The sequence below is a fragment of the Alosa pseudoharengus genome, unplaced genomic scaffold (assembly GCF_046254945.1).
Source record: "Alosa pseudoharengus isolate Yale_2024_CS ecotype anadromous, Long Island Sound unplaced genomic scaffold, YU_APseudo_1.1 YU_APseudo_1.1_scf_6, whole genome shotgun sequence".
NCBI lineage: Eukaryota > Metazoa > Chordata > Actinopteri > Clupeiformes > Clupeidae > Alosa > Alosa pseudoharengus.
Window position 1 is genome coordinate 37,690,122 of NW_027468848.1, and position 127,754 is coordinate 37,817,875.

The window sequence follows — 127,754 nt, forward strand, 5'->3', positions numbered from 1 at the left end:
GGTTTACACAGTTGCTGCCTGCTCAGGTCCACAACTCGTTTGAATATCATGCCATCATGATAACTGAACCATACAAATTATACTTGGTGGTTATTTATCGCCCTCCAGGACAACTTGGGAACTTTGTGAACGAGTTGGACATTCTACTGTCTGCTATTCCAATGGATGCATGCCCATTATTAATCCTTGGCGATTTTAATATTCATTTGGATAACTCGTCTGCAATTGACTTCCTGTCCTTACTCTCCTCATTTAATATCACACGTGTCCACAGTCCTCCTACTCACAAGGCTGGTAAAGATCTTGATTTAATTCTGGTACGTAACTGTAATACAGACAAGGTTTTGGTTAATCCATTACATGTATCGGATCATCACTTTATCAGATTCTCTGTGTGTCTCCTGGATAACCCAGCAGCTCCTCCTCCGATAATTTCGTTCCGGCGTAATCTCAGAAGCCTCTCAAGTGACCATTTTGCAACATTAGTAACATCTGCTTTACCTACTCCTAGCTCATTCTTGACACTTGAGGTTAATGACGCTACAGAGACTCTCTGCTCTACACTGGCATCTTGTCTGAATGCAGCATGTCCTCTTTCCTCAAGACCTACTCGTTCTAAACCTCGCCATCCATGGCTGACGAACAGTATAGTCTCAGTACGAAAGGAACTTAGAGCTGCTGAGAGGAAATGGCGTAAATCCAGAGATGGAAATGATCTTAGTAACTACCAGTCTTTGCTGTCATCCTTTTCATCCACTGTTACACTTGCAAAAAAGGCATTCTATCAAAGCAAGATTGAGAGCGCCACTGACAGTAGACAACTTTTTTCTACTTTCAAATCTCTCCTCAATCCTCCACCACCACCATCAACTACTTCACTGTCAGCAAATGACTTTGCAACATTTTTCACTGAAAAAGTTGCTAAAATAAGTGCTCAGTTTGATGCTCCTATAAAGAGGGCTTTGCCTTGTGTTAGTATGACCCCATCATTTGACTCTTTCTCTCCTCTTGATGAGGAAGCAGTCTCTCAATTGCTTCAGCGATGTCGTCCAACAACATGCCCATTAGATCCTGTCCCGTCCACTCTTCTACAGTCTATCTCACCCGCTGTTCTACCAGCAGTCACACATGTATTTAATGCTTCACTCAGTTCTGGAATAGTTCCTTATTCTTTTAAACAGGCTAGGGTTACACCTCTGCTAAAGAAAAGTACACTTAATCCAACTGAGGTGAAGAACTACAGACCTGTCTCCCTTCTTCCTTTCTTGTCAAAGGTTTTGGAGAAAGTGGTCTTCAAGCAAGTTTGTGACTTTCTTCATCAGAATAATCTACTAGACCCTATGCAGTCTGGTTTCAAGAGTGGTCATTCTACTGAAACTGCTCTTCTGTCTGTGACTGAAGCATTGAGAGTAGCTAAGTCCTCTGCTCAGTCATCAGTATTAATTCTACTAGATTTATCTGCAGCCTTTGATACTGTTAACCATGACATTCTCCTATCTATACTATCTGAACTGGGAATTTCTGGAAAAGCTCTTGACTGGTTTGAATCTTACCTTAAAGGGCGTTCTTTCAACGTGTCTTGGCAGGGACAAGTATCTAAGTCTCATGCCCTCACCACAGGTGTGCCTCAGGGATCAGTATTAGGACCCTTGCTTTTCTCTATTTACACCACTTCCTTAGGTGATACCATTCGCTCCCATGGATTTGACTATCACTGTTATGCAGACGACACTCAACTCTACCTGTCTTTCCCACCTGATGACTCTAGTGTTTCCCACCGGATTTCTGCATGCCTTAAGGATATTTCAGCCTGGATGAAAGATCGGCACCTTCAGCTTAATCTCTCAAAAACAGAGTTTTTGGTGTTTCCAGCTAAAACAGCTATTCCCCAACAGATTAACATCCAGCTTGACTCAACTTCACTGACCCCAACTAGATCGGCACGAAACTTGGGCGTTGTAATTGATGACCAACTTAACTTCTCTGAGCATATAGCTTCTATTGCAAAATCATGCCGGTTTATGCTTTACAACATTAGGAAGATCAGACCTTATCTGACACAAGATTCCACACAACTTCTTGTTCAGACCATGGTCATCTCTAAGCTGGACTATTGTAATTCACTGTTAGCTGGCTTACCCGCTTGTGTAACAAGATCATTACAGCTGATTCAAAATGCTGGAGCACGCCTGGTCTTCAATCAGCCAAAGAGGACACATGTAACTCCTCTCCTAGTTACTCTCCATTGGCTCCCTATAGTAGCCAGAATTAAATTTAAATCTCTCACTTTGGCCTATAGGACACTAACTAGATCTGCTCCTAGTTATTTTAATTCAATAATCAAGCCTTACATCCCCAACCGCCCACTGCGGTCTTCTGGTGAGCGTATGTTGTGTCGACCAGTCATAAAAACTGGGTCTAATTCCAGACTCTTTTCTTCAGTGGTTCCATGTTGGTGGAATGAACTGCCCAGTGGTCTCCGTTCCTGTGGTAGTTTTGGGTCGTTTAAGAGGGGTCTAAAGACATTCCTATTCAACATATACTTAGTTGTTTAAGCGCTTATGTGTTATGGTTTATATAATGTTGTTTTATTTTAATTGGGCTGTTAATTAATTTGACATTATTGTTTATTATTGATATTCTCCTTAATGTAGTCTTAGCATGTTATTGTTTTTATATTATTGATTGAATTGACATTATTGTTTTATTATTGCCTTTCCCCTTTCTTACATTGCTTTTTTATTAGGCTATTGATTGAATTGATATTATTGTGTACTACAACTATTCTCCTTACTATATTTGACCTAGATTTTAATCTGTTCCCTGTTCATTTTTAAATATTATTATGTTGTTTTGTATTTATATGTCGCTTTGGACAAAGGCGTCTGCTAAATCCATAACCATAACCATAACCATAACCATAACCATAATGCATGTGTAATGACTTTGGATTAAATGCATCTTTTAAAAATGAGCGTAGCACTCTAGAATCTTTGAATCTAACACTACGGTATGACGTTAGCAAAGGCCTGACATTAAACTAAATCATAGATATATACACTAGATGTCGCCTTGACTACTGCTGTTCATTGGAACGAATGCGTCAATCGAGACGCCATCTTGCTTCAGTGATCCACTCCTCTATAATGCATTAGCGTCAATCTGGGCAAAGATCTAGCGAAAATAAAATCACCATAAATCGTCAAAATCTCAAGCAATTATCTAATTTTTTGGGTTGTTCCAACTGACAGGCATGTATTTATGGTTGAGTCTACAGAAAACTAAGTTTAAGACGATAATAAAGATACATTTTACCCGTCTAGCCCCATAGACTCCCATTCATTCTGCACTAGCTAGCGGCGGCCCCTAGAGGAACAATGAGTAAACTGCAACCAGGTTCGATACAATGAAAGTAAACAGGCTCTTCGTAGACAGGCTCTGGTTGAGGCCACATACCCCTCGTCTCGTTTACTCATGTAAGTTGTAATCTCACCAGAAGTTGCTGTAGATCTGTAGAACATTTACCTCTGCTACTACATAGGCTACGCCAGTCGTTACTTTTATAATCATGGGTCAGTGCCATGGGCAAACGAGATGTAGCTGAATTCATAAATGACAAAGCCATGAGAAAGGTGATTTTCTTACGTTTCAACAACAAAGAAGCCGATCTGCCATCATTGTGAGAAGTTCCCAAATTTGTCGCTAATCGCTAAAAAGGTTTTCTATCGCTGGGGATGGCCAAACGTCGCTAAATAGGTAACGCGCTGACAATACAGGAGAACTAGTTTAGCGATTCAGATCCCTGTACAAAGATGGCGGCGGTGTTGACGCATGCTGAGAAGCAGAAGGCGACATCTAGTGTATATATCTATGAAACTAAATTAGCTTATTTAAGCTAGCAGGCTAACGGTATAAATTAGTTTTACGGCCGGCAGATATATCAGACCAGACACTATTAATGGTTACAACAATGGCATAATCAGATAGTAAATTGTTTATTTCTTATCTCTAATCTACAAATCTAAGCAAAATAAGGTCACACAAATGACATTTTAAACAGATTCAGCAGCCATTACCGATGTCATCCGCCATGTTTGTTTACCTTTCACTGCTGTTTCAGACGTTGCCGCAAGGGATTATGGGTAGGAGGGAGCATGAAGTGTGCATCGATGCTGCCTCCAAAAATGACCGTTATTTGGGAAATCTTAGATATCTTAAAAGGTAGCAGAATTAGTTTTTTCGGTTTCGAACCGCACTTGCTGCCTTGCTCCCCAGTTAGATATCTTAAAAGGCAGCAACTTTACCCGTTTCGAACACACCCAGTGACTCTACAGGCAGGTTGAGGATTTCTGGGACAAGCTGGTGAGCTAAGCTTTTTTTCCCCACTAGCCCACTGTCTAAAGAACCAAAAGGGAGCACATAAAAGGCAGAGTTCAGAAGTGAGTTCAAATTCGCAAACATAGGCGAACGTTGGCGAACAGTTTTCCGTTTGTCTTGAGTTTTCGGCGTTTGCGAACAATCGCAAACCATGAACATACAGTGGCGCTGGACGTGTGCTTGACTGAAGGTAACAATGCATTTACCGTTACAATGAAATGTTAACACCAAATCGTTTAAATTTAGAGTGCGTTTATAAAACGTTTGAGGGACCTAAAACTCTGTTTATGTGTAAACAAAAGGCACAAACGCATGAGTATATTGTAGCGTCGGTGGATGTACATGTCTAACGTTGAATGAGTGTCTCCCAGAATGCAGTGCGAGTGAATGCTAGAATGTGTAATGTCGATTATAATAGTTGTAGTTGCGTGTACCATGTTGTGTATTTGTTAGCGTGTTAGTCTCTTTAGTTGTACCTCATGTGTTTATCCTCGTGTTGATGTGTGTGGTAAACCCTTATTGTGTGTAGCATGTGCGGCTGAGACTACCCCTGTGTTGCCCTATGTAGTTGTCTGTGTCCGTATGAGTCTTCCTGTTCCAATAAATGGCCGTCCTGGCCAAAGGTGAATCTTGTCTGAGGGTGAGATCGCTACATTGGTGTCAGAAGTGGGATGGGCCCCTCCCGGGTCGCGAAGATCTACGCCAGATCAAGATGGAGAAGAAGGCCGAAGACCAGACCAGCAAGATGGCGGCGGACCTCAGCAGATGTTCCAATGGTCCTTTTAAGGACTAGCCAGCTCGCTGAGCTCGCCACTGCGGAGGATGGAGGACCTTCCGGCCCGGCGCGGGACCTGTGCAGGCGACCAGCGGGACCAGCCCTGCACAGCCGACGAGAGCTGCCAACGCTGAAGGAAGCGGCCCCGGCTGAGGAGTTCCCGGCTCGACGCCGATGTCGATGCTGCCGTCATCCGAGGATCTCATCCATAGAGAGCGCGAACTCTCTGACGGCCTTGGAACACGACCACAGCGGCCGGGTTTACACCGCCAGCTACGGAAGAACTTCCAGAGCGTCAGCTGCCGGTCGAGAGTGTGATGGAGTCATAGCTGCTAGTTCGGGAGCTTGCGGTGCTCCAGCTAGTGACCAAGAGGGTAACGTCGACCTGTAGAGCCTTGGGAGCTATCGTTTTGTGGACTGTTTGAGATTTTAAGTGCGCACGTTCCGGTTGACGCAAGTCTGCGCAATGTTTTTCATGTTTTGTGTGTGAGTTCCTGTGTGTCCCGAGCCTGCTGAGAGGGTCGGGGTCTCCATTTCCCGCCACAGTGGAGCATCGTTGTGCTCGAGAGACAGCCGACAAAAGTTCTACAAGAGGGCAGCGCGAGGAGGGACCTCGACGTGGACTGCTGACCGCCTGGAGATCGGCACACTGTGGACAGGTGGCAATGGCCACGAGCTGTCACAGTAGCCAGAGGGGGCTACCGAACGTCCAGGGGTTCCAGCGTATCCGGGGGTTCGGCTTGCAGTGGGACTGTTTGCTGCTGTTTCAGGTAGCGCAGCTGCACGGCGGGAAACTGAGGGCCCAAGCGACACCACGACCCACGTCTGGCCGGTTCTGGTGCTTGTTCGGGGGAGAACTGACGTGACAGAGGCAGCCGAGAGCCCTTCCAGTCGGGATGGGTTATCGTGCAGCCGGAGGCTTTCCGGTCACTTGGACTAAGCACCGGGATTGACACCGACGCAGCCGCAAGCGGTGAGCTGAGCTGTCATTGCCGGGGACGACAATGGCTTGGGAGGGGGTTATGTAGCGTCGGTGGATGTACATGTCTAACGTTGAATGAGTGTCTCCCAGAATGCAGTGCGAGTGAATGCTAGAATGTGTAATGTCGATTATAATAGTTGTAGTTGCGTGTACCATGTTGTGTATTTGTTAGCGTGTTAGTCTCTTTAGTTGTACCTCATGTGTTTATCCTCGTGTTGATGTGTGTGGTAAACCCTTATTGTGTGTAGCATGTGCGGCTGAGACTACCCCTGTGTTGCCCTATGTAGTTGTCTGTGTCCGTATGAGTCTTCCTGTTCCAATAAATGGCCGTCCTGGCCAAAGGTGAATCTTGTCTGAGGGTGAGATCGCTACAATATGTTTATGACCCCCTTAGCTGTTCAGAGAAACGCAAATGTTCACCAATGTTTGTCGATTTGAATGCACCTCGTTTCCCATTAGCACAGATAAACACTTTTCCTCATGTGGTTTACATTTGGTCATGTAACATTATTCTTACTTTTCTCATCTAAACTACACAAGTGCCCTAGGCCCTACTGTATTTGAGTATTTCAATAGAATTAAGAATCGAGAAGAGAAAACACATCAGACTTCAGTAATATTGCAAATGTTTTGGATGTATTCAATGAATGGGATGTATGTATCTCAGAAATAGCCTATATCGAAAATGTATTCACCATAAAATCAGACAGACATTGGACGCTAGCCTCAAAACATGTCTTACACCTACATAGCTGTGGAACAGAGAACCCTTGAGCTTTTCACAGATTAATCTGAAGATTGACAGACTTATTATGACTCCTCCTTCTCGTCACCATGCGTGATGATGTAACAAAGAGACTTGTAGTCAATATTGCCGCTCACGTCAATTGGTGCCACAGAAAAAGCTTGTTCCACCTAGAAGAGAGTTTAAAAATCTGTTAAGGAGTTCCAAACAGTATATTAATATTCTTAATGTATACTGTAAAACTATAAAGTGCTCAGAATTTAATCATTTCAAATAATGAAAAAGGCAAATAATTAATTTAGACTTACTTCCTCAGTGTTGAATTTGTCTGCTTGATTCATAAGAAGCCTTTTGAACCTGCACACAAAAAATAAAGTATATTCTGTAAATATAGGCTGTAGATTTATTGTGGACACCCCCAAAACACACAAACACACACACACACTCTCTCTCTCCCCACCACCTATTGTGATTGTGATAACTTACTCATCCTTGTTGACAAATCCTGTCCCATTGGGGTCAAAGAGTTTGAAGGCATTAAGGATTGTCTCCTCTGGGTCCGTTCCTGATTTGAAGAGAATCAGTTACCAAGAAACAGAGAATATATGTTGAAGCTACTTGTCGTAAAGCGTTTGTCTTGTCTTGTCTTCAACATGTACAGTAGAATATTACAACAACATTCATTATTACAACAGTAATACTGTTTGTTTTTTTTAATCAAATTCAGTATTGATAATGTTCTTACCATTGAGTTTCTCTCCAAAGAGAGTGAGGAACACAGTGAAGTTGATAGGGCCTTTTCCCTCTGCCAACATGGCCTCCAATTCCTCATCTGGTACGTTCAGTTTCCCTGCAGAGGGTAACCGCACTAACCATCAGCACTTAATATAATACATGCACACACACACACACACACACACACACACACACTCTCACACACACACACACACACACACACACACACACACACTTTGGCATCTTTGGCATCGAACATTACCCAGTTGTGAATAGGTCTCCTTCAAGTCCTGTTTTTTAATGACACCATCTCGATCCTGATCAATGCAGCCAAAGGCCTTTGGAAATAAAGTTCAAAACAATATGTTCAGTTTCATGGCTTCTTGCCATTAGTGTAATGACAAAATCCTTTTCTCTATAAAGTCTCCGATAATAATGACATCCTTAACATAGTGATGTCTGATACCAATAAATGGATAAAAAAGGAAGAATAACAAAGACATTCACACAACTGAGCATGGTATTTATCATTGATTACAGAGGAGTTTATACTGATATCCTACTTGTACATTGTACATTGAAAAATGATTAGCTTGATAGAATTTTTCTGTATGCCTAGTCAGGAAAAGAATGTATCCCCACAAGGTAGTTTCACTGAGAAGTAGAAAAATTCTATGAAAGGTGTTGGACTTTGTGTAACTGTACCTCCTTGAACTCCTGTATCTGGGACTGCTCAAACATGGAGAACACGTTGGAGGAGCCTCTCTGCGCAGTCTTGCCTCTCTTGGCGGCTGCTTTCTTACTGGCCTGGTGGAAGACAAATCAAGATAAAAGCTTTTCTATGTCCGATGTTCAATGTCCGAGCTTCATATGGAGCAAGGTGTCATTCATTGGAAACACTTTCAATGAAGAACTTTTAGTTATTCCCACATCTAGCAAATATATTTGCATTAAACTGACATTGAATAGGAATTTTCTTATGTAATATGTTTTCTGTAAATATATATACATATATTTGTTCTTTTAATTCCTTATTTGTATCTTATCTACTTTCATTCATTTTCATTTTTTTTATTTTTCAAACCAAATTGGTCTCAAATTTCACATGTTAAAAATAACAGGAAAGGAAAGGTTTGCCATTAATGTACTGCAATATCTTTCATATTAATTTCTCCCAATTTAACTCATCAACATATTTGAGTACTTGGCTTTGACTTAGACCTAGACCACCATTAGCCATTGTCTTATATACAAATATATGTTTGCTTTTAACCAAATTACACAATTAAACACAAAATAATCTTCAAAAATATAATTTTGCTATATTCAATATAGTTCTTCTCTGTACTCACCATGTTGGTTGCTGTCTGAGTGCCCCTGAGTGTGTGTGGGTGCTGTGTGTGTATCTGTGTGCCCAGGACACAAGCTTGGCTGATTAGTGCTATATGTATGGCACCCCTTATCTACTACCCTCCCTATAAAAAGATGCTGCTGGCTAGCGCAGTCCCTTACATGGCCATCTAAGACCTGTGTGTGCTGGGGTCCCATGATAAGGACTTAAGTGGTCAGATTCCAATGAGAGGGAAACAGTCGGGAAGGTGTGGTGGAGCTTTGACTGTGTGTGTGTGTATATGTGTGTGTGTGTGTGTGTGTGTGTGTGTGTGTGTGTGTGTGTGTGTGTGTGTGTGTGTTTGATAGGCTACAAAAGGCAACTTTTTGAATAATGTTGCTACTAGGCAATTTCCCTAAGAATTGTAACCTACCAACAAAGAGACTAACACATTTACAAACTAATAATTGCCATCAACATGTCTTTAGTTAACATTTAATACATGTAAACTGAAATTTGAGATAACTTCAGACAGATTAGATTTAAGTTGAATTCAAGTGAAATAAAAATTACAATTTATTTTTAATTTAAAAGACTCCATTGGCTAGCTGAGACTTGGATCAGTAGGGTACAGAGAGAGGCTGTTTGGAGTACATATTGGAAACAGTTAGTATTCACAGATGTTTCACTTCATGTCTCCTTTTTTAATCATCTTCATTTTGATGGCATATGGTTATATGAAGGATGGATAAGTATACTTGCTATACCCACTAGCTATTCAGGATATCCACTGACTGCTTGGCCATGTCTTCCAGGGCAGAAAACTTTAGAGTACACCTACAACTCATTACCGTTGCGTTAACATCACTGGAGCAACGCTGATACTAGTCATCTGGTCATATTTGAAAATCCATTCCACTACCCATTCATTTGGACTGAGAAATTCCTTAAGATGCCTTGCATACTTAGGCCTGCTTGTCATTCGGGCACTCTTCTGAAGCCCATGATTGGTGGAGCTGTGGGCCAGTCAATTTTCTTCATGCGAGTGGCATGGTTTCAGGATACTCATTCAGTGTTTTCTCAAGTAATTTTGCCCCATTTAACAATTTCCCCCTGGCCACTTAACCCACGGCCTGTTAAGTATTTTCCATACCACAGCTGTATTGAGAGATTTCCAGGACAGCGCTTTTTGAAGAGCGTTGGCATGGAAACCACTGCGTAGCCCCACACCACCTGTGTGCATTGAGGTTGTGTGGATCTGGCCAGGTGTGTAAGCGTACATGTGTGTATGTGACTTACTTCAAAATGGGTGGAAGTGTTTGGTTTCCATAGTTACTGTCAGAGCTGGTGTTTTTATGAAAAGTAAAAGAACCCAAAGAAGAAAAGGAATACCGATCTTGGCAAAAGGAACAATTCGTAGATGGATTATAACTGAGGGATTATTTCAGGACAAACAGTACGGAAGGCTGCTGAAGTTGGCGACGGTGCCACTGTGCAATATGGTGTTTGAGCAGACCCTGAAAAGAACACCTGTTGTTGACGCAAGATTACCTAGATGGACTGTGGATATGTACGTTTAAAAACAACTAGACAGAAGATCACTCTTCCCAGGCCTCTATAATACACCTTTTTTGGGAGCAAACACTTGGCAAAGGATTGTTTAAAAGGATTGTTCAACATCACATGCTAAAGTTGAAAAAAGAGATAAAGAACTGCAATGATGTTGGCCCCATAAGGTTTTTTGCAACTGCATTTCTAACTATAAAGTGCTGGGAAAATGACTGTGATGGGCTTGCTGTCCATAAAACTAATCATTTGCTGACTGTAACAAGCATAATAAAAAAGTAAAGCCTTTTGAATATCCAGTTATAAATTACAGAAGAGGAGTGACTTGATTTTCGAATTGAACAAGAGCAAATTATCCCAAAACGTTTACACAGCTTGTTCATAAAAGGCTACGTCTTCTTCAGTAGTTAGCATACATGACTGGAGAGAGATGTGGGATGGATCCGCACACCATGGAAAAGGTAACAAAGCAAAATTAGAAGTGATCGCTTTCACACAGCACATGGTATTTTTTTAGCTATGCGCTTGGATTAACATGTGTATAACACAACATATTGTCTTGTGTAACATGGTATCTAGCACTGTAAATAAGATTATACAAAGGCATTTGTGTTTCACAAAGGCATTGTTTTTGTGATCAATCTGTATGTTGAGTTAAACATTTGTTGTTTTTGAATGCATAAAAGGGTAGACATAGTCTCACAAGATGAGGAGCAAGTCCAAAAAATATTCCAAGAATGGTGTACAGGACAAAACAGCTGTGATTTTCATCCTCCTTCACTTAATTTCCCTGTCCTTATCACAGGTCAGTGCTCTTAGGTGAATTTATGCAGCATGTGTATTTTGTTTTTGAACACAGACTGGAAAAAGTATTTATCTACATGAAAAAAATAGCTGTTTGGAGGTGCCCCCCCCCCCCCCCCCCCCCCCACTCCCGCCCTCCACCCAAATATTCAGGAAGACATTAATGAATGAATATAACGGAGAATGAGGGAATGATTGCATAATGCTGAGAGGATATGACGTATCTGAACTTTCATACACCGCTTTAAGGTAGGTTTCTAAAACCAGAAAGCTCACCAGTAAATAACCAGGAAGAATAATGAAGAGAACAGCAACAGACAGCATTTGTTGACTGTGGAGCGTGGTTGATTAGACATATGAGTTCTTCAAGGATTTTGCTGTGCTTTTTTCTTTACATCTTTAACTCTGAAACTAATGACAAATGCATATATTCTGTCCTGGATCATTCTGAGGTCCAAGGAGCAAAACGAGAATTACTGCACTCTAAAAAGTGATGTGTTGAAAATTACACATCTGCTGAGTGTGCTCAGGGACAATTGTCAATTTCAACACACAATTATGTGGCTGGCAGGGTGAAAAACGGATTTCAGGCACCTGCAATAATTTTTTTGCCTGTTTCTGTCTCATCTTTTTTGTCAATCTGTCTCACCTTTTACCCACCCGCACAACTAATGTGTTGAAATTTACTCAACATTGTGTTGTCCCTGAGCAAACACGCAATGTGTCATTTTAACACATATTGTTTTTAAAATATAGGCTTCACAGATGAAGGAAAAAATTGATTACGGAAGGATTATTTCATGTCAATGCAAAACTGGTGAAAGTTGACACTGCTGTCTACGTGTGACCTAAGTCGCAATGGCTTAAGTATTTGTAGAGTAACGGCAAAGCTGCCAACTTGTGTTATAGCTTATAACCATAACTTAATAAAAGAAAGAAGAATCTTATCTTGAATTTCCAGTAAATGGCAGAAGCTACTCCTGCAGTGGTTTAACAGATAAGGTACTCAATCAGGGTGAAATATGTGTAGGCATCTTTAATACCTTAGCCATTAATCTTATAGATAATTGCAATTTAGTGGCACATTTTCAAAAGCAATAGTGTTTACTTTTTCACAATATTCATTTTTCGTTTTTATTTTATTTATGCACCATTTTTTATGCACCATTTAACACATTGGACCAGCACTGTATGTTGGTTAAGGAGAGACAGAGAGAGAGAGAGGGAGAGAGAGAGATTTTATAAGGGGATATGATGGTTTACAAATAGGCCAAGTGCACACAGTCAGTCTGTACCCATGTGTATTGTTACGGCTGGCTCTTAACCATAACATAAAATGGAGGCAGACAACAGAATTAAGGTTAACCCAAAGGTATTTTATTTAAAGTATCAAAGATAATAAATATATGCAATAAAATGTCTAGGGGAAGGAAAAATAAATTGAATGTATGTGTGTGATGCAGTGTTGCCAGGCCACATGAAGAAAAACAAGCAGCAGGTCTCTGAAAATAAGCCCAAAAGAAGTGACCCAATACCAAATAGTTAGCATCCCCTCCCCGAACACCTGACGTAAAATTTTTGAGGGGCGGTCATGTTAGAGGACCCTACAGTTACAGAGCAGAGTCGACGCAGAGGCATAGGTTAAAAATGCCCTCTGTGTACGTGTAGGCGCTGCGTGGATTCTACACTGAAACAACAGATATCAAGCAAGCCTAAAAGAAAGCGACCACATAAAAAACATACCTCCAAAACAGCAACCTGCGACTTCACAAAAAAACAAGCTTGCTTATAATAAGCAGACTATGGCAACACTGGCGATGCCTGTGTCAGTAATAGGAAAGAAAGAGGGAGATGTAAAGAGATAAAAGATAGTGTAACAGAGAATATGCCTCAATGGCACCCAGTGCCCAAAATGAAAGATAGTGCCCAAACAAAGAGTGTGATAGATAGATATATAGATACTTTATTGATCCCCAAGGGGAAATTCAAGAAGAAGTGTGTAGAGTGTGTACCAGTTCCCTTTTTGAAACGCGCAATCGGACACCATTATATCAATCTACTTTTCTTTTTTTTCTTTTTTATCTCTGGTGACCGCAGGCTGACATGACTCAGCATGGCATCATGAACACAGTGATCCCATGGCCTGAGAGAGAGGGTCATGTTTAATTATAAACCAGTGTTTGCGCTGATAAGATGTTGTAAACTCAACCTCCACGTTGCAGAGAGCAGAGAGAGGGAGGTTGGGGGTCATTCTGTTGTCCAGCATCTTTCAATGGCATGAAGGAAACAGCCGTGTGTCTGTATCATATCTTTTGATATGTGACTTTTTGCTCAGCCCATCAACAACATGAAACAGTAGCCTATAAGAGGAGGACTAATCAGTTTGTGGTTCATCGCAATGACACACATTTTGGGGCAATGCTGAAGGTCTCCTAATGTAAACATTACTGATAAGCAACTGGGACACATTTGCCAGGTAAACAAACTATTTTTAGCAGGGTGAAGTCTATATTTAGAAGGGTTAGGAACACAAGTCAATTCTTTTTAGATACAGATTCTTTCTTACTAAACTACTCTTTGCTTTCAAAGAAGTGCTTCCATTCAAATTTTGAATTTAAGACAAGGCCAAGTCACATGACTTTTTTGACATTTTGAAGCCTTGAAGACAAACATTGACAAAAGACTCAACTTGACTTTGACTTGACACTCATGACTTGAGACTTGAGTTAGAATTGAATCAAATGACTCGAAAGGACTTGACTTTCTAAAAGAAATGTCAATATAACTTTTAGACATTGAGATGTTATGTTTTGTTTTCGAAAAATGATGAGTGATTAATGCAGTGTGCTCAAAGCTGGCCAGTCTGCAGTAGAGACACAAAGAAGCATGCAGTTTAAATGGGATTATCTCTCTGTTTCCTCTTCTTCGTGTTGTGAATAACAACAACGCCTCTTATCTGTTCTAAAATCACAAGAACCCACAACACCTTTTGCTTAACAAAATACTGCATTCAGGTACACTGGAAAAAACAACCAGCTTCAGTGTTTACAAACAGACGATTCTAAGGGCCCAGCACTGACAGGGGACCCCTAGAGAGCATAGAATATATAGACCCTTTCAACAATAAAAACAAAAACAATGCTTGAACGTTCTATTTGGTTCCCAATCGACTTCCTCTGCATATGGAATGTTAAAACGGAAGCCTTGTGGGGCCAACTATGATGTTGATAATGGAACTCTCTTGAAAGGGTCTATAGTATTATGGGGTTGAGGCCCAGAATTATTGTCTGTCATAGGGCCCAAATTTTCTAGCAGTGCATACGTTATGTAAACCTCCCTCCTGACGCTGTTAAGAGTCATGCTAGTGAGAAAACTAGCAGCCGGAGCTTTTAGCTTGATTGCTAGAACACTCAACTTCTGATCAGAGGTGCTGCTTGCGGGTTTGAGTCCTGGCGAGTGCAGGGTTGAGCCACGTCATTCAACACAAGTTACACTTACTTGATTTATTACTGTATCAAAGACTTGACTTGATTTGCTTGATTTTCACCACAGTGACTTGGTACTTACTTGAGACTTGATGGTTTGGACTTGAGACTTGCTTGTAACTTGCACATGTGTGACTTACTCCTACTACTGCTAAATCAAGTCCTAGATGATCAAAACCAACCACTGTCAAATAGAGAAAAAAAAACAAAGTTGGATTTTCATTTTCATCTTTTTGCTTACAATGATGTTACATATGGCTACATATGTTTTGGTTTTCAAGAGTGCAAAACAATTGTTTAATGGCATATGAAGAAACATCCATGTACAAACTCACATATACACAAGCACCCCCTCCCCCAACCCCCCAACACACACATACACAAGCACACCCACACACACAAACGTGCACGTAGGCACGCACCCACACACACACACACACACACTCACACACACATTACTCAAATCACACTTTGTTGTAAGTAACCTGAGAGTAACCTGAGGAGCTATTATGTTGTGTCCTTGACCGTCAATTTATCCACCATCAGGTGACTCAATGACGTTTGTGTGTGTGTGTGTGTTAGCATGAATGCAACTGTGTGTATGTGTGTGTGTGTGTGTGTGTGTGTTAGCAAGAAAGCAACTGTGTGTGTGTGTGTGTGTGTATGAGAGAGAGAGATATATGGGAGAGAAAGAGAGAGAGAGAGAGATGAGAGAGAGAGAGAGAGTGTGTGAATGTGTATTTGTTGGCATTAATGTGTTTATGTTGGGAGGGGTCATCTGTGAGTGCAGAGTGCAGACCACCTACAGGCCAACCCCCTCATTGAGAGTATAAAAACAGCTGGTCGGTCCACACATGAACACACACACACATACTCACTCAAGAGCTTTCACTCGAGGCACACACACACAGACCTTTAGAAGCATTGCAAAGATGCTCTGTGTCAGAACATATCGAGAGCAGCCACTGGGGATGCCTTGCCAACACAAATCCATTCTGGAAAGAGTCCTCATGGTAAGGAACAAAGCTATTTGTTTCATTCGGTTTTATACCAAGATTTTCATATTGGAGTCAGAAAACAGAACAGGACAACATTTTTATATTTTCAAATTGGGCATGATATTCAAAATGCTGTTAAGCCTTTGTGAGGAAGAAAAGCCACTTATGGTCAGAATGAACAATGAGTAAGTGAAACCATAAAAAAGCTGTTTTTTTAATGTTTCCAGTTTGACAATAAATTAAAGTTTTACAGACACAGGGCTTGATGCAAAAATACAAGAATACATTTTGTAAGTGCCTGGGTAGAAAGACAAAAGTATGAAAGACAAAAAGTATATCTGTCTTCCCTTAACCAACTATCTCTCTCTCTCTCTCTCTCCATTTCCCTCACTCTCCCTTTCTCTCTCTCTTTTTAATCTCACCTTTCTTCATGCTTTCTCTTTCTGTCTCTCTTGCTGTCATGGTCTCTCTCTTTATCTCTCCTCACTCTCTCCCTTTCTCTCCCTCTTTCATATTCTCTCTCTCCTCCTCCTCCTCCTTCTTTCTCTCTCCCTTCTTTTCTCCAGGTGGACCAGATCCTGTCGGAGTTCCAGCTGAAGAAGGAGCAGTTGCGGGAGGTGATGAAGCGCATGCAGCAGGAGATGGAGCGCGGCCTCCGCCTGGAGACACACAACGAGGCCAGCATCAAGATGCTGCCCACCTATGTCCGCTCCACTCCGGAGGGCTCGGGTACCTATCTTCTATCTTTTTTTACATGCCGGAGAAAAAGTAATCTGAGAAACTCTAATTTCATTGAGATGGGGGTGGTCATATAGCTATATATAACTGTAAACACACACATACACACACACACACACACACACACACACACACACACACACCACTCAAGACAAGCCCATATGTAACATAAATGTGTCTTGGTGGGGAGGGTGTGAACAGACAATCAAAATCATTTTTAAACTTGTTTTTGACTCAATGTGAGCCTTAGAACCTCAGATTGAAAAAAAAAACTCCTGGATCAATTTTAAATTTGTATTTCAGCATAACTCTGTGTATACATGTATGTACAATGAAAAGAGCATTTTGCAGAGAGGGTGAAGAGATATTGTGTGTTTGTCATAGCCATTATTTTGCTATCACTTCTTCATAAATTATATAACTCTAACCTGACCCTCAGAGGTGGGCGACTTCCTGGCTCTGGACCTCGGAGGCACCAACTTCCGTGTGATGCTGGTGAAGGTGGGCGAGGATGAGGAGAAGGGGTGGAAGGTGGAGACCAAGCACCACATGTATTCCATCCCGCAGGACGCCATGACAGGAACCGCTGAGATGGTGAGCACTGCACCCACCCACAGGAAGCCCTGGCAGGAGGGGCACATTCGGGTTCAAGTGCCCCGATCTCACCCCATCTCTCATATCACTCTCTATACTGTAATGTCTTAGCAAAGGCATAAAAGGCCAATAATATATACTTTAAATAAGAAGCCCTGGCAGGGTTATGTATCTATTAGAAAACTGCACTGAATGGACCCTTTTATTTGTTATGTTTAACAGTTATGTTTTAAAGGCAGCTGGCTGCATGGTTATGTAGGCCTGCCTCTTGATTGACTATTGAAATGTGGAGCAACGAAAACATTTGTAGATCATCAACCTAGAGTCCCTTCACACATCATCAACCTATGGCTGAGAAAAACATCTTGTTCACAGTAACAGTCTAACTTTGGTTCCCCATCTTACACAGCTGTTTGACTACATTGCTGAGTGCATCTCTGACTTCCTGGACAAACACCAAATCAAACATAAGAAGCTTCCACTTGGATTCACCTTCTCTTTCCCGGTGCGGCATGAAGACCTGGATAAGGTACGGGCACTCAAACACGATGCCCATTCGTCTAAAAACACCTTTTGTGTCTAGACTGCGCTGTGTTTTAGGGTGAGGGGCAATTTGCAGTTGCAAGATCTCTAAATCTTAGTAATTGTTTTATGCCCAGTGGTCATTGTCTGGTCATTGCTTTACTGATATTTCACACCTTCAAATGGTACAGAGAACTTACTGTATCTATGTGTGCATTTGTTAGGGCATTCTGTTGAACTGGACCAAAGGCTTCAAAGCCTCTGGGGCTGAGGGGAACAATGTTGTGGGGTTACTGAGAGACGCCATCAAGAGAAGAGGGGTACGTACACTTCCACACAAAACAGTTACACTGCAAAGGCAAAACCTATGAGATAATGACACAAAAAGACTTTGAGGTTCTTATCTAAACTGTCTCACTTTCTTCACAGGATTTTGAAATGGATGTGGTTGCCATGGTGAATGACACCGTAGCCACCATGATTTCCTGTTACTATGAGGACCACAGCTGTGAAGTGGGCATGATTGTTGGTAAGTAGATGCAGTAGTGTTCATGTTCTCAGGACAGACAACAACAGGGGAGGGAAGGGAATGACAAAAAAAGATTAAGAGAGCTGACCGATTTCCCTATTTCTGTCCTCCTCTTCATCTTCTGATACATCTCTCCCTCTTTCTCTCTCTTCCTTCCTTCTTCCTCTCCAACTCCCTTTCCCTTGCTCCGTCTTTCTCTTTTCCCTCCTCTCTCTCCATGTCTCCCATTCCCCTCTCCCTCTCTCTTTCTGTCCTATCTCCATGGTCATTCTCAGGCACGGGCTGTAACGCATGTTACATGGAGGAGATGCGGACGGTGGAGCTGGTGGAGGGGGAGGAGGGCCGCATGTGCGTGAACACGGAGTGGGGTGCGTTCGGGGCCAACGGCGAGCTGGAGGAGTTCCGGCTGGAATACGACCGGGTGGTGGACGAAACTTCTCTCAACCCCGGCCAGCAGCTGTAAGTCCTTCTCATTTTAAAACACTGAACTATGTTATTTTTTCTTACATTAGATTAGAGTAGATTGGATCGGATTAGATTTAATTAAATGGGTATTATGCAGAGCACAGGTATAAAGTCAATAAATAAAATTTGCATCTACCAGAAGTCCAAGAATTGGTATTATTTACAGAAATGTAGGCTACGTAAGCCTATTAATTAGCCATCTCAATACCCATCCACCAAGCGAGATCAAGGAGCAAGGATGTTTCTCACAAGTCCAATTTATTGATAAATGGTCTTGACATCCTAGATGCCCCTTTAATGTAATATTGGAAGAAGATGTTGCTTGTTGTATGTTGAAGCTGACAGTGCAGGCTACAATGTTATTTAAGGTGACCCAGAACAGAATCTATGCAGCCTTACGGGTGAATATTTTTCACCTGATTGCATCCTTTTAAGTCTACACAGACACGGACTATATGTCAAAAGCTGTTGACTCGTGTAAACAGCCCTTCCAGGAAATTGCTGCACTATGACGTGCACGCGTGTGTGTATGCACATTAAACGTCAGCTGATTAGTCTCATGGACCCACACACACACGTTTTATGGTCACACTTCTTCTGTTAGAATCAACACGCTAATGATGTACGCAGTGGCTATAGCCTTTTCTCTCCCTCTCTCTCCATCTCCTTTCATCTCTCTGCCACTCCCCTTTTTCTCTCTCTCTTCGTTTCTGCGATGCCTCGTGTGTTTGTGAGGTCCTCACCTGATGATAAGCCGAGACTCTTGTGCGGTCTCTAGGCGACCGGCTTGTTTTTCTGCAAGCAAGGGGCCACGTCAGCTGCTGGATACAGAGAGGTGGATTAATGGCCGCCTGCTCTCATTAGCTGGAAGCCTCTAATGGTTGTTTACTGTGAGCCAACAACCTCAGTTCCTCCGGGAAGTTCATTCGAATTCTGTCTGTCTTCCTCACTTTCATTTGTTCTTTCTCATTCTCTCTCTCTCTCACTTATTATCTTCAGCTGCTATATGCTGCTTGGGGTGTGTGTTGTGTGTCACACTCTTCTTCCGATCAATCCAGTCTCCAAATTTCCCTCTCAGATGTGTAGGGATAGATAGGGATAGATAGTGTAGGGATAGATAGATAAGGGCTAGATTGCACATATGTCATTCAGAGAGAGTTAGCAAAATGATGCACCCCACCGTACTCTGTTCATCATCCTCCACTCAGAAATGCTGTGTTGCATTTACTTGAAAGTCACAACATAATGTGTAGAAAGCATCTGTATTTGTCTGTGATATGCATTGTATGTCCGTTTGAGCAGACAAGTATGCATTTTTATGTGGCCGCCTTAATGTCCAAAACAAATTTCCGAATAACATAATCTTGAAATCACATTATTCTCATTCTCCTTTGCATTTGTTTTCCCAACTCTCCAGGTATGAAAAGCTAATCAGTGGCAAGTACATGGGTGAGCTGGTGCGACTGGTGTTGCTGAAGCTGGTCAACGAGGACCTGTTGTTTAACGGCGAGGCTTCTGACCTCCTCAAGACCAGAGGGAGTTTTGAGACGCGCTTTGTCTCGCAGATTGAGAGGTGAGTCAGTGACCCCCCTGACCTGAGACGACTATGGAGATGACCATTGATCACAGACCTGATCCATACAATTGTAGTTCTTACAAATGTTCAGTCTAGATTATACAACAATGTGTAATCATGAAACACTTTGGAAATATTTACTTATTTATTTACTGTAAATTACATAATGCATTCAACCTCAATGTAGCATTTAACCTTTAGATTACATATTGTTGACATACACTTGGTGTTCATATATCTACTTAATATTTCCAATGTCTGAATTCATATTATTCGTATAAATCATATTATTCACTAACAATTGTGTTTGTATCTCAACTTACAGTGACTCAGGAGACAGGAAACAGATCTTCAATATCCTAAGCACGCTCGGAGTCCTGCCATCTGAGCTAGACTGTGACATTGTGCGTCTAGCGTGTGAACGAGTTTCCACACGGGCCGCCCATATGTGTGGAGCAGGACTGGCTGGTGTCATCAACCGCATGCGGGAGCGCCGCAGCCAGGAGGCGCTCAAGATCACCGTGGGTGTGGACGGGTCCGTCTACAAACTCCATCCTCGGTAAGGAGAAAGGGTTATGCCAGTATGGCAAATTGTAGGATACTTTGCAATTTCTTGGAAAGGAAAAAGGTCACATACAGGGAGACTAAAGCTCTCATCAAAATACTAATGACACATGTTTGTGTTGTTCTTCCCCTCTGCCTAGTTTCCAAGAAAGGTTTCACTCGATTGTGCGGGAACTCACGCCAAGCTGTGACATCACTTTCATCCAGTCCGAAGAAGGAAGTGGACGAGGCGCTGCACTGATCTCTGCAGTGGCTTGCAAGATGGCCGCTTGCATGTTGACCCACTAGGGGATGCTGATGGCACCCTCTGGGTGTCCAGTGGAGGAAGAATTCGGACTGCAGGACAGCTGGACTACATTGTTAGCTACAGCTCACGCACGGTGTTCTCTTAGATCTCTCTCCAGATGGAAGAATTAGTTGGAAGCGCAAGGCTCTCAGTGTACACAGTGGACATCATTACCTCTGGGGCAACTCACCATACACAGGGATCTTTTAATCATCAAAGTGTAAAAAACTGGGTAGCTCTTCAACAGAACTCCCTCATGATTGTCGTATCCAGTCACTGAAGCTTTTGATCTCAGTGTCTATGAGCATGTACATAGGTTCCCACAGCTAATATTTCTATCACCTCATGATTTACAAAGGGTTCTGTTTACATTTTAAACACTTACCTTGCCTACATTTACCAAAATATTTTATTCAATGATCCATTAACACTGCAGTTTGTGTGGATAGGAAAGTTGTTGGCCTTTTGGATGCACTGATAGGCCTATATGATGAGACTTGAAGTTCTGAGATGAACAGTTAGCCTACCACAGAGAGAAAGAAAAAGAGGAAGATTATATTATACTGTATTATATCAGAGGTGTTATAAAGGATTTGTAAAACTTTGATCGTCAGCTGATAAATTGCTGAACTTGTGTAATAAACTGTCTGTATTTTTACATTGGGTGTCTTGGGAAAGGCGCTTTATAAATAAAATATATTATTATTATTAATATTATTATTATTATTATTATTATTATTATGCATAGGCTAATTGATTGACCATTTTATTTATTGACCTGTAAATGAATGTGTAACTTAGTCTGATAGCTGTTAAACCCTCTGATATTCAATACTGATGAATGAACTATGCTTTGTACTTGTGAAATTACTATACGAATGTAAATAAAAAGGTCATAGTATGGAAAATGGATTTGTGAATGTATTCGTCTTCTTATGCCGGAAATATTTATTATTATACACGTTTCTACCCGGGAACAATTCATTGTAGGACTCCATTGCCATGGTGACTAAGGGAAGAAGGAAGTTAGCTAGCAGTGTGTGTATGGCTCGTATGGCTGCCATTAAGTAGATACATAAGTAGTGAAATAAACGTCAACGGTGAGTAACGTTACTTACACACTTTTCCAGTTTGTAAAGTCATCAGATCATATCTGCGAACGAAATACCTGCATCAGTAAATTTGCTAAACATGCTCCGTTCGCAACTAAACTAGCGCGATAGCTCATTAGCTTCAAAGAGTATACTAGCCTAAGCCTATTAACTTCATTGTACTTTGTCACTAAAAAAAATGTTTTCAAAGATGCTTTGAACGTACTTTATTCGCCCATTTAGAATATATTATGTGCAGTTTACATAACGTTACACACACGACGTTTTACAACACATGCTCCCTCTTGACACTCAGTCACGATTACGAACAACATGAAGCTTTACAGCATTGGGGTGCTCTGTAAAGGAGCAACGAAGACCAACCTCCTGAAAGCTGCCTATGAGTTGTCATCGTTTAGTTTCTTTCAAAGATCAAGGTGAGCCCTCCTCCCCACTACCCGTGCTGCCCTCTTATTTTTGAATTGTAATGTTCACTTTTTGCGTTTAATCCCAAGTCGTCATCGTGTAACCTAATTGTTGTATTGTGTGTGTGGCAGTGTACAAGAGTTTATGGCCTTTACTTGTTCTTTGATTGTTGAGCGCTCTGCATGTGGCAGTCGGTCTTCAGTAAAAGAAAAAGGTGAGTAGGTTGCGCTTTGTAGAAACTTTAAATCTGGATACAGTGGTTTACCTCTACTGATCGCAGTGTTTTCCTTACGTTAAATCCTCAGAGTACATGTGTCATGCCTGTGTGCGGGATGATGGTCTCAGCGCTGTGGTGGTCGCTGACAGCGAGTATCCACAGCGGGTTGCCTTCTCACTTATAGACAAGGTGTGTATAAGACACTTTTTTGTGACCATGTAATGTCACTTAGGAGGGATCTGCAATCAGGGATCACAATTGGATATGAAAATACCTCAGATACTTTGAGGAGGTTCATTGATGTGTTGTTTGAAAACCTGTATCTTTTTTTATATCAATTAAATCATGTCAATTTGTCTTGCTGTTCTTAGGTGCTTGAGGAGTTCTCTAGACAAGTAGACTCCACAGAGTGGACCACAGGTTCTCCTGATACAATCCGTTACACTGCACTGGATTCTTACCTTGCTAAGTACCAGGTACAGATGCACACACAATGCATGTTCACAATGTACTCTCCAGAGACCTTGCTGTAGGATGCTAATAAAGAAAATCCACTCTTTAAAAGAGGTTTGTTGTGTCGAAAGTCAAATAGCCTTCTACCAGGATAGAAGGTTGTGATAGATACTTGTTTCCTCCCTCTTAGAATCCAAAAGAAGCTGATGCACTTACAAGAGCACAGGCTGAGGTTGAAGAGACCAAAGTAATTTTGGTGAGTCCAGAAGTCCCCTCACTTACACACACACACACACACACACACACACACACACACACACACACACACACACACACGCAGAGTGTGGGGCTGACATGCTGTGCTTCCTCCTCCAGCACAACACTATGGAGTCTCTGCTGCAGAGGGGAGAGAAGCTTGATGACCTGGTGCAGAGGTCGGAGCACCTGGGAGATACCTCCAAAGCCTTCTACAAGACTGTAAGTACACAGGCCTCTGGTTTGGTCCACAGTTCTAGATTGCTCAGGACATTCATAGGTGAAGTGTCCTCTGTAGCACTCATAAAAAGTTCACTTCAGGTCAGATTTGAATTGCATTAGAGTGATATAAGAGAGACTGTATAATATGCTACTGTGATGGTTGTGCATGATCACAGAGTAGCTAGAGCACCATGACCTCTGTAAAATGGTTTATATGGATTTATGGTTGTATGGTTTATAAATTCATTTTGACCCTTGGCATGTGTGGTTGCCAATTATATCATTGTTTCTTGAGTTTTACATCTCTTTTATATTTATGTCAGTTTAATTGACATTTATGGACTTGGTCGGCAGTGGTCAGATGGCACATGATGCTGGGTCTTTGGCTTAGGATAGAACTAAATTTGTTACAAAAGGGAGTTTCAATAGACTGTGATTATCATACTCCTGCATTGTGGACCATTACGTACAGTTCTAACCGTGTGATGATTCTTTCTCTCTCAGGCACGGAAGCACAATTCCTGCTGCAAAATGATGTGAGCTCACTGCCTCCCCAAATGTACCCTCCTACTCCACTTTCCTCAACTTATCAGCCACCAGCTACCTATTGGGAATGCTGTCAACTTACTTGGGCAATCACAGTGTTTTAAGACAGACTTGTGTAAGGTGACTGACTGTAGGAGAGGTTGGTTTCCATATAGGTCAAAACTATGGGACTTGCTCACTTTTAAAAGTTATTTATCTAAGATGTCTTGAGTGCTACTGCTATGATTGGTCTCGTCTTGTTGAGTTGAAAGGGTGAGGGGTTGTTGTATACTGGTAATTCTTGGGATTAACTGGAACATTTCCGTATTGCTTGTTGTATCATTGTAACAGTTCCTCAGCTGTTTAAAGTGCCCAAAATGAACACCTGCCTATCATTAAGTGGGTAACATCATAACTTGCCCCCTACAAGCTTAAATGTGACCTAGATGTCCACCCTTTACTCCTTGGTGGAGTTTGTCAAACCATGGTCTAATTCAGTGATCCTCACTATTTTTTTCACAAGAGCCACATTGGCAGTGCAAAATCAAAAGGAGAGCCACTTTTACGACAACATACTAAGTCACCTTTGCAAATGTGCATTTTTCTACATATAAATTGGACATCCCACAAAAAAAGAAATAACACAGCCAATACTGGGTAACGTTACACCTGCCGTTTGTCTGCTCGTCCCCTCTCCGGTGTCTTCGTGCTGATTTTTGTTTGCTGCTTCCTCAGACTCATTTCCCTTATCCACTCCACTATTCGTTACAACACTGTGTGTCTGTCCATCTGGTTTTTGAGCTCGTTTCTGTCCCTTTTTAAAAAAAATATTTTTATTAAAAACCGGTCCATTTTGTGTTTCACGCTAGCGGAACTAACGTCACCTGCCTGCAAACGTGCGCTGCGGTTAAGTTTGTAAACAATGCCACATGGCATGCGGGCTGTGTTGCCAGGTTTGACAATACCCCCTTTAGGAAGCACCATTAACGGCTCCTACACACAGCTGCGTGCATCGCGTTGCTGGAGACGCATCCCATTCACTTTACATGGGCTCACGTGATCGTTGCCGAACTGAATTGTGGGTCCATCGCGTCGCGTTTCTCTCGTCGCTCGCGTTGAGAAGTTCAGCTGTTGCTGCACCGACAGACGGCACCGGCCAATCAAGCCAATCTATGGACGGCACCAACCAATCACATTACGGTTTTACTTCAAGTCATTTGCATAGCTACCGTCGGGAACACCCACTGGCATGCGTTGACGGAACGCATCTGTGTGTAGGAGCCGTAAGGCTTAATAACTTCCTTTCACATTCATTATTTGGTTGAAGGGAGAAGTATAATTCAGATGTTTGCGTTTTTGTACTGCAGTATTGTATGTTTATAACCTGACCCTAGCCAGATGAATTTCGCTCCGCCTAGCTCCACTCATCCATCTGGAACCGATCCATTGAAGTGTTGCGAGCCACGCAATGAGTAATGTTGAATGAGGATAGATTAGTCCCCTTCCACCCACACACATGTCTAAGGCTAGGAATATACTTGCTGTTACACCAAGAGTGTGTGTATGCAACCTGCTACGTCCTGTCTACATACTTGCTGAAGCACTACGCGGCCAAGACGTATGATTGCCCCCAGATTGCATCTTGCGAACGTGTCACGTTACCTCGCGTTGACGTGCGCGACCCAGCGAACACAGAATTCGCGTGGCAGCCATGATGCGAACACGTACAGTATGCGTCGTTAGCAGCAAGTATAACTCTGCTCTAAAATGGTGAGGAGGAGGATCTGAGGAGGTCTTTGACTCTTGTAGTCCTGGTAAGTGTTTACTATCGCCTGTCTTTCAGACAGCTTAAGTGGCTTATTTCAGGTGACTTATGTTGTGATGCTGTGACGCATTTGCAATACAAACCCATCTTACATTGGTTTTGTAGTTCTCTTTCATCTCCAATAATGACCTATTTAATTGTCGGCTGTACATTTTATTGTTCAGGTGTAGTGTGTGTGTGTGTGTGTGTGTGTGTGTGTGTGTGTGTGTGTGGGTACCCTGTGACGTGCTTTTCCAGTGTTCTTTGGTCACAATGCTGTTACATAATACAGATGAGATGTCACATTGTACTTTGATGAATGTAGGGTGATGCTGGTTGTACTTGTTGAAGCTATTTTCCATCAGGCTTGGATATTGTTTTTAAATATCTAGTATCTACTGTATACTTTCCCAGGACAGACCTGGAACTCATTAATTGAATGTTCACTGCAAAGGTGATGTAATGTACAATCGATCGTTAAGTTTTTAGCAATCATAGGTCCACAGATATTGTCCAGCTGTTAGTCTTTTGAGTCATGGTGGTTCTCCGTGGTGACTGGTCAACTGTGCCTTAATGAAATGCAATCCATCAAATGGTCTCAGCCAGAATTGTAACACTGAGACGTTGCATTAGTTGTTATTACATTAACGTTCTGACACGGAATTCTCTCACACCTCACGCTGCATGGCATACTCTCTGGAGTAAAGTTATCACTCGTGAGATGTAGCTGATGAAAGGCTAGAGACTTTTTTTTATTACTGCACAACTGGCAGAATGAACAAATGTCTCTCTTTGTCCCGTTGAGACAGGTAGCAGATAAAAAAAAAAAACTTTAAAAACTACATTCCAGCAGTTTGTGTAAATTAGCTTTTATAATGGGTAATAATAATAAGGTGATCAACCATTTTCTGCTTTTCCTATGGTGACTTTGATGACTGTATTGTGTTCCTTTGCCTTCATGCCTTCAATAAATGTGAACAAATCTTCAAGTACAATTACATGACTGTGTACATCAAGTACATGACCGTGTATGCTCATTTTGTTTGTGTGGTTACCACGAAAGAATGTCAACATCAGTTAAACTAAAAATCCGACTCAGTCATGCAACATGTGCTACCCTAATCATTGGTACTAAAGAGGGTGGGATTTTGGTAGCGTGCAAGGAGTTACGTCCTATTGCCTACTGTAGACCGAGGGCACAAGTCAGCACCTTGGACAGCACTCACCTTCCACTTGGGCCAAACATTACTTGGGGCCTTCATGAGCTAGTAGCTCTTTTGCTCACAACCAGAGTTGTATAAAGTATCCGAAACCCACACTTGAGTAGAAGTACAGATATTTGATCAGAAAGTGACTTTAAGTAAAAGTTATCTATAAGCATACCACTTAAGTAAAAGTCTATTATTTACAGTACTTTAGTAGCCCATTATAAAAATACCTAAGTACTTAAAGTAGAAATACAAAGTGCTAATAATAAAAGCTTTTGAGGCCAGGTGGGATGACAACCCCTTCCCTTCATTATGCTTTTAATGAAAACTAAACCAGTCAGAACTTTGGATAGGCTATTGAGTTCAAGGATACAAGGAAGTTTGTCACATGCATATAGTTACTGGAAGTAAGAAATGCAGTGAAATTATGTCTGGTGTCAGCCTATTTGTGCATTTATGGGGGGGGCAAGCAGTAGCAAGCAGTGTGCTGTATGTATGTGAGGTGATGATGTAAGTGTGTGTGTTTTTTGTGTGTGTGATGGGGTGGGGGGGCAGAAGGCTAGGCAATCAAGGACATGGGTAGATAGATGGAGGAGAAATCAAAAATAATAAATAAAAAGTTCTATGGAGATGTGCAAAACTGGAGAAAGTCAGATATGTGTGTGTGTGTGTGTGTTTTGACGTGTGATGAAATAAGAAAATAAATAAAAGGTCTGTAGCATAAGGAGAGGGATGTAAAAGTGCTAAAAGTCATTTAGGGTGTGTGTGTGTGTGGGGGGGGGGGGGGGTCATGAGTGCTGAGGAGTGAATGAGTGCAAAGTCAGTATAGTGTGAGTTCAGAGTTGGGAAATGTTTGAGAGTGCTGAGGAGTGAATGTGTGCAAAGTCAGTATAGTTCATGCAGCACCTTAAAACTTGGCGCCTACACTTCATACACAATGTCTGAACAATGCCTGAACAAAGTATGGCTGCCATTCATTTTTCACTTCTGCTTCCTTTTATATAGGCCTATAAGGAAGTTTATCCAACATGTTTAGAAAGACAGCTACATCACACACAATAAACATGCTTTCAAAGCCTAAATAAAAATGCTATTAATGAAAAGCATGCTGTTACAATTACAGCCTACATAGGTCTTGGTGTGCTATGTCTTAGCTATATTTGCTAGGCCTTAACTCTGTCACTAAGTCTTTATTCATTGCTGTGTCCTGTGCTGGCATCAGGTCAGAAAATCAAATCTTAGGAATAGAATGCAAATGTCTAACATGCTGAATGGAAACTGGCTTTTGTTTTCATTTGCACATTATTTTAGCATACTTTCTACTTAATGCTCACAATGAAAATGTAGTGGAGTAAAAGTATACATTTCATTTTTAAAATGTATTGAAGTAAAAGTAGGAAGAAAAACACAATCTCAAGTAAAGTACAGTTACTCCCTATTCATACTTAAGTACTTGTAGTATTTCTTAGTTACTTTACATCTCTGCCGACAAACCATATAAAGAGTATAGAAGTACTTCTATAGTCTTGGACCCATATAAGGCATTATGATATTAAATGTTAAAATACATTTCAATGTTCACAAGTATTTTGAACACACGGTTCACATGGCTAAGTGACATTTCTCAACAGTTGGCCCGTATTATTGGCCACATTAAGATCTTTTTATATTTATATATATATATATATATATATATATATATATATATATATATATATATATATATATATGTTTTATATATTTAAATTATTATACTATATCAGGAATCAAGAGCAGTGAACCACACAGTTACATAATATAAACCGAGTAAAACAAATACTAGACAAATGGCTAAATGCAACTGAAAGGATTCTAACGATGATTCTGAAGAGATGGAAACCTGCTTTTAAGAAATTATATCTTCATTGTTAATCAAAGCACAGATACTGTTGAATAGATTATATGAATCATGAGAAATAATACTAATTTGACAGCAACTAATTAATCAAACAGTATTTCAAATTAATAATGAATTATCAATACAATTACACCAACATTACATCTTCATTAATACAGCTTATGAATTCAGCAGTATGTTTTTTTTTTTAAAAAAAAGGAAAAATAAAAATATAATTTATATACAGTTAATGTAAAAGCCCAACATTGCTCCAGAGTCATCAGGTAGTTGAGGGTGCTGGAGGAGTTCTCTAGACAAGTAGACTCCACAGAGTCGACCACAGGTTCTCCTGATACAATCCGTTACACTGCACTGGATTCTTACCTTGCTAAGTACCAGGTACAGATGCACACACAATGCATGTTCACAATGTACTGTCCAGAGACCTTGCTGTAGGATGCTAATAAAGAAAATCCACTCTTTAAAAGAGGTTTGTTGTGTCGAAAGTCAAATAGCCTTCTACCAGGATAGAAGGTTGTGATAGATACTTAATTATAATTAGATTCAAGCCTTGCGGAAGTCTTGACTGATTTCTGGATCCCATGAAGCTTTTTATAGTGGAGGTGTATTAATGGCAAGTAGTAGTAGTTCTTTTGTGTGTGTTTCCCCTTCTTAGAATCCAAAAGAAGCTGATGCACTTACAAGAGCACAGGCTGAGGTTGAAGAGACCAAAGTCATTTTGGTAAGTCCAGAAGCCCCCCCCCCCCCTCCCTCTCACTTACACACAGGCAGAGTGTGGGGCTGACATGCTGTGCCTCCTCCTCCAGCACAACACTATGGAGTCTCTGCTGCAGAGGGGAGAGAAGCTGGATGACCTGGTGCAGAGGTCGGAGCACCTGGGAGATACCTCCAAAGCCTTCTACAAGACTGTAAGTACACAGGCCTCTGGTTTGGTCCACAGTTCTAGATTGCTCAGGACATTCATAGGTGAAGTGTCCTCTGTAGCACTCATAAAAAGTTCACTTCAGGTCAGATTTGAATTGCATTAGAGTGCTATAAGAGAGACTGTATAATATGCTACTGTGATGGTTGTGCATGATCACAGAGTAGCTAGAGCACCATGACCTCTGTAAAAGGGTTTATATGGATTTATGGTTGTATGGTTTATAAATTCATTTTGACCCTTGGCATGTGTGGTTACCAATTATATCATTGTTTCTTGAGTTTTATATCTTTTATATTTATGTCAGTTTAATTGACATTCCCCCTCTGATTGTTAATTCTGGAATGTTATCTCAAGCAAGAGACTTGGCTGGCAGTGGTCAGATGCCACACGATACTGGGTCTTTGGCCCAAGACAGAACTACATTTGTTACAAAAGGGAGTTTCAATAGACTGTGATTATCATACTCCTGCACTGTGGACCATTACGTACAGTTCTAACCGTGTGATGATTCTTTCTCTCTCAGGCACGGAAGCACAATTCCTGCTGCAAAATGATGTGAGCTCACTGCCTCCCCAAATGTACCCTCCTACTCCACTTTCCTCTCTGCCTCAACTTACCAGCCACCAGCTCCCAATCGGGAGGGCTGTCAACTTTACTTGGGCAATCACAGTGTTTTAAGACAGACTTGTGTGAGGTGACTGACTGTAGGAGAGGTTGGTTTCCATATAGGTCAAAACTATGGGACTTGCTCAGTGTTAAACACTTTTAAAAGTTATTTATCTAAGATGTCTTGAGTGCTACTGCTATGATTGGTCTCGTCTTGTATGAGTTGGAAGGGTGAGGGGTTGTTGTATACTGGTAATTCTTGGGATTAACTGGAACATTTCCGTATTGCTTGTTGTATCATTGTAACAGTTCCTCAGCTGTTTAAAGTGCCCAAAATGAACACCTGCCTATCATTAAGTGGGTAACATCATAACTTGCCCCCTACAAGCTTAAATGTGACCTTGATGTCCACCCTTCACTCCTTGGTGGAGTTTGTCAAACCATGGTCTAATTGAATATTGAATGAGGATAGATTAGTCCCCTTCCACCCACACACATGTCTAAGGATAGGAATATACTTGCTGTTAGACCAAGAGTGAGTGTATGCGACCTGCTACGTCCTGTCTACATACTTGCTGCAGCACTACGCGGCCAAAACGTATGATTGCCCCCAGATTGCATCTTGCGGACGTGTCACGTTACCTTGCGTCGACGTGCACAACCCAACGAACACAGAATACGTGTAGCAGCCCCCTGCTGAAAAAAACAGCTAGAAACCAGCTTATGCTGGTAGCTGGTTTTAGCTGGTCTTTGCTGGTTTTCTTCCAGCTCTTGCTGGTCTTTGCTGGTGTAGCTGGTTGGACCACCAGCTGGATATGCTGGTGTGACCATCTGAGGAAGCTGGTCATGCTGGTTTGACCAGCCTGTCGTGTGGGATACAGCTGGTGCAAGATGGTCATGCTGGTGACCAGCCTGCCAAGCTTGACATTGTTGGTGTAAGATGGTCATGCTGGTTTGACCAACATGAGCTGGCACGGCCAGTTAAACCAGCAGTGTAAAATGACCAGCTTGAGGTGGTACGACAAGCAAAACCAGCTGAATTACCATCGTTAGGTGGGTAAACCAGCTGAAGGTATGTTTTCGCAAGAGATTTGCTGGTCTAGCTGGTCAACCATCATAGGGTGGTCAAACAAGCTGGTCAACCAGCAAACCACCTTTAGCTAGTCAGGCTGTTTTTTTCAGCAGGGCCATGATGCGAACCCGTATGCGTCGTTAGCAGCAAGTATAACTCAGCCCTAAAATGGTGTCCCACTCTAAGTCAAATGTAAAATTTCATGACTTAATTTATAATAAATGGTACAATATACCGACCAATGATTTCAGATTAGCCGCATAGCATTCAAGAATATTTTACTTTTTTAGAGTTACAGTTCTGCGTGGAAATATTTGTATTAATGTATTTTGGCAGACCTGGAACTCATTCATTGAATGTTCACTGCAAAGGTGATGTAATGTACAATCGATCGTTAAGTTTTTAGCAATCATAGGTCCACAGATATTGCCCAGCTGTTATCCATGGTGACTGGTCAACTGGTCAACTTTAATGAAATGCAATCCACCAAATGGCCTCAGCCAGAATTGCTGAACTTGTAAAGTCATCACTTGTGAGATGTAGCTGATGAAAAGCTAGACTTTTTTTTACTGCACAACTGACAGAATGAACAAACTTCTCTATTTGTCCCGTTGAGACAGAAAAAAAGCAAAAAATTAGTAAATTAGTAGGCCTACTGACTGTATTGTGTTCATTTGCCTTCATGCCTTCAATAAATGTGAACAAGTCTTCAAGTGCATCTACATGACATGACATCAAGTACATGACCGTGTATGCTCATTTTGTTTGTGTGGTTACCACGAAAAAATGTCAACATCAGTTAAACTAGAAATCCGACTCATGTCATGCAACATGTGCTACCCTAATCATTGGTACTAAAGAGGGTGGAATTTTGGTAGCATGCAAGGAGTTACGTCCTATTGCCTACTGTAGACCGAGGGCACAAGTCAGCACCTTGGACAGCACTCACCTTCCACTTGGGCCAAACAGTACTTGGGGCCTTCATGAGCTAGTATTATTGTGTAATACTGTATTATTTTTTATATTATTAAATTATTATACTATCAAGAATCAAGGGCAGTGAGCCTTACAGTTACATAATATAAACCGAGTAAAACAACTGTACAAATGGCTAAATGCAGCTGAAAAGATTCTAACAATGATTCTGAAGAGATGGAAACCTGCTTTTAAGAAATTATATCTTCATTGTTAATCAAAGCACAGACACTGTTGAATAGATTATATGAATCATGATAAACAATAGTAATTTGACAGGAGCTAATTGATCAAACAGTATTTCAAATTAATAATGAATTACCAATAAAATTACACCTTCAGCAGTATGTTGTTTAAAAAAAGAGAGAAAAAGAAAAAAAAAATATATATAGTTAATATAAAAGTCCAACATTCCTCCAGAGTCATCAGGAGGTTGAGGGCTCTCGAAGTATATCATACGGCATAGCCAGGCCGATGTTGTAGTTGTAGCCTGATGACTCTATGTAGTTCGACCGACAGATGGGCAAAACATGGTCCTGAACAGAAAGGTCTGGTGAGAAGTCATACAGGCAGATGACTCCACGGTGTCTGTGGAAGAGGAAAGAAAAATGTGAAAATGTGCTTATCTTTTAGTCTCAACCCTTACGGCTCTGATACGATCACTGGACACCACAAGGGGGCACTGTTTTAGGAAATGATGAGTAACAACATGAGTATTGTTGGACAACAGCGGAAAAGGCTTCTATGCTGACATCTAGGGGAATGAGATAAATAAAAACATTCTCCACAGGGCACATTATTAGATGTGAGGGTTAATGGACTTAATTCAATTTAATTATCAAACTAAACAAAGTTGAACTTTATGTGTCGTGCTTTAATCTGAGGCGGATGTATACAGCATGCTGTTTAGACAGAGCTCAGTGCAGCCCTGCCTTTAGACATGACTTCATCTGTTCAACGCCAGAGTGCCTGTCTAGAGAACTGCTAAAAACTGTTAACAAAATCTAACACTAACCAGACAACTCCTATAGGATTTCTGTCTTACCGTCCACATGTTTATATACGATAATCACTTCATGCTGTGCCCCTGTTCCACAGAGAGCATATACAATCTATATAATATATACTGCATTTCTGTATGATTTGTTTGTTATTGCAAAGCCTTAGGTGCTGACAGGGTATTAACCCGAAACCTTCTGCCACTACCACATTTACATATATTCATTTAGCAGATGCTTTTATCCAAAGCGACTTGAGGAATAACATTCAAGCTACATGGCAAGCTACATTGTCTTCCTATTTAGGGCGATATGGGTCTAGCAGAGGGACTGGAGGAGGGAGTGAGAGCTGTGATGGTGTGAGGGGGGTGTTGGGGGGGTTAGTCTGCTCAACTCGCCTGCGATGAGCGGTGAGGTCATCGTCTGTGATGCACGCCCCCCGTGGAGACTTCTCGTCAGGAATGTTGGCCGTCACCAGGGTGCTCTCGTCAAACCATATGTGCCGCACTGGGTGTCTGCTCACCACCAGGAGTCACATGAGTAGACACACACACACACACACACCTCAATGAAATATGTATATAAGTCCATCTATTACATCTTTAGCATATTATTTTGTAGTATTTTCAGAAGTGATATAGACACATCCTGTCATTATCAACATCATAATCATTAGCACTGTTATTTATTACATAATGTATTAAATACATGTTATTATCACGGTCATGTAAATGACATACTTCTGTAAAAGGCAGGTAGTAGAAGTAAAACAGTATGTAAAGTTCATTTATATTTCTTATTATATATTATGATGTATGCCGGTCAGGTGCTGTGGCCTCTAGACCCTGATACAGATGTGGCCATTGTCAGGTGTTTCATTACTGTCCCAACCCCCCCGGCTCCACACCTCTCTCATCTGTTGTGAATCTCTCTCTCTCTAACACGCACGTACGCACACACACACAGGCACACACACACACACAGGCACACCTGTCTCACCTGTTGTGAATCTCTCTCTCTATCTCTCTAGCACGCACACACACACACATACACACACACACACACACACACACACACACACACACACACTTGTCTGACCTGTTGTGCATCTCCCAGAGCTTGGCTGCCATGCGCATCTCCCACACACACACCAGGCCCTCGCCACCTCCGCTCACCAGCTTCCAGTCGTCCCCCTGCACCGCTGTCACCCCCATGTGGTGGGCATAGAGAGAGGCCACCGAGAGGCCTGAGCGCAGGTCAAACACCCGCACCCTGAGGATGAGGAGAAAAAGAAAGAGAGAGTAAGGGAGAGAGAGAAGGTGGGAGAGAACGAGGAAGAGAGAAGGAAAGGGGAGAGGGTAGGAGAGAAAGAGTGAGTCAAATGGAGAGAGAAGAAACGACATGTAGGAAAAGAGGGAAGGAGAGAAGGTGGCAGGGTGAAGGAGTTAAGGAAGGGAGGGAATGGGAGAGGGAGACATCTTTTGGGTTATCACAATCACTCTGACCAATCAAAACATTCATTTCACATGGGGACGGACAGTAAGGGAAATGTGCTATTCTTGGCATGACAGCCAAGAATAGCACATTTAATGACTTCTGCTTCCAGCCAGTGAACCTGTAAAGACAGTATCAAATTCTACCACCTTAAGATTCTGCTCGGAGATGTGCATTTTGTACAACCTCACAAAATATGGAGAGTAAATGAACTGATTTTATTGATTGCTGATTGCTGTCTATATGCTTCAGACGTGGAGGGAATGGTTTGATCATCATGATCTCAAAGCTTTAAATATCTTAACGTATAAATGGAACATAATAATACTTTGATACAATCTGAGCATATTTATGTAGATCTTCACTGACACCATCTTCTCTACGGTTTGTTCTGTCTCGGCAAGGACTTCAAGCCATTGCAGTTAATGCGCAGTGTGTGCTCCGACAACATATTTTAATTTACATGATATCATATTAATATAAAATATGCAGGCTTTATCAAATCTAGTCACTTTGCCTAATTGCATCTCCACAGTATCTAATGCTTACACAGCCTGGAAGACAATGCACCCCTTAATTACCAAGAGGAGAGAGAGAGAGAGAAAAGAGATTCTTTCAGAAAAGAGTTATACGAGCCACAAATGCCCACTGGAGTTTGCTTCCATCTGCTCGAGGCTTTAATTTTCTTAAATAGGAGCGTTGGCGGCCAGAGGACGGCACCATGCAGATGGCCCTCCTTAGTTCATTAACCCAAATCAGATTGGGCCTGTGGCAGGGACAGCGCATTTTGGGGCGTCGTGCTATTAAAATGCACCAGGGGTGGGCCTACGCTTCTAACAGGCTTTGGGGTCTTCGGTGAGGCTCGTGCTAAGTGACGAGATCTGGTTGATTTTTTTTTTTTTTCAAATAAAGGAGGCATTTTAAATTCATGAGTGAGTATGCTTTTGTGTGTGTGTGTGTGTGTGTGTGTGTGTGTGTGTGTGTGTGTGTGACCTGTCATTGGCAAGCTATAATGCTCATAAATCTAATGTTGGAATGGAAACTGACTCCACTGCGCAGCCAGTTAGCAGACATGTTTCAATTAATCAGCATTCTGACTAATCATGCCAAAGAGCCTTCTAGAGAAGACAAGACGGAAAAAACAGGAAAAAACTAGAACTAAAGAGAGAAGAATTGCAATTACATATGACAAATGGACAATGTCTACTAAACTTAGGGTGACAGAGGCTGCTCCATTCTGCCCTTTCCCTTTGGAACTCCCTCCCCAAACCCATTTGAGACTGCACTGACCCTGTCCATAGACAAATCATCTCTAAAACGATCTCTATTAACATCTCTATTACTATTATTATTATTGTGAACATAGTAAATAAACGGTCTCATCTGGAATTCTTCCAAACTGAATAGTAAGTTATGATAAAACAACCAGTCTGCGACTGTCCCGTAAAATCTGCATTAAATAGGGGTGACACGGTACACAAAAATCACGGTTCGGTGTGTACGGGTTTGAAGTCACGATTCGGTTAATTTCCGGTACGGTGAGCCTGTAGGTACTGCTAGCCTAAAATTGTTGATTACTGTAAAAGACTGCATTAAGTACATTCGGTATACATCTGTACTGAACCTAACGTCCTGTACCTTAAAGGATTCGGTACGAATATGTGTACCTTTACACGCCTACTAAATAGCAAGGGGTTGGCAGGTACAGGGGTCATTACTCTTCTGAACGTATGGCCATGACGTGGGCACAGGACGGGGCACAGCACGGGCAATGTACCCTCTCCATGGTGCCTATGTGTCCACGCACTCATCCTGTTTACTCAGACAGACTGGCAGAGAGCTGCCACGTCCCTGCAAGGTCTCATCAGGACATAATCACTCCGGAGAACAGGGGGGGGGCTCTCACTGGCCAGAGGAGAGGGAGGGAAGAGACCAGACACATTAAGGTCTTGGCCTTGGGCCACCCTAATGGACATCTAGACACTGACTTCCCACCCCACCCCCCTTCCCCCCACTACACACACACACCACACACACACACACACACACCACACACACACACACACACACACACCACACACACACACACACACACACACACACACACACACACACACACACATACACACACACACCACACACACACACACACACACACAGCCCTCCACCCCCCTCTCTGCTTTTGCCTCCTGGACTGAGTGAAGATCAGACGAGGCCAATGCTGACCAGGCCAAGCTGGCGCGCCATACCACGTTAGAGTGGCATACAAAGTGTTTCTGTATTTGCCACCCACTGTCACTATGGGCCTGGTTCACTAAGAGCCCAGATAAAGAGTACCACCTTGCATGTTCATGCTAACATATTCACATTAACTGGGATGGGTTTTTTTGCGTGGAGATTATTGAATGAAAATGAAATAAATACATACCCCAAGACCATATTAACCCACAAGGTTTGCAACATTACTGTTTGAAGGGGGAACAAATTGTGTGCAGTATATGAGTTCAGTCAATCATGCCTATCCTACTTTTGGAAAACCAGCAGCTAAATAAAAACCTCATGCTGGCTACCTCTACTATCCTGCACTACATACAGTAGCATTAAGGACTTGGGACAGCAGCACGCACGCTTACCTTAAAATAGTACATCATCTAGCTTTGTTGTTCTGACCAGGAACATGACCCTTCTAGTAAGTTCTTAACAAAGTGGGTACCCCCATAACGCTACATGGAGACCAGCCAATGCCTTGTTTGTTCTCTGTTCTTTCAGAACAAGGTAATCTACCTTTTCTTACAAATATATTCACCTTGAGTCTGGTGGGATTTGCAAAGTTAACGACTTCATCAGCACACCACAGGAGCGCAGAGGAGAAGTGGGCTGTAAAACGCAATTGAATCGCAGGTGGATGCCGACTTACAGCCATGCCAAAGTGTTGCTAGAGGCCAACTGGTCACAACTCACAACAACAACAACAACAATAACAACAACAACAACCAAAGAAGCCTGATGATAAAAAACTAGAGAAAGCACAGTTGGAGTTCATCAATTAAAAGCAGCCAAGTTTCCGTCTGCCTGCCAAAAGGATGTGCTCACCCTGTCAACAAAAGGGGCGGAAGAGAGAAGCCATCTCTCTCTCCTTTGTTTAATTCCCTCTACTTGTGCAAGCCAGAACACAGATGTGGGGAGGGAGAGAGGGAAAGACTGAGAGAAAGAGAGAAGGGGAGTGAGAGAGAAAGAGAATTAAAGGGAGAGAGAGAAAGAGAATAAAAGGGAAAGGGAGAGAGAGGAAGAAGAAAATGCAACCCTCTCACACTTACTCCAGACTCCCTCTGTCTGCAGAACAAACAGCCCCCAGGTGAAAAACACCAGATAATGTAATGCACAGTCTACATCTACAGTCTAGACAAGACTCACAAATGCATGAACACATGAACACACACGCACACACACACACACGCTTAAGCTAGTCTCTAGCTTAGAGACTGACATGGAGGGAAATCTACATGGACTGGGCGTAATGTTAGTCGCCTGAGTGCCCTTACATTACAGCACACAATAGGGACAAACTCTGAAATACAGTACATGCCGAGCAATTACTCAACTACAAATAGACTTGTAGGTCAATCGCAAAAATACAAAAGCAAATAATTGTATTGTTATGGACATTCATATAGTGACATTTCATACTTCATTAATTTGGCAGGCACTCTTATCAAGAGCCTTACATTACGTATTCCCAGAGCAACTCAAGTTTTGAACCTACAACATTTCTGGCCAAGCTCCTTAGCCACTCTGCTACACTACCCATTTCAAGTTTCAAAACATTCGCTTTAGACAAAACCAGCTAGATTTCATTCAAGCAATACTTGGCATTACGTCAGTCCCACACTGGTGGTGTTGAGCTTTTAAAGCCTATCATCATAATGCACTAGACTGTGTATTACCATCATGCTATGTATTCATGGATTTCATCAGGTCCCTTTCCACAGGTGTATTAATCAAGCACCATGCAATCTGCATTCATAATCTAGGTGCTTGATTTTACACACCTGTGGAAAGGGACCGGATGAAACCCATGTATAGTACCTACTCCTGAATAGTGATATGGAAGACTAGATGTACCGCAGAGCGGTACAAAATATGACCGCCGCCCAGTCCAGCAAATTTTTTCCACAAAAAGAAATCACGCTGAAAGGCCTATATGATTCTAACTGTCTCACTAAATTGCATTATCCACACTCAATTCTCACTGGTATCTGCTAGACAACAAGTACCAAAACATGATTAGTTCATAGATTTCACATGTAAAATTAATTTTATACAACCCCACCTCCATCTTGCCTGTTCATAATTCTGAGAAATTCTTGATTGTCTGTGTTATGTTTATGTTATGTGTGTGGGTGTGTGTGTGTGTGAGTGTGTGTGTGTGTGTCAGTGGCGGCTGGTGGTTAAAAAAATAACGGAGGAAGGAATGTCTGCTTGATTGGCGTTAGTGGCAAATGTGAGGTTGTGATGGTGTTGGTGGCATATGTGAACAATAGAGTATGTAGGCCGCCTACCCAGACACATTTATAGCAGCAGTATGTACTATGTAGCACTGGCAATGTTGTGCAATAAATGCTGTTTTGACATTCTCGGGGGGGTCTGGGGGGCACAATGGACTTTGTAATATAATTTAAATATATAAGTCACTTTGGATAATAGTGCTAAATTAATAAATGTAAATGTAAATAAATGTAAATTTAGGTCTGGGAAGTCAGGGAAGATATGTAGGTCTAGTTATGAAATACTGTTTTCCAGATGTGCAAAATTACGGAAAGTCTGGAGGTTTTGCTCAGTGTAATAGCCTACATTGGCAGAAATAAACACTTGTTTTATAAAACCATGTAACTATTTACCATTAAAAATAGACCTTAAATGTGGTTATTTGTAACATGCTATGGTTTTTAAAGCCAAATCCCTATAATTTAAAGACAGGTTGTAATAGCTAAGTGGGAATTTATGAAAGCATACTCGAAAGGCAAATGTTATTGAAGACGTCATTAAAGGAATGCATCATGGTCTGAAACATTCATTAACAATGTTACCATCCAAAGATACATTTAGAACGGTGAAAACAAGAACATAACAACAAGAACCTTATTTAACAATTGTTTAGTTAAGGCATAACTTGGATGATTTTAACAACTCATAACTATCCAAAAAAACAGGCCAGCAGTAGGCTATGGCTGATTGTTTTCTGTGCTAACGTTACCAGTTAGCCATGAGTAGCCTATTTGTCTGACTATGTAGCATTCAGTAGCCTACACTAGCCTTACCATCTTGTTTTGGAATATGAATTTTTGGAGCTGGTCTTCCTGCTTTGATAAACATTCATCATACATCAGTGTATTCGCAGTGTATTTGAATGTATAAAAGATTTGAGATTGTCCTCTGATTCCATTGTACAGTTTATTTCACGAGCAAACAACAAACAAGCTTTCCGTTCAACCTAAGATTCGTAGACTGCAGATAATGTTCTTGAACCGTTGCCGCTAAAAACAGCACCCCCTATCGCAATTGAAAATTACTGTACGGAGGAGCTTCCTCCCTTGACCATTGAAAACGACGTGATTCACGAGCCGCTGAGGTCCGAGGCGTTTATAATGGACTTCAATGAGGGGCTTGAGGAGGAAGCTCCTCCATGCAGTAATTTTCAATAGCGATAGGGGGTGCTGTTGACATTTTGACCTAGGGGAACGATTTTGTTCATTCAAAGTGTTAAAAATAGTAATATTAACAGTAATTTATCAGATTAGTAATTCACTTTATATATTTTTTATTTTTCTTTGAAATTTTAGGGAGGGTGTTCCTCCCTTTCCTCAATGAAGGAGCCTCCTCTGGTGTGTGTGTGTGTGTGTGTGTGCGTGCTTGTGTGTGTGCCTGCGTATGTGCCTGTGCATTCAAGCGTACATATGTCTACTGTGTGAGTATGTGTCATACGTATGATTACTGTGAATGTATGTGTGTGTGTGTGTGTATCTGTTTGTGCACATGTGTGCACATGAAATGGGTTAACATGACCCCTGGAGGCAAACATACGGAAAAAAATGGTCTTCCTAGGCCCTACAGTTCTCAAGATATTCACAGAGAACTGTGTCTGCCCTACCCTCCTTTCGGGGGGTCCAGTCCAGTGGGGGGGCTACAGATCAAAACGAAAAATGACGGTTCCATGCTATCCATGTGGGGGTACATGCCCACCAAGTTTTGTGTACCCCGGTCTTTCAGTGTCCCGGGAATCCTTGTTGGTATACGTCACTAAATGTACACATAAATTATTTTATTGTAAGGCCCCCCATGAACGAAAGTACACAAAACTTGGCATGCATTCGGAGGGTGTCATAATGATCCTACACTTTTAATTTTGTGCAGTTTTGACCTTGTCAGCCAGAGATATTGTGATGAAAACACCTAATTTTTTGCTTTTTAATTTTTAACTAGGTGGCGCTATACATGAAATAAGTGGTAATGGGATGGGTTGACATGCCCCCTTAAGACCAACATACATAAAAAAGGTGGACCTCCTAGGCCCTACGGTTCTCGAGATATTCACAGAAAACTGTCTCCGGCCACCTACAGGCTAGTTGGTGTATAATAACATAAATTAATTTATTGTGTGGCCCCCCATGAACGGAATTCCACAAAATTTGGCGTGCATACAGAGGGTGTCATAATGATCCTACACTTCCAATTTCGTGCAGTTTTGACTATGTTAGGTCACAGATACCTTCAATTACAACACCTCATTTTTACTTTTTTGTGTTTAACTAGGTGGCGCTATACATGAAATGAGTGGTTATGGAATGGGTTGACATGGCCCCTTGAGATCAACATACAAAAAAAAATGGTCCTCCTAAACCCTACGGTTTTCGAGATATTCACAGAAAACTGTGTCTGCCCTACCCTCCTTTCGGGGGGTCCAGTCCAGCGGGGGGGCTACAGATCAAAACGAAAAACGATGGTTCCATGCTATCCATGTGGGGTTACATGCCCACCAAGTTTCGTGTACCCCGGTCTTTCAGTGTCCCGGGACTCATTGATGGAAATTTGGGCATGCAAAAAAAAAAAAAAAAAAAAAAAAAAAAAAAAAAAAAAAAAAATTCTGACTAAACCTATATGACCGCCGCTTCGCTGCGCGGCGGTCATAATAACTGAATGTAATGTATGGACAAAAGTATTGGAACTCTCCACCACTTATTCACTGAATTCATGTGCTTCATTCAACCTCACAAATTATTTTCTAGATGAATGGGCAAAAACTCACAGACACACGCAAAACTCTTGTGGAAAGCCATTCTATGCCTATTGATTTAGAATGCAATGTCCTAAAAGTTCCTGTAGGTGTAATGGCCAGGTGTGTCCATATAGTGTACATCCATGTGTCTAAATGGTGCCAAACAAATGGTGCATTATGTACCTCCTGTCTTTATTCCCACACACTAGCAGGTGAGGGGGGCCATCTCGGAGGTTGATGCAGGTGAAGTCTCCAGCTGAGTTGCCCACGGACGCCACCAGCTGCCCCGTCTCCAGACCGTACACCTGGATCTGTGAGGAGGGGGGCACAGGATGGGATGGGAGGGAAATGGGAGGGAAGCAGACCATCATTGGTACAGACGCACCTGGCTCAGGTTGTTAGCTCCGCCAAGCAGGTTGGTTTTGGTGTGGTTTCTTTGTTTGTTTGTTTGTTTGTTTGTTTGTAAGAAGGACTATGCAAAAACTGACACATGAAAGGAATAACTAAATAAACATTGAAGGTGATCACTGGGCAGTTCTGCAAGTTCAAGGCACTGCATCAATAACACTGATGCACTACAACCCCTGTCTCTTCCCAAAGGAAGGGAGGTAAAACATCATCAATAATAGTTTGCTAGGCTTAGGATGTTTCCAAAAGATCTTTAAGACTGAGACGGAAGAAAGCAAACCATTACTGGTGCTAAATCAACAGGCTTTGACTATTTCTGCTCTAAGGCTTTGAGATTAAGGGGAGAGAGAAAAAACACATCGCTAGAACTGACTCATCCTGTCTAGTTTGGTTCATCTTAATGCTGAAGTGTCACTAGAGTGCACGCACACGCACACGCACACACGTCCAGCTTCAGACAGTAAAAGTCCTACCACATATCTGTGCCAACTATTCACTTAAACCAGCTGATTCTAATAATTAGCACAACTCAGCTAATTGGTGAGATCACCTGTGTCAAGCCCGGTGTACACCGACATGAGTTTGCTGTGCACTTGCCACGCACATTAGCACGTTTTTTAACTGGATGAACAATGGATTTTATGGTGCGGCGCCGACAAAAAAGAACTGAATCGTAATTTACATGGTGATGGTGGTGGCGACGCACGCGCACGTGCACACACACACACAGTGTGGCCAGAAGCAGGGAGTGTAAAAGCCAATAACACAAACAGCAGACTTCAGAAAGCACTGTAATGATGAGCATGTCACTTCCCAGAATCCACACTAAGGCAGCTAATGAACACTGAGCCTTTGCCCTATCAGCACCTCATGTGGAAAAAACAGAATAGTGGAGTGAAAACAGAATATCAGAATAGTGTTGGTTTGTTTTTCAAAGCAGTGAATTACACTAACTGGGCTTCCACAGCAGTGAAGTGGTGCTCACCCCACTGATGCACTCATTATTCACCTGTGCATTCATAAATACATGCAGATGAGAACATTCTAAAAGCACAAAAGAGGTGGGAGGCTTCAATAGGGAACCGGGCTCGCGTTCCTTCAAAAGATGCAGGCTATTTACTCATATCACTCAAATAAGCCAGCTTTTGGAAAATAACGGGTAAATTGGACATCTGCTTTTAGCCTTCTTCTCCAAATTGGCAAAACCAATGACTGTGTTGTGTGAGATTAAAAAAAAAAAAAAACTGGACCTGAATAATTTAAGCTCTTGAAAAAGGTGCGAAACAAAGAGGAGGTGGACAGACAGGCGTGATGTAAGGATTGAGAGCCTGCCAGCTGTTTTAGTGTCAGCTGTTCAGGCCAGACAGATTTAATTGTGGGCGGCTCTGAAGCTCGCCAAAATCTCCAACACCACTTTGGCATGACGGCATGATGGGATTTTTTATTTTTTTTTTGCTATTGTTGTTGTTGTTGTTGTTGTTGTATTATTTATTAATTTTAATAGAAGACAGATCAGCAAGCACAACAGAGAATGCTTTTGAGAATTTGATGAAAAGTGACCCAGTCTAGCGGTTTACACCTGTTCTGCCGTCGGATGGCGTATCTGAGGGGTTGGATTCTGAACTGGAAAGCCTTCTCTCTTCTTCAGCTCCACCAAACAAACTATTTAATGCTATGCTATGTGATTCCAAACAGACCTGAGACATATTTGAGAATAAGTGTGAAATGTAAATGATCAAAAAAAAAAAAAATCATCCTAGACCATAAGGATGTGAAGATTCTAATTATCTCAGAAGCCGTCTGAAGCCTGTCATCTTCTACCAGTCTCTGAATGGGAGATGTGAGAGGCGTGCGAGTCTCTGGCAGGGACAAGGCAGGTGGGACATTACTCCACCTCCACCCTCCCAACTCACTGCACTCCCTAAACGCCATGCTTGAGATGATACACCTCCAACTGAGAGGTAAGTGACTGACACACACACACACACACACACACACACACACACAGACACAACATGCCTGCATATACACACACACACACACACACACACACACACACAGAGACAAACAGACAGATACGACATGCACGCATACACAAACAAAAACACACACACACACACACACACACACACACAGACAAACACACACAGACACAGCATGCACGCATATACACGCACACACACAGACAAACAGACACAGACAGACACGACATGCACGCATATACTGTATGTATACACGCATATACACACATACACACACACCTACACACAGACACAGACACACACACACACAAAATGAAACAAATGAAAAAAGGAACCAAAAAAGTGAAAAGACAAAAGCAAGCACAAGCAGATGCAAGGAAACAAAACCTTCAAAGCATAACTACAAATAAGAAACCACCTATCTGCATGTAACAAAGATAGAGGAGTTTACCAGGTGGAGCACCATCACATCATCCCCATTCGTCTCCCTTCAGATCGGCCTGCACTCACCCTTGGGAGGCATGTGCAAAACAGCCATGCAGCCATGCAGCCATGTCAGGAAAGCTCTTCGTCACATCTAAACACCCACACACTACACACTGATTATGCTTATGGTATTCGGCAGATGCTTTTTCCAAAGCGAATACTTATAGTTATTACTTAAAGACCATCACTCAAGATGGAATCTTCATCTTAATCTTCACTAAAGATAGAAATCTCGTTCTAAAGATCAATTAACTAAGAAATATACACAATCATCACTAGAAATGAAGAAGCATCTTCAGACAGAACTAAACGAACCTCCTGTCTGTTTGGGTGAACCTGGACTGTGCAACTAGTGAGAGCTCAGCAGCATCACAACATCAGTGTGCACAGCAGGAGAGGGCGTGTGAAAAACAACACGCTAACAGCAGAGGCTGATGTGTGCCGTCACGCCAGTGGCTCTTCATTGAGGGACGCCACTCTCACAGTGACGCACACACAGAGAGCATGATGGGAGCGTGAGAGAGAAGAGATTCATTACATATAGGTTATCACTTCAGACAAAGTTCGATTTCAAAAGATCAACTAACTAGAAAAGACACAGTGGTAGTCATGTCAGTGTAGCTTTTATGTGCAGCTTTTCCGCACAGGATGCCACCCATGCAGTGATGCAAACAGAAACTATGGGGGTGTGAGGGAGAAGAGCTTCATTTATTATAGATTATCACTTAAAACAAAGTAGATTTCAAAAGATCAACTGACTTTAAAAAGAAGCCCTGCCAAAGACACGGCCATCACAATTAAGAACCAGAAACTTCAGTGCTGCTTTTTAGATGTGTCTGCTGCTTTCAGATCTTCTACCCACACACACCCACACACACACAGCTATACACAGACACCCACACACACACACACACACACCAGGAGAAGGCATGTGTGGAACAACAGCTGTCAGCACACAGTCAGAGAGAGACGCAGCTCTTCCTCACAGCAGACACCACCCACACTGCGGGCTCCAGCCTACACGGGCTCCGCCACACCACACACACACACACACACACACACACACACACACACACTCTGCCACCTGCTGCACCTCCACCCATCTTCTGACGGCGACACGTTACGAGAAGCAGTAAGGTGCAAATGAGGGCCGTGACTCACACTTCCTCACCGGCATGCGAGCGAGAAAGCGAGCGAGCGAGTGAGCGTACATGCGCACCTTTAGGAAAATCTCCCTGGCCACCAGCCCGTGCTATTTGACAGCTTTTAATTAGGCATATGTCATCTTGTTAAACAGCATATAAACACCTCTGTTTTTCAGTGGTCCCGGAGCTGGCGAACGCCGCTTCCCTTTCACAGCAGGAAGATGCCGTAGTTGATTTGTCTTTTTGATTTAGAGACATTTTTTTTTTAAAGCGCTGTGAATCTGGTAGACGTGGTGAGAACGGTGTCAGCCAGGCTTGCAGTAACAGCTTCCTGTGCGGTTTGGAGGAGAGGCCTGGGGAACATATTGACTGAGATAAGGGTTCGTGGAGAGTAACCAAACCAGGGATTGGCAACCGAGTCTTTGAGGGAGGGGAGCTGGGTTTTTTTTTAGTTCATAAGCAAATACATGGCACCCACTGTGGTAGAGGTTCTGATGCCAGGAAGCATGTGTGCATCATCATCAACCACTGTTAGGGTCTGTGGAAGTGTGGAAATGTGGCGAAGAGTTTGTGTGTGTAAGAAAGTATGTGTGTGTGTGTGTGTGTGTGTGTGTGTGTGTGTATGTGTGTGTGTGTGTATGTGTGTGAGTGCAAGAAGAGTGAGAGACTGTGTGTGTGTGTGTGTGTGTGTGTGTGTGTGTGTGTGTGTGTGTGTGTGTGTGTCATGCCAGGGACAGTAATGAGAGTGTCCTAATGGAGGTGATGTCAGTGGAGCAGTAACTGCCAAGATGCTGTTTTATAAAGAAAGAGTGCCATCTGTAGCCATCACGTGCCCATTCATCTCTGTCAGCGCCCACTTCTGCCGTCCGTCCCGCTGCTACCTCGCCCCTCTGGTCGAGGTGGTCAGTCAGGGACTGATTGAGATTTGTGAGATGTGCTTTTTAAAATGAGTGATTTCAGCAGTGTCATGATGGCTGCTCCATGGAAATGATGAAAAGCACACAATCAATACCACACAATACATCAACTCAGAGTCCTGCACACAGTGCATCATACATCATACACCGCAACTCTTAAAGACACAATCATCTGGAGTATGTTAAATAATATGTCAAGTAATATACACAATAGATAGGCCATATGTGTCGGGTAATATTAGAATATATTATTGTATACTACATATAAGCTTACAGTGTAAGATCTCTGTTTGACCTGTTTTAGCCCTGGTCACAGGTATATGACCTTGATGGCTTCTTCTTTCTTGTTCCGCAGTTGGATATTTACTAAAGTCAGCAAAAAAGTGGTTAATGCATTCGACCATCTAAATATTAGAATATTGGCAAGGTCAAGGACTGACTGTTAGTTTGCATTACTGTCACTGATCTGTATTGGTCATTAACTCTGGGGTATTGGTGAAAGCCTTATGTGACGGAGTGCTGTCGCTACGGTGAAGTATGCGTTCTGACTGCCATACCTACGAGCCTGGCTTTACGGTCGTGCTGCAGGTGGAGTACTCCAGAGACTCAGGTTCGAGGCCAAGTGGGGTGACTGCTCTGTCTCTTGGCAACTCTTTATTAGATACCATGTTCTTACCATGATATTTTACAAATGAAACCATGTGCTTAAGAAAACGGTTTGAATCACACATCAACTCCGGCTGACCGATTGCCAGACAGTGTCCAGACAGTGTCCCTACTGCTCCACCGTGTCCAATATATGGTTGGGTAGGTCAGTGTAAAACAGCACAAAATGCAGATGTTGTAGAACACTTTGTAAAAACTGCATTAGATTGAATGCAATCCTGTGTGGAAGTGTGCTGTGAGTTCTATGCTGGGAAAAGGCTATATCAAGTCATGTCACAGAGCCACTGCCCTTTTGTGTATGTCTATGACTATATTACTTCTATGACTACTATGACTTCAACGCTGAAGTTGATATACTGCCTGTTTAAGTTATGCAATGCCACCATTACTCTGATGACATAAACCTTGTGAGAGATGGTAATCGGTTGTTAAGGAGCCTCAGGAGGCATGTGGAGTTGTATTTTAGGGCCAGCATAAGCACAGGGGGAGCGTGCGTGTCTGCCTGGACTGAGTTTGTTTTCTGGGGAGGGTGTCAACAGAGTGATTTAAGACACAGGCAGGCTGCGGGAGTGTTTTCAAAATACAGTGTCTCGGAGGGAAATCAATGTGAGAACAGCTAAATAAAGCTTTTAACTTCAATTAGGAGTGCTCTCCTGAGGAGCAGCAAAACTCAGAGGGATCTATGAAATCACCAGCGAATGGTCCTAAAAATAACCATTCCCACTATATCACTTATTAGTTAAACACAGGTGTGTGTGTGTGTGTGTGTGTGTGTGTGAGAGTGTGTGAGAGAGAGAGTGTAATGTCTCTTGTGTATTGTAGGCGTATTGTACACAATGGTCTTGGCTATTTTTCAAAGCTTCTTATTTAATTCACTCGTGTTCATCACAATTCCCACAAACCTACTTAATATTTTGTGTGTGTGTGTGTGTGTTTGTTTGTGTGTGTGTGTGTGTGTGTGTGTGTGTGTGTGTGTGTTTGTAATGTTTCTGCAGAGATTCCTATCTTTGGAGCATAGAGTGGAGATTAGAGAGGAACTGTTTCCCTGAACACACCTTGTTTCCTCCGTCGTTCATGGCCCAGCCACAGCTCTTGACCCCCATGGCAGCCTGTGTGTCACTGACGTCCAGACAGGTAACTGGGTGGCCGTAGACAGAGTGAAGAACCCTCTGGTCCTGCCCAGGCGCCAGGAGATAGACGCTCTCACTGGCTGAAGCCACAGCCAGCGGAGATGCCTGCTTGCCCGGCACCAGACGCAGGTTATCCACCTGTCAGCATGAGACAGAGTGAAAAAATCAGACTCCAGCAAATATATCACTTTAAAACACCAGACATATGGTACCACTGGATGTCACTGGACATGACATATTTTTACTGGATATCACTGGATATGCCATATCACCACTCTGATTTCCTGGATATGGCATATCATCACTGGATATCATCAGATATACAATGTTATCACTATCACTTGGTATGCCATATTATCACTATGGATATCACTAGATACTGTATGTGGATATCACTAGATATGGAATATTATGACTGAACATCACTGGATATGACATACTATCACTGTATATCATTGGATATGCCATATCATATAATCACTGAATATCACTGCTTATTATACGACTCTTTACAATGCTAATAGAATGCTCCATTGAATTGAATTGGATTTCCCAACGTCCCCAACGTGGTTAAATATGCACCATGTAATGACCACTGAAACATACATGTGCTTCTGAATCACGTCTTTCATATTACTCCGCAAGTAGTGCGGTCACTTAGTGCAATGGAGCGTATATACAAGGGATAATGTATAGAACGCCGGGCATTATCAGGAAAATAAGCCCTTTGAGACCAAGACCGGCTCACCTTGTCGAAACTTATTTTTTCCTGATAATGACCGGTGTTCTATACATTATCCTTTACTTATCACCCGGAGAGAAGAAATACTCTTTTCTGATTGGCTGGCGGGGTGGCTTTTAATTCTGAATAACGGGACACCTATGAAGTAGATCTGGTAAAAAAAAAGTTTAATCGCTGTTCCATATCAATGCTTATGTTGGAGCCTGGAGGCAGGCTTCGCAACAATGGAATCAACTGTAAACAAGCTAACTGTCCATGCTATCCTGTTATAGGGCCAACGAAAGTTGTTCAACAAGCTGAACTAGTGAGCTTCTTTTTAAACGGAACCGCATGTTTTCATTTGCTTTACAGTGGCAACCGGGTGATAAGCGGGATAACGGCCTTCGAGGTGTGTCGAGTTATACGGAATTAATGGACTCGGGCGGAGGCTCCGCTGCACGTCGGGGAGTTCTTCGCCTCTGGCCCTTGTCCATTAATTCCGTATAACAGGACACCTCGGCGGCCGTTATCCCTGTATACTGTATATTCCAACTGTGGATTGTGTTCTATATATGGGTTCTATAGAGCAGGGGTTTTCAAACTTTTGTGGGCCGGGGACCCCTCATGGAGTGGAAAATTCTCCAAGGACCCCTCATAATCGCAATACATAAAACTTAAGTTAATAATGTAGCTGTATAGCCTTTTTTCTTATGTTATACTGTATGTATTTTAAAAACATAGCGTGCTAATACCACAATAGTCATGTTGGCAAACTTTGACAGTATGTAGGATTTTTTTAAAGGATTGTTGTTTCTTTGTCAAATGTAGGCCTATTGTGTTGAACACATAGTGTTTGCTTCACATAACTTTCATTTTGTTGGCGGTTAATTAATAGTAAAGTGTTTTAATGTATTGATGTAACATATCAGCAGATCAATTGGGAAAATACTAATACTGTAGCATTTTTCACCATATAAGAGAATTTCATATTTTGTAGCAAACTTTGTCAGGGACCCCCTGACAATGTGCTGCGGACCCCTGGGGGTCCCCGGACCCCACTTTGAGAACCAATGCTCTAGAGAATCATAAAGATGGACTGTACTAGAGTACTGGAAGAAAAAAGAAATCTCAGACAGCTCACTACTCACAGGTTTGGGTAGCTGGGTAAGGCAGAGGGTCTTCCAGTAGCCCTTTTCATCAGGGCTTTCCACACGCACGTCTGTCCCACAGGCAGTGGCCACGGTGGGGTGGTCTGGACACAGCGCCAGAGCATGAACCTTCTGGAGGTGCTGGAGATGGTGGATGGGTTCGGACCCAGTCTCCGTGCTCCATACATCCACTGATCCTATCAGGGGAGAGAAGATATGTTGGACCACCATGTAAAGAAAGCAAGAGTACAGACAGATGGATGCACAAACAACTGAGACAGAATGGAAGCAAGAGGATCAACTGGACACAATGGCCAAAAGTGTTCACTGCTAACAGCGAAGAGAGATGTACAAACACAAATTCATTTTATTTTTAAAGGTGTCGTTTACTCTTGGCAAAAATAACTAAATTAAACTGTTTGTTGTAAAAACAACAACCTGTTGTGGTATAATGAGGCTTATTTCATTGATGTTTTAATGTTGCAATGTATATTCTTTGTTGGCAAAAAAAAACCCAACATGACCTAATTCTTTAATTATAACTTGACTTACTACTTCAACTGCCTTACAACAATTACTTACTTTTAAAGGAATCAAGGAGGGCTATGGCTGTAGAAATTGCTATGGCATAAAAAAGGCGTGTATTGTACTTTGCACTGCATGCAGTTAAATCAAAATAATAATGTAGCGTCTGGTGTTCTGGTGTTATTACATATTAACCAAGCTTTTCTGTCAGGTTACAAGGCTGCAATGGAGACACTACTTTAAAGACGGTCCACCAACAAAGACACTGATCAGCATATTCACATAATGAAGATAATCAGATGTAAATGCACTCTCAAATAGGCTATGTAAATAATAGTCAAAACACTGATGGGTGAAATGGGTGTGTAATTTCCATGTTAAATGACTGATTATAACGAAAGAGTTATTCAGTTTTAAGGGGGGAAAAAGTCCACTGTGCTTGGATGGTGTGGACGGCAGGCGGCTCATTATACTTTCCTTTCTGGTCCTGTTTTTTTTTCCCAACAACATTCTGAATAAAAGAAGGTCAGAGTGCCACCAAATTCAATCAGCCAAAATAGGCTGTAATTAGCATGAGACACATACAAACCCGTGAGATTTGCTATTGCCAGGACCTATCACTAACACAAACACATTGGTCTCAATTTCGGAAACAGCACAAATGAGAGGCAGGACCTAGCTTGACAGGCATAGCTCTGTTTTGTTATACATGAATACATGGGTATAATAATTGTGTGATGTTGAACATATCTAATACACATCTAAATATGAGCACCATCATACATTTACATACTCCTTTTGTTAGATTTGCATAGCCACATGTAATGAATCAAATCACATCCCATTGAAACACAGAAGTATTAGCTCAAAAAAAAAAAATAAGTAAAAAAAACATCTGTTCTACCTATTTACTATGTACTGGGTAGGACGAGCATAAACACCATTAAAAACACAGAGGACCACTGCAAAATCTTTAATGCAAAGCAAAATGTTTACCAGTCTTTCAAAATATCTTCCTTACCATCTTCAAATGCTGCCGCTGCCACTATCTTGTTGACTTGGACATGACTGATGTGTGGTTTTAGGGTGACATCCATGTTGGCGTGGGTCGGCCTAAGGTAAGACGCCTCTGAATCCCAATGATGGGTGTCCCACAGACGGACATCACCTGAGGTGTACCTGAACAAGGTAAACATGATGACAAAGAGTATCGGGTGATTTTACACCTGAAGCTAGATATTAGTTCCTGATTCACACCCATAAACTTGGATTCATATAGAAATATCAATTTAAGGTATTTATGAAATCACTTACTTAGGCAATATTCAACCATGCATTATTTAATTAATACTGTCAGTGCCTACACCCTTATATACAGTCAATGGTCTACTACACTAAGACATACATACCGTAATTGCTGCACAATTTGTTTTGTTTTTTTAAATGTAAATGTCTCTTTATAAAAAGAAAGGCAGTAGCACCATTGTGTGGATGTCTCTTTATAAATGGGAGAGGCTGCTGGCTGTACAAATGCTCTTTATTTTTATATTGGGGGATGCTGGTGGCAGCTGGGCCCTACTCAGTTGGTCTGGGTTCAGGCTGACAGCGGAGACAGACGTCTCTACACCAGCTGCCGAGGGCTTCAGGAGACCCTGCACTGGGAGGAGCTCAGGACTGGCGCTGGGCGCTCTCAGGCTGCCAACTGCTTCACGCTACCCAGTTAAGAGAGAGGGGGCTTTAATCTAGCATCCTCAGGCAATCTTCATCTAATCCCCAAAGGAAACCTTTAAAGGCATGACAACTCTTTTATCTGGGAATAACAATACTATTTAGCCAACAGATGATTCTTATTGTGTTGTTCTGTTGTAGAGTTTTTGACAAATCCTCAATAAATATGTATGTCAACTTCAGAATATCGTCAACAGAAGATGTCTGGTATAGGATATTGGACAGACAAACAAAGAACAAAGTGAACAAATACAAAGCCAGCAGTATAATTGGTTGTGACTAGGGGTCGGTCAACTGATATGTATTTTTAAGGGCCGATACCGATATCTAATGACACTGATATCTAATGACTCTGGATGGCTGATAATTGTTATTTGGTAACAGCAATATATAGCAACAACGTATGCCCTTGGGAAGGCCTACAGGTCCATATTATCGAAAACAATGTTGCTTTAATAACATCTTCTTCCCTTCGTTAAGATTAATCAACACATCTGCTGACCTGCCACGAAACAAGAACTAGGCTACTATTTTTTCCCCATTGCCTCTTTTTTACTGGACTGAGCTACCTTTTTGCTGCATCAAAAAATTACCACCAACATTGTTGTGTGGCAATATAAAGTATATCAAATCTTATTTTATATAGGATGTCTAAGTCACAAAAATGCTAAATATTCACAAAATTCCATCTGCGTACTGTCCAGGAGAGTTCATCATTATGATCAATAATAATAGGGCCTAATAATTGTCCATGCAAATGTTATGAGACATATAGGAATAACAAAGTTAGAGGTAACTTTAATGAATCCACTTCAAACTTACCCAGAAAATACATATCCACTGCAGCAGCTGACATCACATAGAATCTTTCCCAACTCAAACTGGAGATGACTGATAGATCCAACACGATTCTAATATTGAACATACAAGATTGGCAAATTATTTTGCATCTGTTTTGCATCAGTTGGTCGTCTTAATGACGATTTTGGACCGATGTGGGTCCGTCAATCAATACAAAATATGAAGCTGTTCCATTACCTTCCAGTTGGAGCACACTAGTTTGTCAGTGTTCCGACAATCCCGCAGGCTACTCTTCCAGCAGGGGGAGTCCGAGACGTTCGCTCCGCTGTGGTATCCCTCTTCCAGACACAGGTTGTACCACAGCACATCATCATCTGCCAGCCCCTTCCAGACTTTGCTTACCTTGGCCAGGGATGGTGAAATCAAGACAACGCGTAATAGCTGCTAACTATACAACTGTGAACAATTGTTTTCTAAACACTTTCAATGATTTAAATACAACCTTTCTAGGCGGTTAATTATCTGTAACGTATTGTCTATCTATGTAGCATGTTGTGTAACCTAAACATCCATCAATATTCCTTTGCCAGTTTTAGCATACCTGAGCACATCTTCCCAGATCACGTCGGTCAAGAAACTGGAATATCTTCAGTGCCAACTCGTATGGCAGTTCCACATCAAAGAAGGGAATGTCATTAGTGTCATTCTGAGTAAAGAGGAATGCAAAAGGCAGGAGTACCTTAATCAAGTTTTACGTAGGCCTAATCCAACGTAATTTCTTAACGACTAAGGCTTATCCAATACATCTACTGCCACGTGCCACACCAATATCAACCATAACAAGCACATGCATCTTACCAAGTCTTGTATAAACTGATCAAGTAGCTTTTGTCCAGTGGGCCTAACAACTTTCTTCTGAGGCTGTACATTATAATGACAGTCAATGTGACCATGCTGTCTTTTCCTTCGCGTCCTCTCCTCTTCAATTCTTTCCACCAAGGGACTAGTCCTTCCATCTAACAAGCCTTCTGCAATGGACACATATTGTGGTTGATGCTTTGCACGGTCCTCTAAGGTCGTGCACGGTGATGTGTATTTAACCTTCTGATCTTGGTATGAGCTACCTGGACTGTCATAGTGTCCAGACCGATCAGAGCAATTTTCCCTTTCATTGTCCTCCGACCTATCTTTGAAATATGTAGATTTAGTGCCAAGAGTTACACTGGGTTGGGCGCTGTGTAACGTTACCCCAAGGTTCAACCCAGTGCTTTCTGCTTGAGTCGTTTTCTTTAATTCCTGTTTCCAGTGCTCCCTGAAGGCCAATAACTCATCTTCTTCCATTGTTATTTACATTCCAGTATTGTGCACTTTAAGTCATTACACTGCGCAACACTTCACAGCCAAACCCAGAGACCGTGAAAGAAAACAAATATACAGTCCATTCTTCTAAAAGTTCCGTGTGGACTGATGTTCTAACGCAAAACGTTCCACTGTGCTTTACCGCAGTACAGGCTACTGTTGGTTGCTGTTGCAAACCATTTTGCATTTGATTACCTTATATTGTTTTATTTTAGAAAGAAAAAAATCCATGCTAAACCCATCCAGCTAAATCCATGCATACGGAATTATGTGTGTGCATTTAATCTTTATAAAAAAAATGGAAATATGGGTTATAGCTTGCAGTCTTTAGCTGGGAGATTAATTAATTGTTTACAGTCGTTGCTGTTTAGACATTAGACATATCACACAAAGGAAAAAATCAGGATAGGGCTTCAAGAGTTAATGATCACCCGTGTCTTTTGGGAAAAGATGATGTAAACCCCTACATCATGTGACACTTTAATAAATAATAGCCCACAGCACACAGAAACAAACCCATTGAGGATTTGATCAGAACAGACGATCGCTGTCAAGACGAAAACCATAGGAAGGGACAAGGTAGAGTGTTGGATATTCGTGTCGGAGTGATCAAGATGTGCTGCCTGCCAGTAGAGCATGCGTTGCCAGTGATTTGCGGTTCAGTCTCTGCTTACAGATCCATACCATGCACGGGGACACTCGCATCCCGCCTGAGACGGATCGGGGACCAGTTCGAAAAAAGGCGCATAACAAAAGAGAAGGGCAGCGTGGAGAACGTCAGCAGCAGAGGGAACACATTTAAACATTTACACATAATGTGCACGGCAATACAAGTCACTCTCCTCATACTATATGTCAGAAAGCGACATCTGTAGAAGCAACAGTTAGTCGCTGAGCGTCGTTGAAGCCAGCAACAGGTAAGCATCACCAGAGTTTACAATATATCAGTTTTGATTCCCGAAAATCGGATTAAAATAATAATGTCTATCTTTAATAGCATATTACAGACACACCGCGTAACAAAAAAATGAGATGTATATCTTCACCCAGATGTACCTGCATCACGAGAAGTGCAACAGTTGAGTGTTTACATAAGTGATGCTACTGTGGTGCGCCACATGGACGGAAGTTCTCATGGATTGGCATTGGACTGTGTCGCTCGATGTGGAATCTGCGCAAGATCTACACTGGCATGATCAAGACCACGTTTTTTTTCTGTTACCGAGGCCAGAAGCACTGTTTGGTATCCGTAGTATCTGTGGACTATTGCAGTTTATAGACCAACTGGTTTTGTTGTATTTGCTAGTTGAGTTAGGCTACGGATGATTGTTCTGTTTGACAGTCCGTTACAATCACCCGGCGATTTAAAATACAAGAGAGACTAAATATACTACGCTGACGTCATTCTCCCTTGGTGTTTGATAAGGGAAAATTTGATAAACATTTCTCAAGCTTTCCTTCTTGTATAGCACGGTTGAACAACCTCTTGAAAAACCAATGTTAAATTATGTGCACTATATGACTACACTGCGCAGAATAAGCTGGAAAGGGAACACGTCTTTTGGGTTTTATAACCATGTAAACAGACATGGATTAAAAGCTTTCATTTGCACATTGCACTGGAATGTTTTTATAAGCAATCACAATGGCTAAAGGTCTTCATTCTCCACTATAAAACCAAGACCAATGCATTTTGGTGTGATGTTTTTGTATTCTTACTTTGTGTCTTTGTATGACAAGATTTTAAAAATGCATTTTGATAAATCCTTCAGAAATATTTTCTAGAAGTTTTCTAAAGGGCTTTGGAAACTTTGTTCCAGTGTTATTTCAGAACGGACAGCAAATAGCATGTCAATGATGTTTACATAAGCACATGCTTTTAAATATTTGTGCAACCTGTGTTGTTTTTTCCAAGTCACATACTGTATGTATATATTTGGCAGGTAAAATACAAATTACCATGTAAAAAAATGTGCATATTATAGATGACATACACTGAACAAGACTGTTGAACACTGAAACATGCCATTTTATTTACGGTTTTGAGTAGCTTAAATAATATAATGGTCAATAATGATTTCAAATAAAAAAATACTGTTAATATTCAAACAATGTTGTGTTCACATTTTAATTGTTCAGGTGAGTGGCAAATACAAAACTAACAGTGCAATACTGCAACAGAGCCACATAATGTGCAGATCAGTATGAGGAATGCATGTACCAGGTAGCCATTGCCAATATCGTCTTTGAAACATTAATGGAAGTTTCTTGTCTCTTTTGTAGTATTCAATGTTTACATTCATGTAACAACCAGTGACTTAAATGTATGAGCCTGCGACTACAGAGATGTCCAGTTCTGTGCCAGAGCTCTGGGGAATGTTTAGAAGCGGCTAATAGATCTGAAAGTGTGCCGAGGTGGTGCCATCCTTCCAGCAGCGTACCGTCTCAATGACTGCCGAGCGACACAACGGGCATGTTCGCTCTCGATCAAACCACTGGCACAGACAGTCCTCACAGAAGACATGCTAGGTGACACAAAAACACAAAAAGGAAATGATTCATTTCAACAGTGAAGCTCTGACCTTTTGTATCCAATATCTGTAGTGGGAGAAACTTAGTAGCTCCAATGTGTAAACCTCTACTCAACATTGTGTTTTATGAATGAGGTTCTGATCTTCAACAACAGAAAGTATGGGGTGCTTAACAGTCCCAGACAGTGAAGATGTGAAAACTCTTAAGAGATCATCCTCTCTCTGTTTGACACTGGCCAGAAGGTGTGGTTAGGTTGGGTAGTGGATGTGAGCTGTTAGTATACATATGCAGTTGGCTTGGTGTCACTTAGAAATGCCCCTATTTCCCACAAAACATCCATGAAATGAGTTTGAATATGAAATTTATGAACAAGAAATGTAGTCATAGGGATTTTTACTTGTGATAGTAATTGCGTCCTTAAGACTTTCCTTTAGTCAAAGAGATTCCTTTTGCTTTTCTTTCAAAAACAAGGACGTTTCTAAGGGATCCCAAACTTTTGAACAATAGCGTATATGCAATACCTGGCAGAGCAAAGCCACAGGGTCTCTGAACTCAGACTGGCAGATGGCACACACGTCTCCCGCTTCAGTGCACTGCTGGCTGCTAGCCCTCATACCGTAACTCTGCAAGAATGACAAAACAAAACAACGCAATGAAGAAAAACATGATAATGCTTCATAGCAAGGACATTGGTAATTAGAAGACAGCAACCCGTAATCCCACAGTACATAATGGCTTAAGATGAGTTCACCCTAGCTGGGCAGCAGAATTGTTTTAACCATTAACTTTGTACTACTATTCCATCATGTAACAGGGCCTAAAGCAAAGCCCCCCCACTCGGCGGCCATCTTGGTAACACACTTTGGGCAGTTATCGGCCATCTTTTTTCCTATTCAAGTGAATGGGGAGGCATACAGGAAGGGATGGGATATGTGTAGACAACTGCCATATTGGCGTTACAAACTACCTCAAGGCATTTCTATGGAGGATTCTTTGAGTGCTGTGTCTCCTCATTAGAAAGTCTTTGGTTAAAGGTGAAAAAAGACATACATGTAGCCTACCTGAGAGCTACACAGAACCACCAAAGCTTTGCGGATGGCTGATATTCTCCCACAGACATCGAAGGACTGAAAAAAAAAAAAAAAGATTGTGGTAACTTGGTCAAACAGTCATTAGAGGAGTCTACTACCGTACATAATCTGTGCCTGTTTGTGGTCAAAGTTAACGTCATTACTTTCAAAACCTTCTCAGGTATTTTAACTGGGCATGCATAAAAAAAATAGATTGTGGTAACTTGGTCAAACAGTCATTATAGGAGTACCACAATAACCAATCTGTGTCTGCTTGAGGTCAAAGTTAACGTCATTACTTTCAACTGGGCATGCACAGAAAACAATGAACAAAGATGTTTCCGTTCTCTAACATGGCTTTGAAATACATAACAAGGAATTTACTCAAATATCAAATCAAATATGGGCCATTCCCTTTCCGTGTAAAATCAGATAAGGTTGTTGCTGCAGCGTCTCAGATTTTGTTCAAACCTTGTCTATATGAAGAATGGGTCCCCAAACCAAATCCTATGTCTTAATATTAATTTCAGCCCTTGAAATTACTTTTTTTTTTTAACAGCCTGAAAATCACATTGTCTGGGAAGCAATGTTTTGGGGTTTTAAAATATTGAAAATTATTATTCATAGGCAGCACAAACTTTATAGTAAGGATGGAAGACAACAATGTTCTCTGTATGATGAACCATTACAAGTTTGTACAGCATTCTCCTTGAATTTCTACAAGGCCCTAGATTTGGAAAAAAAGTACAGAGTGGCATTAAGGGTAGTATAAAATTGTTTTTGTACGCATTTGGCATCAACCATATTTTTTTTCTTTACATACTGTATTTTATTATTATTTATGCTCCACATATAATGGACCTTGAAGATTGTAAGGATTAAACAAGGTTGGGTTTTTCGGTCATTTTAGAATGAAATATTATGTGGGGTAGCTAGTAGGCACATGAAAATGTATGTGAAAGTAGCTCAGTGTATGGGCAGTTAGTGTACAAAGTGTCAATGTTGTACCATAGACAAATAAATAGAGTCAAAAACATTGTTTTACTTGAGGGACAAGAATGAAAACGCATAGGTATACCATGTAACCAAGTGTATTTATCTATGAATGAAACATACTGTAGTACATGATCATGGTACACAAAATGACTATAAACTGACCTTTTTCCACATAGATTTTTGTGTTCCTACTAGCTACCCCACATGCCATTTTAGTCCTATGAAAATGACCAAAAAATGCAATCACACCACGTTTTATGTTCATGTGCATTTATTGCAGATACTTCAAATATTGGCTCAACGTTAATAAAGTATTGTATTTACAGACAAAATACTGATTGTTGCCATGTGGGTACAAAAAATGAGTTGACCCTCAAGACCCTCAATATCATCAGTTTTGCACTGTGTTCTAAACCTAGGGCCTTGCAGTACAAACTATTAACTTTGTCCAGTCATATTGAGAACATAATTTCCTTACATCCTAAATATTTTGAGTAGGCCAGGAATAAACCTTTTAAAGTTATTAATGCCCAAGGCCTTCACGATAAGGCATTTCTGAGAGTGTAAAAATGATTTGAATGAATAAAAATGAATATGAACCGTGATATAAATAAAGCTATAAAATATCACATCCAAACATTAATACATATATTGAATAGAAATCTACATTTGCCTCAACACATCCCTCTTCCTTTCACCAAGCTGGACATGTACTAAAATATGTCTGCAAAGCTATCACTCTGTTTGTGGCTGAATTTGTGGCTGAATCGTTAGAATGATGTATAATGTTCACATTTAAATAGCAATAATATGGAGATACAATATAGTTGACTTTTGATTCCTTTAAAGTCCTTATACATATCATATCACAGGCTCCTCTCATAAAGCTTGTGGTTCAGAAAAACATCCTGCTGCAGCCACTAGGTCGGCTGGCACAGTCATATGGTGGCACAACTATGTCTTGGGTTCTTAAACTGAGAAATCCATCCACCTTGTTGCATGTGTTACACCTCCCCATTCAACCCAGTGCGCTGTTTCTGTGGCGCTGCTACACTGATTTTGCAATATGCTGCTACACTGATTCTTCTAGACAACAGCTGAACTGTTTTACTTTTATTATTTCTCTCATTTCATATCCTTGATTGCTGCTGATGTGGAACATTCTCTTAAATGTTGCTATCTCTAAAATCCATGCATTTTTTTTTTTTTTTACCCCAGAGCAGACAGAGGCTGAGCAGTGATATGAAAGCATCAAGCAGCATTACCTTGCAAAGGCTGTAGATGATTATCAGCATGGCACCAAGGAAATAGCTGTTTGAAGGGTCTTCCCCCATAATGTACTTGTACCACAACTGGATGGGCACCAAAGCCCGGAATAGTTGACTCAGCTCCTCAATGACCAAATAGAACTTCCCCTGGCGTGACAGAGGGAGATAGAGGTCACAAAGAGAAAGTTTGACTATGGCTGAGGGGCTGAAGGACTGAAAAACATGCTGATCCAGTCTGAGGTTATCAGAGATTAGCAAAGTCAGCTATGAACTGATGATGGATAACTTTCAAATAGATGACACTTCAACAGATTGTATGCAAAAGTAAAAAAGCAAGCATATGCACCATCTTACCACATTCTACCAAGTTACTGCTTCATATCCTCTTTACAATAGGCACAGGCTGACATGCATGATAAGTGACTCACTGGGCAGCGGGTTAAAAGTGTTCAGTGAACACCAGCATGGCTTTTGCACTGCTGCATGACCCTTCCTTAAAGACCAGTCTCCCATAGCCGCTGAGGCTGCCCGCACCTGGCCCACATCCAAGCCAACTCTACCCATAGGAAGTGAGCTTCCATTACGAGGTACAGCAGAGCTTAGGGCCTTGTCAAACTGGAGCTGCCACTGATGCTGGAGCTGCCACACACAGATACATCCCCGCAGGATGTAAGTGTGTGCGTGTGAGAGAGAGAGAGAGAGCGAGAGAGAGAAAGAAAGAGAGAGAGAGAGCTTCAGGGAGCCAAGCGGCAGAGACGTCCGCCACAGGCCTGGCCAGCCTCCAGAGTTCGGCAGCTTCACAACAGCGTGGGCAATTTACCCACACTCCACGACGGGCTGGCAGCCGCCCGCGCCACCTGCCACCCCTTCTCTCTCTCGCTCTCCCTTCCCACTCAACCACAGCGCCAACCCGCGGGCGCCACTCCTCACCTCAGCGCCCCTCGCCCAGGGAGAGCACCGCTGACAGAGGTCACCAACGTCTCTGAGGTACTGTACAATGATTAAAGTCCCAGGCAAGGTAAAGCAATAAATACACAAACAGATTAAAAACAATAACAAAGCCACCAGAGCTAAGTGATCACATTACGCCCATAAACATGCCGCCATGCATAATGAGCCGATGGATATCGCCTGACAGCGATTAATCACTCTTGTTGGATCCCCCACTAACTGCCTGACAGAGGTGGGTGACCTCTTCAACTAGGCAATTTATCTTTGCCTTCATTCCTTAAGCGAAGCCCTAACCACAACTGGAGCAGAGCCATGGACTGAATGCTGTGCCACTATCTGAGTAGGCTCTTATTTGTATGATGTTTGTGACACTATTTGAGTAGGCTCTTATTTGTTTGGAGTAAACCAACTAGCCTACTTTTTAAAGCCTATCAAATGTGTGCCAATCAGGCAAACAAAACAGTCATTTGACTCTTTTGATCTTGATGGTTTTCTCCATAACAACTTTATAGGGGTGACCAGAGAACCTTGGGCAAGCCAGCTTGTATCGTTGTTGGGTCTGGTATTATTGAATCTTAAAGTCATGGCAAAGTAACAGACTGGCTATCATTATAGACCGAAGTTTAAGGTTAAAGCAAACAATGCCCACAAATAAAACACAGCCCCCAAATAAATTTAAAAACTGATTAAGAAAAGCAACTGGAATCAAACACAATCCGAACTTCACTGATCGTTACTTCCGAGCATCAAACTAGTAGAACATGGTAATTGATGTGTTACACCGTACTGCACAACTATATAGCTACAATGTAACACATGATACATAGAATAATGTGGTAACTGAGAAGATGTTGTTGAGGAGAGGCAGGAAAGGCGAGGCGAGGAGATGCGGTTGGTGAGATGCTCTCTCCTATAAACAAGACACAGGCGGGGCCCAGGGGAGCAGTGACCTCACTCCTCAGCTCTCCCAGCGGGACATGAGCTCACAGCCTGCGTGCCTGCCTTCATTGATTGGCCTGTGTGTCAGGGCAACATGGGCGAACTCGGTTACCCCTGGTCCACATCGTCCACACATGGTGACTGACTGCCACCATGATGGAGAGGATGCTCAACAGGACCAGTGAACAAGATTTACACATAGTTACTGCCTGAGGAACTTAAGAAGAATTGTTTTCAATGTAAATGTTAACGTTCTGGGAGGATAAGATGTATTACTGTTGATCAAACTTTGATAGTGGTCAAATGAAATAGTAAAAAAAATAGAGAAATTTCCCTGACTCATTGAAAGAATCCAAAATACAAAACTGCAACGTAATGGACTAAATAAAATGAAACTAAATAAGCAGTTAATGAAATATATATATATATATATATATATATATACAGTGGGGAAAATAAGTATTGAACACGTCAACATTTTTTTCAGTAAGTATACTTCCAGTGAGGCTATTCGCATGAAATTTTCACCAGACATTAGTATTAACTTAGGTAATCCACACATATATAAAAATCCAAACATTAATGTCTAAAAGTAGAGTTATGAGTAAAAAAGTGGAATGGCACAGGGAAAAAGTATTGAACACACTAAGAAAAAGCAGTACACAAAGGCAAGGAATGGCAAGGAACAAACTGGAATCTATAAGTATTTAGAGAAATTATCCCTCCTATCTGTGCAAATTGATATAAACTGGGTTAGTACATACTGGTGGGCTATAAAAAGGTTTTTTGTTACCAAGGTGTCACACAAGAAACATTTCATGATGGGCAAAAGCAAAGAGCCCTCCCAAGACCTTTGCAACCTTATTGTTGCAAAACATATCAATGGAACTGGTTACAGATGCACTTCAAAACTTCTGAATCATCCAGCAAGCAGTATTGGAGCCATTATCTGCAAGTGGAAGGAACATCAATGCATCATCAACTGGCCATGCACAGGATCTCCTTGCAAGATTTCTGACCAGGAAGTCAGAAGGAAAGTCAGAAGTGTAGCCGAAGATCCAAGGACCACTCAGAGAAAGCTCCAGAAAGACTTGGAGGCAGCAGGTACAATTTTTACAGAGAAAATCATAGGTAATGCACTCCACCACCATGGCCTCTACGCACGCTCATCCCGCATGACTCTTTTGCTGAAGAAAAACATGTCAAACCTCGTTGAAAGTTTGCTACACAACATTTGGACAATCCTATGCAATACTGAGAGAATGTATTCTGGTTAAAAATGTAACTTTTCGGATGTCATACTACACACCATATTTGGAGGAGAAATGGCACTGTGCATCACCCTAAAAATACCCTACCAACAGTGAGGTTTGGAGGTGGTGGCATCATGGTGTGGGCTGTTTTTCATCTCATGGTACTAGCAGACTTCATACAGTTAAAGGAATGATGAATGGAGTCATTTTTTTCTGGGAGAATCTTTACATCCACCAGGATGATGAGGATGAGACATGGCTAGACCTTCCAGCAGGACAATGATCCTAACCATTCAGCAAAGGAAACTCTCAATTGGTTTCAGAGAAAGGAAATCAAGGCCCTGACTTCAATTCAATTGAACAGTTTTGGAAGTTAACTAAAGATCAGGATTTACAAGAGGGACCCCTGAAATCTTCAATATTAAAGGACTATCTGTTTAAAAGAATGGGCCAAACTCACACCAGAATACTCTGACTGATTAGTTTTATCATACAGGAAATACCTTGAAGCTGTCATTACGAATAAAGGCTTTTCCACAAAGTATTTAAGAAATTTCAGCAGGCGTGTTCAATACTTTTTTCCTGTGTCATTCCACTTTATTGCACATAACTCTACCTATGGACTTTAATGTTTGGATTTTTTTATATGGGTGGATTATCTGAGTTAATACTAATGTCTGGTGAAAATTTCATGCAAATAGCCTCATTGGAAGTATACTTACTGAAAAAAATGTTGACGTGTTCAATACTTATTTTCCCCGCTGTATATATATACCATAAATAAGAATAAAATGCAATTTTTTAACCAAATCCCACGGGTATCAACTATTTTTATCATGGATATTTCTTACCCTGGATTTGAAAGCAAGGAGGATTTTGGGAAGAAACAGAATGACGCATTTGAATCCAATGGTGATATACTTCAGGACAAAATCAGTGATGCCAACCACCCAGATGAGATCGAAGAAGTCAAAGCTGTTGATACTTGGCTTGGCAAATATAAGGCTGCAAGATAAAAAAAAAAAAGAAGCCTGCTTTAAGAAAGAGACATGGATCAAAATTAGCATGGCCATGAGAGGGTTTGTGAAGGCCTTTGCACTTGGCCAGAAATGGGGATGTAATATACCAGAAATACTCACATGCTAAGAAGACACATGGTAAAATATACCTATGGAAAACCAAAGATGCATTGCAGGAATTTGAAAAACTGAGGCAAATGAAGGAATGAAACGCAAAAACCATGTCAACAGACTCCAAACACAAATGTATGATGTCATGCACTTCTAAGAAAACACACACACACACACACACACACACACACACACACACACACACAACACAACACAACACAACTAAATTCTACATGACATGAATAACTAAGTAGACAAAATGAAGATAAATAAACTGAGTCAGTGAGTAAACAACTTTCACAGCGTATGTGTGAACATGAACATGAAGGATCGTCTGTGGTGCAATGAGGGCAGTTCATTAATAAGCATGTTAAGCTGGGCCTACCTGTTGTAGAGCTCTTCTGAACTAAACGTGTAATACAGATACGCAATGTTCCCTGCAAGGAAAACCACGATCCATAGCGTGACAAACACAGACCTCTCCTCCTGTAACACATAGATAGAGACCAAACACAGTTCCAGGCACACATTCATTACAGAAGCAAAAAGGCACATGTACTGGATCTTGTAAATCTGCAGCTGTTTATGAAGATGACTTTACTTAGACCTAGACCCAGTTAAGTGGACTGTATTACAGTACATCAACAACGTTATCAGTAGAGAGAGACACTGAATGATTACCCGTAAAGACACCTGGTGTTTCAGAGCAGAGTTGGCAAAGGCAAATGTGCTTGCCATTCCAATGCATACAGAAATACCTAGAAACGACAATGGCAAAGGACACAGCATCAAGCCAAATCTTCTAAACAGGGCAGTACTGACAGACAACAAAACTATGTTTTATTAGCAGAAGATACTATCAATCAATGACTTTATAAAGAGATTATGACAAAACCTCAAAGCTAGTGTTCTAGATCGCATACATTAATGTTTCTAAACCCCACTGTATGTTTGTATACTGAGGTTGTACTTGTTCTGAAAAGACCTAGGTGGATGTCTTCTTAAATCATGCACTGAGCAGCTAAGCCCAGTGTTTTGTAACATTTTTCAAATATCAATCAAACAACAGGTAGTGCCTAAATCATGGAAGCAGGCTACAGTTATTCCCTAAGCTAAAGTTAAAAACCCTAAATCCCTTAATGACTTTCAGTCAGTTGCACTTTTGTCCCAAATCATTGTGAAAGAAGAGTTGGTAGCTAAAATTATAAATATTCTGGACGTCTGCAGTTTGCTTATAGGGCTAACTGGGTGGAGGATACAACTGTATCAATATGTTGTACAAGCACTTGGAGGTGACTAAAACACATGCTAAATTGCTTTTCACTGAAATCTCATCAGCTTTTAATACGATCCAGCCCCACATTTTGGCTAGTAAACTTATTTTTAATTTGGATCTTAATTTGGTGGGATGGGTTCCCAGAGGTCAACGGCTGCCGCACTGAACCATTGGTGTCCTCTACTGGATCTCCACAGGGTTGGGTTTTGTCGCCCCTGTTGTAGATCCTGTACACAAATGATTGCTGCAGTCAGTATGAAAATCGGCACATAGTGAAGTTTGCCCGATGATTCGGTCTGTTATTGCGAGTTTGCTTCAGGATAATGAAATCTAGTTTTGGATGATTTTGTTGCTTGGTGTGATGCTGCCTTTTTACAGCTTAATACAACCAAAACCGAAGAGATGTCAATCAATTTCAGACCAAAATACCCAGTCCCTACACATGCCACCATTAGGAGCGAGAATATAGAGAGTGCAGAGACTTACAAATATATGGGAACTGTTATTGACTGGTAGTTGTGTTTTGATGATGATAATACTGATGTTTTATGTAAGAAAGGTCAACAACTCTTGCATTGTCTAAGGAAACTGAGGTCCTTCAATGTGGACTGATGACTATTTTGTTGTGTTTTTCAATGATTTGTTGTTTCGGAAATCTGAGTGTAGAAAAAACAAAGCTGCTCTTAGCCGGATCGTGAAGCACTGCAGCAAGGTGATAGGAGTCAGCCAGACTGCACTGTCTGAAATATTGCAGACCCAAGTTCTTCAGAAAGCCCGTGCAATACTCCAGAATGATACTCACCCACTTCACTCAGAATTCCAGACCCTCCCTTCAGGTACCCGTTTCAGGGTACAGAGGATTAAAACAAACTGACAAAAATGAATTTGTTCCAGTAGCAATCAAGCGCCTTAATTAATGTACTAACACTTTGCTGCAATGCACTTACCCACTGCCATGCTGTTTCTTAACTCTATGTAAGTTTTAAGTCTTGTTCTTGTGATTTTTACTCTGTCTGACATTATTCTGTGTATTGCCCTTTGTGCTGTCTAGTGTCTATGGTGTTGTATTGTATTTGCCCTTTGATTATAATAAACTTTGATTATAATATAATAAAGTTAAAGACCAGGGGCTGGTTTCCCAAAGCCTTCTTAATGCTACGTAGTTCGTAACCTCTCCTTAAGCTCTACCTTAACATTTTCACGCATTTCCCGAAAGGTACTTTGCTACGAATGTCTTTTGTACATCGCTTGTTGGTAAGAGTGGTCTGAACCACTCTTAGAACTCTCTTAGTTTCGGCTCTCGACGCTAGTCCCTGCCACTGTAGCCTACAGCAATCATTAGAAATCTCTGTTCCGGCCAATCTCTCTCCTCAATGTGGACAATAACATAATCGCAAAAATGCTAGCACACAGATTAGCAAAGGTCACCCCATCCATTATCCACCCAGACCAAACAGGCTTCATTAAGGCAGAATTTCATCCACCAACACCCGCAGACTGTTTAATATAATGTATCACTCCACAAATGTTCAAGATAATACCATCATAGCAACTCTGGACACAGAAAAAGCATTTGATAGGGTGAACTGAAATTTCCTGTTTTCCACCTTAGGGAGGTTTGGCTTCGGGGAGTCGTTCATTAACTGGATTAAACTTCTATACACCTCTCCTTCAGCCACAGTAATCACCAATGTACTAACATCACAAAGTTTCACTCTTCACCGGGGAACTAGACAGGGGTGCCCACTCTCCCCCTCACTATTTACAATTTTCATTGAACCCCTAGCAGCTGCCATCCGTCAGAACCCCCTCATCAAAGGTGTCCAGACTCCATATATGCATCACAAAATCAGCCTTTATGCCAACGACATTCTTCTCTTTCTTCAAAACCCCACAACATCAATAAAAGAAACCATCAAACTAATTGACACATTCTCTAAAATTTCTGAATACTCAATCAATTGGAATAAATCTGCAATTCTCCCATTACATTCCAACAGCTGGGATGTGACGGCCAACTCTTCACCTTTTCCACTCTGCACTAATTATATCACTTACTTAGGGATAAAAGTCTCCCCCAGGCTGTCAGACTTATTTAGCCTAAATTATTCCCCTCTACTCACTTCAATAGATGATGACCTTCAACGCTGGAAGAACCTCCCATTATCCATCATGGGCAGAATCTCAGTAATCAAAATGACAATACTGCCCAAAATAAACTATTTACTCTCTATGATTCCAACCCAGCCCACCCCACTCTGGTTTAAGTCTCTCGATTCATTAATCACTAAATTCTACTGAAAAGATAGGACCCCAAGGATCAAACTCACCACTCTCCAAAAACTAAAAGCACTGGGAGGACTAGATGTCCCACACTTCCAGCACTATGCCCTGGCCAACCAGCTCCACTTCATCTACAAATGGCTACACCCCACCCCCTCAGACAACACCTGGTTAGACCTAGAACAAACAATCTGTAAAGAAATTAAAATCTCAGATCTCCCTTTCTGCAGTCAGTCAATCAAAAAACATCCATTCTTCAAAGCCCCAACAATTTCATCTACTCTGACAGCCTGGTGGAGATTCTACCACATCACTGATTCACCTATAGCACCATCAATTCGCACCCCGATTTGGAATAACCCAGACTTCACCGTCAATAAAAAAACACATAACTTTCACACATGGATGGGAAAGGGTATCACTCACCTTTCAACACATTCTTCAAGACAATAATCTGGCCTCATTTTCCTGTTTGGTCCAGAAGCACGGCATCGAGAGTAAACACTTATTACAATACCTGCAAATTAAATCATCTATCCTAGGAAAAATGAACATCCAGACAGCTAACCATGACATTCCCCCACCAATCTCAGAGCTGCTTAATATTCCCTCTCCCAAAAAAATACTCTCCCAAATTTACAAAATTATATCTCGTTCAGAAAAAAAAATTGGCCTGCCATATCACAAATGGGAATCAGACTTATCAATTACTCCCGGTGCTGACTTCTGGTCCAAAATGTGCAAAAACATCTACCTCATGACAAAGAATAGTAATCTACAACTAATACAAGGTTCTTCACAGATTTCACTTCACTGCACATAAATTGGCTAAAATGGGGTTTGGTTCGGATCTATGCTCTCACTGCACACAAAATAACCCAGACACATACATCCATGCGGTTTGGCATTGCACTCCAATCAACCACTTCTGGGTGAGTGTCACAAAATCTCTCTCTTCCATCTTTGGCCGTCACATCCCAGCATCCCCTTCCTTATGCATACTTGGTGATACATCCACAGTCAATTTAAGCAACTCTTGCAATAAAACACTGCTGGCAGCGCTGACTATCGCCAAGAAAACAATCCTCATGAACTGGAAATCTAGGAACAATGTTCACATCACTCATTGGAAAAACTTGTTAACAGACTATATATCATTAGAAAACCTATCAACTACAAACGTAATCAATACTCAGGATACAACCTCTCCTTGGTACCCCTTTATCACCTACCTACAGTCCTGACCCTCTTTGCCTGAGATCCATCTCCACACCAACACACTTCATCAACAGATACACATATCCTTGAACACTGGGCAGGGGATGGTAGCTGGAACTATTATTGTTGTTATTATCATCATTATTATTATTATTATTATTATTATTATTATTATTATTATTAATAGCAAATAAATAGCATCCATTTCTTCCCCTCCCCCTTTTATTTACATCTCTGATAACTTTTCTAATTTCACTCTCTCTGCCTGTCTCATCGTTATTATGCCGGGGCCCCATTGGATGGCTTGGGAGACTCGGTCCTGGCGGGTCGCTGTGTGGGTTTGGCATTGGTTGGGTCCTGTGGGTTATCTATTGGCCCTGGGCCCCCGGTGTGCACCCTCCTCATACGCTCATGCACACGCCTTGTTCTGGAAGCACACAGCACGCTTACTCTCTTTTAATTGCACTACATGTTAGGTGACATTCATAAAACATAAACAAAACCACAAACAGGCTAGGGTAAGGGTGGAGTGCAGGTAGATACCTCATCAGGTGTCTATCTGCATGCCTCACTTATTTTAATGCACACATTACAGAGGAGGCATACATCTTACACAGGGTAAGTGTGGTGTGCATGGGGAAATCCTGACAGATATTCACCATGCATGCCCACTTCTTTTAATGCTACACACTAGATAGAGCTCTCAACCTAGCCATTCACATACATATTTAGGTCAAGAGTGGCGTGTTGGATGGAGGTCTGGGGGCGAGGTGTGGTTGGTCGTGGTAGTGGGGGACGTGTGCATATGATGGGGGCCTGGGGGGATGGGTGGCACGCAGGTCCTCCTCTTGTCAGCTCATCGCCATAACTACCGGGGCTGGGTGGAACTGTGGCCATTAATGGGTGCCCAGGTTGTCAATCAGTCAGGCAATCAGTTATTCTTATTATTACACTCATCTTTAACAGAATAATTACAACTCCTTTCCTCTGAAACCCTCCCTCTCTGTGTTCCAGCTTCTCTCCTCCAGCAAGCCAACCTTACACATATGCACACACACACACATCCTCACTACCCCTTACCCCCCCCCCCCCCACACCCCCATCCCAACACCACCTCATTCACACTCTCAGAGCTACCATCCGCACCCCCCCTACCCCCCCCTCCCCCCGTCATTCCGGTCATCAATTTCATCCCTGATAATCATATCAGTAATCATCCTGGACGCAAATCATCCTTAGCCTCTCTGTTATTAATGTTATGTGTGTTAATAAGCCATGTCAATGTGATGTCTTGTTAAGTTACAGTATGTGTTTGTGTAATGTACATCTGTTTGTCCGATGTAGTATTCTTGTGCATGTCGTTGTAGTGTTGCATTTTCTGTAATGTCAATGGTGTTTGCAATAAAAAATAAATAAAAAAATAAAAAAATAAAAAAAATCTCTGTTGCGCATGCAACTCATATGGTACAATATCCCTGTTTTGGTTCGCCAATGATTTTATGTAAGTAGGCTAAATTAATTGGAAATGTTTTTTACACAAATACTAAAATGTGCACGCATTTGAAAATAATTAAAAGCTTTATTCTCTTATTTCTTGCTTTTTCCCCCACCATCTTCTACAATGTTTAATATGGGAGGTTGCTTTTATGTTTAATGTTAACCAATGGCACAAAATACGGAATTAAAAGAGGCTGCTGGTCAATCAGCTGTGATTAAAAAAACAATTAAATACTATTATTCAAATAAATTCTTGATATGGAGTAATGAAGGATGGCATAACGGGTAAAGGTGTTAAGGGGTTATAGCTGGTCATGCCAACAGATTGTGGATCACTTCCCCCTACAGACCTTGTGAAAACATTGTTAATTAAGGGTAGATCATTTCATTTCTACTTTTTAATCATCGTAGGCTATTAATAAGTTCATGCACGTTGAAGTAGTGTGAATGTTTCTGGAGGTGATATTTGAGCAATGTTTTTTTTTGTGTGTGTGCAAAGAACGCACTCTTTTATAATGCAGTCATGCCTCTGCATTAAGTGAAAAATCAATTTCTGAGCAATCAATGTCAACCAATTCAGCACCTTCAGGGTGGACAGTGCCTTATACGTCGGACGTTTTGTAAGAAGACTGGGGCAGGGACAGTTCAGGAACCACGACTATAAAGGTAAACTTTGAAAAGGTTTACCTTTGGAGTCTTTGTAACTTGCTAAGATTGAACGTTATCGGGAAAACGGCCCCTTATAGATTAGACTAAATTGTTATTAACCATGCTTATTTCATATTGCATACTGATGAATGATGACTGCCCTGTTGTTAGGCCTGTATGCAAGGAAAATGTTTTACTGTGTATCCACATATGAATGAGAGTGTGTGCTTGTGTTTGTGTGTGCACATGCCTCCTTACCTAACTTATGCTGGAAACAGACTTTGACAAGGAGTATTAGGATAAAGGGGATGCCCCTCTGCAACCAGCTGACCACTGCCTTGAGCTCCGAGAGGGCTGGCGCAGGGGTGGAGGGGTCCTCGCCCCCCTCGTCCCGGCTGCTGTGGCGGTCAGTGGCGGAGGAAGATGCCGAGTGCAGCAACGAGGAGCGGCTCTGCGATGCCTGGTGGAAGTGGTGATGGTGATGATGGTGCTGGGCCTGGCGAGGCAGGAATGGCTGGCCCTCGGTGCGGTGGGAACCCTCCTCCCTGGAGGACGTGGTCATCTGGATGAACACGTCTGGAGGCGAGCCCAAGACCAGCCCGGCAGCCTGGAAGGGTGCTGAGGTCACCGCGCCAGACGACACCCCGACCAATCCAGAGAAGAGTTGCTGAGGGGTTGTGGGAGAGTCTGGCTTGAGGCAGTCAAATACTCCACCTTCATCAAGGCTGCTTTCAGAGCCTAGTGTTTGGCTCCTGTTCCTATGACAAAGAAGAAACCACAAAAAAAATCATTTATTTCACAGTTTATTTTACGGTGAGTGAACTGAAATAAAACTGCTTGCAAACCTCTCTGGTGGCATGCCATCTGTGTTGCTGCTGTGTCTTCTCTGCATGGCACCCAGTCTGTCAGCAAGTGTTCCAAAACTGAACAAGGAAGGAATCAAATTAATCGTCAACACATGTCTAGTGACAAAGCTAACGTGGAAGTTAAACAACAGCTATGCTTAAAAACAACTTAACCAAAGCATAGCACATCATATGAGATGAACGGAAAAAATACAGTTGGGGGAAACTGGAAAATAAACAATGCACAAAAGCACTTGCACGAAGAAAGACTGCAATTAGCTAGGCACGCTAGCACTACTGAGATTACTAGCAATGTTGAATAGCACTGAAGACTATTTGATATTAACAAGGGGATATAGTAGTTGACAATGCCTTCTTACCGTACGCATATTACATTTAGTTGTTTATTCAATTATGGCCAGCTGTTTGAGCACAGCTACATCAGCTAACGTTAGCTGAGTTGACCCAGAACCCGTCTACCGCCTTGTTAGACATTCTCTGGTTTACCTACTATTCTCTGCTACTACCATAGACAGTAAAAGAAAGGCTACTACTCCAATCTGCAGTGCACATGGGCGGGTCTTACCCGTCAGTTTTCCGGTATGACGATATTTGTAGAACCAATCAGAAAATATTTCACCATCCTCTAGCCAGTCACACAAATCGTTCGGACAGGATCCCCTCGGACCTGGAAAATTGTTTTGGTTCTCTGGTAGATCCTAGCAGCTACTACTTTGACAAGGCCACAGTAACGTTCATTTATCCCATGCTTAGCTAGTCTCAGCGCAGGGCTTAAAACCTCGTTAACAGCTAAGTGTGGTGTCATTTGAATAGGAAGAGTCTACACACATAACGTTACAATTTTACTGTAGGATGTGTGTATTGTCGTTAAAATACATTAACTACAACTGGGTCGGTAACGTCAAATATTTCAGTTAATAGAGAGCTAATTTGGCTAACGGCTAGCCAGTTAACGTTAGCGATAAATACCAACAGAGTTGTCTTGTCATGAGAGCACAAGCTTGTCTATAGCGTTAGGCGTACTGTTATAATCGGTGTGTATGTAGTAGGAAATTGCCTCACACCGGCAAGATAATTTTCAGTGTTTTATTTAAAAATGGGTTAGAAAATCACCGTTTGCTTAATGGAAACGAGGGTCCGTCCTACTCAACTAGCGTTAACGTTAATAGCTAATAGCTGCTAGGTTTTATCTGGCCTGATAGCTAACAACACATAGCTAACATTAGCTAGCGAGATCCCTTTATCGCTTGTTAATAACCGAAGTGTCAACGAAATTAGCTAGCGGCCCTACTGCTATCCCCTGCAAATAGTGCTGATTAATGTAAGGTTGGAAGTTATTAATTTGTATTTCTCATTGTCTGACCAAATAAGGTCAAGGGTAGTTTCGTCAAGCTATCTGTTAGCTACCTGGACCTGGCACATATTCCAAAGAACGTCTCCATGGTGTTACGTAGACTCTTGAGGAAGCGTTGGGTCTTGGGGGTTGTTTTTGGATTGTCCCTGATCTACTTTCTCACCAGTACATTAAAGCGGGTAGGTGTTGTATTATTTTGTCTCTTGAATATAAAACACGTGAAACATATGCCATTCGGTCTAATTAACCAAAACACTGAATAATCCTCTTGCTCGTGCAGGAGGAGCGGACCATCGGAGACCGGACCCTCTTGGAATTGAGGGACTCCGATCATCACATTCCATGGAAGGTCCGATTCAATTTGGGCAATAGCAGCAGACAGATAACACAATGCAGGAATTCTATACAGGGCAAGATTCTCCTCACAGACGAATTAGGTAAAATGTATATGTGTAGTAACGAGCGCTTTGGGTTGCACTCTGTGCACGTTAAATGCGCTATACAAATAAAAATGACTTGACTTGACTTGTAGTAATGAGTTCTGTTGACCCTTTTAAATGGTATTTTCTGCAGTACTGGACCTCTTACAGTGGTGTTTGTCTACAGGTTATGTATGTGAGCGAAAGGACATGTTGGTGAATGGCTGCTGTAACGTAAATGCACCTAGTTCACGCCAGTACATTTGCAAAACCTGCCTGGCCAATGGATGCTGCAGCATCTATGAATATTGTGTATCTTGTTGCCTTCAACCTGACAAGGTATCCAGTTTGCTATCCTCACCCTGCCTGTGGTATTTAAATATGGCATGTTTCACACAGTAAATTGACTGAATGAAGAACAAGAACACTGAAAGTACAACTTTTTTTGTAATTATTGTTTTCCAAAAGTGATAGAAAATAGCTGGCTGAAACATCCCTTTGTTATCTACACCATTCTTTCCTAGCAACCTCTTTTGGAGCACTTTCTCAACCGGGCTGCAGAGGGGTTTCAGAACCTCTTCACAGCAGTGGAAGATCACTTTGAGCTTTGCCTAGCCAAATGCAGAACTTCTTCACAAGTACGTGCTTAAGTCAACATTCTTGGAAGAGACCTTTAAAATCCTCTGGTTCACACATCCTGAAAATGAAAGCCCTCATACTGTTTTATTTTCATTCTTTCTTAAAGCAGTTAAAGCAATATGATTATGAAAGGTCTTTACCCTTTGTTGTCACTTTTCAATGTACTGGGTAGCCTTTTAGTGTCGTTTTTCAACAGTCCTAATGCTAAAGCGGTACCCAGTGCATCAAAAAGCAAATTAAATGTTATAGTATATTGCTGCATTCCAGAAAACCCAGAAGTCAGATATTCCCCTATTCGAATCTCCCCATTTCATTCCAGAAAAAATGATAAAAAAATACAATGGAACGCCTCTCAAAATGTAAGTTCCCACTTGTAAACTCGGGGCAAGTCGGTCTACCCTGACTTCAAAATCTGAACTGAAGGCCAACCTCCAAAGTCCAAGTTGTTTGGAATGTAGCATAATACCAGCAGTTCAGTGCACACAGTATCAATGGCATTATATATCACTGCTATAATATCATTATCTACCATCAAAATGAATTTAAATTTGAAGCTTTTATATAAACAAAAACTACATTGTGTTACTTTAATGTCCCTATGAATGTAATGCCAACTGCATTCTCCTCTCTGCTTTTCCAGAGTGTTCAGCATGAAAACACGTACAGGAATCCACAAGCCAAATACTGCTATGGAGAAAGCCCACCAGAGCTTCTGCCAATATGACAGATTTTGGCACTTCTCCATCTGTGGCTTTCAAATATCCAACGGAATAATGAAGGAGACTGGCCGAAAACGTAACACACTAGTCAAGACTCATGATACACTATGAAGCCTGGGCCTCTATTGCTAGTCAAATTGAAACTTGACTGAACATTGTATCACAGCTCACCCTCCCCCACCCATCCCTTTCCATCTGCAGTAGGCGGGTGGGCTGAGGAAGTAAAAACAATCATGTCTGAAAGTGTACACTTCATAAGTGCATAGACTGCTTTCTTACTTCATCTGAGATGACCCTCATGTTTCGTTAGTACCCACATAGCAGATGGCCTGTGGGAAGATCCAGGCTCATGTTTGGCCCTGATCTGCCAGGCTGGGTTCTGATCAGGGCCAAAACCTTCGCAGTCAGTGGCTGACTGGGTTGCATTGTTGTCTTTTATGTTTTCTTACATCATTTCATGAGATGCTTTTTTTTTTTTCTTTTGCGTGTTAAACTGATGAAACCATACTAAACAAATGAGTTTGTTATTGCCCTATGGGAGATTATTGCAAACTACACAAACAATGGCCATATGTAACAAATACAGTAGCTAGTAGAACATGTAGTCATTTTTTATTTAATAAAGAAACTGTAACTGATCCATTCATCCAAATTGACTATAGTGGTTTTATAACAAACATAAGTGGAATAGCTTTGTTATTGGTGAAATGGACATGCCTTTCTGAAATGGGAGGTATTTTAAGGAGGTTGTTTGGTGGTAAACTTGGTTAAGTTAACTCACAGTAAGTGGTTAAGTGTCTAAAAGAAGAGGTTATTGGCTTAGTTTAGTTAGAGAAATTAAGCCATAGGGCTCTTTCTATTAGTAGGTGTACCATAACCTACCCAAGTTTGTCTCTACTGAAATACATCCCAGTAATCCATACAGATGTTTCTGCTAATGTGAATGCGTTTACTTAGAATGAATGAGCAAATTGTTTCTGATGAATTGTTTAGTTGTCCTGTCGTCATGAGCATACACCCATGCTGTTATCTTTACTCGTGGGTTGAGGTCATTTGAAAGCTTTTCAGGGGAACCCCCAGTTGTCTCTCAACGTCATGAGTCCATGACAAGACAGCAGATGCATCAGACCAACTTTGTGAGAAAACAATTATTTATGGCAATCAAGTTCACATGGGAAGATCAGGCCCATCACCAGACAATTAATCATCCTGCAGACGCAGAGCATAAAATCTGTATTGAAATTACGTAAAAAATAATTATGCCCCCACCAAATTTTTCTTTGCTTTGACATTTTGATTAATGAGGAGTCATATGGGATTCATTAAACCACTGGATCCTGATCAAACTAGAACCTGCACCTGCTTCCTCTGAAAGCACTGTCTGAAGCTCAAGTCAAACTCATGACTGATGAATCTGCATCCTTAGCCTTATGTTGTTTCAATAACATAGGCTAAATTAAAAACTTTACAATAGCAATACTTTATTAGTTATGTATAAAGGTGCAGTTCACCACCAACATTTCAGTCACAGAACAATCATTTGTATTTTCCTGCCTTCCTATCCAAAGCCTACTCTTATAAATAAATAAATAAAACAATAGAAATACAGCAAATACATTTCATGACATCGTACAATAAAATAAATATATATAGTAAGTCCTAACACAGATACCTGATTAAGATGACTTCTGGAATTTTGTATTCCTAAAATGTTTTGTTAACATTTGTTAACAAGACAGTTTTCTCAACGAGCTTAAAAAGTTATCAAACTTTTCCAATATGCTTAGACACCACCTTCTCCTCTCATAATTAGATTCCGGCAGCTGGGGTTCACTTGTGTTTCTGGAGCATCCTCCTCCCAAAGCTGAGTTCAGATAATTGCAGCCTTGATTCACTCTAGCGGCCAAGTTGGTCAGCTCTTTATCTAGCTTGTTATCTTGGATATCGTCTGATTGAACCTTCTTAATTAAATCAATGGCTTTGAGCATGTACTTCAGTCCACAGTCAGTTTGGTTCATCAGATTTCTTTTTGGTTGTGAAACATTGACCGGTTGAATGTCTGTAAACTGTATATTTGACCCATTCACTTTGAAAGCCTGTTTCTACAAAAGAGCAGAACACATAAGTTGACTTCAGTATTAAAAGACAGAAATACACAATGTAAACACATTGGAAAAGCAAAATAACTTGTGGGATTATGCCTAAATAGACAAATTTGAACTTTTCTATTTGTCTGATACATTCTCATTTGTCCAACACTACTGATTTTAAGAATATCAGAATGGAAATAATGCAAATACAAAAATGCTTATGGCATGAACATTTGAAATACATTTTCTAAAAATACTCACACTCACCAATTTATGAAACACTTCTTGTGTCTCTTTTGAAGTGGTATTCACAAGATGGTAAAACCTGCATACACCTGCTACATTGTGATGGAGGAGCATCGACAAATAGAAGAATACTTTCACACACCCTGGGATGAGAATCAAGACAAATAAAATTACTGAATTGTATTATGAATTCACAAAAAAAAACACAAAAATGTAAACATGAGCACAATTCAACATTTGGGTGCTATTTTTTTTTTCAAAGATAAGTTTTATGATCTACAAAAGAAGAGAAGAGCCATTACCTTTTATCAACATCCTTAAGAATTAACAAAAGTAACAGGCCCACAGCGTTGTAAGAGGGACTGATCCTTCTGTGACTTCAGTGAAACTAAATGCTGCTATTGCAGTGACCTCCCTTTTATGGGTCCTCAGTCACGCTATCAATGATATCAACCGCATTGCTAAACTTGTACGTGTCACCTTTTGGCCACATCATTCCAGACCAATAGTTTTTTAAGATACGGATGGTCAAATTTTGATAGGCTTAAATGAAAACACTATGAAGCATTTTTTGAAGTATGGGCAACTTGTTTAGGTATCATCTTCAGGACATATTACAAAAAAAATGGCACGACCCATGTGAGAATATGTTTTAGGCAACAGCACATTACCAACTTCTGTATATTGACAATTGACAAAAGACAATATGCCTGCTGTTGGTCTTTGCATACCATGGTAGTAGTGTCATGATACCAAAATTATTGTTTCGAAGAATCTCGATTTCGATACTTTTTAAAAATGTTATTTGATTTGGGGGCCCCTACCCCCTTGACGTCATCAGTATAGGCTAATATTGAATATAGTGTGATCATTCACACCAGTGGCCATCCTAGATTCTGCTTAAACCTTCACACACAAACATACGGAAAGTGATGGCTTATGTCATGTTTCTATTTAATATATGATTTGACATGGAACTATTACTCTCATTCCAGCGTAATAATCAAGGAACACCATGGGCAGCACAGCAGCACAATGATATGCACCTGAAAATAGTCCCCGTAGGCTAAATTCCAGCAACAAGGTTGAGCTGCAGCAGACGAATTGGGTAGTGACTGGATTATTACGCCTGAATGAGAGTAGTTTCATGTCAAATCAGCATAGAAAATCACCACATTTCATTTTCCTTGGGGTCACCCCGTGTTGGGGAAAGCAAAAAACCCGACAAAAATTCATCCAATCAAGCCGGAGATCCGCCCTGGCTGCACCGCTTCGAAATTAGCTATAAAGCTAACCTTTGGCAAAAACACAAAGTTTATAATGTTTCGCCACACTATTTAAGGTAAACGGGCACGGTTGTGTCTCGTAAGGAACCAACTTGTGTTCCATATATCTTGGAATGATTTTCTGAGTGTGTTTAGAGGTCCCAAATGCGCTTAAATGCTTACCCCCAAAGGTTAGCTTTATAGCTAATTTCGAAGCGCTGCAGCCAGGGCAGATCTCTGGTTTGATAGAATCATTTTGTTGGGTTTTTTGCCTTCCCCAGCATAGTGAGACCCTAAGGAAAACGATGTTGAAGTTAAAAATGGCCAGATTTTTCCTTTAACAAAATATTAGTTAATATAAATCTGATGATATCCACATGCCCAAACTCCCAACCTGTTCTAGCGCCACCAGCTGACCAAACAGGAAGTGTGCCATTGACAACATCTTTGTTAGGCTGGAAACTTTAAAAAATATTGGATATTATTATGATGATATTCATATGCCTAATTAATGTGTGTGGTATAGCGATATATAGAAATAGCAATAGAAGGATTTCCCCCCATTTATTTTGGATATTGATATCAGATTCATTCAGTTTAGGTGCATGTCAACTTACTTGACACACACGCACACTTACAGAATCCAGACATCCCAACCTGCAAAAAGTCATTTCAGGGAGGTATCCCTAAACTTTATCCTACTTAGATACGGAAATACAGATGATTGTGTTTCTTCAATAATGTCTAGTCAGTAAACCAAATAAGGGAGGCCTATAGTTAGGAATTGGGATAATAAAATATGTAGATTTTGGAAGTTTGGTCTTTTCATGTAGCCTTGGCAACTAGCCATCTATAGGCCTAAATAATATACATGAAATGACACTTGTTAAACTCACCTCAACATGTCTTTTGCCATCATTTAACCCGCCATGGGTAATGCAGTGTTACAAACAGTGCAGCGTGCAAGACTATTTTTTACTCTTATGAGACAAGGTGCAGTCTGATGTGAAATAGGTCTTAAATGTTCCTTTTTGGGGGACACTGGCTCTTGTTCCTAGATACACTGAAATTATTAATTTAGTTCAGGATAAAAGAGATAAAATCCCACCTACACTGAAAACTGATTGGTCAAGATGTGTCTTAGGGCCCGTCCACACGGAGACGCTTTTTAGGTTAAACGCAGAGGTTTTGCTTCGTCTTGGCCGAGCGTCCAAACGAATCCTGTAAACGCACTGCCCGAAACCGCACTTTTCTGAAACCTGGTCCCAGAGTGGAGAAATCTGAAACCGTAGCCCGTTTGAATTCGTTTAGACAGCGAAACCGCACATCCTGCTTGCGTATCGATGATGTCATCGCCACACCTCAGCTGCCCTGGACTTGCACTTATAGTATTGCCTAACAATACTAGTTTTCATACATGACATTACCTACGATTACACTCCGTAAGATAAATAACACAACTGGTACTGCGCAGCGCCGATAGCTTATGACTTGGACTGAACACTATTTTTCCCCGTGTTTTTTTTATGCATTCTAGCTACTGTCAGTGACGCGAGAGAACATAAGTTATTAGGAAAGTGCGGTGTAAGTTTAGGCTACATTAATTTGTGCGTAGTGCCAGTGTCATTCATTTATTTTACATGTCTTACAACATACATGCATTCACAGTCGAGTTGATAGTATATTTTTACTACCATATTTCTCTTGAGACTTAATCAGGACGATGCAGGTCAGAATCCAGGCTTTATTCTTTTCAATGAGGGGCCTAGTGCCCCTCAAGGGAGAAAAGTACATGTTTGTGTCACCCCATCATGGGTTTCACCAGATTCTCAATATTCTCTTCTTTCTCTGACTAACAGAGACCATATTTAAAGTTACACACAAAGAAGGAGTGACCTCTAGGTCCAACCCAGTTTGAATATGCAATAGAAAGGGAGGATGAGGATTAGGCCTTCATCAGGTCTGGTCAGCTTCTATTATCTTTTAATTAAAACTACCCCCTTTCCTGGGAAGTCCTTCAGAGGCTTGGACACATGCTGTTCTACAAACATTCACACCTTGGTGATGGGCAAAAGGCATAAACAATGGATACATTGCATACAGACCAAAGACACACACACAGGGTACACATGGGTACAAAAATCACAAATGACCATAAGAACTACACAGTATTCAAGTCATAAAGACTTGAATCATTACTGTTCACATAAAATTATCATACAGAAATATTCCCTTCAGAGTGAAATCAGATATAAGCATACAAAGACGCTTAGAACTCACGTTAAGCCGATGGTAGCACACTGAATTCGAATGCGCGATTTGATGCAGGCAAAAGTATTGACTGTTACTACTAACGAAGGTTTTATAGCAATATTATAAATGTGGCGACAGAATAGCCTAGAACTTGGGTACGCCTTGCGTTTAGTAGCCTAATTGCGGTGATAGCCAAAACTAATGTGAATCACGGACTATCCTACAACCAAATAAAGTAAAGGTGATTAGTAGGCCTACCTGCATTAGCCAAATAAAGGACGGGACAGCACCCTTCACAAACCGTAAAATAAAGTTTATTAGTTTTACAGTTGACTACAGTTGACAGTTCACCATCAGTCCACACAATTCTGGTTTCCTTGCACTTGCCATTTCGTCGTAGCCTATTCTGTCTGTTTGTAAAGCCTACAGCATTCTCTGCCTACAGCGTGAAAGTTTTGGTAAATTGCTGTAAAGAAACAGTGCCACCTATAGGCCTGGGATATGAAGTAACGTGTTGAGTCGTGTTGAAATGGATCCGTTTGGACGCAAATATTCTTGATACGGTTTCAGGGAAGACGGAGGGAAAAAAGATCGGTTTTGTACGTGTGGACTAGCCCTTAGATGCGTTGCAAGCACATACGCACCACCCCTCTCTCTATCGCTCTCCATCATCTGTGCGCTACACTCAGATGTACACGCCATTTGAAGTTTCGGTCTCGTGTGTTCTAGATTCCGGGAGATTTTATCTAATTTGCGGGCGCCAGGGAGGCTCTATCAATATGCGGGAGACTCCCGGAACTTCCGGGAGACTTGGAATGTCTGAGAATCTGACACACAAAAAGGCATTGAACATTAACATAACCAGTCAGTCTGAGTGCATTGTTGGTTTCCGAAATGGGACGGATCACGGAGCCACACGTGCGCGGGCTCGTCATTGCCGCCTGCGGTTATATTTAAATGCTTACTGTTTTATCATCACAACACACCTTAAAAACAAGGGAATAAATGGAACACTGTTTTCATAGTCTCTTTAATTCAACTTCATTTATTGAAGTCTCATGTTTACAAACATTTTATGTACTCCTCTATTGCTACAAAATAAGTGTATCCTTTGATAAACAAGGTCTAAAGGGGGAAAAGTTTGTGCAAATGTAAAAGACTGCATAATACTAATAAAGACAAAACATAATACATACACATTAGTGTTGAGTGTTGACCTTAAGAAAGAAGGATGTGGTTATTCTATACCAATACTTATGCCCGTGTTAGGGCCAGCAACATAGCCGTATAAAAGTAAATCCCCTTGAAATAAGTTGAATCTATATCTCAAAAACAAACAGATTTATGAATGGTTTCTCTTCTCTCAAGTGTATCGGGAGACAAAAATACAGCTTCTGCATGCTAAGGTCAAGCAAACCAACAATCAGATGTCCAGTCCATTTTGGCACAATTTTCCTCAGCATGGGAAGCACTGAACACTTCTGGACAGAGATACTAACTGCATGGGGCTTTTGAGAAACACCTGACAGCCCAAAAGCATCACGGTGCTGAGAGCAACATTGTGCTTCAACAAAGTGCTTCAGAGTATTAGTCCTCTCAAGCGGTGTGATGCTTTTGCACTCATTCAGACTGAAATGCATGTTTTGCTAAACATGGTCATACAGGAATTTGCATTAGTTTTCACATGTAGTGACACCAGAGGGTATGTTCCACTTGCTGAAAACGTATTGAAGTTGTAGCAATAAAGATGACTTCTCTTTCTGAGCTTTAGTGCTGGTGTGGTCGAAAACGTACACAAAATTATGTTTGATGTGAAGGCCACATGTAATCTAAGCACACAATATAACAAATTGTACATCATGTGATGTGTAGTGGTGTGACTACTGTCAAATGCATGACTGCCTAAGAGACCTACTAGCCTAAAATATTACAACTAGCTATAATACAAGGTGATCACTCTGGAAGAGGGGCATGATGAGGACTACTGGTACTGGTCACACAAGTCGATAACTCTCTTACAGTCTTTGTAGACTTTGTGTTTGATTTAAAACTTAAAACATCTCCATAGCAGTGTCTGGATTTTCACAACAGAGCTTTTTCCTCATCAATTTTCCAAACAAATATTTTTTAGAGGAAAACAAGGTTCTCAATATCATTATGTGCTTCCAGCAAGAAATGCTTAGTGCTCACAAAAAATTACCAAAAAAAGAAAGAAAGTAAACATTGATATGACATGAACTACAGTATGTAAGTGACTGCAGAGACAAACAAGAAATATCTGATAGCAACCTAAATTCACATCACATTTTCACACCTTCTGAATCGCCGACAGTCAGCATCAGTTTTCCTGGAGACACAGACATCCTTATCAACCCCTATCTAAGAAGCACATCTGGTGGTCACTGCAACAGGTCTGTGGTTAATACTGCTTGTGCTGCAGAGTTAGTTTAGGCACGAAAGGTTCACACAGACACACAGACACACACAGACAGACACACACACACACACACCTCTGCCATTGCATCAAAAGAGCAGCGCAAGACTTGAGATTACAGCATGTCAGCAGGCTGGATCCTTCCTCTGCTTTAGGAGCATGTCTGTTACTGTGACAATGTCCTCCTCTGGGACCTGAGAAAATAGAATTTGAAAAGACAGACACACACACAGACACAGAGGTTAGAAAATGGAGTCGGTAGAGTGAATACCCTCTTAAAACAAATGTGTTGAAAATAGTTTTTAACAAGTCTTTATGTCCAGATAGGGACAACACAGTTTGTGTTGTTTCTAACACATTGCTGTTGTTATACTGTGTACATTCTTAAAACGAATGTGTTGAAAATAACACAATATGTTGCCCTTTTTCAACAAGACACAGAGGGTGTCTCTCCAGAGGAGTATCTGTGGTGTGTGTAGTGTGTGTGAATGTGGGTGATATGTGAGAGTTGACACAGTTGACACAAAAATGCTCATGTTGTACATCACCATATTTAACAGTGGAGGGTCGAAACACTCGCACGCACATGCGCACACACACACACACGCACAACAACAAATAGTGGACATAACTTATTCATCCTTCAGAGTGTATACAGCATAAGAGGTCACAATTCAGACTGGGAAAATACTGTATACGCAAGTACTTTTGTGAACCTGAAAATGGTGATGACTTTTAGGGGCATTGAATACTTGAGCACTGAATACAAGGGACAATTTCTAAGTCACTGTAAGCTTCCATGAACAGATAGGATAAAGGTGGAGATACAAAATCAGTCCTCAGTGATTCATACTTAAATGGACATTCCAGAAGTAGGAAGAAACCATAACTGCTGAATTATTCACATTGCCATTTCAAAATGGAGAATATGACTGGATCAAGATAATAATTTATTTAAAAAAAAATGTTGTTCCCCAAACAAGCAGTGATTTAGCCTAGTTATCTATTTGGAAGTGGGAGTGTTGCCATTTGACACATTTGTCAGCCAATAAACAGTGTTAAGTGACACCTCATAACCAATCACACGTCAGCCTCTGACAGACCAACACAGGTGTCCCGTTCATTGCATACTGTATGTGTGGTAAATGTTGAATGTAACACAACAGTGGATTTTCTGACGACGAACGCCTCTGTGCTGCCTACGACTATGAGGAATTTCAGTTACGAAACGGAGAACTATTTACAAAACATGACACAATAAGAGGGCGGTTAGCATGACTTCCTATTTGAGGGCCCACTTGCTTTCCAGGAATGTGATCTCACCGTATTGACAACAACACTTGTCTGGTCTGATATGAAACACACTTTTTTTAAATCACAGAATAAAGTTGTGAAAGGGCTATAACTGTGCTCACACACCTGACTGAATCACAGAAACCTGAGGGTGTTTTATTTCAAGGCAACACAAGATCCTTTAATACTGGCAGGTGATAGGGACTTTCCTGAAAGGACAATCAATTCATACGTTGAATAGGACAACGATCTGTATTCATCACCGGCTATCATTTTTGAAACGTATTGATTCTGACAATCACGCACTACCAGACAAGGATGTGGTACCTGTGTCCATCAAAGCCTATCTGATAATGTATTAAAACTATTGACTCTGACTGGCCATAGTCTGTACAGTACATTTAAGTAGATAGTGGAGTCAACTGATTGCAAATCAGAGCTAAAAGTGGGTTATAAAAATAGTGTGGTCTGCCGCCATTTTAAGTGGCATTTGCAGGGAGCAACTACCACCACCCCACTCTTACAACCATCACACTGGATATCAACAGATATCTCACCCTGCCAGAATTACATTCCATTTCATTTAAATAAAAATGAAAGTGTATGACAGACACAACACATAACCATTTAAATAGCTGGTTCTTTCATTATCGTCACTGCACTTCAGATAAATCCCGTGAATAACGATTACTGGCTTCAAAACCCCAAAGATGGTTATGGTTATGGGATTTGGCAGATGCTTTTGTCCAAAGCGACATGCAGATAAAAAAACATACAATTTTAATATTAACAGTGAACAATTTAAAATGTTGGTAACACTACATTAAGGAAAATAGCAATAATAAACATCAGTCAATTCAATTAATAGCCCAATTAAAATAAACACCTTTAATATACACACCATTACACATAAGAAACGCTTAATTAACTAAGTACATGTTGACCTAAGATGTAGCCTAAAATGGGGGACCTAAGATGTAGCCTAAAATGGGGGACCTAAGATGTAGCCTAAAATGGGATATGAGATGAAGCCATACTGTACTCAGTTAATAGATTTTATCCTCTATAACAGTGTTACTCATTGCACGGCTCGCAAGCCACATGCGGCTCGTCAAGCTATAATTGGTGGCTCGCTTGGTAGCTTTAGCGAGATTTCGCCAAATTTGGTTTTACTCATTTTGAGTAGGCCTAAACTGTTCGCCAAAGGCCATCATCTCTGGCCCCAGCTTGATAAAAACAAAAGTAGGCTCTGATTTAGCCTAGTCTACTGTATGACTTCAAAAAGGTGATCTTTAGTTTCGTTCTGCTTACAGTATCTCACTGCCTCTGCAACGCCTTTGAATGCAATGTTTACAAATGCTACAGTGGACTTAAACTGCCACCTTGTGGCAATAAGTTGTAATACATTTCACGCAGCTGCATCAATCACGGAAAGCGCAAATGAAGTGGCCACTTCTAAATGGGACCCACTGTATGTGGTAACAGTCAGTACATTTTTTCAAATGTGCTTCATAAACATAGAATACTGCACTACAAAAACGCAAACATCTGAATTATACTTCCCCCTTCACCCAAATACAGTAATGAAGGTGAAAGGAAGTTATTAAGCCTTAATGGTGCTTCCTAAAGGGGGTATTGTCAAACCTGCTACTACTGATACTAAAAATACAGCATGAAGAAAGTCAAAGACATGCATGCCAGCCTCTGCTCATCCCAGTATTAAAGTAAATCTGGTCTTAAATGAAAATGTATTGGCTGTGTTATTTCTTTTTTGTGGGATGTCCAATTTATATGTAGAAATGCACATTTGCAAAGGTGACTTAGTATGTTGTCGTAAAAGTGGCTCTCCTTTTGATTTTGCACTGCCAATGTGGCTCTTGTGAAAAAAAGATAACATATAACCTTGGTCTACACATGTTTCAGTGATAGTACCAGTATGAGTAAATTGGGAAGAAAACACAGCACAACAGCAGAGCATAGCACAGCCCACAGCTCCCTCTGTGGGTGAAACCTTAAAACCACATTTGGCTGCCACCTTCCAATTAGTGGCCTTTCAACATGAGACAAGGTGCCCTGTGGAGCAACACCTTGCTTTACACACACACACACCACACCACACCACACACACACACACACACACACACACACACACACACACACACACACACTGTTCTTGTGTGTGTGTTTTCCTCACCAGTGCGTGGTCGAAGCTGAAGGTGCTTATGTAGTAGGCAGAGATGTCACTGTCAGCCAGAGGCTGGGAGATCTGGGCCACAATCCCACACTCATCTGACAGCCAAGGGAGGAATAGCATCAGACATACAGGGCAGAGAACAATTCATTTTATTACTGGATCATTGTTTTTTAATCACGTTTTTTTCCTGCAGTAAAGCCATGTGGGTCTGCTAATATCTACAGTAGGCCTATGTCATACTGTATACTGTATTATTTGAATACACTTCACATGAATAAATTAAATGTTTTAAGAGGGTTTTATCCCTGACCCACAGTGGGAACTGGGTGATACTACCAAACTAATGGCACATCAGATGCCCCATCACTGCCAAAGCATCACAGTCTCACAACAGACTAAGCTGAATTATTATAAAGTTTAAGGTATGCTGAACTACTACAGGAGGTCCTATTCCACCTTTACAGGGCCTTGCAAGCATTCAACAACCCTGAGAGTCATCCCCATATCCCCATTGTCAAGTCTCCCCCTGAGTACTGCTCATCAGGGAAGTCTGAATACTTTTGCAAGACACTGACTGACTGTTCATCGGAACTGCAAGTGGGCATGTCCAGACCATGTCCAGGTCGTGTGTGCAGTGTGAGCAGCTGTTATCCCTGACTCAGCACACCAAAGATCAGCCGAGCATGCCAGCCTAAACTCACAACAGGGTCAGCCAGCAGACACCCTCCCGCACCCCACCCCACCCCACCCCGCCTACCTCCACCACCTCGTCATCATATTTGGGTGGCAGACGACAGAGGGTTTGCTGTGCTATGATCTAGGTGTGCTGTGAGAGAAGTAGTATGTGACAAAATCTGTCTGTGTAAAGCACACTAAATGATGATTATGTATGATAATGTGCTATAAAAAATAAATTTGACTTTGACAAGACTGATTTTATTGACAACTCTGGGTCTGAATTCTGTGGTCTGACTTCAAGTGGAGACCTCCAGTAACACGGATAGTGCCCTTGCAGTAATGAAGCAAGGTTAAGTTCACAACACAGCAAGTTGTTTACATGTACGAGCGCCAATGCTTTTGTCAAAAAACAAGTATATGCCACGCCTTAGTGTGTGCTGCAAGGCAACACAACAAGGTTTTTCTGTGTCACATTTGATTAGGCCGTTAATAATTAACCCACTGCCATAGTTCAGAAATTATTCTTTCATCACCATAGCTAATCTGTCACTTCCATAAAGAAAGCATTCAGCAGAGAGGGAGTGAATGATGAAGAAAAATAGATTTGTCAGACAGATAGAGGAACAAAAGTATTGTAAGACTGCAGGTATTTTGGCGCTAGTTTCCTGTACATGGATTAACCTTGGAAGTAAAAGAGAACTTCAGTGGATACTAACATTGGGAAATTAGATTTAGTCTAGTACTAGGCTTAATCCATGTAGGTGAAACTGGCCATTGTTATAGTTTTTTGGGCAAGGATATATTTATAGGAGGTTTTGAGCACCAACACTGTTGGGCTTGGATCACGGGGACTCACCAAAGCCTAAGGGCTGGCCTCCAATTCGCACCATCCTCCACAGCTCTCCTGAAGAGCTTGTGAACAGGAGATCAGCCGGGAACCTGAAAAACCCACACAACCCAGAACCACATTTATTGATTTATTTGGCTGACACTTTTGTCCATAGATTTTTTACATATATTAACTATTACAAGGACCAGTTTCCCTGGAGCAACTAGGGTAAAGTGCCTTGCTCAACAGCCTGCGTTGTTCAGCCCTGCACACGCCTGAACTCGAACCTGCGAACAACAGCACCTCGGATCGGGAGTCGAGTGTGCTGCCAATCGAGCTAAAAGCCCAGGCTGCTAAGCTTTCATGCCAGAACTGCTCTTGAGGCGTCAGCGGGTGAGGCTTACTAATGTTCCACACACACAGCTATGCTAGCTGGCATCCGTTACACAGTTAAGATTTGTATGGGTGAATTGGGTAACCGTTGAGTGCTCCCACTGTACTCACCGTCTTTGTGCCTCTGTGTCCATGACCAAGGAGATGTACCCGTCTATCAGGGAGAATGAGAAGAATTTGACACACTGGATGTCTTCACTTGGTTGAGGTTCTTCTTTCAGGCTGAACAAATAGATAGAGAAATGGACCTGAGCAGGATACGACAATAGTTCTGCGCTGCTAAATACAATATAAGGACAGAATTATTGGGACACTCAATAATCTCTGAATTCAAGGGTTACATTCAGACTCATTGCCACAGGTATATAAAATCAAGCATGTAGTTGTGCAGTCTGCATCAATAGCTCAGGTAATTCTAGCTGGGTGCACAAAACAAGGTCCATAAAGACATGGTTGGGTGAGTTTGATATGTACGAATTTGACTGGCCTGCACAAAGTCTTGACCCCATCAACCCCATCAAACTGCTTTGGGAGGAATTAACAGATTGCCAGACAGACGTTCTCATCCAATAACAGTGCCTGACCTCACAAATACTCAAAAAAGAGCACACACTCCAACATCTTGTTAGCCTGAGTTTTTCCATGCTGCCTTACGCGCACAATTTTATTCTCGCTGCTAGGCAGCCTGGATTCCATGGACCCGATTTTCATCTCAGTGAAGGAACCAATCACAGAACAGAGGGGGGACAGCAAGACGATGACGACACACCGAAGCGGTTATAAGCTATGTACAGACGCATTTGTAGCGCCCAATAAACGGCTCTGGGCAGCCCAGGGATTAAAGTGAAAAAAAATAGTTTGACTGAACTTTTATCAGGCCATAAGTCATACGTTGTTCTTATCTATCTATAGAGATAGCACCCCTTTTGCGGTCGTGACCTATTGGTTTGTAATGTACAAAAAGATGCAAACAGCAAAGTAAAGGGAGTATTCGCCTTATTCACATGGCGGCCATTGTTTAAATCAAAACGAGGCTACAGGGTACACTTACTATATAATTAATGCCACCTACAGGTGAATGCATAACATAACAATCCTATGGTTTGTGTACCCTGTAGCCTCGTTTTAGCCGCCAATGGCCGCCATGTGAATAAGGCGAATTGAGAGTGTTCTTGATTGAGATTGAGTTTTCCTGATGAACAAAAATATATTTTAGTACCATCCCTGACCATTGCTGATTAGCCATTGCTGTTCTTTTCTACTGCAGCAATATTGTAGAAAGGCTTTAACACACTCTTATTTAATTACTTCAGGCCAAAAGTGTTTAAAGGGAAGATTTTTTTCTTGTTAATATGCAATTCAACACCAAGTAAAATCTATAAAATCAAGTTTGCAAGACTTCCCATTTCCTCATCAAAGTAATGAATCAGAACATTCTAGATATTGTTCATATTTCCATTTGTTGCCTCATCCGCATTTAATGAAAACATGGTAATTTTGAGTTTTACAGACAACTCAGTTTTCCAATGAGCAGCAACACTGTGTGTGCTCATGCAGGAGGTCTGCACATTTGATAACGACAATCTGGAGACGGTGCTTTCGTCTTCAGCAACAGATTGTATAAGGTTGACAAGAGGTTGCGATATGGTGAGGGACAGGTCGTGTTGCGCTATGAAAGAACATGCGTAGCCTACTTTCTAAACGTAAAAACGGTCAGCCATAGATAAACGTAGCCTACCTCTGTCGTGGTGGCTAGTTGCACCAGGTAGGGAAGATGTCCTGAAGTGCACGAACGTTAACCTTATGGCTTCTGATTGGTGGCGTGCTAAAAACATTTTCCTATTGCATCCATAAACAATTTTCTTGCAGCGAACCGCGCAAAAGCAAACCCCTGGCACTTTAATTTCTTTACACCATGGCTTGTTAGTTCTCCCCCGTTTCCAACAGCTGCCCATCTCCATTTAATTTTTAACTTTTGACAATGCATCCATGACAGCTAGTGGCCTTGCCAAATAGACGCACACAAATCATGACGCCAATATGCAAGGTTCTGGTAGGCCTACTGGTTATGGTTTTGTGCTATAAATTAATAATATTTTATAGCAAAGTTTTAAGTTGACTATTTTAATTGTATGGTTATTTTTTGTCAACATACACTCACAACCTACTGTCGTTAAAAGTGAGGCCTAAGCAAAATAGGCTACAAGGCTGTCTGTGCGGATCTGCATCGATCTCAAATATGACATTTCTAAAATCAAATTGACGGAAATCCGACCTATGACGGAGAACTTTAATCCTTGTGGGCATTCGTAAACCATGTCTCAAATATGAGAAAATAAATGTGTAGTTCCCAGACCCCATCTCAATGAGACGGCGTCAATGAGGTCTGGGGTTAGCCAGGCTAACATCTTGTGGAAATCTTTCCCAGAAGAGTGGCAGCTGTTATAGCTCTCCTATTAGTCCATGAGCCACAGGGGGTTGTCACTACCACTTGGGGGCTCACTATATATTCTCACTATATTTTTCTGAAAGCTACATATCTCTGGAGTATAAAATGGTATGATAGCAAGTTGGATCTTGTAGCTTTGTGGCTGTACAGGCCTTCAAAGTTGACCTCTGATTTGAAAAAAAAGGAAATTCCGCCTATTGGCTTTTTTTGTTAAAACGCTCATAAGAGCCCAGAAAATAATCCAAATCGTATTATTACTGATGCATATGTGGTGTTTGATGTTGCCATACATATTTTGACTCATTATGTGATTTTGCTATTCATTTTGGTTGATAAAATTCAAGATTTATGTGCAAAAAAAAAGCTAATTTGAGTTTTCAGAGCAACATGTTATGGCAATACCTGAACGCAGACCTTATTGATCATTACTATTCTACCTTCCTTACTTTCAATTGCGAGTTGAAATTAATGTTAAATGATGACATACATAGGTCTGCAGTACAAATGTTTTTTAAATTGTAGCTGAAACGAGTACAAAGGATCTTTAATCTATTCATTGAATTCATCATCGTCAGAACAGGAGCACAGAGGATGCCATCTCTATGGCACTTCACTCTGCCCTGTCCCACCTTGACAATAGCAACACATATGTAAGAATGCTGTTCATTGACTTCAGCTCAGCGTTCAACACCATCATCCCCTCCAAACTGATCACCAAACTCAGTGAACTGGGCATCAATACCTCCCTCTGTAACTGGATTCTGGACTACTTGTATTGCATTCATTGTGTCTACACTTGAGATAAATAAGTTTGTTTTTTCTTTTAATCACATACACATATATTGGTAGATGTTTTTTCTTTACCTTGACATGTTTCGACGTATACTTCCGTCTTCATCAGAAGGTCACACGGTGGAGTAGTGTGACATGTTTTTATCAGCTGATGTTGTTACGGAGGTGTGATCCACCTGTCAGTTTTTTGACAGGTGGACCACACCTCCTGCTGTCAGTCAGCCGCCCCCCAGGACGGCACTCCAGGTATGGGAGAGCATATATGCTCCCTCATCTCTGTTCATCGTCTTTAGGCGCCGCTTTCTTATTTCAATCGCCTCCTTTATCCAGCGGTGGTATCGGTTGTTCTCCTGCTTAATGACTCTGGCATGCAGGAGGTGTGGTCCACCTGTCAAAAAACTGACAGGTGGATCACACCTCCGTAACAACATCAGCTGATAAAAACGCGTCGAAACATGTCAAGGTAAAGAAAAAACATCTACCAATATATGTGTATGTGATAAAAGAAAAAACAAACTTATGGACTTCCTAACCAACAGACCTCAGTCTGTTAGGTTATATAATCGCACCTCCTCAACCATCGAACACCAGTGTACCACAGGGATGTGTGCTGAGCCCTCTCTCTACTCCCTCTTCACCTACGACTGCACACCTGTACATGGCTGTAACACCATTGTCAAGTTTAAAGATGACACTACGGTGATTGGGCTCATCAGCAACAATGATGAGATGGCCTACAGGGAGGAGGTCCAGCACCTAACATCGTGGTGCACTGATAACAACCTGGCTCTCAACACCAAGAAGACCAAAGAGCTCATTGTGGACTTCAGGAAGTCTAAAACTAGCCCACACACACCCATTCTCATCAAGAGGACTGAGGTGGAGCACGTCACCAGCTTCATGTTTCTGGGTGTCCACATCTCTAAGGACCTCTCTTGGACCCTCAACACCTCTACCCTGATCAAAAAGGCTCACCAGCGTCTCTTCTTTCTGAGGTCCATCTGTCTCCTCAGATCCTGGTGAATGTCTACCGCTGCAACATCGAGAGCATCCTCACCAACTGTGTCACAGTTTGGTATGGCAACTGCTCTGCCCACGACCGGAAAGCACTGCAGAGGGTGGTGAAAACTGCCCAACATATCACCGGTTCCTCAATCCCCTCCATCGAGGCCATCCAGGGCAAGCGATGCTTGCGTAAGGCGCGCATCATCAAAGACTGTTCTCACAACCCCACTCCCCTCCGGGAGGCGTTACAGGTCTCTCCGCATCCGAACCAGCAGGTTCAGAGGAAGCTTCTTTCCTGCGGCTGTCACCCTACTGAACTCTAGCTCTGCATCCCGGTGACATCCAACAAACTAACATTGCACATATTTATATTTAATTTATGCTACTCTAAACCACCTTCTGCAAAACAACTGTATACTACTGTCTACACTGCACTATATTTCTTGTCCTGTCTTTGCACCTGCCTATACTGTGTATATCACATTGCACTTTTCTGCTTTTTTGCACTTCTGGTTAGACGCAAACTGCATTTCATTGTCTCTGTACTTGTTCTCTGCACAATGACAATAAAGTTAAATCTAATCTAATTTCATCTAAAAAATGATCTGCCTCTGCTTTGCCTCTTTACGGATCATGCTATGAATAGCAGCAGCAATGTCTGCATAAGTTGAGACATTGTTATTGACCTTCTGGACCAGAGACATTCCATCAATGATTGCTGCTGTATTATATTCATCTGGAAGATTATCTGATAGTGATGCAAGTTTCTGCAAATGCTTTGCAAGTGCTGCTTTAGAGGTTTTCCTTGTGTCGCCATGGTCCAAGAGGGTGACAAAAGACTTCTCTCATGTCCAGTCTTTAACATGATGGTCTTGCCATGTGCCTGTGTTTTCTTTTTTGACTCATGCTCGTAAATGTCTTTAATTTTTGCTTTGTCAATGTATCATGGAATTTGTGCTTAGGTGTATCTGACTCCAGCCTCTATGTCATGATCTTTGCCTGTAGGATGAGCCTGAATCAGATCATCCCTAACCTCTTGTGTTGCTTTGCCTGCTGTAGATATGCAAATTAACTCATGTTCCTCTGAAAATGGATTGATCCAATTTCAGTTTCTGTCTCATCAGATCTAACTGTGTAGAATTTTTAAAACTGTTGTAAATGGGAAAGAACTGCAGACTTGCTGGCGAATCATGCACAATGAGATGTCTCACATGCTTTGTTTTATTTATTTATTTATTTATTTATTTATTTATTTATTTATTTTTTTCTTACTTCTACATTTTGATAATTGATGTCATTATAGCGTTAGGTAAATAACATGCTTTGACTATTGTTAGTTGTAACTTAACTTTTTCTTTTCTTTTATTTTGTTTATGACCTAATGGGTCATGTGATGTGTATCTAAGGTTGGGTTGGGGTGGGTGGGTGTTGATCACTGACTTTGTAATGCTCCTGTTTCCCATCTTGGGATTTTGTTCATAAATAAAAAACAGTGAATCAGAAAACTGTTGTAAATGTATGTACTTGTAGATCAAGTCTTGGAAAATAGTTATTATTTCTTTTCAATGGAAATGATTTTAACATCAGATGAAAGACAATTTTAAGTATGATAATAATAATAATAATAATAACAACTAGATGTACCGCATAGCGGTACAAAATATGACCGCCGCTCAGTCCTGTACATCCATTCCGCGAAAATAAATCATATTAATGAATTTGTCTCCATTTTCTATGTGCGTGATATCCACGCACTGGCGCCCCCCTGCGACGTGTTCGCCCCCCCGGTTTCAGAGTTATTCTAAATGCAAAAAGGCATAGAGGGAGTTATGACAAAACCGTGACTGTTAACAAACTATATAAGATATATAAGGTAGGCCCTATGCTAGGCCTATTACACAACATAAATTGTCACTAGGCTATGCTGGCGACCCAAATAAAATCTCCTTTGGGAACCAATGGCTTACAGTATCAAGCGGACTTAAGCTGCCACCTATTGGCGAAAAGTTAATAGTTTTGCATATCAGTAGTAATACATTTCATGATGCACAGCTGTGTGAATTACGGAAAGCGCAAATGAAGTGGACACTTCTAAATGGAACCCAACCCACTGTACAGTAGCTCAAGGTCTGTGGCTAAAGCAGCCATAATGAAAGCGTTATCATTGTTTGGATACTTCACACACACGTGTTTTTTAATCGCATAGACTACAACTACCAAGCTGGAATCAAAGCACATCGACTCCCCTCTCACACCCTAAACACGCACTTCGAACAAACAAAAAGCGTCTCAGTCTCACGGTATAGCTATAGGCAAAACTGTATCGGACCGGTGTAACGTTGGTACTAAATCATCCATCGCAATTAGCAAAGAATGATTTTTGTAGCACGTGCAACAAATATGTGTAGGTAGCCTACAGCCCTGCCCTGGATACATCTCTCAACGTGCCCTCTAAAACATTTGGTTTAAATGGAGATGTAAATCATCACAGGTGCGTTAATAAATCTACATTGCGGCGAGTTGACACAAATTTATGTAGTTTCAGTCCTAGTGACTTTACTTTGAGCCATGCTCTTCCTTACTTGAATCACCTTTGAAAATAGAGGATTGAAGTAGCCTATATGGGTGTTTGGGAATGAACGTTGACTCGATGCTTTTTGAGACTTTGAGCAGAAATGTCCCAGCCCGCTGTTTAGGATGCATCATTAACAGGTTATCTTTCAGATAGCCTATATTTTCCAATAGAAAATCATCACGTAGCGAACGTGTTGTGGCTAACTCACTTCTCCTGTTAGTAGCCTAGGTTATGGTCATAAGCAAATGAGATGACAGTCGAAAGATTCAATTAGTGCTGTTATCAATTTGCTTGGTAGCCTATATGGTTTTCTACAAATACATCAAATTGGCCTCCATCACTCAACCAATGCTAACAGTAACCTACGTCCTAGGCTATTGATATAATTTAAGATTAACGTAGCCTACCTACAGTAAAAACCAAGCATGTCCGATAAACATTCTCAGATTTATTTCAGCTTCAAGAAGAAATGGGAATTACATGTCATGCAGAAATCATCCTACCCTTATTAGACGTTCTCTGCGGTAAACTACAGTCTTGTCCTTGTAGGAAGTATAGTGTCTTTCCAACCCACTTTAGATTAATTTCCAACAAAATTACGTCTCACTGCAACAATGCGCCATCTGGTGGACAAACAACTACGTAACGCCAATACTGAAAATGCAGCCAAATTATTATGATGAACATTTGGTTTTCCTTTAATCCTACTGATTTTGTAATTATGTATCGGCCGTTCTAATTGCCGATACCGATGGTATGTGCGTGCCTGTGTGTGTGCGTGTGTATATGTGTGCACCACCATCTACAGGCCAATGAGTGCATAGTAACTAAATGTACACATAACTTTTTTTTAGAAACAACATATCAAACAATTTTTTTAGAAACTTGGCATACCCTCAGAGAATGTCAGGTTAATCATACACATACAATTTGGTGCAGTTCTGAACATCTTAACTGAAGAGAGGGGCGATTAAAGCAGAATGATATTGCATTTTCATTTTTTACTGGGGGGGGTGCAAATCACAAATGAGTGATTATGGGCTAGGTTGATGTGCGCCCTTGAGACCAACATACCATAAAAATTTCTTCATCCTTGGTGCCACAGTTCAGGTAGTTATTTAGGAAAAACTGCATTTTTTGGGTTTCGGGGGGCCCAGCGCGGGTGGGGGGGGGAGTGGCCCCCGGGGATCAAACGAAATTTTTCCGTAAAAGTCTAGTGGGGCTACATACCCACCAAATTTCATGTGCCCCGGTGTTTCGGTGTCCCGGGTATCGTTGACCAAAAATTCAGGAAGTAGATGTCGGGGGGAAAAAAAAAAAAAAAAACACTTTGGCAATCACTATATGATAATAATAATAATTGTACATAATGATAACAATGTGTAAAGTATGAATATTTTCACCAACCAGTTCATCTGCATCTCATTCCCACTTTCTTACTAGTCAAAAGTACAACTGAAATGTATAATGTAGATCATTTTAGCACCTGTGATGCAATTACCATAATTTCCCAACTATTAGCTGCAGCTTATACATTGATTTTGCAAAATTTCTTCAGCTACGAGGTTAATACACGGGGGCAGTTAATATGGTATATGGTTTTGTTTCTTTTAACTTGCATAAAACACTGTCCTGTGGCTTATACACAATACGGCTAATACACAGGAAATTACTGTATGTATTTCATGTGCCCTAGACATTATAAAATTATAATATTTATGTTAAGCTGGGTACATGTAGCCTAGAAATCTAGACGCACCCTAGCGGCAGCAAATTAATTTGCTCAGCCTGTATGTCTAGTATCGAACCATAGGAATTTCGATTGGCTAACGCCGTGGACCTCATCCAATCACAGCGCTCTATTTTGTTAGAGAGTCTTAAGGCGGGCTTAACAGGATAACGACAGTCCTGCGACGGTGAACAACAAGGAAGGTGGCTATGGCGAACGAAGAGCGGTTGTTTGAATCGGCGTTGGCGTCAACTTTGTTGGACTTGTGCTTTTCTTTGAAAGTAGAGCAACACAATGCACTTAAGTCATTCCTTTCGAAGACGGATGTATTTGCCGTTTTGCCGACCGGATATGGATATGGTCGTAGCGCTGGCCTAATTCTCTGCCCGCCCCTTGGATTAAGCAGGTGAATGATTCGATTCCAGACTATACATGTCAATGATATAGGATGGCCCGCCAGGCTAGGGTACATGTGGTGATGTGAACAATTTTAATATGGTATTCCTTGAATGTAAAGGTAATATGTGATTGGTAATTATGATGTTTTGATCTCTTGGAATATCTCTTATGGGTAGTTTAAATAAAATACTAATTTACTGAATTTTGGGGTGTTTCCGAATAGTACATTTACAAATAGTAAATAGCATAGCAATGCAGACCTATGTAATCATTTGTATTTCAAGTCTCTGCTGGGAGGTAGGAAGGTATACAGTAAATTGATTAATGAGGTAGTGGGCATTTCAAGTAGTGATGCAACACGTTGTGTCTCTGAAAACGTAGATTTGCTCATTATTACACATAAATCTTGAATTTTATCAACCAAAATGAAAGGCAAAATCACATAATGATTCAAAATATGTACTGTATGCCAACATCAAACACCACATATGCATCAGTAATAATGAGGTTTGGATTATTTTCTGGGCTCTTATGAGTGGTTTAACCCTTAGAACCCTAAGCTGTTTTTAGGGCATTTTCACTACCTTTATTCATAAGGATTTATTCTGGTCATTGTAAGTGCCACACACATATTATATATTGTTTTTTTCAGGAGAGTTTAGGCTATTCAGATCTGCCATCATTTAAATTAAAATATAAAAAGTGTATTATAAAAATTCTTATATTTCGACATGTATCTCACCACAGCAAGCTCACAGCTCTACATGCATTTCATGTGTGTGTAGGGCAGACTGTCCTGAATCGGGCAATATAATTGCCATGTTGGAGGGATACTCTGGGGCTGAGCAATTTACAGAAATATTTGCTGTGTGATTTACGGAAATAAATGCCATTTTTTATTTAGTGATGAAAAATGACCTTTCTGCGCTCCATATCTGTGACACGAACTGATCTGACTTGACTTGACCCGAGGTTGCGTGTTAGCCTGCGTGCCTGTGTGTATGCAGTCATAATAATTCTCAACTCTTTACTGCATTGCCATGAACAAAGTAAAGGCAAAAAAGGTGTTTATTTGTTGAACAAATTGGGATGCAATGTGAGCCTTGAATTGGATGCCATGCAGGAATTTGCTAGGATCTCAAAACCGGAATATGAACATGCTTTGCCAGAGAGAAACACATGATAGCATTGGATTATAAACATGCTTTGCCACAAGAACAGACAAAAACGTGGGGTAAGTCCAGCTATATGAAGTTATTATTTTGCTGTCACTTCGTCTGTTTTATAACCCAGAAGGATGTACTTGGTATCAAATGATAGCTCTGAGTCTCCTCTTTCATCTGACATTCGTGGCATATCTATGCGATCACGGGTCCGCGAGTAATTCAAACGAGAGTAATGAGTGTGCAGCGTTGGTTTGTGTACATGACGTTATTATTTTGCAGTCACTTCGTCTGATATGCTTGCCATATCGATGCGATCACGGGTTCGCGAGTAATTCAAACTAGAGTAATGTGTGTGCAGGTGAATGCAGAGAAGTATAGACTGTAAATATGATGCAATTTGATTTAATTTCATGATTTTTTAAAATTTTCATACTTGATCGTACAGACAAGTGTGTAGTCTCGTTGGAAAGCCCCACTTCTGCTCTGTCGTGCAATAAAGGTTTCATCTCGCTGCGATGAACCGTTCTGGAGCAATGTAACAGAGAAGAAAGGGTGTGTTTTTTGACGCACTTTGCGTCAATCGGGTTCTAAGGGTTAACAAAAAAAAGCCAATAGGCGGAATTTCTTTTTTTCAAGTCAGAGGTCAACTTTGAAGGCCTGTACAGCCACAAAGCTACAAGATCTTATACTCCAGAGATATGTAGCTTTCAGAAAAATATAGTGAGAATTTGCCCCCCCCAAGTGGTAGTGACACGCCCCCTTTTGGGCCTGTGGCTCATGGACTATAAGCCTATAGATTTATAAAGGGGTGTCATAAACCTTCCTGCTGGTGTAATGGCCAGGTGTTCCAATACTTTGACCAGTGCAGTCGTCCAATGTAACAGAGTATATCCATTTTGGGGAAAAAAATAGATAGATTAACATAATCACATTTGTTTCTTCTTGCCACCTTTCTATGGTGGCTCCAATAAAAATATGCCATCATCATTAGCAGTTGAGAGAAGAGGAGCGGTGATGACATGAGGAGTTGACGACAGTGTACTACGGCGAGCTCCCGGTACCTGTTGGAGTAGAAGAGCACGTCGATGAGTGTGGTAGCGATGGCCGGCAGTGTGTCTGGGTCGAGACTCATCACACAGAACTGGTTCTCAGGGATCAGCACGGGATGCACAGTGGCCTTCACCACTGTGGTCAAAAACATAAAGGAGCGGGAGGGGAGGGGGGTGAGGAAGAGGAAGATGATTAAGAGGAGAAGAGGGTAAGTTCCAAATCTATGATGAAAGTTACATTGATTTCCTCACAATTTATGCAACAGTTTCTTCTGAGTTCTTTAGAAGATTCCTTTTAAGAGGTGAACATGGGTAAAGCTTCTAAGTACAGCACAGAGCACATGTTTACATTCCACACAGCTCAATGTGCAATATCACATTACAGTGCTAAAAATAATTACAAATAATACTATGTGAAGTTCTACCTCACTTGGGTCCTTTACATACAGAAAGATGTAAGTGTGTGTGTGTGTGTGTGCGCGCAACGCGTGTGTGTGTGTGCATGCATGCGTGTGCGTGTATACTGACCATCTTTTCCATTCTTCTGCAGCCCATTCTGTGTGTCCTGTTGGTGGATAGGAACGGACTCTCCCCCCACCTCTCTGTAAATGTTAAACTCCTCCTGAAGAGTGTGGATCACTACTGACAGGTCCTTCTCTCGCACCTAAGAAGAACAACATTAGAAACTACATTAGGGCCCCATCCCTGTATTAGTTGTCTCATCAAGTTGGCAAGATCCAAACAGATTGTCTGCTGCCATAGAAAAATGCCTCACAAGGCAGATAACACAGCCCATGGCACAACAGAAAATCAATACAAAACAAACTCTGGCAGGGCTTCGGGGATAAAGAAAAAAAGACATACAGGTATTGACTTTGCCTCGTATCATGGGTTTTCAACTTGACCTGGTCAACCTGAGTCTGGTCAATGAATAGAAGAATAGAAGCAGTACAACCAGGACCTATTGACTGGATGCAGATGTTAATTGGTCACCGTGGATATTTCTCAATTGCTAACCCCATCCTTTCCCTGCGGCGTATACCTACCTTGCATGATCATACATGCTAATGCTTCATATCAGGGGCTTTCAGCTGATTATGACCCAGGGATCGGACTTCTGATTACTAAGTAACCTAGGGACTACTGTAATGGAATGCAGCGACAAATATACTACATGACTGAATGCATGGCCAGGGTCCACATGCAATGCCTTCGTGGACCACAGGTCGCATATCCCTGCTGTACATCATCCACCGAAATAGGCCCTCGCCATGATTAAGTGTTAAGTGTATATTACCTACTGCATGTATTGTCTATACTATACCTATCTCTGTTAGAGTGAACCAAATATATCAACTCACTTGGCCAAATAAATTTGTTTCGGATTCAGAACTGATCTCAAATCCATCCCTAGCCTGCATCATACATGTTAACACTATATATGATCAAGATCTGTGTAAATACGTAAACCTCCCTACTGACGTCTAGAGACGTGCTAGCGGCAGGCGTGCTAGCAACAGGCAGCTAGCACCCATGGGTTTCAGCCTTCTTGCCAGCACGCCTGCCTCTTAACCAGGGATTAAAGTGAAAAAAAAATCGTTTTCAGGCCATAAGTCATACGTTGTTCATATCTACCTATAGAGATAGCACCCCTTTTGCGGTCTCGACCTATTGGTTTTTAATGTACAAAAAGATGTAAACAGCAAAGTAAAGGGAGTATTCGCCTTATTCGCACGGCGGACATTGTTTAAACCAAAACGAGGCTACAGGGTACACTTAAGTTACTATATAATTAATGCCACCTACAGGTGAATGCATAGAACATAACAATCCTATGGTTTGTGTACCCTGTAGCCTCGTTTTAGCCGCCAATGGCCGCCATGTGAATAAGGCGAATTGAGAGTGTTCTTGATTGAGATTGAGTTTTCCTGATGAACAAAACAATATTTCAGTACCATCCCTGACCATTGCTGATTAGCCATTGCTGTTCTTTTCTACTGCAGCAATATTGTAGAAAGGCTTTAACTTACACTCTTATTTAATTACTTCAGGCCAAAAGTGTTTAAAGGGGAGATTTTTTTTTCTTGTTAATATGCAATTCAACACCAAGTAAAATCTATAAAATCAAGTAGGCAAGACTTCACATTTCCTCATCAAAGTAACGAGTCAGAACATTCTAGATATTGTTAATATTTCCATTTGTTGCCTCATCCGCATTTAATGAAAACATGGTAATTTTGAGTTTTTCAATGAGCAGCAATACTGTGTGTGCTCATGCAGGAGGTCTGCGCATTTAATAACGACAATCTGGAGAGGGCGCTTTTGTCTTCAGCAACAGATTGTATAAGGTTGACAAGAGGTTGCGATATGGTGAGGGACAGGTCGTGGTGCGCTATGAAAGAACATGCGTAGCCTACTTTCTGAGCGCAAAAACGGTCAGCCATACATGTAGATAAACGTAGCCTACCTCTGTCGTGGTGGCTAGTTGCACCAGGTAGGGAAGATGTCCTGAAATGCACGAAACATTATGGCGGTCTTCTGATTGTTGGCGTGCTAAAACGTTTTCCTATTGCATCCATAAACAATTTTCTTGCAGCAAACCACGCAAAAGCAAACCCCTGGCACTTTAATTTCTTTACACCATGGCTTGTTAGTTCTCCCCCGTTTCCAACAGCCGCCCATCTCCTTTTGACACCTGTGCCTTCCTTTAGCAACAACGCATCCATGACAGCTAGTGGCCTTGCCAAATAGACGCACACAAATCATGACGCCAATATGCGAGGTTCTGGTAGGCCTACTGGTTATGGTTTTGTGCTATAAAATAATAATATAATAATAAGTTTTAAGTTGACTATTTTAATAGCATGGTTATTTTTTGTCAACATACACTCACAACCTATTGTCGTTAAAAGTGAGGCCTAAGCCAGGGATTCCCAAACTGCGGTACGCGTACCCCCGGTGGTACGTGAGCTGCCACTAGGGGGTACGTGAGATGAAAAGGGCAATGGCGGAAAGGAGTTAAAAATGAATAATTAATTAATAATCTAATTAATTCATAAATAATACATAATTTCGAATCGGGTTATAATGATATGGAAACGTGAAATTAAAGGAAATCATTTGTAAACTATAATAGGCTGTTTTCACAGTTTTCACAGTTTAGGCGGTGCACTTACAAACGTTCTAATGCCTCGTTATTGGACTAACGGTCATAGTTGTACAACTGTAGAAGTTTCGTACCATTCAGGGCATTATTAGTGGGGTAATTTACGAGATAAAAGTTGGTTCCATTACGACTGCAGAACGTCATTAGTTTCTGACAGCGCTACTCGACCAGGGTTCGACCAAGGGAAAAAAAGGTTCTGGAAGGGTGTTTGGCTCGGGGTCATGGTCAAAGGACCCTAGGGTGAAATTACTCCGAACCATCACTTTAAGTGCTTTCCGTGTGTCAAAATAAGTCACAGCCATACCTCATGCTTTGCGCATTATATCTCCAGAACGGCTTGAAGCATATGCTTCAAATTTGGTACAAGTGTTTGTATGGACTCAAGGATGAAGTGAGTTGATGTTGGAGGTCAAAGGTCAAGTCCATGAATACTCTGAGCGCGATATCTCAAGAATGCCTTGACATACATGCCTGAAATTTGGTATGAGTGTTTGTATGGACTCAAAGATGAAGTGAATTGATGTTGGAGGTCAGAGGTCAAATGTCAAGGTCAAAAACACCTTGAGTGTTATATCTCAAGAACGCCTTGACACACAAGGTCTTTTGGTACGAGGATTTGTATGAACTCAAAGATTAAGTGATTCTATGTTTTTTTTCAAGGAATCTCCCCACCAATATTAAGCCAGCAGCTTTCCATCCACTATTGTAATTCCTCTGGCATTACATTTCTAGTTATTTTATGTTAACACGCTTAGTCAAAACCTTCCGTCGCAAATTGTGAAAAACATTGTCGTACATGTCATAACAGACGGGATAATAAATTGCATAGGCTACGGTTTATATTGCGTCTCTTTACACATAATGATAGTTGCATTGATTAAAAACTGTAACAATAATAGTACATTGGGTGGCATAGCAGGCTATCTGTTCAAGTCATAGGTGACACCCAAAATGAATGACCTCCCCTGACAAGAGTTCGCGATAGTAAGAAATTGTCTACATTGATGCACGGAAAGAACAAAGCCTACGCTTCTTCTCCGAATTCGCACAGAGCTCACAATATCAAATCCAAAAAAGTTAAACGGATTGGGCAACCTCATCAGCTGTCTCGATTGTGTCACTATACTAATCCAACTTTTAGACCGTCCTCCAGACGTGTTTTTTTTTTTTTTTTTTAACCAAACGCCCCAGGCCAATGAGACAAGCGTGTAGCTAGGCTAAAACATAAACAAAGCGAAACTCATGGCTGACGTATCTTCTTGAGCGGTCACTGATTGAGACACTCTCAAAACTTTAATCCTTGCTCTTAACCCTAGATGCTGCAAGTTCATAGGTTCAAGCCTGGGTAGAAGCAGGGCTGAAACTCAATGCAGGCTACATCTGCGGTCCCTCACCAGGATGAAGTCCGTCTGGTAGGTGGACAGCATGAAGACGGAGACGTTCTGCTCGGCCAATGGGGCAATGACCGACTTGGCAATCTTGGTGACGCCCACCGCCTGTGAGCTGCTGGAAGCGTTGCCATTTGAGACAACATTGAGGGTCAACCAGGTGGAGCCTTCCACCTGCAGGTGTTCTGATGGCTGCAGTTCTGCAGTGGCAGAGAACACACACACACACACTGATTTAGAGTGAAAACAAACACACACACATCCTTACCCCTGGTCAGACTAGCGACAGGGACAAAGTGACCAGCTGCAATTTGTTTTTAATGAGAGTTGGCTTTTCACAGTGACAAGAGACAAGTCGTCGATAGATAGACAGAGCCAAAGTAGATGAGAGGTCTATTTTTTGCAAATCCTGAGTGATGCGACGCCAATCCGAAGGCAGCTTGATGTGCATTGCTTGAAACTAAGCTTGAAAAAATAAATCAAAGATCTCAGCCTTGTTTACGAGCTAGCAACACCCATTAATGACAAGTTGTCTCCCTTCTGTGTTACGTTAGCGACAGTACTTACTCTTCACACACGCATGTATTTACACACTGCGATTAAAAATATCAACAACGGCACTTAATTACAAGACCACACACACACCCTAGCAGGTATTTTAAGGCTAAAGGTCACCTTGAGTTTAAAAGGATCAGTTAACAAGGCATAGCAACACCCCTCTCCACCCCCTCTGCTGGACAATCCCATACAGACCTCTCTGAGATCCCAGGGGGGGATCGACATACAGGTGGGCCTGCCAAGGCCTGGCCTGCCGACCTCTGGCAGCTACCTGGGAAACAGGTGTGTGCCACCCGATAGGACACCGGGGAGCATTCCCCTGCTAAACAGGGTAAGCTGGGACACTGAAGCGGAAATGGTGAGAAATGGTGTGTGTGTGTGTGTGTGTAGGCCAAAGATCAGAACATGCAGCAAATAATTTGCATTTGGCCCATTTGACACATTCTCCTGTCATTTTCTACAAGATCAGGTCTAACTAGAATTGGCACACTGAGTCAATGTGTAGTAAATTATTGTGTTTTTAGGACATGTAAATTGCAACATGGTCTCCAATAAACACATTCATGGACAAGACAGTTTTAGCTGGAGTCAATGTCCAGTGTTGAGGGGTAAGTAGCAACAAAGAGGACACTTCCATTTGTACCCTGACAGTGTCAATATTGCTGCTGTCCAGGGGATTAGATGTGATGCTATGCCTCTATCTGCGTCATTGGAATTTATGTGGATAAAGTCAAGGAAAACTGAGCAGGATGTTGCTGTCGGTTGGGGGATCTTTTGACTCATCTCCCTACTGGGTTTTAGTTGGTTAGATGTGTTCAATCTCTCTATGGGTCTAGCTTTGCATTGCCATGACCTCGGCATTCTATTGAAGATATGTGCAACTTGCTGTTCCAATCACATTCAAGTTGGATGAAACACTCATTATCCATCTGAATGCAAAAGATCAGTTCCAGGCCACAATGAATGCTGTGAATGTGGGTTTGGCAGACAATTGCTTCAACAGTGTTTATCTATCAAAGAGAACCTAGGATAGATGAATAATGATAAATATCTGTAGCTTATCAACTTTTTCTAGAGAGATAGGAGATGTTTAATGGAGATAAAATACTCTGTGTGCAATGGGGAGCTTTGAATTCTACAAGCAAGCAATTATCACAAAAAGTAACAAAAAAGGAGCAACAAAAAGAGACAAAAAATGAGCTGCTTTTTTATTTATTTATTTTACCTTTGAAGCCCTCCTCGTCAAGGACAACGGTGTAGTTCTCTGGAGTTTCGGTGAGACTCAGAAATTTACATCTAAGGGGAAAAAACAGAGAAGAGGTGGTTAAAAGCAGATTGGAGAAAGAGGTACGAAAGGAAAAAAAGAGGGAGGGAGGGAGAGAGAGAAAGACATGCAGAGAGAGGGCGAGAGAGAAAAATAGAGGAGACAGAGAGAGAGAGAGAGAGAGAGAGAGAGAGAGAGAGACAGAGAGAGAGAGAGAGAGAGAGAGAGAGCAACAGTCTGGGCAAAGACTGAACAACAAAAACACTGACAGATTGCTTTTTAGGAGTGCATGGCGGTGAGAGACCAGACTATGCGACGGGAGGGACTCGGGAGGCAGCAGTGCTTCAGAAGCCCCGCTGCTACAGAGCGCAACCCACTGGAAACAAGTCCAGCCCGGTCTGGTCTGAGCAGGGGGGGGGAAAGCACCACTTCAAACACTTCACGTAAATGACCGCCAAAAGGCCTAGTCCAAAGCGCGCTGGGCTATTGATGCAGATTCTTTTCATCAGTACAGCCCCAGCCTTTTTGGAGAGGACATTTGGGGGGCGGGGGGGCTGGTTGCATCATTTCAGGCCTTGACCCAAATACTTCACAAGCAGGAACAGGAAGCCTTGGCACCCTGGTACACTTGATTCAATGTATCCATTGTCACAGTGCCACACCGCTTCCCCGACTGTGGGAAACGATCGAGTGCACCGACGTGAAAAGAACAGCCTAGTCTGCAATTCTGCCTGGCCTGCCTACACCCTGACAGCTTGCTTTGGTGCATGTGCAAATAGGCCTACTCACTCTCGGTGAAACAGAGGCAACAGACACTAACTTCAACATGCACCCCCACAACAACTTAACACCAAATCTCTGCAGCAGCTGACTTTTTCAAGGGTCTATACGTAAACTGATCCATATAGGAATGTCCTTCTACCAGATGCTTCTACCAGAAGCCTGTCTGTATGGCACAGCGGTTCTGTCCCATAACTAACCAAGATGTGCTTCATGCCTTCATGCCACCCCGTCTATCTCTCTTGGATGAGCAGAGGCTTGCCCGGCTCTCTCCATCTCTCTCTCTCTCTCTCTCCCTCTATCTGCGGATAACATCCTCCAGCCCAGCTGGATCCTGTTTTGGGAGCTACTCAGCAGAAAGTAGAGCTTGCGGCCAGGGCCTTGGCCATCAATCCGGAGTGGAGGGGAAAAAATAAGGAGCTCCACCCGCTCAGGGCCAGTTCAGCAACTCATTGTGTTCAGCCAACTCCCTCCGCACCAACTTCCTTTTAACCTTTCATCCTCCCTATACTAACCCCCCCCCCCCCCCACACACACACACTGCATCCCACAACAGCTACACTTCCTCCGGGTACCAGCAAGACTCTCTACACCCAGTATAGCTAGAACAAAACAAGACAAAACTCAAGGATTCTGCAGCTCCACAATGGCTAACTGTACTTGCTGCTACTTGCTGCAATGGCAGAGAAAGTTGGGCAGAGATTAACGACTCCAGGTTCTGAGTGTAAAAGTCTATACCATGTGTTTGATCCATCCATATGTACATAGAGCCAACTGACATCCCTGACTGCCGTCACACACACCTGGCTGATACTGATTGCCAAGTTCAGATGGTCTCCACAAAACCCTGGAGCAGGGTTTTAAACATTTGAAACATGGCTGCTCCATCGCAAACAAGCCTTCGTCTTACTATATAGAACCTTTTTTTATAGTGTTTAGGGAAACAAAAAACACCCCTTGAGCCAAACAACACTCATTAAAGGTTGCTCATTAGAAGACAGGTGGGACAGACACAGCACAGGCTGGCAGTGGTGCATAAGAATGTAGTTATGGGCAAAGCACTCCTTTTTCCCCTCCCTGCCTTTAAAACAACCCTCCCGACAAAAACATCCTGTTTGCATGGTGGGTCTTCAACTATAACACTGACTAGATGTGCACTTGCCTGAAATGAATGCATGCTTGCAAACACATGCTGACCGTCATGGGGCACTGCAACATACGACAGGACAATATCCATGCCGTGTCAACTGCAGCAAATTACTGACCAACCCAACAGTTCAATTTGATGTTATTTTCATCTAAGAAAAGACCGTCTGAAAAACATCAAACATGGGGTGTTTTCCTTCAATGTGAAGTCTCTGTGGAAGATCTGGCTTATTGCACACACACAGGCTAGGCAAACTGCATTCTTTGAGGGTGACCGCGCATTGTATAGGCAGGCACGGGCAACTTGGGGTTGACAGAGATGACACACCAAACTTTTGACAACTGACACTCCATTTTACAATGGCTCTGTCAAACCCTCTGTGTGTTTAGGTTTAAACAGCTTTCTGAGGTGCAACAGGTGAGGACAAGTCCTAACTGACGGATATTAAGTTAGGCAATGCTTTTATTATTTAGGTGTCTCAACACGCAACTTTACCTGCAGGTTGCTGTTGACTGTCACTGAAAATGTCTAACTGGACCATAAATGTGATAGCCTAACTCTATTTTCACAGAAATCGACCCTTCATTTAGTTGGTAAGTTCGTTAATATGTTAATAAACCTCTCTGAACCCACACTTCACTTAAGTCATAGCCTGCATAGGCGCTGATCTCTTAAGTTTACTGATGGTAGCCTACAGTACTCATGGCCAACATCGCCAGGTTGACATGTTCTGAGAGTGCAAGCATCCATCAAATTTTATTCTGGTTTCTGCTGCTACATCCAGATACACGCATATATCATTAAGATATTGCACAATGAAATATGGACCAAGTACCATCAAGAGAGATAGGATAGGCCTAACCGATTGAAGAGCTCATCTGGAGGGGCAAAACTGATAATTTATCTTCGAAAATCTAACTCTTACCCCTTGGGATAAATCCCTAACTTTCATACCAGGATTTGAAAGTGTGGTTGTGATGGTGGTAGCAGACGTGACAAATACGTGACAAATACAATAACAAAACGGTCGTTTCGTAAAGGGGTCAAGAAGTAGCTTGGGCTACCTGACAACATATCTCACTCCATTCACTGGTAGTCACGTTTCGTGGGCGTGCAAGCTGATGCTTCTTGAGTGAGCCTGGCATAGCACGCCAAACCGTTTTAACCAGCGATCCTGGTCCGCGAAGTAACACACACTAGCAATAATCACAATCGTTAATGAATGAAGTGTGAGCCTAACATATCAACACCATATTCTACATATCGGACCCGAAAGAAATAAGTTTATGGTCAGTAGCAGATTTATGGGGCATGGTCTATTCTGGTGCAACATAGCAAAGTAAAGCTATTCAAGCTGATCAGCTTACCTGCTCCTGTTTCTCAAGAAAATTAATTTTATTAGAGGGTGAGTGAAATGAACCAGTCCTGTTTTGCTAATACTAGTCACCCTCAATCGATGGTCGAGGATGTGCAAGTCCATCTCAGTTCTTCTGAAAACCGTTCTTGAAGGGACGACAAGCAGATGTGGTTGCCACACGATTCACAAAACACATCAATTCAAGTCGTGTGTTCTCTACGGTAGCATTCCTGAAGAAAATCGCCTCGCCTGTCCACTGCGCTCGCAAATGTAACACACTGGTGGCTTGCTTGCATCAGTTTAGGCTTGGAGGCGGGAGCAAGCGAGGAAATGTTCGATGTAATTTGACTCTTAGGCTACAGTATTCAAACAAATTGCACCACGCCCCCAGTTCCTTAAAGGCACAGACTACTGTCAGACGGAAATTACATTATTATTTGTGTCAGATAAGATTAACAATCACGCTTTAGGCTAGGGTTCTCCGCCCGAAACGTAGTTCTAGAGAAATATGATATTGACCTATGATTTCTCTTTATGGTCCTGCGAGATCAGGTGTTGGTGTGTTCTATGAAGTGCTATAGGGAGGGAAAGTGAAAACCAGCGCCCCAAGTGGTTGCGTTCCTATTGAAGAGCAGCTCCAATGTTAAGTCCCATAGACCTATTTTAAAAAAAATACTGTGAAGCCAAATCAGCGATCTAATCCACCAAAAATATTTTCCAGTGTCTATACAGTAATAATCTTCTAACTGTGAAAATGTCAGACCCTATTTTGCCTTATTTTTAAAAAATCGAAATTGCTCCTTTTGTTTCATAAACGAACTACAAAAAAGCCACGTGACTTTACCCTTCCACGTTACTCATGGTAGCATGGTTTGTTTATTAGCCTGGTTAGCATTGCCACTTAACACTTACTGCCAGCTCTTCACGTGAGTAGAAGCACAACACTAGTTATCCAGACATAAAGGTTATCACCACGCGGTTTACATCACCTTCCGTTATTACAAAAATATGTAAGCCAGTTAAGCAAATTGCCGTATTGATCAGTTAGAGATTAAGCGCCCAAACCTGTGACGTCACATGCAACTGTAGTTTGTTATGACCATGTTACGACAAAAACTCAAAACAATTCAACTCATCCTAAAAATAAGGTATGACCACTTGAAGCAATAGAGGTGACCCCAGTGCCTAACATATGGAAGGCATTACATTAAGATCCCAATGTGCACCGAGATATATTTTTTCTAAAAAAAAATCCCATCCCCTCCGCTAAACTCTAGGAACGCAACCACTAATGCTAGATGGCGATGAGATTACTTTCCCTCCCTATAAATCAGGATCCTGTCTTTTTAAACATGTAAATGTCCAGTCCCTCTCTTTAAAGATGAGTGTTGTTTGTTAGCATCCCATGCCTATTTATACCTTAAAAGTCATTTCCGGTGGTAGGGTGTGGTGTGTAGGAGCCTATCCTCAAGAAAAGCAGTCTTTATATTGACAAAGACCTTGTGAAACTTGAGGTGTGGTAGTCTACTGTACTTGTCCAGGCACAATGCTGCTCCATTGGGCACAGCTGAAGAGAACTGTTTAAAAACACCAGTGAGATAGGCTTACTAGATAAAAGCCAGCACAGCTGTCGCAGGCAAAAGCTACATTTGTTCACTGATGAATTTTGGATATATCATTGTTGCTCTTTGGGCTAGTGATGGGGAAGAGACCGTCTATGTCCGAGACAAGACCGAGTCTTTGAAGGGTCGAGACCGAGTCTGTTGGTTTTCAAATACAGTCGAGTCCGAGTCAAGACCGAGTCGGGACCGAGTCCTTTAGGAGTCGAGACTCAGTCGAGACCAAGACCATAAAAACATGTCAGTTTTCATATTCATGATTTAATATCACCCCAATTAATAATCAACAGTTAGGGACCGTTCGTTATTTATAAACGGGATCACCGGAGGGATTTTAAGTGCTTCGATCAAAAGTTGCATGACCCTCCCCTGCCTGCTATATAGTTTCCAACGACCCTCCAGCAGCATTTTCAAAAATGACATGACCCTCCCCAGCCAATTGTCGATGTCTTCCGCCGACGCTCTTACGCGCTATGAAAACACATCAACATGCTACCGCCTTAAAATCAACCTCTGCTTTCTGATCTTACACATCACACTTCACCAAGATGGTGGCCATTTCAGTAGATGTAGGCCTACTCACTAACATTGTTGTGGAAACACAATGGAAACTAAATGCACACTTCCTGCAACTGCATTAGCCTACTTGAAAAGTTACTCCTCTAGTAATTATTCACATGAAATAAAACAATAAAGCATTGAGACCATTCAACAAAGCACACTGGGTAATAACAAATTCAACACATGAACTTGTTGCTATGGACTCGTCTCTAGGCTTCCTCAGTCATTGTAAAGCTGCCGAAGCTGAACAATATCCACAACTCAATTTCTCAGACGATCGTCAATTTGGGAGCTTGCTACACTCCTTCCTTCTCAAATGACTTGAAAATACCTAACATGCCAACTTTTTCCGGGTTTATCATTTTAACGTTTCCCCGCTGTCTTGCCGTTTTAATATATTTTTCCGTAGAATATCCCATATTAGTGTAATACTCTAACATTAGTCCTGCATTCTGGCCTGTCTCTGTGTTGTCCTGTTGTTAGCCCTTGCCCTTCCAGAGAAACAGATGTATTCAAATCATCGTTTTGCTTGCTTGAATGCGAACTCAGAGTTAACCTATTTAAGTTAACGACGTGGTTGTCGTGAGAGCACGAATTATTAGCGCTTGCAGTGTTCGGCCGTAGGCTATGCCTACGTGCGCACCTGCCAGGCTACTCAGCTAGACAAAGAATTTCCCCTGTATATTCACTCCAAGTTGGCCTACCATAACTTACCAACTACACTGTAGACCATAAACTGGCTATTTATATGACCAAATGTATTTGTTCAACTTTATGAAGCAGAATTACGCACTGCTACTTGGAACGTTTTTGTTGGCAGGAGAATGACAGCGATTAACAAATTGCACTTGTTGCTGGTTACCAATAAATACTATATTTTTTTTTGCAAACAACAAAAACAGAAAGGATGGAGACAGCAAAGCTAGAGATGGGCAGGAACAAGGTCAATTGGTAGAAATGCTTGTCAAAACGTTAGGAGCTGGATGTGTGGATGAATGAAGCACAAGTAGCCTATGTTTAGGCTATGTTAAGCATGCACACTGTTTAAAGTTAGGCTACACGGTAAACTACAAGTAAACCAAAGTTAAATTTAGCTTTTTTTAGGGCTGGATAAAGTTGACCAAATCGATATAGGCTGTTAGGCGTGAATAAAGTAGGCTACTTTGTTGCTCCAACCCTTTCAACATTAATGGGGACGAATGTTGACATTTTCCGTATTTTGCGTGAGAAACCCGGGAAATCTCCCTTATTTTCATTGTTCAATGTTGACAGAGCTATGGAATGAAAGAGAACGTTATATGGCGACAGAAATCAACAATCAAACAAGCCACTTTGATTTTTTGCTGTTTTCATTAATACAAAAGATGGGTGACCCTCCCTTCTAGACAAAAAAAAGTTAGGTGACCCTCCCCTCAACAAAGAATAAAAAGACATGACCCTCCCCTATTTTCCTCCGGTGACCCCGTTTATAAATAACGAACGGTCCCTTAGGCCCAGGCTTGGAATTTCACCATTTTAGGGGCAAGGCCACTTCAGTTGGGCATATTTGGTGGGGGGCACAAAGGCCACATGTCAGGGCACCAAGGCCAAAGTTAACGTATGTATATAGATATATGTCTGTAGGCTATAAAAATAATCAAAGTTGTATTCAGCCTATTCACAGCAGTAGACCTGCATCACTGTATGAAACATTACAAAAACATGAAACATGAAACATGACATATTACATAGAACTGTAAATCATCTGATCATCTAATATTTAGATGTCTAGGCTATATTTAATATTTATATTTATTTTATATTTGGCCTGTTATGGAATCATGTATTGAACAATTTAAGCACAGCTCAGCTTTAAGAAACTCAAATAGCCTAGATGCATGCTTAGCATTTTTTGATCATTAAGACTCCTTTCACAAACTCTTACTCAGCTGTATATCCTCTGATTTTAATATTTACCTATATCTAGGCAATATTTGTAACATTTATTTTGTATTTGGCCTGTTATGAAATCATGAAGAACGATTTTACACATTTTGAAACCTAAAGAACAAAGTTGGAGACATGAATGTAGACCTAGACCTTGCTGCAGATTACATTTTTAATTTAACCAGAATACTCTGGAACGGTTTACTGTACAGGGGACTGCTTTACAACTTTTGTGTTCGGTAAGGTCTGCTGTTTATTCTGATATATGGTTTGTCATGTGTTGAACGAAGGGTTCGTGAAGTATTCCACCGAGATGAATGGGTATGGAGATGGGTGTAGCACCTTATGTAGACGTTATGATTAAATTTAACTAGATGTACCGCAGAGCGGTACAAAATATGACCGCCGCCCAGTCCAGCACATTTTTTCCACAAAAATAAATCACGCTGAAAGGCCTATATGATTCTAACTGTCTCACTAAATTGCATTATCCACACTCAATTCTCACTGGTTCTCACTGCTAGACAACAAGTACCAAAACATGATTAGTTCATAGATTTCACATGTAAAATTCATTTTATACAACCCCACCCCCATCTTGCCTGTTCATAATTCTGAGAAATTCTTGAATTGTGTGCATGTGTGCGTGTACACGTTTATGTTTATGTGTGTGTGCTTGTGTGTTTGCCTGCGTATGTGTGTTTGTGCATGTGCATGCATGCGTACATATGTCTACTGTGTGAGTATGTGTCATACGTATGATTACTGTGAATGTATGTGTGTGCGTGTGTATCTGTTTATGCACATGTGTGCACATGGAATGGGTTAACATGACCCCTGGAGGCAAACATACGGAAAAAATTGGTCATCCTAGGCCCTACGGTTCTCATCATAATGATCCTACATTTCGTGCAGTTTTGACCATGTCAGCCAGAGATATTGTGATGAAAACACCTAATTTTTTGCTTTTTAATTTTTAACTAGGTGGCGCTATACATGAAATAAGTGGTAATGGGATGGGTTGACATGCCCCCTTAAGACCAACATACAAAAAAAAGGTGGACCTCCTAGGCCCTACGGTTCTCGAGATATTCACAGAAAACTGTCTCCGGCCACCTACAGGCCAGTTGGTGTATAGTAACATAAATTAATTTATTGTGTGGCCCCCCATGAACAGAATTCCAGGAAACTTGGCGTGCATTCAGAGGGTGTCATAATGATCCTACACTTCCAATTTCGTGCAGTTTTGACTATGTTAGGTCACAGATACCTGCGATTACAACACCTCATTTTTACTTTTTTGTGTTTAACTAGGTGGCGCTATACATGAAATGAGTGGTTATGAAATGGGTTGACATGGCCCCTTGAGATCAACATACAAGATCAACCTTACGGTTCTCGAGATATTCACAGAAAACTGTGTCTGCCCTACCCTCCTTTCGGGGAGTGCAGTCCAGCGGGGGGGGGCTACAGATCAAAACGAAAAACGATGGTTCCATGCTATCCATATGGCGTTACATGCCCACCAAGTTTCGTCTACCCCGGTCTTTCAGTGTCCCGGGAAAAAAAAAAAATCTGCTTATAAAAAAATGACCAAGTACGTGACTCAAGAGCTGTAAACCGTGTGTTTGAGACTGTAGCCTACAAAAGCGCATGGAGATTTTAATTTTGCAACGAGAAACTGTAACACACAGCTAGTCTAAGTCTAACATTAACTTGTTTGCGTTTTCTCCCCAACGTTTTCTCTGGAAGTTCTTCATTGATCTGAGATAATGAGCGAACTACCTTAAGTAGCGTCTCGGGAGAATAAAAAAAAAGTTTAAAGTTTTCTAACATCTCTCCAGTGTAATGGTGGGCATTTTAAGTTAACCGTAGCATTACCTACACAGTATCCCATGGTAATGCGATGCGAGTGATCATAATAACATATAAAACGTGATATAGTCCTTGATAAATAACCAGGCTATGAACTCATAAACAACAGCATTTTGTCACCGTTTGTCATTCACCGTGCTGTGAATACAGCATTAAGATGCTAGGCTAAAGAGCTTGAGATTCAGAGAACCTGCATGGTTGTGCTCATTCTGTCAGAAAATAGCAATTTGATCAGTGATCATGCATCATCAGCGCAAGCTTGGTTTGAAACTGGTTTCTGGGGATGGGGTTTACACGATCCTTCACTGGGCTAGTGCCTGCTGTGTTAATATGACCGTGCTGATGCTAACAGCTCTCTCAAATTCAGGGATTAAAGTGAAAAAAAATCGTTTGACTGAACTTTTATCAGGCCATAAGTCATACGTTGTTCTTATCTACCCATAGAGATAACACCCCTTTTGCGGTCGTGACCTATTGGTTTTTAATGTACAAAAAGATGCAAACAGCAAAGTAAAGGGAGTATTCGCCTTATTCACACGGCGGCCATTGTTTAAACCAAAACGAGGCTACAGGGTACACTTACTATATAATTAATGCCACCTACAGGTGAATGCATAACATAACAATCCTATGGTTTGTGTACCCTGTAGCCTCGTTTTAGCCGCCAATGGCCGCCATGTGAATAAGGCGAATTGAGAGTGTTCTTGATTGAGATTGAGTTTTCCTGATGAACAAAAATATATTTTAGTACCATCTCTGACCATTGCTGATTAGCCATTGCTGTTCTTTTCTACTGCAGCAATATTGTAGAAAGGCTTTAACACACTCTTATTTAATTACTTCAGGCCAAAAGTGTTTAAAGGGAAGATTTTTTTCTTTTTAATATGCAATTCAACACCAAGTCAAATCTATAAAATCAAGTTTGCAAGACTTCCCATTTCCTCATCAAAGTAATGAATCAGAACATTCTAGATATTGTTCATATTTCCATTTGTTGCCTCATCCGCATTTAATGAAAACATGGTAATTTTGAGTTTTACAGACAACTCAGTTTTCCAATGAGCAGCAACACTGTGTGTGCTCATGCAGGAGGTCTGCACATTTGATAACGACAATCTGGAGACGGTGCTTTCGTCTTCAGCAACAGATTGTATAAGGTTGACAAGAGGTTGTGATATGGTGAGGGACAGGTCGTGTTGCGCTATGAAAGAACATGCGTAGCCTACTTTCTAAACGTAAAAACGGTCAGCCATAGATAAACGTAGCCTACCTCTGTCGTGGTGGCTAGTTGCACCAGGTAGGGAAGATGTCCTGAAGTGCACGAACGTTAACCTTATGGCTTCTGATTGGTGGCGTGCTAAAAACATTTTCCTATTGCATCCATAAACAATTTTCTTGCAGCGAACCGCGCAAAAGCAAACCCCTGGCACTTTAATTTCTTTACACCATGGCTTTTTAGTTCTCCCCCGTTTCCAACAGCTGCCCATCTCCATTTAATTTTTAACTTTTGACGCCTTCCTTTAGCAACAATGCATCCATGACAGCTAGTGGCCTTGCCAAATAGACGCACACAAATCATGACGCCAATATGCAAGGTTCTGGTAGGCCTACTGGTTATGGTTTTGTGCTATAAATTAATAATATTTTATAGCAAAGTTTTAAGTTGACTATTTTAATTGTATGGTTATTTTTTGTCAACATACACTCACAACCTACTGTCGTTAAAAGTGAGGCCTAAGCAAAATAGGCTACAAGGCTGTCTGCATCGATCTCAAATATGACATTTCTAAAATCAAATTGACGGAAATCCGTCCTATGACGGAGAACTTTAATCCTTGGACTCTCAAATCTATATAGGTTATCATGCATATTAGGCTAGCTTTTGCCAATGAAAATGAATGCAACATTAAAAAAACAGTTGGCTACTGCTCCTAACTGAAGAAACGTTTACGTTACTGTAAGGAAATTATTATTATCATTATAACCATTTGTGTAAGCAGAAATATTGTTGTGCTGAGTTCTAAGAACAGAGAGTTCAAGTTAAATGTTGTTGTACTGAGTTCTAAGAACAGAGAGTACAAGTTAAGTGTGCACCCAGACAGACAGGAACTGCACCCTGTCTGTGTGTGTGTGTGTGTGGGTGAGATAAGAGTATGTCACAATGAAGTGCATCTGTACAATAAAAGACACAGCTTTTGGGCTGCAGAGTCAGAGACTGATGGTGTGAGGAATTCACCCTTCGCTCTCCTTAGTCCCGCCCTCCTTAGTTACAGTACATGCAAATGCCCTGTATTGTTATTCCACGGGCTTCTTCCGACTTATTTTTACAGTGCATGCAAATGCACTGTATTGTTATTCCTTAGACTTCTTCCGACTTATTATTACAGTGCATGCAAATGCACTGTATTGTTATTCATTAGGCTTCTTCCGACTTATTATTATTACAGTGCATGAAAATGCACTGTTCTGTTATCTGAAGTCTTCTTCTTATTATTATTACAGTGCATGAAAATGCACTGTTCTGTTATCCGAATTACAGTGCTGTACTGTTCTTCCTAGGCAACTTCTTATTACAGTGCATGAAAATGCACTGTACTGTTCTTCCAAGGCAACAACATCAACAACTTCTTATTATTATTACAGTGCATGAAAATGCACTGTACTGTTCTTCCTAGGCAACTTATTACAGTGCATGCACTGTACTGTTCTTCCTAGGCAACTTCAACAACTTCTTATTACAGTGCATGAAAATGCTCATAGGATAGTTAGGGAGGAACGTAGTGGCAGTGTGGGGAGTCGCAATGAGAATGACAGTAGGCCTAGTCCGAGCTGCGCAAATTCTCTCCACTCGGCGCGCGCGAGGCAGATCTGGCCATGCTGCTCGCATGGTGGAGGTGGTGACACGCTCTCTCCCTCTCCCTCTCCCACACACACACACACACATTAGGTCATGCATAGTCTATCACAAGATGATGGGAATGCCGGCCCTGTATGGATAGGGATAGGGAGTCATTATCTCTACAGCAAAAGGCCTGCTACATAAAAAAAAAAATGTCAGCCATTTATTAGTAATGATTTACACTGTTGATTTGCTATCTATTTCCCTGATAATTTAGGACATACACTATGTGTTCCTTTTTGTGTGTTCATGTCCTTGTGATGTGTGTGTCTTTGTCAGCTAAGAAAAAAAACAAAAAAACATACTAACATTGTCTCTTGTCTTTCTCGTCATCTCACTCCTGATCTGTGCCTTGCCGTGGCAAATGAGCTTTTGAACTAAACAGGTCTTGTGTTTGTGTGTCATCTGAATAATATATATGTGCCCCATACATGGAATCAGAGTGCCTACTGTATGTAGTAAATGGAAAATCTCTACAGCAAAAGGCTAGTCTACCGCTACATGCATTTGGTTTGTTTCTGCCATTTATTAGTAATGATTTACACAGTTTGTTCACTACTTACTATTTACCTGAGCATTCAGTATTGTGCAATATAGCATACAGAAGGTGAGGGACATTTTGGGGGGAAAGAAGTGGTGCATTTTATCATTCAAACATGTGACTTTTCATGAAAATTCTATAATCCAAGATGGCCGCCACCATATGACGTCATAATATGCAAATTAGATATAAACATTTAATCTCTACATAAACTTTGGGTCATCCTTAATATTTCTGTAATTTACAGAAAGTCTCTATCTCTTATCACTTTTAAGATATAGCCTTTTGAAATGAAGATGTCAAAATTGATCGTTTCGGAAAAAAACCTCTGGCGCCTAAAGGGTTAAACGGTCTACTTTTAAACTATCATTAAACTATCTATTAAACTAGCTGTCTAGCTGTCAACTTTTAAACGATCTACTGTCTATCAACAACTTTTAAACTATCTACATTCAGCTTTTAAACAGTCTACTTTTAACCCTTTGCAGACTGTGCCGAACATTCAATTTTTTCATTCTCGATGGCCTTATGGCACAAAAAGGCTTATTGTATGATTATGCTACATGACAGAGATACAATATACCCACCACTGTAATCAGGAGAAATAGCCCTTTCAAATGGTATAAAATATAATTAATAAGTTTGAGGAGAACATACATCATTTTTAAAAAATATCTTTAAAATTCAACCCCAAAAAACACGAAAATATCAGTTTGTCAAGATTAATCTAATTTTTCTCCCAATTTCTATTGTAGATAGAGAAAAACATAGAGTGCATGGGAGATTCACAATTTTGTCCTCTACTCAGTGATGAAAACAGAATCAATGTGTCACCTTTTGTTCAAAAGTTATGATAAATTTATTAGACCTTTGCAGACGGCACGAAACATTCCGTTTTTTCATACTTGATGCCCTTGTGAGACAAAAAGGCTTATTGTGTGGCCATGCTACATGACAGAGATAAGATATACCCACCATTGTAATCAGGAAAACTAGCCCTTTAAAATGGCACACATCATAGTTAATACATTTGAGTGTACCACACATTGTTTTTAAACAAAAGCTTCAAAATTCAACATCAAAAAACTTGAAAATATCAATTTGTCAAGATGAATCTTACTTTTCACCTAATGTCTGTTGTAGATATAGTGTGCAAAGGATAGCCAGTGTTGTGTTCTCCTCAGTGAAAAAAACAGAATCAATGTATCACCTTTGGTTCAGAAGTTATGATTAATTTACTCATAACAGTAACAAGTAGAATTTTTAAAGAGTAGAATGTTTTCATTTCCCGGTTTGGCATCTGACCTAAAAATACAGATATAATGGTCATGTAAAAAAATAATATGTTTTACCATCAAAACAAGCTCAATATGGGATGTCTTACTGTACTCTGAAGAGGCTAAATCAATTGTGGGGAGGACAAATAAAGGCTGAAAGACAGACTAGCTGATTGTAACTGCTTCTCCGTGTGCTTCATTCTACTATGAAAACAAGAATATAGAGACACTGGCACATGTGTTAGGTTTACGAAAGGGGAAATAAATAATTTTATTTAGAAAAGTCTTAAACAATGTGATTAAATAACCAGGAACAACAACTTCAGTTAAAAAACATAAACATATGTTTACAAACATGCAGTAACTATTAGAACTACAAGAATGACAAGACAACAGTATAACAAAGATCAACAAATCTTACATGGTGAACAAAACATCAATTCATACTAACATTCACACACATATATATAAACAATTAAAACGTTAGAAGAAATTCAATACATTTAACAACCATACAGCATATAATTCGATATAATATATAATTATCGATATCATTTGCCGTACACATAAGGTGATACACTAACGCCACATTCACACCAGATCCGTGGTGTGTGCATTATCACAACTGTGGCATGGTTGTGTGGTTGTGTGTGTGTGTGTGTGTGTGTGTGTGTGTGTGTGTGTGTGTGTGTGTGTGCATGCGTGTGTGTGTCCATCTAAGCCTAGCAGACGATGGGGTGTAAATGCTATTGGAGTTGGTGTCTCTGTCTGTGTTGGAAGGATAGGCAAAGTGTATGCTTTCTACCTGACATGGGACTTGACCAAACTCAAAATAAAGAAATTGTCAGATAAGAAATATAGAAATTGAATTACAAATCTAACCAAACTATTATCACTATAATCCCTCTCATTATTGTTATAAGCAACACTCTTATCACAACCAGAAATGTGCTTGCGCCCAGATGGTCGCACACACACACAAACATGCTTACCCAGTTGAGGATGATGGGAGATTATCTCCTCCTGTAGCACATCATTGTCTTCTTCTTCATCCAGAAGCTACCTATCCATGTCCCATGTCCATGCCATCGTGGTCCTTGGGGTCTTATTTGCCATCAGCAGTCGGCTGCTTTCACCCCAGTTGCACGTACTTCTCTCCCTCCATCTAAAATAACAAAAAAAATCACAGGTCTGATAGTGAATATGTTGTTTAGTTTTATTTTACATTACTTCCACATAATCTTAATCACCACCAACCATGACTTTTTTCACTAAAAGTATTATTGTCACTGGAGGACTCCAATATTGCTTGGAGAGGTAACATTAGTCTCAGAGCTTACTAGTGTTATTGCCTTGGCTAAACCATACATAGCATACCAGCTTACAAGCAAAAATTGATTCATTAACATGAGTCAGGAGATATCACAGAAAACATCTAAACAGCGTATGCATACACATACACACCGTGCATAGGCTACTGCAGTTGCGTAAAGACAAAACACCCCCTTAGAAAATAATGTGTCGACAAGTAGGCTTGGGTGTATGAGCTCCCATCATAGTTAGCCACCCAAAAACCTCATAATCGTAGCAGCCAACCTTACAGCCTAAAAGCTAAACAATACTAAGACACATTTAACAAATCTTCAGTCATGTATTCATGAAAACAGCAGTCAATGAATAAAATCCTTACGTTAACGTTATACCATCGGTGATCAACACAGTCTTCACGTCGGTAACGTAACATTAACGTTGTCATTCATGTCAGATGTTTCTATCTAAGTAAGCTAAGCAACTTGGCTACAAACAACTGTAAAGTGTGCTATACATATTACGAAGGAATGAAAGGTTTATTTGACAATAAAATACCGATTAGGGGTACTTGACATAAAGTTGGCAGTCATGAAGCACGGGAGTGAACTTTATCGCGACTACGCGTCAAGGACATGTTGCAGCCTCTCCTGATGCTAACGTTACCTAACTTAGCTAGTTTTCTATCAGATAACAAGCAAGCAACATCGTTCAAAATAGAACAAATCGTTAAAGTGTCAGTCTTAGTAGGTCTGTAATCTTGGTTGACATATAGTAACCCCCCAAAAATGACTGAAAATTATGAGTTTACTAAAGATTACGGTGTGCTAAAATACCAGCTGTCATCAGCTGAAGTGAACACATACACGCATTATGTTACGGCCATGCATACAAGGTGTAATTACCAGCAAAAATAACTTTTAAAAACGATTTTGAAGTAATAACATGGATAACAAGTAATAATAACATAAAAAGACTTGTTTTTACCTCAGATGATCGATCCAGTAGTTTCTCCTTTAGACGACGTCAAGATCAACTATGCATAGTGCTTCCTGCTGTTTTTCCTCTAGTGGAGGGAGACGTCAACTCTTGATTTTTCCTTCACTTAGTAAAAGAAATTCGCGCCACAAATCCCTTAACCAATCATATCGCCAGAAAGCCTATGATGTGACGTTTTTGAGGAAGTTTTCATTGATAAAATTGGTTGGGGTATGGCGGAGTTATTAGACTGAACGTCATCGGTACTGGGGTACCGAAATTAGAATGGGCCGTCTGCAAAGGCTTAAACTATCAACTTTTATTAAGCTATGCAACCACCATGTCTATCCTAGCATCACCGTAGTAACCATCTCTGTATTATCTGTTTTAACTATACATGATATTTTACATCACAACTTTAGCATTTTCATGCACTGGTAATTCCTTGGAATTGCATTTCTAGTTATTATTATTCCGCTTACCACTTTTTCCGTACGCAATTTCTCTTGAACAGTTTAACTTAGAAACTTCGTTCAAACTTTGTAACGTAGGTCTTCAAACGGACCAAGCTGCTATGTCTTTTCAACTTTTCAACTTTTCTACTTTTTAAACTATTAAAGAAAAACTTTTTTAAAAATCCCCATAGACTTAACATTGCCGATTGTGACATCATAATACGGCCGTTAAGCAATTAGAATCCTATGGCAGGTGTTCAGGCCACCTGCAGCCTCAGGCTTTAAAGGTGCGATTTGTAGGATTGTTAACGAACGTTCTGTAGGCCAAAATCAAAACACTGGTGAACGTTCTCAAGACTACCAGACGCAAGCCTCTTCTGGGTTGCCAGATGTAATGAAGACTTAGCTAACGTTAGTTGACCAGTAGGCTAGCGTTTTAACTAGCGTTATACAGTGGGCATCGCTTTCAAATGGCCACTTCAGTCGCGCATTATGAGGCGTGAAGCTGCGTGAAGCTTTAGTACCACTTTCAGCCACTGCGTGTCGCTCTGCCACTGTACATCGCTCTGTCAGTAGCCTGACTGCCGCCCCTTCTGAAAAAGCAGGAGGCTAGGCTACCTTTAAACGTAATTGTTACCGAGAGGAATCCCAGCCTACGAATTCAATAACAAAATAAATCGTAATTAAACATTACCTCGATTAAGACTACTTGGGTATGGCTTAAGGCTTGACTACCTGGTGGTAGCGAAAAACGAAATCTGCTTTTGATAGCCTACCGGTGACGCTCCACAAAACGAAAAAATATCTTAATTTGCTGTCTATGTTATTGTCAGTGTTGGGGGTAACGCAACTACGCAAATCAAAACAGTGTCTTAATTTGCCCTACTTCTTGACTGCAATGTAGTCAATTGACTGCTTGACATGTCATTTTTATTTTTCTGTACAATAAACAAATAGGCCTACATCTGCTTTATGCCGCAGAAATACATTCATATTTGGCTGACTGCAGACGCGCCACTTCCCTCCCCATATTCCAAGATTAAGATAGTAGCCTATACAAAAAGCACTTCATACTATCATAAAAAATCGTTAAAACGAATAGCTATTTGCAATTTGACAAAACACTGGTCCTCATTTTGCGAATGCGAGGACGATATGCCTGTTGCATTTAGTTAGATGTCCGAGTCACGCATGTTTGAAAACCACTGGCTTTTGTGTATGCTTGTTTGGCACACAAAGTAGCCTACTGGCGCTCTAAAGGTGAATAGATTTGTTTCTGGGCCAAAGCATTTGTAGCATTGTTATAAAACCTTTAAAATCTCTAAACAATCACAAGTAGGGCAGTTCATCACAGTCCTTCCATTGCAACTAGACTGATGAAAGGTACACCTGTAGGCTACATTGTATTTGGGAAAAGCAGAAGGTAGCAGCATAATGTATTCATTTATTTATTATTAAACAAAACAATCCCTGTCAATTCCATGCAGTTTTCAACAGCTATCAAGAAGAGAGGTCATGTCACGGATTTTTGTGAATGTTTCTTCTACATTCAAGTTTAGTCATGTAGTTCATATGATATTCAGCTTTATTGTCAATGCACAAATGAAATACCAGTAGTCTAAAACAAAATGCCGTTTTACCCAGTGGAGCAAATAACTGACATGTCCAAAAGGGCCTTCATGAAATGCATTGCGAGACTGTTCATACACATTTTAACGGGCAAAGTTGAAGAGCTACTGTCCGTTATTGTTTGTGCAAATAATATGCTGATTCATGTTCCCTTGCATTTTGCAACTATGAGGTCCATGGTTAGTCTGGCTTTCGCCAGACCAAGCTCAATCTTTTGACGCAATCTTTTGATTTTCACCCAGCCTAGTCCATGCTAGGCGCCCGATAGAAATATTGTTTAATTTTGCGATTGAGATATCCACGCACTGGCGCCCCCCCCTGCGACGTGTTCGCCCCCCGGTTTCAGAGCTATTGTAAATTCAAAAATGCATAGAGGGAGTTATGACAAAACTGTGACTGTTAACAAACATAAGGTAGGCCCTATGCTAGGCATATTACACAACACAAATTGTCACTAGCCTATGCTGGCGACCCAAATAAAATCTCCTTTGGAACCAATGGCTTACACCTTACAGTATCAAGCTGCCACCTCTTGGCGAAAAGTTATGCATATCAGTAGTAATACATTTCAAGTAGCTGTGTGAATCACCGAAAGGGCGAATTAAGTGGACACTTCTAAATGGAACCCAACCCACTGTACAGTAGCTCAAGGTCTGTGGCTAAAGCAGCCAGGGGCGGATTATGAACTTTCGGGCCCCTGGGCCCAGATGTATTAAGGGCCCCCCGTTTATTGTCGTATATGTGGGAGGGGGAGGGTTGGGGGTCCTCCCCCAGAACATTTTTGATTTGTTTGATGTGATTTCCTGTATTCTGGTGCATTTTGGGGATGGCCAATACTAAATTCAATCAGATTCATAGCCATGGTACATGGTACAAAAATACAGAATTTAAAGCACTAGCACAACACTTAACTCACAACCCACAACTACTGACAAGGAGTGAGTGAGGGAGAGAGATAGAATATTTCTGTAAATGTTTAATGTTAATTTAGAATAATTTATTTCTTTGAATCATTATACAGTTTTAAAATGTTTAATTGTTTGTGTTTTTGTATATGAAAGATATCGATTGTTGTAGATAAAAGTAGCTTGTATATTTTAACTTGTTTAATTTCTTAAGTGTATATATGTAAAAGCTTGTATAATTTTAAAATGTTTGTTATATTTGCAAGGTTGTGTTTGTTAAACTTGTTAATAAAAGTAGCTTGTGCTTTTAATTACTAGTTCTGAATTTCTGTTTGTTTTCAAGTACTTTTGGTAGTTAATGGGCCACATGTGGCCCGGGGACCCAGCCGACATTCAGCCAACACTCAGTCAGATCAGTTTTATAGTGTGTGGGCCAGTACAGGCCCGGGGACCAAGCCGACATTCAGCCAACACTCAGTCAGATCAGTTTTATAGTGTGTGGGCCAGTACAGGCCCGGGGACCCAGCCGACACTCAGCCAACACTCAATAAGTCATTTTACTGTGTGTGGGCCACACCTGGGCCAAGAGAAACTATAAGAGTCATTTTACTGTGTGTGGGCCACACCTGGGCCAAGAGAAACAATAAGAGTAATTTTACTGTGTGTGGGCCACACCTGGGCCGGAGCAAATTCTTT

The 127,754-nt window shown here is 41.3% G+C and overlaps 8 protein-coding genes and 1 long non-coding RNA gene across 12 annotated transcripts; 4 read left to right on the forward strand and 5 right to left on the reverse strand.

The window, feature by feature from the left end:
- Nucleotides 1-6,748: 6,748 nt before the first annotated feature.
- myl7 (myosin, light chain 7, regulatory) lies at nucleotides 6,749-9,060 on the reverse strand. Of its 2 annotated transcripts, none has more exons than XM_076270425.1 (7): nucleotides 8,967-9,060; nucleotides 8,320-8,421; nucleotides 7,877-7,952; nucleotides 7,625-7,729; nucleotides 7,366-7,444; nucleotides 7,188-7,236; nucleotides 6,749-7,049 (listed from the first exon to the last, which is right to left on the reverse strand). In XM_076270425.1, the coding sequence occupies exons 1-7, from the start codon at nucleotides 8,967-8,969 to the stop codon at nucleotides 6,945-6,947; spliced, it is 519 nt and encodes a 172-aa protein (XP_076126540.1). In that variant the 5' UTR covers nucleotides 8,970-9,060; the 3' UTR covers nucleotides 6,749-6,944. The 2 variants fall into 2 exon arrangements, with proteins under 2 accessions (XP_076126540.1, XP_076126542.1); XM_076270427.1 differs by having other exon boundaries at nucleotides 6,749-7,069.
- Nucleotides 9,061-15,679: 6,619 nt separating this feature from the next.
- gck (glucokinase (hexokinase 4)) lies at nucleotides 15,680-21,588 on the forward strand. The gene is made up of 10 exons (XM_076269586.1): nucleotides 15,680-15,812; nucleotides 16,364-16,526; nucleotides 16,975-17,129; nucleotides 17,539-17,658; nucleotides 17,876-17,971; nucleotides 18,081-18,180; nucleotides 18,456-18,639; nucleotides 20,063-20,218; nucleotides 20,547-20,780; nucleotides 20,926-21,588. The coding sequence occupies exons 1-10, from the start codon at nucleotides 15,732-15,734 to the stop codon at nucleotides 21,071-21,073; spliced, it is 1,437 nt and encodes a 478-aa protein (XP_076125701.1). The 5' UTR covers nucleotides 15,680-15,731; the 3' UTR covers nucleotides 21,074-21,588.
- Nucleotides 21,589-22,086: 498 nt separating this feature from the next.
- Nucleotides 22,087-27,059, forward strand: LOC143106675 (synaptobrevin homolog YKT6-like). The gene is made up of 8 exons (XM_076271072.1): nucleotides 22,087-22,171; nucleotides 22,479-22,599; nucleotides 22,720-22,802; nucleotides 22,894-22,994; nucleotides 23,177-23,281; nucleotides 23,449-23,514; nucleotides 23,634-23,735; nucleotides 24,240-27,059. The coding sequence occupies exons 2-8, from the start codon at nucleotides 22,496-22,498 to the stop codon at nucleotides 24,273-24,275; spliced, it is 597 nt and encodes a 198-aa protein (XP_076127187.1). The 5' UTR covers nucleotides 22,087-22,171; nucleotides 22,479-22,495; the 3' UTR covers nucleotides 24,276-27,059.
- Nucleotides 27,060-28,209: 1,150 nt separating this feature from the next.
- LOC143106900 (synaptobrevin homolog YKT6-like) lies at nucleotides 28,210-31,755 on the forward strand. The gene is made up of 5 exons (XM_076271380.1): nucleotides 28,210-28,233; nucleotides 29,437-29,547; nucleotides 29,825-29,890; nucleotides 29,976-30,077; nucleotides 30,618-31,755. The coding sequence occupies exons 1-5, from the start codon at nucleotides 28,210-28,212 to the stop codon at nucleotides 30,651-30,653; spliced, it is 339 nt and encodes a 112-aa protein (XP_076127495.1). The 3' UTR covers nucleotides 30,654-31,755.
- A 566-nt stretch (nucleotides 31,756-32,321) lies between these two features.
- Nucleotides 32,322-55,606, reverse strand: fbxw8 (F-box and WD repeat domain containing 8). The gene is made up of 11 exons (XM_076271074.1): nucleotides 55,028-55,606; nucleotides 54,771-54,875; nucleotides 54,407-54,571; nucleotides 54,191-54,279; nucleotides 52,662-52,819; nucleotides 51,116-51,312; nucleotides 49,172-49,384; nucleotides 42,696-42,823; nucleotides 34,844-35,017; nucleotides 34,144-34,260; nucleotides 32,322-33,335 (listed from the first exon to the last, which is right to left on the reverse strand). Exons 1-11 carry the CDS (start codon nucleotides 55,508-55,510, stop codon nucleotides 33,173-33,175), a joined length of 1,992 nt encoding a protein of 663 aa, XP_076127189.1. The 5' UTR covers nucleotides 55,511-55,606; the 3' UTR covers nucleotides 32,322-33,172.
- A 1,930-nt stretch (nucleotides 55,607-57,536) lies between these two features.
- Nucleotides 57,537-74,912, reverse strand: rnft2 (ring finger protein, transmembrane 2). 2 transcript variants are annotated; one of them, XM_076270851.1, is made up of 10 exons: nucleotides 74,863-74,912; nucleotides 73,435-73,512; nucleotides 72,848-73,347; nucleotides 66,349-66,425; nucleotides 66,053-66,153; nucleotides 65,389-65,542; nucleotides 61,392-61,541; nucleotides 59,122-59,187; nucleotides 58,582-58,683; nucleotides 57,537-58,053 (listed from the first exon to the last, which is right to left on the reverse strand). In XM_076270851.1, exons 1-10 carry the CDS (start codon nucleotides 74,895-74,897, stop codon nucleotides 57,919-57,921), a joined length of 1,398 nt encoding a protein of 465 aa, XP_076126966.1. In that variant the 5' UTR covers nucleotides 74,898-74,912; the 3' UTR covers nucleotides 57,537-57,918. The 2 variants fall into 2 exon arrangements, with proteins under 2 accessions (XP_076126966.1, XP_076126965.1); XM_076270850.1 differs by lacking the exon at nucleotides 74,863-74,912 and adding an exon at nucleotides 73,815-73,957.
- Nucleotides 74,098-77,232, forward strand: spring1 (SREBF pathway regulator in golgi 1). 2 transcript variants are annotated; one of them, XM_076270852.1, is made up of 5 exons: nucleotides 74,098-74,988; nucleotides 75,090-75,246; nucleotides 75,383-75,567; nucleotides 75,753-75,866; nucleotides 76,508-77,232. In XM_076270852.1, exons 1-5 carry the CDS (start codon nucleotides 74,896-74,898, stop codon nucleotides 76,589-76,591), a joined length of 633 nt encoding a protein of 210 aa, XP_076126967.1. In that variant the 5' UTR covers nucleotides 74,098-74,895; the 3' UTR covers nucleotides 76,592-77,232. The 2 variants fall into 2 exon arrangements, with proteins under 2 accessions (XP_076126967.1, XP_076126968.1); XM_076270853.1 differs by having other exon boundaries at nucleotides 75,416-75,567.
- Nucleotides 77,233-78,096: 864 nt separating this feature from the next.
- LOC143106545 (uncharacterized) lies at nucleotides 78,097-79,359 on the reverse strand. Its single transcript, XR_012983696.1, has 3 exons — nucleotides 79,225-79,359; nucleotides 78,944-79,065; nucleotides 78,097-78,688 (listed from the first exon to the last, which is right to left on the reverse strand). It is a non-coding gene; the product is annotated as an uncharacterized LOC143106545 (long non-coding RNA).
- Nucleotides 79,360-83,454: 4,095 nt separating this feature from the next.
- On the reverse strand, nucleotides 83,455-111,383 carry castor1 (cytosolic arginine sensor for mTORC1 subunit 1). Its single transcript, XM_076269667.1, has 9 exons — nucleotides 111,096-111,383; nucleotides 107,763-107,833; nucleotides 105,986-106,179; nucleotides 101,954-102,089; nucleotides 101,438-101,561; nucleotides 90,373-90,483; nucleotides 89,896-89,978; nucleotides 88,362-88,456; nucleotides 83,455-85,068 (listed from the first exon to the last, which is right to left on the reverse strand). The coding sequence occupies exons 1-9, from the start codon at nucleotides 111,206-111,208 to the stop codon at nucleotides 85,000-85,002; spliced, it is 996 nt and encodes a 331-aa protein (XP_076125782.1). The 5' UTR covers nucleotides 111,209-111,383; the 3' UTR covers nucleotides 83,455-84,999.
- Between the last annotated feature and the right edge of the window lie 16,371 nt (nucleotides 111,384-127,754).

Coding starts and splice junctions, on each gene's coding strand:
- myl7 (XM_076270425.1), bottom strand. Junction 7,445..7,624: donor CTTTGGAGAGAAACTCAATG/GTAAGAACATTA, acceptor TCTTCAAATCAG/GAACGGACCCAGAGGAGACA. Junction 7,237..7,365: donor GGATTTGTCAACAAGGATGA/GTAAGTTATCAC, acceptor TTTTGTGTGCAG/GTTCAAAAGGCTTCTTATGA.
- gck (XM_076269586.1), top strand. CDS start 15,732: ATGCTCTGTGTCAGAACATATCGAGAGCAGCCACTGGGGATGCCTTGC. Junction 15,813..16,363: donor TTCTGGAAAGAGTCCTCATG/GTAAGGAACAAA, acceptor TCTTTTCTCCAG/GTGGACCAGATCCTGTCGGA. Junction 18,640..20,062: donor CTCAACCCCGGCCAGCAGCT/GTAAGTCCTTCT, acceptor CCAACTCTCCAG/GTATGAAAAGCTAATCAGTG.
- LOC143106675 (XM_076271072.1), top strand. CDS start 22,496: ATGAAGCTTTACAGCATTGGGGTGCTCTGTAAAGGAGCAACGAAGACC. Junction 22,995..23,176: donor CCTTCTCACTTATAGACAAG/GTGTGTATAAGA, acceptor TGCTGTTCTTAG/GTGCTTGAGGAGTTCTCTAG. Junction 23,282..23,448: donor CTTACCTTGCTAAGTACCAG/GTACAGATGCAC, acceptor CCTCCCTCTTAG/AATCCAAAAGAAGCTGATGC.
- LOC143106900 (XM_076271380.1), top strand. CDS start 28,210: ATGTCTGAACAATGCCTGAACAAA. Junction 29,891..29,975: donor AAGAGACCAAAGTCATTTTG/GTAAGTCCAGAA, acceptor CTCCTCCTCCAG/CACAACACTATGGAGTCTCT. Junction 30,078..30,617: donor CCAAAGCCTTCTACAAGACT/GTAAGTACACAG, acceptor TTTCTCTCTCAG/GCACGGAAGCACAATTCCTG.
- fbxw8 (XM_076271074.1), bottom strand. CDS start 55,510: ATGGAAGAAGATGAGTTATTGGCCTTCAGGGAGCACTGGAAACAGGAA. Junction 54,572..54,770: donor ATCTGGGAAGATGTGCTCAG/GTATGCTAAAAC, acceptor TCCCTGGCCAAG/GTAAGCAAAGTCTGGAAGGG. Junction 52,820..54,190: donor AGTGGATATGTATTTTCTGG/GTAAGTTTGAAG, acceptor TACCTTGTTCAG/GTACACCTCAGGTGATGTCC.
- spring1 (XM_076270852.1), top strand. CDS start 74,896: ATGGTGTTACGTAGACTCTTGAGGAAGCGTTGGGTCTTGGGGGTTGTT. Junction 74,989..75,089: donor TCACCAGTACATTAAAGCGG/GTAGGTGTTGTA, acceptor TTGCTCGTGCAG/GAGGAGCGGACCATCGGAGA. Junction 75,568..75,752: donor GTTGCCTTCAACCTGACAAG/GTATCCAGTTTG, acceptor ATTCTTTCCTAG/CAACCTCTTTTGGAGCACTT.
- rnft2 (XM_076270851.1), bottom strand. CDS start 74,897: ATGGAGACGTTCTTTGGAATATGTGCCAGGTCCAG. Junction 73,513..74,862: donor GGAATATGTGCCAGGTCCAG/GTAGCTAACAGA, acceptor TTCCTTGTTCAG/TTTTGGAACACTTGCTGACA. Junction 66,426..72,847: donor CTGTTTCCAGCATAAGTTAG/GTAAGGAGGCAT, acceptor TGTCGTTTCTAG/GTATTTCTGTATGCATTGGA.
- castor1 (XM_076269667.1), bottom strand. CDS start 111,208: ATGGACTTGCACATCCTCGACCATCGATTGAGGGTGACTAGTATTAGC. Junction 106,180..107,762: donor TGACGAGGAGGGCTTCAAAG/GTAAAATAAATA, acceptor CTGCCACTGCAG/AACTGCAGCCATCAGAACAC. Junction 89,979..90,372: donor GACACAGAGGCACAAAGACG/GTGAGTACAGTG, acceptor TGGGTTTTTCAG/GTTCCCGGCTGATCTCCTGT.